The sequence below is a fragment of the Salvelinus alpinus genome, chromosome 14 (genome assembly GCF_045679555.1).
Source record: "Salvelinus alpinus chromosome 14, SLU_Salpinus.1, whole genome shotgun sequence".
NCBI lineage: Eukaryota > Metazoa > Chordata > Actinopteri > Salmoniformes > Salmonidae > Salvelinus > Salvelinus alpinus.
Genome location: NC_092099.1, coordinates 35,159,610 through 35,281,690, shown reverse-complemented (window position 1 = coordinate 35,281,690; position 122,081 = coordinate 35,159,610). Strand labels below are relative to the sequence as shown.

Below are 122,081 nucleotides of genomic sequence, written 5' to 3'. Positions count from 1 at the left end.
TGGTTATTTTGTTCTCACTGTTACGTTTTCACTATTATAATTTGCGTGAGTTGTGTTACGGGTCCCATTACCATCCCCCCTAGACCGTCGTGCCAAAGGGATTCGTAACACAAACCATGCAATAATCTGAGTACAGCGCTCAGACGACAAATCAACCCAAAGAGATATCCGCCATGTTGTGCAGTCAACAGAAGTCAGAAATAACATTATAAATATTCACTTACCTTTGATCTTCATCAGAATGCACTCCCAGGAATCCCAGTTCCACAATAAATGTTTGTTTTGTTCAAAAATGTCCATAATTTATGTCCAAATTCCTCCTTGTTGTTCGAGCATTCAGTACACAATCAAAACTCATGACGCGCGTACAAGTCCAGCGGAAAGTACGTCCGAAAAGTTCCGTTACAGTCCGTAGAAACATGTTAAACGATGTATAGAATCAATCTTTAGGATGTATTTAACATAAATCTTCAATAATGTTCCAACCGGAGAATTCCTTTGTCTTCAAATGCGATGGAACACAGCTAACTCTCACATGATCGCGCATGGTCAGCGCATGGTCAGCTCGTGGCACTCTGGGAGAGACCTTACTCAATCTCCTCTCATTCGTCCCCACTTCACAGTAGAAGCATCAAACAAGGTTCTAAAGACTGTTTACATCTATTGGAAGCGCAACATGACCATTTCCACTATCTTGGATAAGCAAAGAGTTAACCTACAAACCTCAGATTTCCCACTTCCGGGTTGGATTTTTTCTCAGGTTTTTGCCTGCCATATGAGTTCTGTTATACTCACAGACATCATTCAACCAGTTTTAGAAACTTCAGAGTGTTTTCTATCCAAATCTACTAATAATATGCATATCCTAAGATCTGGGCCGGAGTAGCAGGCAGTTGACTCTGGGCACGCTTTTCATCCGCATGTGAAAATACTGCCCCCTACCCCAAAGAAGTTAATATAAGCAATTTGACATGATTTATACTTTTACTTTTGACACTTAAGTACATTTTTGCAATTACATTTACTTTTGATACTAAAGTGTGTGTGTATATATATACACTGCTCAAAAAAATTAAGGGAACACTAAAATAACACATCCTAGATCTGAATGAATGAAATATTCTTATTAAATACTTTTTTCTTTACATAGTTGAATGTGCTGACAACAAAATTACACAAAAAATATCAATGGAAATCAAATTTATCAACCCATGGACGTCTGGATTTGGAGTCACACTGAAAATTGAAGTAGGCTGATCCAACTTTGATGTAATGTCCTTAAAACAAGTCAAACGTGGCATTGGTGGATGGAGCGAGACATGATGTCCCAGATGTGCTCAATTGGATTCAGGTCTGGGGAACAGGCGGGCCAGTCCATAGCATCAATGCCTTCCTCTTGCAGGAACTGCTGACACACTCCAGCCACATGAGGTTTAGCATTGTCTTGCATTAGGAGGAACCCAGGGCCAACCGCACCAGCATATGGTCTCACAAGGGGTCTGAGGATCTCATCTCGGTACCTAATGGCAGTCAGGCTACCTCTGGCGAGCACATGGAGGGCTGTGCGGCCCCCCAAAGAAATGCCACCCCACACCATGACTGACCCACCGCCAAACCGGTCATGCTGGAGGATGTTGCAGGCAGCAGAACGTTCTCCACAGCATCTCCAGACTCTGTCACATCTGTCACATGTGCTCAGTGTGAACCTGCTTTCATCTGTGAAGAGCACAGGGCGCCAGTGGCGAATTTGCCAATCTTGGTGTTCTCTGGCAAATGCCAAACGTCCTGCATGGTGTTGGGCTGTAAGCACAACCCCCACCTGTGGACGTCGGGCCCTCATACCACCCTCATGGAGTCTGTTTCTGACCGTTTGAGCAGACACATGCACATTTGTGGCCTGCTGGAGGTCATTTTGCAGGGCTCTGGCAGTGCTCCTTCTTGCACAAAGGCGGAGGTAGCGGTCCTGCTGCTGGGTTGTTGCCCTCCTACGGCCTCCTCCACGTCTCCTGATGTACTGGCCTGTCTCCTGGTAGCGCCTCCATGCTCTGGACACTACGCTGACAGACACAGCAAACCTTCTTGCCACAGCTCGCATTGATGTGCCATCCTGGATGAGCTGCACTACCTGAGCCACTTGTGTGGGTTGTAGACTTCGTCTCATGCTACCACTAGAGTGAAAGCACCGCCAGCATTCAAAAGTGACCAAAACATCAGCCAGGAAGCATAGGAACTGAGAAGTGGTCTGTGGTCACCACCTGCAGAACGACTCCTTTATTGGGGGTGTCTTGCAAATTGCCTATAATTTCCACCTGTTGTGTCAGGTTTTGGCCAAGACTGTTCGGGTTTTGGTCACTAGATGTCCCCATTGCACCTTTTTTGTACCTTTTGTTTTTCTTGCTCTAATTATTGTTTGCACCTGTAGGTCATTCCCTTGTTAGTATTTAAACCCTGTGTGTTCCTCAGTTCCTTGCTCAGTGTTTGTAAGTTAGCACCCAGCCTCAGCCCAAGCCTTGTTCTTTACAGATATTTATTTTATTGGATTTTCCAGAGGTTCTCTGGTTTAGTTCTTGTGTATATTTTGAGTAGTCTTTTGAGGTTTGTTTTTTCCCTGCTGTTTTTTCCCACTTTGTGGAGTTTCTTTTGTATTTTGGAGGATTTCCATTTTGTGCCTCTTGGCTTTATTTTTGGACATTGTGGATTTAGTTTCTTTGCCTGAAGATTTTGTTCTTTAATTAAACCACCATCTCTAGTACTGCTGTGTCTGCCTCATCTTCTGGGTTCTGACGATTATTAGTGACTGTTTCTCGCACCGGGTCCTGACAGTTGTCTATTCCATTTGCACAACAGCATGTGAAATGTATTGTCAATCAGTGTTGCTTCCTAAGTGGACAGTTTGATTTCACAGAAGTGTGATTGACTTGGAGTTACATTGTGTTGTTTAAGTGTTCCCTTTATTTTTTTGAGCAGTGTATATATAAATAGTTGAAGTTTACATAAACTAGTTTTAATGACTCGAACCTAAGTGTTTCAACCACTCCACAAATTTCTTGTTAACAAACTATAGTTTTGGCAAGTCAGTTAGGACATCTACTTTGTGCATGACACAAGTAATTTTTCCAACAATTGTTTACAGACAGATTATTTCACTTATAATTCACTGTATCATAATTCCAGGGGGCCAGAAGTTTACATACACTAAGTTGACTGTGCCTTTAAACAGCTTGGAAAATTCCAGAAAATGTCATGGCTTTAGAAGCTTCTGATGGGCTAATTGACATCATTTGAGTGAATTGGAGGTGTACTTGTGCGAAACTGTCATAAAAAGCCGGACTACGGTTTGCAACTGCACATGGGGATAAAGATCGTACTTTTGGAGAAATGTCCTCTGGTCTGATGAAACAAAAATAGAACTGTTTGGCCATGATGACCATCGTTATGTTTGTAGGAAAAAGGGGGAGGCTTGCAAGCCGAAGAACACCATCCCAACCGTGAAGCACGGGGGTGGCAGCATCATGCACGGGGGCGCTTTGCTGCAGGAGGGACTGGTGCACTACAAAATAGATGGCATCATGAGGGAGGACAATGTGGATATATTGAAGCAACATCTCAAGACATCAGTCAGGAATTTAAAGCTTGGTCGCAAATGGATCTTCCAAATGAACAATGACCCCAAGCATACTTCCAAAGTTGTGGCAAAATGGCTTAAGGACAACAAAGTCAAGGTATTGGAGTGGCCATCACAAAGCCCTAACCTCAAACCTATAGAAAATTTGTGGGCAGAACTGAAAAAGTGTGTGCGAGCAAGAAGGCCTACAAACCTGACTCAGTTACACCAGCTCTGTCAGGAGGAATGGGCCAAAATTCACCCAACTTATTGTGGGAAGCTTGTGGAAAGCGACCTGAAACGTTTGACACAAGTTAAACAATTTAAAGGCAATGCTACCAAACACTAATTGAGTGTATGTAAACTTCTGACCCACTGGGAATGTGATGAAAGAAAAAGCTGAAATAAATCATTCTCTCTACTATTATTCTGACATTTCACATTCTTAAAATAAAGTGGTGATGTTAATTGACCTAAGACAGGGAATTTTTACTGATTAAATGTCAGGAATTGTGAAAATCTGAGTTTAAATGTATTTGTTTAAGGTGTATGTAAATTTCTGACTTCAACTGTATATATATATTATATATATAAATCAAATACTTTTAGACTTTTACTCAAATGCTGTAGTATGTTACTGGGTGACTTTCACTTGAGTCATTTTCTATTAAGGCATCTTTACTTTTACTCAAGTACGAGAATTGGGCACTTTTTTTCACCACTGAGTACAGTACAATTTGGTGGTAGATTCGGCCATAACAGGGCATGCTAGTACCACTACAAGCCAAGCTAGCCAAGTTTAGCTTGCCTGGCTAGACTCATTGCTTCTCATTAGCAGCAAAACTGGAGAAATGTTTTGATGATGGCGGAAGGTAAAGGAATGGCTTTGGCTTGATGACTCAAATAAGTCTTGAAGTAACTATACCTGTGTGTTTTAACTAGCTAGCTAATGTGTGTCTGTGAGACGTCTCATATTCTACACCATGCTGCTACAGTAGGAATAAAGACAGTACACAACGATTGCCCATGAATGTGTAATTGCGTTTTTGTCTTTCTCTCACAGACAATACCGCTTGGATACAAAGAAGTTGATGACTCTCAAGAGGAGATGTAAAAGGTCCCATAACAACAATCTCCCCTTATATCAAAGTGGAACTAGAAGCACAAGCATTTCGCTACATTCGCATTAACATCTGCTAACCATGTGTATGTGACAAATAAAATTTGATTTGACTCCGAACACCTCACTGCACCATCCAAACACACCATATGCAAGTATTCCCTTCTAGAACTGTAGCATTTATTATAAGCTTTAGAGGTATATTTTCTTCTACTGTATATACACTCACCAGCCAGTTTATTAGGCACACACATCTGTTCTGGAGGTAAAGCTCAGACTCGCCTTTGCCTCCAGAACAGCCTGAATTATTCAGGGCATTCTGAAGGTGTTGGAAACGTTCCACAGGGATGTTGGTCCATGCTGACACAATGGCATCACAGTTGCTGCAGGTCGGACGGCGGTACAGTCATGCTGCGAACAGCCGGTTCCATCTCATTCCAAAGATGCTCTATTGGGTTGATGTCTGGGGACTACGCAGGCCACTCAAGTAAACTGAACTCACTTATGTTCAAGGTGATCTTTTCCACTCCTCAATTTTTCAGTGCTGGTGATTGCATGCTCACTGGAGCTGCTTCTTCTTGTTTTAAGCTGATCGGAGTGGAACTAGGTGTGATCGCAAAAAGGATGGGCAAGTTGTGCGTTCCGAGATGCCGTTTTGCACACCACTGTTGTACTGCACCGCTATTTGTCGGTTTGTGGCCCGCCTTTTAGCTTGCACAATTTTTGCAATTCACCTTCAACCTCTCATCAACAAACTGTTTTCGCACACAGGACTGCCTCTGACTGGATGTTTTTTGTTTGTTGCACCATTCTCTATAAACCCTATACACTGACATGCGTGAAAAACCCAGGAGGGCAGCCGTCTCTGAGATACTGGATCCGGGGCGCCTGGTACCGACAATCATACCAAGCTCAAAGTCGCCGAGGTCACTCGTTATGCCCATTCTAACGTTCAATTGAACAGTAACTGGATGCCTGCTGTAGGAGAGATCCACTTTCGTGAACGGAGTAGTGTACCTAATAAACTGTGTATATCATAAGTGTGCATCATACATTGCCATAACTGTTCCTGCATACTGCTGTGTAAACTCACCTCGGTCTCCAAAGCAAATAAACTTCGTCTTTAATCAAAGCCATGTCTACTTATTTGCTATATTAAGAGATTCATCTACTGTTTTATTAAAACATGTTTACGTGGCAACAAATTAAAGTTTAAATAATAAACCAACTCCCTGCATAATTTGTTTTAGCAGTAAGACTGAAGCTAGTTTATCAAAATAATTTAATGAATATCACAATGATTTGATCAAGAAGTTGAAGTCAACACTTTTTGGGATTTCTTGTAAAAAATATTATATAAAAACACCATTATACTGTATACACTGAACAAAAATATAAACACAACATGCAACAATTTCAAATATTTTACTCAATTAAAGTTTAAGGAAATCAGTCAATTTAAATAAATAAATGAGGCCCTAATCTATGGATTTCACATGACTGGGAATACAGATATGCATCTTGGTCACAGATAGGGGCATGGATCAGTTGATCAGGCTGTTGATCGTGGCCTGTGGAATGTTGTCCCACTCCTCTTCAATGGCTGTGCGAAGTTGGATTTTGGCGGGAACTGGATCATGCTGTCGTACAGATCCAATTCCGGGGCATCCCAAACATGCTCAATGGGTGACATGTCTGGTGAGTATGCAGGCCATGGAAGAACTGGGACATTTTCAGCTTCCATGAATTGTGTACAGATCCTTGTGACATGGGGCCATGCATTATCATGCTGAAACATGAGGTGATGGCGGAGGATGAATTGCACAACAATGAGCCTCATGATCTCGTCACGGCATCTCTGTGCATTCAAAATGCCATTGATAAAATGCAATTGTGTTCGTTGTCCATAGCTTATGCCTGCCCATACCATAACCCCACTGCCACCATGGGGCACTCTGTTCACAAAGTTGACACCAGCAAACAGGTCACCTGTCTGCCCGGTCCAGATGAAACCAGGATTCCTCTGTGAAGAGCACACTTCTCCAGTATGCCAGTGGCCATCGAAGGTGAGCATTTGATCATGCATGCTAACCTTCACACACACACACACACACACACACACACAATACCCAGCCCCAACAGACACCAGTGAGTCAACCACACCATCCCCTCCCTACTAATACCTAATTTATCATGAACAATCAACTATGCCTCCATAATAGAGAAAAACGACAGTAGAAGTTGTAGCGTAGCCTACACTCACCAACTATGACAAAAAGACCATGTTATTGCCTAGTTACAGTATATTTATGAAGTCATGGAAAGGTTTAGTAGATTTTAGGTGACTTACACTAGTTCCTGGGGCTGAGCTTGATGTTGATGCCTCTACAGATTGTTGGGATCAGACTCTAAATAGAACAGTCACGTCGTTTGCCTCTGGCTCTGCAGTAGTTAGTTAGCTACCATAACCTAATGAAGTGTAACAGAGACGCTAAAAGATGAGAAGCAGGTGAGACATTTAATAAAACAGAAACCGTGGAACGAGACAACATAACAGTATTGTCTATGCATAAACACAGGAAAAATACTGACTGGTGAAGGAATCTAAGGGAGTTAGTATACCGGTGACGTTGAACGCCGGAGGAGAAGAGCGGGAGTAGACACGACACAAAGCTAATGTTAGATTGCAAAGTAACAAGTCACACGTTGCCAGATAGCAGCTGGCTATTTACAATGTTCGACGATATGGCAACCTCATCAGTTGAGACTTCAGTTCCGTTTCAAAATCCTCTGGCTACAAACAGACATTTCAATTTTTCTGTTCAATTGGATACACCTCCACGGGGCAGTTCTTCACATCTTGAAATCACTATGAATTTTGGATATTGGGGTCTGCTTACAACCAGAAAATGTAGCTGGCCCGTTTCTACAGGTGAGATGCAGAAACGCTCATATTTGCGTGTCGTGAGGAAATTATCTATTTTTATGATGCTTATAATATGTTAATAATATAAATGGCCATATAGAGTGAAATAGAGCAGCAGTGAAATTTCCCTTTAAGAATTTGCTTTTATCTGTCAATGTATTTAATGTCAGTGCAGGAGGATGAAAGGAGACAGGGAGAAGCAGCCCATTACTGACATGGCCCCTACTTCTACACATCAGACATGCCTACTCTAGGTCTGTCCCTTCTCATCTTCCACATCACCATCAAAGCATACACCATTCAGCAGAAGATAGTAATGACAACTATCATACATGAAGGCATCATATACAAGCATGTGCCCAGCTGCATACTCATAAAGAAGCATATTTGACAGAGGAGAAGTGCTCTTATAATCCAAATAGCTTGACACTCGCAGATTGCAAGCGTCATGCCACACTCACCAACAAAAGTGCTGGAGAATGAGTATCATTCAGCATCCGCAGCAGTGAGATGGCTGATGTCTTCTTCAAACTAGTCTGCAGCCGAGCAAGGTTTATTTTGAGCTGATTGGCATTTCCATTTTGATGAGTGTGGCAACACTGTAAAACATTTTCTGTAAAATTTACAGTAATTTACTAGCAGCATTTGGCCAGTAGATTACTGCAACTTATTTTACTGTACAGCTACTGTAATCCATTTTGCGGTAATCCTTTTTACGGTACCAAAAATATTACTGTAATCTAATTTACAGTATAATACTGGAATTGCCCATGCAGCACTATATTATCCAGTGTTCTTTGCAAGTTTTCATTTTTACATTTTGGTCATTTAGCGGGCATTAGCAAATTACAGTTAGTGCATTCAACCAAGGTTGATTAAAAAAAACATCACTGTCATAGCAAGTAAAACGTTTCTGTAACCGTGTAACAGTCTGTAACCGGATTAGTGTCCCGCTCCTTGAAAGCGGCAGCTCTAAACTTTAGCTCATTTCGGATGTTGCCTGTAATCCATGGCTTCTGGTTGGGATATGTACGTAGGGTCACTGTGGGGACGATGATGTCGATGCACTTATTGATGAAGCCGGTGACTGAGGTGGTATACTCCTCAATGCCATTGGATGAATCCCGGAACATATTCCAGTCTGTGCTAGCAAAACAGTCCTGTAGTGTAGTATCTGCGTCATCTGACCACTTGTTAAGATAATTAACGTGTCAGGTTAGGTGAAGTAGTGTGGCAGGTTTGGAGATTGTGGTTCAGGTTAGGAAACGAGTTAGGGTTAGCTACAGTTGTCAACAACTCATGTTTTAATTTGGTATTTTTTTATTTAACTAGGCAAGTCAGTTAAGAACATATTATATATTTTTTAACCTTTACTCCATCTCTTCATTCAAAGACTCAATCATGGACACTCTTACTTACAGTTGTGGCTGCTTTGCGTGATGTATTGTTGTCTCTACCTTTTTGCCCTTTGTGCTGTTGTCTGTGCCCGACAATGTTTGTACCCTGTTTTGTGCTGCTACCATGTTGTGCTGCTGCCTTGTTGTGTTACTACCATGTTCTTGTCATGTTGTGTTGCTACCATGCTGTGTTGTTGTCTTAAGTCTCTCTTTATGTAGTGTTGTGTTTTCTCTCGTCGTGATGTGTTTTGTCCTATATTTTTATTTATTTTATTTTTATTTTTCATCCCAGCCCCCATCCCCATAGGAGGCCTTTTGCCTTTTGGTAGGCCGCCATTGTAAATAAGAATTTGTTCTTAACTGACTTGCCTAATTAAATAAAAATGAAATAAATACATTTAACTAGGCATGCCAGACAATGACAACTAGGCAACTAGACAAAGACCGCCTACCCCGGCCAAACCCTGACGATGCTGGGCCAATTGTGCGCCGCCCTATGGGACTCCCAATCACAGCCGGTTGTGATACAGCCTGGAATTGAACCAGGGTCTGTAGTGACGACTCTCGCACTGAGATACAGTACCTTAGACTGCTGCGCCACTCGGGAGCTGATGTAAAAGAAACAGGCACGGACCAATTGCGAGCATTAATGGGTGTAACATGATATCAAGAAACGCTGATATCAGAATAAGCCCCATTCCAAATTGCAGTATGGTGCTGTATTCTGAATTACAGTAAATTACTGGCAGCAATTGGCCAGAAAGCTACTGTTGAGTTTTAGGACAAAGTTTGTAGAATTCCTACAATACAGTACATTACCGTATTCTGTTGGGGTACAGCGATCTCATTCACAGTTACAACAAATATAGCCTCTTACAAGGCACGCCTTAAAATATGTTAATGAGCCAGAGACACGTTCCCCGCCCACAACATTTTCCCACAAGGCACCATAATTAGTACGGTAAAACACAATATTTTTGTGTTAAAATTACAGAAAGGACTTAGTGTGCTTTAAAACAAATGTACATTATTTTACTGTATACGTGGGCGGCAGGTAGCCTAATGTAAACTCACCCCATTCCGTACAAATGTGCGCAACCGTGACATTCAAACTAGGCTGCAAAGAAAACTAATGGGACTGTAGCGACTGTGTTGACTTCAAAATCTGGGGTGTGAACTACGTTTCTATTCAAGCGTTGATCGACATGGTAATGGCTCTATAGTATTGGAGAAAAGTTGAAAAAACTGACCCTCCGTTACATCGTGATGTGTCATGCCGTAACGTACAGCACGCATAAAGCAACTATTTCTGTCTTACAATCACTCTCCACCAGGTATAGCACTTCTCTCATCGTTTAAAAACAAGAAATGGACAGTGACGGGGTAAGGGGGGATACCTAGTCATTTTTTGCATCATCACTCCAAGCGATCATGAATCTCAAAGCCGCTGTTTACTTCTGAAGATCACTTTAGCACCTCCCTAAAAACCCGATTCAAATTTGACACAAACCTTAAAATTGTAATGTAATGACATTATATAAACTCTTTATAGTGTTTTATTTACATTTTAGAGGCGATAAGGTGATAAGTTGGAGAGATCGAGTGAAAAAAAGCAGTTTTTCCACACGACATCTCTCCTTCTCACTATCACGCATTAGTTTCGCTTCCCCACCCGCCATTTTTAAAAAGACCCGACGGAGCTCATTGCCGCCTTGAATTATGCAGAAACGGGCAGCATAGAGGTCATGTCATTGATTCTGTTGCAAAGGGGAGAAATTGTGCCTTACAATGTTATTGACATTAGAGTTGATCTGGAAGTATTACGTTTTTGGGGCGCTAAAATAAGGTCAGTGAGTTTACGTTAGTGGTTAGAGCGTTGGACTAGTAATCAAAGGTTGCAAGATTGAATCCCCGAGCTAACAAGGTAAAAATCTGTCATTCTGGCCCTGAACAAGGCAGTTAACCCATTGTTCCAAGTCCGTCATTATAAATAAGAATTTGTTCTTAACTGACTTGCCTAGTTAAATAAAGGTAAAATTAAAAAATTAAAAGAGCAGACGCAACTTACAGTTATTGCATTCATCTTGAGATAGCTAGGTGGGGCAACCACATCACAGGCATAGTATGTACACCTTTCCTCAATAAAATAGTTATCAGCAAAGTCAGAGCTGGGGGGGGGGGGGGGGGTCGATGCTGTTTTAGTCATACTGAATATTTTTTTTAACAGTTAGCCTGTGAGCCAAAGCTATGGTTTTGTTTAAAAACAATCATCACAGGGTCTATTAACTTTTCTTTGACAACAACGCAACCTTTCGGTTGCATATCGACATACACTTGAAGATTCAAGGGGCGGTATCTCCATGACGTTTCACGTCGAACCTCACGTTGGACTACTAAAACCAAGCAGCGGAGACGTAGCAGGAACCAAAGTGAAGCTATTCTCAATAATCGTGATTTAACAAGGTATGTCAAGTGTAAATTAACACTTATTTGCGGTGTTTCTATGATCATGAAGTAGAAGTTACTTAGCGTTTTACGTGCAGCTTGCTTGCAGAGTGGCTCTGGTTCGCTGGAATAAGTCAGACAGCTACACAGAAACCGATACAATGTGGCAAGTTCTGCATTCTTTTGCTATGAAGGCTTTATACCTTTCATCGATTGATCATCTAGCGATTTACAGAGGCTGCACCATGCATGCTTTCAAGTGGTTGCTTTTTGAAAATGTTACTGTTCATACGGTAGTTAGCACAGCTGTGTTTTGGGCCTATCTTCTTGGCCGGGTATCCTGCCCTGTGGAATGACTTTGACCAACTTGCCATTCTATTTTTGAACGCATCTGTGGACTTAAACCCCTTTCTGTGTTTGCAAACAGCCGCACGAGGGCGATGCGCGCAAGTTGGTGGGGGAGTCCTTGTAGAACGACAGTAACAAAAGCATATATTTACATGTTGCTCATGAGTGCATTTCTCATTACTATTGGGTTATAATTGAATATTAAGGCTCGTATGAAATGGCCTGTGTAAAATAGTTTTTGTCTTCATTGCAAATCAACTGCATTATACTTAAACTTCAACCAGTAAATTGGCTCTGCCTAGCTTATATCAATGAGCGTTAACATTCTAGTTAACTGCTGCATCCAAAATAAAGATCACAACCAAAGAACTGTTCAAACAATAATTAAAACATCATTGTAAGCGTATAGGAACCCCCCAAAAGTTATTTAGATTAGAAAATTATAACGCAAGGGGTATGTTGAATGGGCGCAGATGGCGATGGCTTTCTTACCGTGCTTCAGTGCTTGACGTCAGTGTCGTTTACTGGAAAAGGGTCTATGCAACAGTTTTAGCATGCTAGTAGTTGCTAGCTAAGAAAGATAGTTTTCCAAATGCAATGTTGTCTGGTCTACGCAAAACTGTAGCAGCAAGATTTGTGAAAGAATGTCCCTTACAATATAACTCTTTCCCTTGTGGACTTGCCAAAGGTAACCGAACTATGGCCCTCGCCCAAGTGTCATCCAACAAGTGCAGTGGCGGCTACCAGAAGGTGTTCGAGCATGACAGGTGAGCTAGCCTCGTGAAACTAGAATAATCTCTAGAGAGCTCATATTCTGTTTTAGCTAGCAGATTGTAACAGGCTAATGTGATGCCCCATTAGCCATTACAGTATAGGTACTGTTTGGCATAGCAGAGAATTTGACCAACCTTAACTTGGCGATACTATCTTCGTTCTCAATTCGGCCAAACATCTATCTTCAAAAAATGTCAGTGTTGAGTTGCAGGTGGTTCGTTTGAATTGAGAAAATGCTATTTTTAAATATATACAGTTTTTGCTCAATGAAATAATCCAACAATGTGTACACCACCATCTTGTGTACCATCTTGTCAACTCAACACTGACATTTTTTGAAGATATATATTTGGCCGAATCGAGAACAAAGATGGTATTGAAAAATTATCTGTGCCACCCCAAACAGTACCTATTCTGTAACGGCTAAGTCAGTCTGTTAGCTAATTTCTGTTTCACTGTTATACATCAATGCAACACACTGCTGTTTTTTCCATTGGAATACACAAATGATAGTTTTACAAGTGCCCATATGGCTTGGGTGGAAACATGCAGTATGGCAGAAACTTGATGTAATGCATTTTCTTTTCTCAGCACTGAGCTGAAGTGTAAAATGAAGGTCGCTGTCTACCTGCCTCCTAAAGCCGAGAATGAGAAGTGCCCCGTGTTCTACTGGCTCTCTGGTGAGTTCTCACGGTCCATGGTCTCTCATATGTTACATAAAGACAGTGGTCACCATCCCTGCCCAGAATGGGTAGGTTTTTGTTCTATCCCAACACCAACACACCTGATTCAACTACTCGTCAAGATCTTGCCTGTATACTTGCACTGATCTAGAATAAAAATCTGGTCAACTACTTAGATTTTACCTGTGTGTTGCAAATGTTGCCCTTCATGTCAGACTGTGTGCTTCTAGGGTTGACATGCACAGAGCAGAACTTCATCACCAAGGCTGGCAGTCAGCAGGCAGCTTCTGAGCATGGAATCATCATCGTCGCCCCAGACACCAGCCCACGTACGCATGCACACACTTTACGGATTGCATAATTCACCCCTTACTAAATAAATGCTCACGCCCACCTTTTAATAGTAATTATAGCTCCCACCTGACCTTCCTACTCTTTATGTGGTGTTCAGGTGGTTGTAACATCGAGGGTGAAGATGAGAGTTGGGACTTTGGCACAGGGGCTGGTTTCTATGTCAACGCCACCCAGGAGCCCTGGAAGACCAACTACTGCATGTACACCTATGTCACTGAGGAGGTGTGTTGGTCACATGATAATAGTAGTCGTGCTGATGGTAGCATTTACTATTACTATTGTGAATCCATTGATACTGCTATGCGCTGCTAATCACCACCTCCCAACTCTTTTTTTTCTTCTTTTTCTCAGCTCCCTCGTTTGATCAACGCTAACTTCCCCGCTGACCCAGAGAAGATGTCCATCTCCGGCCACTCCATGGGGGGACACGGAGCCCTCATCTGCGCCCTGAAGAACCCTGGAAAATACAAGGCATTGCAATATGGAAGTCTTTTCATTATGATCTCAACATCTTTTGAACATATGAATGAATCCCTTTCTCTCTGCAGGCTGTTTCTGCATTTGCCCCCATCTGTAACCCCATCCAGTGTGCCTGGGGGCAGAAGGCCTTCTCTGGGTACCTAGGAGAAGACAAGAAGACCTGGGAGGTACAATATTGGGTTATAGGGGGACTGGCCAAATCAATGGGATCACAAACTACAGGTCTGACCTTGAGGAGTGGAATTCCAGAACAATAACATGAGTTTTTAATCATTCTTCCTCCTCTCCTTTTCCTCCTTTCCAGGCGTATGATGCCACGGTGCTGGCAGCGTCATACTCAGGCCCACAGCTGGACATCCTGATCGACCAGGGCCGTGATGACCAGTTCCTGTCGGCCAGCCAGCTGCTTCCTGACAACCTGATCGCCGCCTGCTCAGAAAAGAAGATTCCTGTTGTGTTCAGGCTGCAGCCGGTGAGTGCTGCCACCCAACGGCCAACTATAACAACTGTTTGATCTTGAAATGCCTACAGTGGTTGATCAACTAAAAGTTTTGCGAGTACTGTACTAGTACAGTACCCTGCGTCACTACTTCATTTTTCCAGACCAGCGCAAGGGGGAGTTAGATTATGCTTTTGGGTCCCAAGGTGCTACTGTGTCTCTAAAAATACACTTTTTTGTTACTATTCATCAGTATTACTTACTAAAACTGTTGTTACGCTAAGGTTTTATTCTAAGAGAAACTTGGACTACAATTAGGGTGTGGAAATGTTATTTTGCTCTTACTGTAGCCTACTCCCGACCGGTCATATTGTACACGCCCGAGTGACGCAGCGGTCTAAGACACTGCATTGCAATGCAATGGGTTGCTACAGATGCTGGTTCAATACCCGTGCTGGCCGCGACCGGGAGACCCATGAGGTGATGGTAGGCTTTTGATTTCTCTCCCTCTAAAAACAGAAGTTAATAATTCTAAAAAACATACTGGCTTTATTTACAAATTAGTAACAATGTCTCACCCCATGTTCAAGAATGGCCTTTTTCCGTTATTTGAAAAATAAATAATCTCCAAAATATTGTTAATTTTGAATCAAAGCTATTATTATTAATTTAAAATTATATAAAAAGCCCCTCGGATATTCTCACAGATATATTATTAACCCTGTGTGAATTCTGCAAACAACGTTTCTAGCAGGACAATATATATTGGCTCCCGAGTGGCGCACAATGGTATTGCCTTGCAATTCTCCAGCTGAATGCACTGAGATTGCGGTAGGCGCACAAGGTTCAAGGCACGAGGGCAGGAGGCACGGGACGGGCCGCAGAGCAGCGCACAAGACGGACCTAGCCCATTGGGAGGGGGGGTGGACCCCTGCCCCACTGGGTAGCACAGAGCAACACTTTAAGGGGCATTGCACTAATAATGGCGCTGACTAGGGTAACGTTCCTGCTGTTATTAGTGCCTGTCTGCACGTTCAAACTAAAACAATGTAACTAATAATGGTGCGAAAAATGCCCTTGGATATGAATTCGGAGGGCAGAAATGATTAAATATTAGAGCATTAGACCTCTCACTGAAGGCGTCAGTCAAAAGTTATACTTAAATCCGAACTGGATTTAATGAAAAATGACATGAAAAGCACACACTTGTAAATCACAAACTCTAAAAGTAATTGGAAAGGTAGATACAAATTATTTGTGACATTGTGGTTACAATAAAGAATGTAACAGGATGCTGTGTTTTTGTTTACAGTAGTGATGGACACCTGGAGGCATTTTGAAAACAGGTTTTCAAACACTTGTTTATCACAAGTGTACTGTAGTACTGTCCATGACTGATGCAACCCGAAAAAGCATTAGACAGAGTACTTGAGGTCACAGAGAAAGTCTGGACATGTCCTGCTCTCCCTTATGTAAGGAATTAGGCACTTTACCATGTTTACTACAGTATGTACTGTAGGCTGTTTACTTGTCAGACTGCACAGAAGCCTAATAAACAAATGCAGGCGGTTTCTATCTTCTAAATTATTTATTATCCAAATGTTTTAAAGTGCGTGTGGGTGACCTCATGCAACCTCAATGTCGGATGAAGCATATACTGTACTGCATTTCTTCATCAGCATCTTTATGCTTTCGTTAATAAAATAATGATAAAAATACTTTCAAAATGCAGATGTTTAGTTATGGATCATAACGAATTACTATGGGAATAAATATCAGTGAATTACAGAAATATTGGAACAAAGTTGTCTAATGAAGGTAAACAAATTGTTGCTTACTGGAAAATACTCTTTCAAACACGGTCACGTTGTACAGCGCTATTAGCGGGCTATTAGGACAAGACTTGCCTAGAAGGAGAATTCTCCCCCATCGTCAAATGTATTTCTTAGTTAGGTTGGCTGTATCACAACCGGCCGTGATTGGTTGCAATTTCCGTTAAATCCACCAGAAAAGACAGAACAAATATTGTGGTTAAACTCAAATATACTAATTGATTAAAAAAACATTATCAATTGGAACCTTTAACATGTGGAAGGGGGGGAAATTATTATTATTAACCCTGTTTTTCACAAGCGTAGCAGGCTGTGAATTCTGCAAACGTTTCCAGGATGGGTTATTAGTAGGACAGTATATATTGGTCATGGCTCCCGAATGGCACAGTGGTCTAAGGCACTGCATCTTACTGCAAGAGGCATCACTACAGTCCCTGGTTCGAATCCGGTCTACTTCTGGCGCCGACAGAGATGGCCGCTTCGCGTTCCTAGGAAACTAGTATTTTGTTTTTTTACGTGTTATTTCTTACATTGGTACCCCAGGTAATCTTAGGTTTCATTACATACAGTGGGGAGGAACTACTGAATATAAGAGCAACGTCAACTCACTATCATTACGACCAGGAATATGACTCTCCCGAAGCGGATCCTGTGTTTTGCCTTCCACCCAGTACAATGGATCTGATCCCAGCCGGCGACCCTAAACAACGACGCCGTAAAAGGGGCAAACGAAGCGGTCTTCTGGTCAGGCTTCGGAGACAGGCACATCGCGCTCCACTCCCTAGCATACTACTCGCCAATGTCCAGTCTCTTGACAACAAGGTTGATGAAATCCGAGCAAGGGTAGCATTCCAGAGAGACATCAGAGACTAACGTTCTTTGCTTCACGGAAACATGGCTCACTCGAGACGCTAACGGAGTCGGTGCAGCCAGCTGGTTTCTTCACGCATCGCGCCGACAAACAAACATCTTTCTGGTAAGAAGAGGGGCGGGGGGGTATGCCTTATGATTAACGAGACGTGGTGTGATCATAACAACATACAGGAACTCAAGTCATTCTGTTCACCTGACTTAGAATTCCTCACAATCAAATGTCGACCGCATTATCTACCAAGGGAATTCTCTTCGATTATAATCACAGCCGTATATATTCCCCCCCAAGCAGACACATCGATGGCCCTGAACGAACTTTATCTGACTATGTAAACTAGAAACCACACACCCTGAGGCTGCATTCATCGTAGCTGGGGATTTTAACAAGGCTAATCTGAAAACAAAACTCCCTAAATTCTATCAGCATATCGATTGTGCTACCAGGGCTGGTAAAACCCTAGATCATTGTTATTCAAACTTCCGCGACGCATATAAGGCCCTCCCCCACCCTCCTTTCGGAAAAGCTGACCACGACTCCATTTTGTTGCTTCCATCCTACAAACAGAAACTAAAACAAGAAGTTCCCGCGCTCAGGTCTGTTCAACGCTGGTCCGACCAATCTGATTCCACGCTTCAAGACTGCTTCGATCACGTGGATTGGGATATGTTCCGCAGTCTAAGACACTGCGTTGCTACAGATGCTAGTTCGATACCCGTGCCGGTCGCGATCGGGAGACCCATGAGGTGGCTTTTGGTTTTTCTCCCTCTAAAAACAAAAATAAATAACAAACTGGCTTTATATATAAATTAGTGAGAATGTCTCACCCCATTGTCAAGAATGGCCTTTTTCCTCGTTCACTCCAGGTTAAATGAAAACGAAATAATCTCCAAAATATTGTGTATTTTTTTTATTTAGAATTATAAAATCCCCTTTTTAGATATTCTCACAGATAAGATTTTCCCTAATGAAAAATGCCCCTTAGATATTATTTTAGAATCCTCTTAGTACTGTAGCCTACTCCCGGCCGTCACGTTGTACGGAGCCATATTTTCCGTTCCATCCTAACGGAAACCCTGATGGTTTCGTTTTTCTTGGAATAGAAACACCATAATATTAATGAAGATAAATTTCACAATCAATCACATATACTATGTTCTTACAAAAAAGGTTTTAAATTCTCTAATGCCAATATTGAAGACTATCAAATGCTTCTCAAACTAGTATTAATGGTAAAAATGGCTGACAATTAATGTGCCATATAATTCTGGCAACATTTAAAGGAGGAACCACTGTACTATGTGTACTGGACTAGGGTTGGTGACTTTGCTGTGTGATTTCACTGCTGCCAGTTCTATGCCGTGTCAGACTAACAGTGCCATTTGTTTCCGTCAGGGCTACGACCACAGCTACTTCTTCATCTATTCCTTCATCACCGACCACATCAAGCACCACGCCAAGTTCCTCAACGCTTAAGACTGACTGCTGGACTAGAACCCTCTTCTGTGCCTTCTACCCCAACTGTGCACCGGGTATTGTCCACCTGTCCCATCCAGAGAGGCCGAGCTAAAATTAACCTGATATGAATACACTTGCTATGTTGAGTCAAACTCAGAACAGACAATAGTGGGGCCAGGATGTTTGGTGTTAAGAGGAGCTTGCTTGCAAATCATGTGGTCACTCAACTGTATTTCTGAAATAAAGGTTTAGTTTTTTACTTTTGATTCCATTTTATGACCTTAGGCTTATACACGTTGACATCTGAGATCAATACAAAATACATGTAGGTGGACTATAGAACATAAGACAATGTGCTTTTTACAGAAGGTTTTTACTGATAGTGATGAAATATACATTATTCACAGCAGTTAAGGCAACATTAAAGGGGTGTTTCATGCAATAAAATCAAAATTGCTGTACACCAATATGACAAGAGGTACAAAATGGTATCTCAATTTTAAGAAACCTAAACATAAAAAAAACATTTCCTCCCAATCAAAGTACAAAACTGAGTACAAGCTTTCAGGACTATAAACAGAGAAAGGTAGAAAAGGGCAAAACTGCTCAACTCAGCAGTCACACTGTGGTAAAAACATTTAGCAGATTTGTATAGTTCAAAAGATGTCATACACACATTTCTAATTTAAAATGGAGCTCTGAGATTTGTCAGTTGCCAAAACAGTCTCTTTAAAGTGCAGATAATTTCAGGCCCGTAGTCAGCCACACCTAAAGGCCCAAGGGATTGACGTGACTAATCAATGAACTAAAAGTAATGACAATTTAAATGTTAAGTCCCCTCTTTAGGTTTCTAAACTGTCAGGTTTGCAGCACACGGCCCAAACCTCCATAAGGAAACGATAAGCTACAGTCACTTTCTCCTACTAAGCAAATGTCATATTTCCCTCTTTAGTTTACACATCTCTTTTCTATCATCGAAATGTTAGGACTGGGAGAAGGGATACTGGTAGTCAAATGTTATCACCTGAGTAGTTCTATTTAGCTTGGTGGAAAGGAAATTACTTTGAGTATTAAAGTAGGATTACTGTGCAGAATTTAAAAAAATATATATATTAAATATTAGCTACATTATATACATAAATAGTAGTGTTGTAATTGTTCTTTGAATTCTACATTAGAATCAGGAACTGGAGTGATCTCATTGCTAAGAGATTGTTCACTTTGCCTGAGGAGTGTGGTGGTGACTTAAAATATTCAAATTGCTCTTAGATTCACTATGCAGAAATTGCTCCGCCATTTCCTGGTTGCAAAAATTTGAATAGTTCGTCAGATTTCAGTTTGTGAAAAAACAAGCAAGTATAGAGTAGACAATCATTGTACCTTCTAAACCGCTGTGAAATATTTTCCATACCGATTGTATTTTCAGCTGTTTGAAGCTGGTGTACAAAACCGAAAGGTAAAGATATAAAAACGGGATGCATAGAAATAGCGTAGATGGAACAGATCTACCTTTCAATGAGAATAACAGAGCTATACCTCACATTTCTATGTGAATTTGGTCGCCCCATAAAGTAAGAAATATACTACTACAATACTTTCTAAATACAAAACCCACTCGCACGAACCATCACATTGACACTTCACGTCACCACTTCTCATAAAATTTACCATACGTCTAAAGACATTTAGATCACTGGAATAGTACAAACCATATATTCAAAAACATTAAAGCTGGAATCATTAGTTGCTACATCCATTTTTGAACTTATAAATTAATGATATACCCATTTGATTCTTGAATATAACTTATAAATGCCTCACAAGCTTAGTTAAACTGTCGTACCCCATTGGAACCCAGAATAAAAACTTGTTTTACTCCCAATGTTTGTAAACAATGTCAATGTAAACAAACACAGTATAGGTTCAAAACATGGTTAAAACAAATTTTTATATCATGGCTGGTCAAACCTTGCATTCATAGCTGTCTATGAATTTGAGAGTGGTTACATTTATTCAGGCCCATCCCTCAGCTTTTTACCAAAACAAAGTCGGGATGGCCTCTGTCATTGTTTCAATTAAGGATTCTAGCTTTAATGAATTGCTGTCTCATAAGTGCTCTGAAAAAACAGTTTAGTTTTGGCAACTGTCAAATCTATCCAGTGAAACATTTGTTTGTTTTTACTGCTAAAGCTTATGCTTTGGATACCAAGCTCTATAAAATGCATATCTGTACAATAAAAAACCCAACACCATTGCTCACTCACACACACTTAGTATTCTTATTTTGGAGTGTTCTGCTGTTTTGTGTAGTAGTGGGATATTGGGCGCTCAAGCATCAACTCTTCAGATACTGCTAACAGTCTCTAAATCAGTGAATGTATCAGTTACTTTTAAACGCTAACATTGTAGGTCCTACATGACCACCTAGCATGGTCAGCATCACCCCACGCTTCTAGAGGTTATTTAGAGGTATACAATGTACTAGGGAATGCAAACCCTCTTTTTCATTCTGGCTAACTATGACTCGTGTCACTCTCTTTGACACACACGCATGCAGTCAGACACACACACAATGTTAGAGTAATACCATAGACCGAGAAGCAGGCTACGGAATGAAGCATGACAGTGTAGTAAGCCCACACCTACCCTGAGTTACATACCCACAACCACTCCTGATTCAACAACCAAAACACAATGTTCCCATAATGTTAAGACAATACTTCAACCCCTACAGAGGTGGTGAGAGATCCATTTAAAGTAAAACATAATACAATATACAGAACTAAACCTAAAATATATTACCTATTAGTGAAATATTTGGGGGATTCTTTTCAATGTATACTCTCAGTCACGTTCATTGTAAATATCTTGAAATAGGGAAGCTGTAGCAGAGAGACCGCTATGCTGGAGTGTCTATTCTCAATACAATTCTCAATACTGAGGGTGATATACCTGGCCTTAGGAATAGAGGGGTGAAATGCATAGTCAAACATACACGGTGCAGCATTCTAGAAGCTGTTGTAGGCAGGGTTCAAGCTACAGGAGTGTCCAAGGCTGCTGGAGGCTCTCGTAAGAATTAAAAAACATCAATGCGGACATCCCTGTCAGCTTTGAATTTCAGGGCACCCCACGCATCAATGTGTAACTTCAAACTCTGGTTGTAAGAATCACGAAAGGAAGACTGAGATATAGGCTACAGTCCTTTGGAAAAGGCATAATGGCAACTTGTGTTGGTTCACTTTGACAAAGTGGTGTGTCTATGTTGGTGTGTTGGTCTTCTTCCCTCTCACGTGAAGAGAGCCTGCTTGGTTGAAGTCTCATCCACCAGCGCCTGAACTGTCATGCTCACCTTTATCATACCCTTCTCCTCTAGTATGTGATGAGGCAGACACAGCTTATCCTGTGGAGGTTCCACAGAGAAGAAAGAGAAAGGAGACAAACAGAGAGTGGGGAGTGGGGGGGGGGGGGGTTCGGGAATGAGTGGAACAGAAATAGGGAGACAGACCAAACATAAGTAAATCAAGACCTCTCAATGCAACGATGGTGATGAGGGGACATAGACAGTACAGGTGTGTGTAGGAGTATGTTGAATAACCATTATGAAGAATCTGAACAGCATCATCATTCTTCAGAGAACAGCAACACAAAATAGGTGAGGTGGTAACTGTACATTTATTACCAGTTCCATTCACACCATCAGATATACAAGTCATTATAAAGCCTCACAGCAATGGCTGAGTTAAAACACACATAACTAATAGTATAATGGCATACCAATTGCAGTCGCTGGGTAAAATAAACTTCCATCCAATGTATCTTCATGAGGTTTTAAAGTAAGTAATACAATAGTCGGCCCAAAACTTCTACATACTGTAGTCATGTAACTCCCCCAGGGTAAATCAACTATAGCAATATGAAAGTTATGTACAGGTAACTTCCAAAATAAAGGAAACGCCAACATAAAGGCTCTTAATAGGGTGTTGGGCCAACACGAGCAAGAACAACTTCAATGCACCTTGGCATAGATTCTACAACTGTCTGGAACTCTATTGGAGGGATGCGTCACCATTCTTCCACAAAAAACTTCATAATTTGGTGTTTTGATGGTGGTGGAAAACGCTGTCTCAGGCGCCGCTCCAGAATCTCCCATACGTGTTAAATTGGATTGAGATCTGGGGAGTGAGATGGCCATGGCATATGGTTTACATCGTTTTCATGCTCATCAAACCACTCAGTGATCACTCGTGCCCTGTCATCCTATGGGGACATCGCCATAGTAGCCAAAATAATGGCCTGCCTTTTTATACATGACCCTATGGGATGTTAATTGCTTAATTAACTCAGGAACCACACCTGTGTGGAAGCATCTGCGTTCAATATATTTTGTATCCATCATTTACTCAAGCGTTTCCATTATTTTGGCAGTTACCTGTAGATGGTCGGGTGGTAAAGATGTGCAGTAGTGACGTGATTATTGAACTTTATTTAGTGACAGTGTTCTGTAGTGACATTTTACAGTCTAGTCATAAGTGGTGTGTTTATTAGGTCCAAACCTATAAACTGTTTGTTGTGTCTTTGTGTCATAGTTGGCATCACTATTGAGCTTTACTATTTCCTTTGAGCAGACAGTATTTTACCTGTATTTGATGTGTCTCGAAGAGAGAGACCAATGCGACAAAAAAGCGCCAAGATCCAGCTTGATAGAGGAACCCTATTAATGCTCTGTGCTTACCTGGACCCAAACTAGACAGGCTGTATGGAACCAAGAGACAGGTCTGTGACCCCAGAGGGCATTAATAAAGCCAAGAGTCCAACATGATAGGCTTGATTTGACACATTGGTCAAAGAGTTGTAGAGAGTCTTCCGGTAAACCCCTTGTGTACAAGCTCCAGGATTCTTTCAACAGTTGGAATGTGCAGTATTGATGGGGACAGTATGTGTGTGAGGTTGTGAGTTGGTATTTATTGGAGTTTATTGGTGCGCATCTGCAATGTGTGCATGAATAAAAGTGTGTATGAGAGACACACTATGTGTGTGAGTCAGCAGTTTTTTCTGGACAGAAACGAGGTTGAAGAAAAAGAGGAGGAGGATTGCGGACGGAGATGTGTTGGCACATGCGGGAGGGGGGGCTTTGACAGGAGATTGACAGGTGGCATTACGTCAGCTCGCTCCAGCTATAGGCCACAAACAGCAGGAGGAGACAGAAGACATGTACTAGGCTCGAGCCAATCAGGTCCCAGGGCTGCCAGGCGGGAGACGGAGCCAAGGCGACCTGTGTAGACACCTCTGGGGCAGGGCTTGGGTTTGGACTCGGGTCCTCCCCCTGTCTGTCTGAGTTCCTCCCCTCTGTGGGGGTCTCCATGGCGACCAGGGCGCACACGGTGACACGGATCGGCCGCAGGTGACACTGGATGATGTCATATGCTGAGCAGAGGGACGACTGAGGCCCCAAAGAGGAGCGGAGGAGGTAACATACATGTAAATGAAGGTGAAGGGAGAAGGATTGGAAAAAAGGAAAAGAAGTTGAAGGGATGAATGGAGAATGGGGGGAAGAGAATGATACAGATAGAAAGGAAGGGGCTCACATAGGAACATCAAAGAATTTTGTGGATGAAGAAGAGAAATACAGCCAGATAGAAGTGGATGAGAATAATGAGGGGAAGAACAACACATATGAGAAAAAATACCAGAACAAAGAAGAGGAAGAAAATGGGAAGGGAGTGCCAGGAAAAGAGAAATAAGGGGAGGGGATTCAGGGGAGAAGAAGAGAAGAAAGATAGAGGGTGGTCCGACAGGAAAACAGAACAGAGAAACAAAGCAGGATGTTAACCAGTGGGAACCGAGGTCAGGGGTCAAGGTGTGTGTTTTTTGTGCAGGGCTGCGCAGGCGTGGGTTACCAGGGCAATGTGCAGGGCTGCTTTTTGAGAGAGAGTATGTGACTTACTAATTTTACCAAACTGAGACTGAACTCTGTCTCTCTTTCAGAAAGCAGGCCATGCTGTGGTGTGGAGCGTTAAGAGCAATGAGGGTGCGGTCGGTGTTTGCCAGCTACACCTTCACTTGCGTTTGCTAGCATTAGCTTTCAATCCAGCATAAAGCACCTGTTTCAGTGAGGCAGCGACATTTCAGCCAGCAAGCAGTAGGATTACAAGTTGGCTAGGGCCAGGTTACACAAGCAAAACCAGACTAGCAACAGCAAGCAAGCAGGAGGTCTAAGGAAGCAGCCAATCTCAGACAGTCTCACTGTTGGTAATGGTGATACTTTGCATTCTAATGTACAGTCCCATCAGGCTACTCAAACACAGTGACTGAAAGGCAACTTTTGTAGTGTGAGGTTTCGACCAGGCTCATTGAGTGAAGAGAGAATCCTTTAAACACAATCACAGCTGTGCTTACTATACTAGGGTATGACCAAATAATGAGTCCCAATGCTACTGTATGTGTAGTCACTGGGTGACAGAAATAATGGTCATAATTACTGAATATATTTACTAAAAGGAGCAATCACATAGCAACGAGGAGCCAGGGTCACTGGGCCAATTTGATACTCACACACAAGCACACTTATTAAAGAGTGATTGCCCCTAAAAAGAAACTTAGCGTTTTGAAAATGGCCTATGTGGCATCGATAGGAGTCAAAAAAAAATATTATAGTGTCAAATTTGACTACAAAGTGTAAAAAGGATAATGTTGGTCATAAAAATTATAGGAAACAATCGTATGTCACGGAATGAAGGGTACTGTAACAGTTGTCCGTGGGTTGGGTTTATTTTAATCCTACCCACATTCCCACAGCACCCAAGTAATCATCAATTCGGAGCGCAGCTGCACAAGACCGATCTTAATGCCCTGATGGTCAATTTGGTTTGACATTCAATATCCCTATGGCGCTACTTAGGGACCATCAGTAAATTACACAATGTACTTGGGACAATATTTTAAAAGGTAGCTCCATTTCAATGACTTAAACCTCAAACCAACTATAAATTGTAAAAAGTGGTATATAAATATTGAAAGCATTCGATGAGACAACTAAAAGATGTCCAACATGAAAATATTGCCCCATTTGCATTGTGTAATTATTGATGGTCCCTAACTATCCCTAGAGATAGGCTATCCAAAGTCAAACCAACTTTGCCACGGTTGCACACCAGCTGGCTGAAGCTAATTGGCAGAATAATTTGGCTAACTCTTCACACCTGTGAACACTCATTAAGAAATGCTAGCGACCATGACTGAATTCAAACGTGAATTGGTTTTGGGGTGTGGTTTGATTCAGAATCATTCAGAATCAAACCACACCCCGAAACCAATTCACGTTTGAATTCAGTCATGGCCGCTAGCATTTCTTAATGATCCAAATCAGGAAGTGCAGTCGCCAAGTCCTATGTTACCAACCCATACACACACAAAATGTTTTAGTCAAGTAAATGACATGAGAGCACACCAGCTCCTGTTAAACTCATTTTTGTCTTTGGCACACGCTGGGGTCAGAAACAGGCAAGAGCCGGGTCAAAGTTTAAAAGTGTACCACTGGTCATTTGGTACAGCATAGAGGAAGCCCAAAGCCGTGATGATGACAGTATAGTCCAGTGTAATGATGATGATGATGATGCAGCTCTAATGCTTGTGTCATAACTTTCTCTCTCTCTTTCAGAGGAGGTAGTGGGAGGTGGGAAGGTGATAGGCTAGATGTGCCAGTTCTGGGATCAAACTCTGTGCTCTGACTGGGAAGATTGTTTTAAGGTGATGATTATAAAAGGGGTTTGGTCCCAATGTCAAATACATATTCCTAGAACTAACTGTATTACTGTATAAACTAAAGAAGTTGTAGACTTGTCAAATGGTCTAGTTTCATCCCAGCACAAGCCCTTTCTGACGCTCCATTCTAGTGTGCATAGTATCTGTGTCCTCTACAGGCTGTTTGCTTCACTGATCCCTAATCAGCCCACCCACAACTAGATTCCAACCCCAATGATGCACTGTAGCATTTATTCAAACTTAACAGATCAAGGATCAGTTTCCTTCAGTCAAATCCCAACTCTAACAGGTGAATCTGAAATAGAGTGGCTGATTCAGGATCAATGAGGTGCCACTATCTAACAGACAGGAGTGCCTTACCTCGGGAACGCCCATCTTCCTACAGGCATCCAGGAAGTTCTCCACGTTCCTCCGACACTTGGCCATGCTGAGTTTGGGCTATGGGGTCACACATAGAACACATAGCTCAACACAGACTATAACTGACTATAACTATAACACAAAGAATCACCCATTCCTACTTATCCCTCGTCAACCCCTCATTGACCCCCAGACGTACCACAGCGGACGAGGGCACATGGATGCTGGCCACGGAGCGTGGGCAAATGTGATTGGCCAGATGGCAGAGCACCACCCCGTCCATGAGGGAGGAGCCGAGGTCTTCAGGAAGAGCCACCTTCAGTCTGCTCTCTATACTCTGAGGGGAGACAGGAGGGGTAAGAGGGGTCAAAACATACACCTTAACACATGCACAAACCGAGGACATAATGCTGCTGGATGGGGAGTTGACTTCCAGACGAGAGTGAGGGAGAGAAAGAAATTGACAGAGAAGCTCTCACCTCTCTGAGTTGTTCCATCAGCTCCAGCTCTTCTCTCAGCTGTTCCATCTTCCTCCTCATGGTGAACTGAGGATCCACAGACTCCAGACTCTTATGGGTCCTCAGGAACACTACCCCCAACAGGCCGGAGGAGAGAACAACAGGTCAGCCGTTAGACAGGGTGCTCAGCAACTAACACTTACACATACTGTACTGTACACATACATTCAGACCCATTCACACACACATGCCAGCATGCATTTCACACCCATAAAAGCACACATACTGTAGCCTAAATACACTATACTGTATATACAAAAGTATGTGGACACCCCTTCAAATGAGTGGATTCGGCTATTTCAGCCAAACCCGTTGTTGACAGGTGTATAAAATCAAGCACACAGCCATGCAATCTCCATAGACAAACATTGGCAGTAGAATGGCCTTACTGAAGCAACAACGGCTCAGCTGCGAAGTGGTTGGCCACACAAGCTCACAGAAGGGGACCGCCGAGTGCTGAAGCACGTACAAATTGTCTGTCCTCGGCTGCAACACTCACTACCGAGTACCAAACTGCATCTGGAAGCAACGTCAGCACCAGAACTGTTCGTCGGGAGCTTCATGAAATGGGTTTCCATGGCCGAGCAGCAGCACACAAGCCTAAGATCACCATGCGCAATGCCTAGCTTCAGCTTGAGTGGTGTAAAGCTCGCCGCCGTTGGACTCTGGAGCAGTGGAAGCACGTTTTCTGGGGTGATGAATTACGCTTCACCATCTGGCAGTCCGACGGATGAATCTGGGTTTGGCGGATGCCAGGAGAACGCTACCTGCCCGAATACATAGTGCCAACTGTAAAGTTTGGTGGAGGAGGAATAATGGTCTGGGGCTGTTTTTCATGGTTCGGGCTAGGTCCCTTAGTTCCAGTGAAGGGAAATCTTAAAGCTACAGCATAAAATGACATCCTAGACGATTATGTGCTTCCAACTTGTGGCAACAGTTTGGGGAAGGCCCTTTCCTGTTTCAGCAGGACAATGTTCCTGTGCACAAAGCGAGGTCCATAAAGAAATGGTTTGTTGAGATCGGTGTGGAAAAACTTGACTGGCCTGCACCTCAACCCCATTGAACACCTTTCGGATGAATTGGAAAGCTGACTGCGAGCCATGCTTAATCACCCAACATCAGTGCCTGACCTCACTAATGCTCTTGGGGCTGAATTGGAAGCAAGTCCCCGCAGCAATGCTCCAGAATCTAGTGGAAAGCCTTCCCAGAAGAGTGGAGGCTGTTATAGCGGCAAAGTGGGAACCAACTCCATATTAATGCACATGATTTTGGAATGAGACGAGCAGGTGTCCACATACTTTTGGTCATGTAGTGTAAATGCATACTGCAATATTCACTGACACCGAAATCACACTTTGTATGTATATGTAGCTACTGTTACTGCATGCTTGCATAACCACTTATTCATATCCAGATGCAATCTACAGTGCTGGGCTCTGGGCTGCCTTCATTGTCATGAAAGCAGTCATCTGCAGGAAGATTGAATGTGGAAAATTGGTTTTCCTAAAGACGTCCCACTTAGTCAATCCTGCATACCAACAGATAGCATGACCCCTCCAGGACCCACAGCAACTGACAGGAGATTTGAAGAGGCTTGACAATTAAGCATATTTATTTGTTTTGTGTTATTGTACTCAGAAGTCTTCTCTGATTGTAATATATTCATCAAACCACTTTTTTAACTGGTAAGCATACATATAACAAAGAAAACGCATTAGAGGAAATTAAGCATTTTTTTTAAAGTGTGGGAGGAGGAAATGTATTCAGAGGAGTGTGTGTGTGTGTGTAAGAGAGAAACAGGCTTGGCCTCTGATCACATGTTACAGCCATCGTTCTACAACATAGGAGTGAATCATTTACTAAGTCTGTGGCCTATATTCTAGTCATAAATCTCCCTTGTAGCTCTGCCTTGTGGTACAAAGTCACACCACATGGGGGAGCCCAAGAGTCACTGGACACTTCAACCCACGCTTGGGGAAAAGGAAAGGAGAATGCATTTCTACAGTATTCACACTAGACTTTAATAACGTTGGCCCTATCTGACCGTCTCTTACAGGGGCAATGGCTCCTTGAGGGGCTATCCCAGTAGGAAGTTAGAGATAAACACACACACAGGCCTCATCCAGAAGCATGACTGGCTGATATAGAGTAGAGAGGGGCGATCACTCCTCCATCGCCATAGAGAGAACAGGATGTTGACTATTATAGAGGGTGTGAATGTGGTTAGGGAGGGGAACATTCAATAACAAAATGAGACGTGACCATGTAGAGAGGAAGCACAGATATGTCAATTATTGTAAACACACAGAGGTCTCATACTAGGCCAGCACAACATTGGCCAGACGAGGGGGTTCGTAGATACAGCCAGTCACAATATAGCATGCGGGAATGATTTAACTCAACCCTCCTTCACTGTTCAATCACTGTAGATGAAGGGGATGAGACAGGTTAAAGAAGGACTTTTAAGCCTTCAGACAACTGAGACGCTGGTTTGTCAAGAACCGAAACACTGCTGGGTTTTTCATGCTCAACAGTTTCCCATGTGTATGAAGAATGGTCCACAACCCAAAGGACATCCAGCCAACTTGACATAACTGTGGGGATCATTGAAGTCAACATAGGCCAGCATCCCTGAGGAACGGTTTTGACACCTTGTAGAGTCCATGCCCCGACAAATTGAGGCTGTTCTGAGGGCAAAAGGGGGTGCTCAGTGTATATTTCTTTAACTAGGCAAGTCATTTAAGAACAAATTGATATTTACAATGACGGCCTACTCCGACCAAACCTTAACGATGCTGGGCCAATTGTGCGGCGCCCTATGGGACTCCCAATCACGGCCGGTTGTGATACAGCCTGGAATCGAACCAGGATCTGTAGTGACGCATCTAGCACTGAGATGCAGTGCCTTAGACAGCTGCGCCACTCGGGTGTACATAGACTACACCTAATATAGAATAGAAGAGGTAGTAGAATTTCCCTGAATACAATAACATTTCCTTTAATTCAAATTTGCAATTCTGTATCCTGTTTACTACCTCAGTTCAAATTCAAGAATTGAATTTACCTAGGTGTCTGGCTAGACTGCAAACTCTCCTTCCAGACTAATATTAAACATCTCCAATCCAAAATTAAATCTAGAATCGGCTTCCTATTTCGCAACAAAGCCTCCTTCACTCACGCCTCCAAACATACCCTCGTAAAACTGACTATTCTACCGATACTCGACTTCGGCGATGTCATTTACAAAATAGCTTCCAATACTCTACTCAGCAAACTGAATTCAGTCTATCACAGTGCCATCCGTTTTGTCACCAAAGCCCCTTATACCACCCACCCCTGCGACCTGTATGCTCTAGTCAGCTGGCCCTCGCTACATATTCGTCGCCAGACCCACTGGCTCCAGGTCATCTATAAGTCTATGCTAGGTAAAGCTCCGCGTTATCTCAGCTCACTGGTCACGATAACAACACCCACCCGTAGCACGCGCTCCAGCAGGTACATCTCACTGGTCATCCCCAAAGCCAACACCTGCTTTGGCCGCCTTTCCTTCCAGTTCTCTGGTGCCAATGACTGGAACGAATTGCAAAAATAGCTGAAGCTGGAGACATATTTCCCTCACTAACTTTAAACATCAGCTATCTGAGCAGCTAACCGATCGCTGCAGCTGTACATAGCCCATCTGTAAATAGCCCACCCAATCTACCTACCTCATCCCCATATTGTTTTTATTTACGTTTCTGCTCTTTTGCACACCAGTATTTCTACTTGCACATCACCAACTGCTCATCTGTCACTCCAGTGTTAATTTGCTAAATTGTAATTACTTCGCTACTATGGCCTATTTATTGCCATTTGCACACACTGTTTGTATACTTTTCCCCCCCTATTGTGTTATTGACTGTACGCTTGTTTATTCCATGTGTAACTCTGTGTTGTTGTTAGTGTCGTACTGCTTTGCTTTATTTTGGCCAGGTCGCAGTTGTAAATGAGAACTTGTTCTAAACTAGCTTACCTGGTTAAATTAAGGTTAAATAAATAAATAAAATAATAATAAAAATGTATGAGGCATACTCAATTAAATTCTGAATTGAGAACAACCCTGACACACATGCGAGCGCCCATGATGCGGACCCCTCGGGGGTGCATGCTCAGTCCCCATCTGTACTCCCTGTTCACCCACGACTCCAACACCATCATTAAGTTTGCTGACAACACAACAGTGATAGGCCTGATCACCATCCATGATGAGACAGCCTATAGGGAGGAGGTCAGAGATCTGGCAGTGTGGTGCCAAGACAACAACCTCTCCCTCAACGTGATCAAGACAAAAAGAGCTGCTCTTGGACTACAGGAAAAAGAGGACCAAGCACGCCACCATTCTCATCGACGGGGCTGCAGTGGAGCAGGTTGAGAGCTTCAAGTTCCTTGGTGTCCACATCACCAACAAACTAACATGGTCCAAGCACACCAAGACAGTCGTGAAGAGGGCATGACAAAACCTATTCCCCCTCAGGAGACTGAAAAGATTTGGCATGGGTCCTCAGATCCTCAAAAGGTTCTACAGCTGCACCATCGAGAGCATCCTTACTGGTTGCATTACTGCCTGGTATGGCAAATGCTCGGCCTCCGACTGCAAGGCAGAGGGTAGTGCGAATGGCCCAGTACATCACTGGGGCCAAGCTTCCAGCCATCTAGGAAATCTATACCAGGCAATGTCAGAGGAAGGTCCTAAAAATTGTCAAAGACTCCAGCCACCCTAGTCATAGACTGTTCTCTCTGCTACCGCACGGCAAGCGGTACCGGAGCGCCAAGTCTAGATCCAAGAGGCTTCTAAACAGCTTCTACCTTCAAGTCATAAGACTCCTGAACAACTAGTCAAATGGCTACCCAGACTATCTGCAGTGCCCCCCCCCCCCACCCCCTCTTTATACCACTGCTACTCTCTATTGTCATCTATGCATAGTCACTTTAATAACTCTACCTACATGTACATACTACCTCAAATAACCGGTGCCCCCGCACATTGACTCTGTATCGGTACCCCCCTGTATATAGTCTCGCTATTGTTATTTCACTGCTGCTCTTTAATTACTTGTTACTTTTATCTCTTATTCTTATCTGTATTTTTTGAAACTGCACTGTTGGTTGGGGCTCGTAAGTAAGCATTTCACGGTAAGGTCTACTACACCTGTTGTATTCGGCGCATGTGACTAATAACATTTTATTTGATGCATGCTGACATGGTCGCCAGTTGTACGGTGTTTCCTCTGACACAATGGTGCGGCTGGCTTCCGGGTTAAGCGAGCAATCTGTCAAGAAGCAGTGCGGCTTGGCAGGGTCGTGTTTCAGAGGATGCATGGCTCTCGACCTTTGCCTCTCCCGAGTCCGTACGGGAGTTGCAGCGATGGGACAAGAATGTAACTACTAATTGGATATCACGAAAATTGGGGAGAAAAAGGGTATAAAAATGAATAAATAAAAAATGGTCCAAACACACAAAGACAGGCATGAAGAGGGCACGGCAACACCTTTTCCCCATCAGGAGACTGAAAAGATTTGGTATGGGTCCCCAGATTCTCAAAAAGTTATACAGCTGCACCATCGAGAGCATCCTGACCGGTTGCATCACCGGCTGGTATGGCAACTGCTCGGCATCCGACCGTAAGGCGCTACAGAGGGTAGTGCGTACGGCCCAGTACATCACAGGGGCCAAGCTACCTGCCATCTAGGAACTATAACTAGGCGGTGTCAGAGGAAGGCCCAAAAAATGGTCAAAGAATCCAGTCACCCAAGTCATAGACTGTTCTCTCTGCTACCGCACGGCAAGCGGTATCGGAGCGCCAAGTCTAGGTCGAAAAGGCTTCTACCCTCAAGTCATAAGACTGCTGAACAATTAATCAAATGGCCACCCGGACTATTTACATTGACCCCCTTTGTGTTTACACTGCTGCTACTCGCTGTTTATTATCTATGCCTAGTCACTTTACCCCTACCTACATGTACAAATTACCTCGACTAACCTGTACCCCAGCACAATGACTCGGTACCCCCTGTATATAGCCTTGTTATTGTTATTTTATTGTGCTACTTTTATTTTATTTTTAATGTTATTTTCAAAAATATTTTCTTAACTCTATTTCTTGAACTGCTTATTGGTTAAGGGCTCGTAAGTAAGCATTTCACAGTCTGTTGTATTCGGCGCATGTGACAAATAGTTTGATTTTATAGTTGTGCATTTTGTTGTAATCGGAGGCTAATCCTGAGTGGTGTGGGGTCTCCTGGGCATCCTAAAGGGAGTGAATGAACAGCAGAGAGAGAAAGAGGGAGAGATTGGGAAAGCGTAGAAAAGGAGCCACTGCCTCCTCTTAGCTCATTTCAGAACTTAACACTCTGGGCTCACACACAGGCACAGCACAGACTCTCAGAACATTCTGGAAGGACACAGCACAGACTCTCAGAATATTCTGGATGGACACAGCACAGACTCTCAGAACATTCTGGAAGTACACAGCACAGACTCTCAGAACATTCTGGAAGGACACAGCACAGACTCTCAGAACATTCTGGAAGGGCACAGCATGAATGTATCCTACAGGGCGACATCTCCCTCTTTCTCTCTCCTTCCCTCTCATGCTCAGGCAAGCAGACCATCTGGACAGTTTTAGCACCAAACAACGCTTCCGGATATTTCTTCACCAAACAAATTGGTCCCAAAGCGATGACACAGCAAGACCCTGTCATTGGTCCAGACAGTGTAGTCATGGAGAGGACAGTCATAAAGTTAAAAACGTATACAGTCTCTGTAGCTGGTCCTTCATAAAAAATAATGATAATGGACTGCAGTTATAAAGCGCTTTTTGACATCGTCTCAAAGAAGTTAATGTCAGTGAGCCAGCCAGCCTCAGCATGTATTTTTCTCAGTAAACTGGCACAGTTCAGCCCTGCTCAGTCCAGTCTAAATAACTTGTGGTGCCATGGATACTAAATCAAAACAGGCAGAAGCTGTGACCCGGTCACCATTTACTGCATACTGTGTACACCATTCATACCCAGGCAGACTGGGCAGTCTAGGAGTCTGAATTCACCTCACACCCCTATTGTTATCACATTCCAGTTCCCTCTCCTTTCCCTGCGTCTGCTGTCCGCTCTGTCTACATTTTGTTTTCATCCTCTCTGTTTCTCTCCCTCTGTGTCTACATTTCTCTCTATGTCCCTCCTCTTTTATTTATTTCTCTCTCTCTCTCTAGGAGATTTAGGATGTAGCCTTTCAGTTGAACAGGGTCAACATTCAGCCATAAAGTGTTCTGACAAATGAAATACATTCTGGAGACTGAGAACATTCCTCATCCTGCTGACAGGACTGCATTGGCTCAGAGAGGGAGAGGGAGAGAGAGAATAGAGAGGAAAATGTAATCCAAGGTGAACTTCCTTGTGTAAACAAATGTGTTTCAGTAAACAAAGGCAATAGTCAGAAAACAGGAAGTTAGAACATTGGTCCTACCCCTCTCTGGCTCCAGTATAAAAACAACTCACTCCATTACTGTTAGAGAAAGGAATATGAAAAAGAGAGATGTGTGTAATAGATGTCCTGTCAGGTCTTGACTGTGTCTTGGCAGTGCAACAAAGCTCTGGGGCATGCTTGTTGACATTTCCCCTGTTTTCTCTTCCAGAAGGATAGACTGGCATGTTGGACCCTGGCCTGCCCTGTACCAAGCCAGGCTGGGCACTGCCAAGGAAGACCCCTGGCCACAAAGCCCAGCTGGAGAAGGAGGAGGCAAGGGTCAGGGGGAGAGGGTAAAGGGGTGAGGGTAAAAGAGAGGGTAAAAGGGGTCAGGTGGAGGGTTGAGTGCAGGGCAGCATTCCTCCACCAAGCTCTCAGGGGCAAAGCTAACTCTCCCAAGGTCCATTTAGCTTCAGTGGAGTAGAGATGCTTTCTCTCCATCCCCCTCTCTCCAGTGAAACTATTCTCCCTCCCAGCCTTCCAGAGCAATAGATAGCATCTCCTCTAAAATAGGTTACTGTGTATGTAATGGCAGGGCGTTTATTTGTTCCAGTGTTATACACATTGATAGAGCCTCTGAGGGCACACACTGGTTGGTGATGGGGTCAGAGAAAGAGCAAGAGAGACAAGAGAGAGAAAGATAGAGGATTACATCTCTATGTGTGTCTTGCTTTCAACAACAAACCCAGTTTAACACTGTCTAATGGCCACCCAGTGGTGTTCTACCCCAAAAGGAAATCCTGTATCACAGAGGAAGATTCCAATCCTGGTTCCTTTCTAGTCAGTCAATGCTGTTACTGTGTGACATCACCCACTCAGAGGATAGTAAAATCTCTTGGAAGCTGGTGTTGTTTATGAAGTCAAAGGTCAATAACAGCTACTACACCACACGGTCATCAGTATCAGTACAGTCATTCTGCGTCGTAGTTCTGCCCTCAGACATCCACACACAAACAGGCTAACCGTGTTACCAACAACTACTGCTGGTGGTGTGACCCTAGACACACTTTGATTTGGAATGGTGCCCTTAGCTCGGGTTCTGGGACCTGATTGGCTGTTAATGAGGTCAGACACTCGTGATCTAAACTCCTATTGGTTACTGGTGATGTCACCTCCCTGAGGCCTGACCTGTTTATTGGTGCGTGGCTATGATTGGCTCTTTATTGAAAACAAATATGCAGCTATCAACACTGTTCTCACTACTAGGATATTCCATATGACAGATTGTCCAACATTCCTTTTCCACATTACTGCTCCTTTGAACATTTTTATTTTCTTTCTTCGGGTCATTCTTTCTTCATGTCTATGTTATTATAATACCGATTGGTCTTTTACCCTGCTATTGGCGGTTTACTCTTACACATGCATTGTAAAACCCTTTGAAAATGGTAGTAAATGAAAAGTGATATATAAATAAAATTGTTATCATTAGCAACGGGAGAGTAATAAAATGCTCATGTTGACTTTGACTCCATGCTGATGTCATAAAAACGCACCCTTAGAACATGTTAAACAATCCTGTAACATGAGTCGCCCTGGGGGGGAAATGGCTGCTGGCAGCTTCCGTTTTCCTCCTGATGGAAGAGGGATATCCCCAGTGAGACCATTATCTAACAGTTCAAATATAAAAACATAAATACCCTGTGCTATAGAAGGGAAGCCGGAGTAGAGCAACAGATGATAGACCAGTATGAAGCTGTATGTCAAATCAAATCGTATTTGTCACATGCTTCGTAAACAACAGGTGTAGACTAACAGTAAAATGCTTCCCAACAATGAGTAGTGATAACTTGGCTATATACTGTACATGGGGTACCAGTACCGAGTCGATCTGCAGGGGTACGAGGGAATTGAGGTAGATATGTACATATACAGTGGGGAGAACAAGTATTTGATACACTGCCGATTTTGCAGGTTTTCCTACTTACAAAGCATGTAGAGGTCTGTAATTTTTATCATAGGTACACTTCAACTGTGAGAGACGGAATCTAAAACAAAAATCCAGAAAATCACATTGTATGATTTTTAAGTAATTAATTTGCATTTTATTGCATGACATAAGTATTTGATCACCTACCAACCAGTAAGAATTCCGGCTCTCACAGACCTGTTAGTTTTTCTTTACGGTACAAACGGTATTTTGCCGAAGCCTAACATGCTGACCACACCAGTCGTATCGCGTGTGTGAGCATTGCAAAATAAATTTACAAATACATGTTATTCTATCATTGTACCCACACTGCTCGCTCATGCCAAAGAGGGTCTGCATTGCCAGGCGCTAAAATAGATGTTGATTCTATTTGTGTCGCAGAACACGTTGCAAGTCCTGCCTCTCCCATCTCCTCATTGGTTTTTAGAAGCATATACCCACCTGCCATCTTCTCATTGGTTTTTAGGAACATATACCCACGTGGGTGATTGAAAGATGAACTGAGGTCGGCTGTGGTAATGCACCTTATTATGAAAGTTAGTTGCCAATCGCCATATAAAGTCCAAAGAAGAAAAAGAAGCCTGGAAGGAGGTGAGATGACTAGAAATGATTTGGTTGACCGTTTTATGCGTGGATTAATTTTCAGAGTAGAGGACTTTGTGATTTCAGGTAAAATAACAACTCAATGTTTATATCCCAGGACAAATTAGCTAGCAACTGCTTTTCGACCTGTCCCCAAATTAATATAACTGCTTCAGTTTGTTTTGATATTTCAACCTGCATGTCATAATCGCGTTTGGTGTTCGGGGGACAAAATCAATTTGCGCACGATCGCACGCATCCGGTTTGGGCATGGTGTAAAACACAGTCAGGGAGCGGAGTCATCGAAACAACCCAAACATGTGGTCCAAGGCACAGATGTGACCGCAAAAGTACACTGCACACTTTCATCACACACACCCCCATGGCTTGGAACGAGGTATAGACAGATTAGAGAAGAAAGATCACAGCGAGTGCGTGATAGATAGAAAGAGAGAGAGGAAAAACAGGTGGAAAAATAAAAAAAGGAAACAGTGAGAGAAAGAGGGAGAGAAATTTGAGTCACACAAATGCACATTGTTTGCAAACATCTGAGACTCTGTCGAGTTGTTTTGTTTTCGAGGCCTCCGATTGGCCGAATAGTCGAAAGGAATGACCTACCACTGCTGTGCATGACTCCATCGCCTGGTCTAGGGGGAGTGTCTTTATCGACGGACAGGGCCTGTGTGAGGAGGGGGCGGAGACAGGGCTGGGGAAAGCAGGGCAGTGAGGCAGGGGCTAGAGGTAGAAGGGGAGGGGTGTGGTGCAGGGGGGAGGGGCCAAGTAGAACAAGACAGGTCCATTCCAAGACCACACCCCAAAAACACGAGACACCAGAAAAAGTTCCCAAAAAATTGGTTTGAATTTTAAGAGAGAAGGGAACGAAACAGGCAGCGGCAGTTGATAATCGCATGCAAAGGCAGATTGGGTTAGATAAAGGGATGTGATTGGAGTGAGAATTGGTGTGAGAGGTCATGCAGCAGTTGGTAGAAAGATAGAAAGGGAGTGAAGGTGAGGGGGAGGAAAGGAAGAAACAAATGAAATGAGAGAAGAAAAAAAAAACACAAAACAAAGATAAAAAATAAATCAATATTAGTGCCGTTTCACAATACAGATTTCATGACATGCTGTTAATGTTAGCAGGTAAAGCTACATTTCACACACTACAGTAGTAACGTAATGTACGTAGTAACTAGCTGGATGGATGCTAACTCTATTTCTACAAGCAGTGAACATCAGACGCTAGAGTCATTTCAGTGAACCTGCACCCAAAGCCATCTGACCATGAGGAGTACCAGACAGGATTCGGAAAGGATTGTAGAGACATTGTTTTTCTCAACCCAGAGTCTGTGGACCGGCCCTATTCCATAGGATGTAGCTAACCAGTCCGTCAGTTATTTAACTAAAAGAAGGAAGAGACTGTATGTGTGTTTGTATCCTCTTCCTCCATAGCCACTCTTTGGGATTGGGTGCAGAGTACTCACACCCACGTATTCTCAGCAAACACACATCATTTTCTCTCTGGGCCATGTTCACACAGCATTACAGAAACATTGTGGGAGCATTGCATGTTAGTCAGGACTGGGTCGGTAGCCTCTACAGCATGACCCAACTGCTGCTGCTGCTGCTTTTTGGGACAGAGGGTGTTAATGAGATAGTATGTGCCTCATTAGAAGTTGTGACTTTTGGGGGGGGATTGTGACTTTTGGGGGGGGGATTGACTCTTGACTATTGTAGGAACTGAACCCAGGTCTTTTTTACTTTGGGATAATGGTATAACCCAATAAAAGTTGTATCGGGGTGTGGAAGGATTTGGGGTTTGGGGGAGAAGCAGAGCGGGGGGGATTGAGGGTGTCCATGTCTTCATTTTGGAGAGAAAGGATGGACGCATGAAAGGACTCTATCAGGGACTGTAGTCTGTGTAGACAGTCGGAGGTATTGTGCACCTATCTGACTGAGATGTGTGTAATGTATTGATTATGGAGACTATAGAGGGGTACCCGCCATCACCCACCCCTGTAGTGTGCCATGCCCAGCCTGCACTCACCCGAGCGGGGCTTCAACCCGAAGGGAGGGGTGGGAGGAGTGGTAAACGTGGGACCGCTGCCTGGAATTCTGTCTTCTCCCTGGTAGAGAGTCAAAGGGAGTACACACATAAAGGTTAGGGACCCTTTTCTCCTGAGAGTACACTTAAACAACACACACATTATCCAGGTCTACTGGGGGAATTGGGGACAAGACAGCTGGAGGTATGTGTGTGAGCTCTGTGTGTGCACTGTGTATGTGTGTATGACGAACATGTGTGTGCAGGATTTAGATTGGTGCTTGGCGTCCTATACTATGACTATATAACACTACAGATGACCTCTGAGATGGCTTAACTAGATCATAACTCACCCTGTCCCATTTTCACCCAGATTGACTGGTATGGCCAGTTGTCCTCTAGCTTGATTGTGCTGAGGTCACTGTTTCTATGGCCATGTAGCTGGTATTGGATATGGTGTTGCTATGTGGTAACAGTGCTCTCTTCAAGTGGTCAGTGTTGGATGTGTGTCCTGTCCCCAATAGTGAGCCTTGTCTCTCTGTGTGTGTGTGTGTGACAACGCTAGAGCATTGTTGAAGATTTTGAAAGAATTGCCAGACAATAGCTGTGTTCGAATACCCATACTAACATATTATTATTATTTGTACCTTTATTTAACTAGGCAAGTCAGTTAAGAACACATTTTTATTTTCAATGACGGCCTAGGAACAGTGGGTTAAGTGCGTTGTTCAGGGGCAGAACGACAGATTTTTACCTTGTCAGCTCGGGGATTCAATCTTGCAACCTTTCAGTTACTAGTCCAACGCTCTAACCACTAGGCTACCTGCCACCCTAACATACTGTATACTACAAACTTAATGAGCATATACAATATACTATAAGTTAATTTTAGTATACTGTAAACAAACGGTATCCTTTCAGTTGAGCGTACTAGCGCTTCGCCTGTCTACCAGAAGTTGATGCTGTTGCTATGCAACTTCTTGCTAGCTTGTTAGCATAACAAATGACTAGCTAGACATCTTACGACTTCATTAACAATGTCCATTGAGAACGCACAACAACTCTTCCACTTAGCTAAGCTAAGAATTACATGAATAATCAAGTCAATAAACGTTGGGCAGTTAGTTAGATAGCATATAGTCCATATACTGGCAAGTTTGATGTATTAGTAGCCAACTAACATTAGGTAGTTAACTAACATACCGGTACATACAAGCAACTGCTGTAATGATATGCTATGTGGTTCGTAAGGCTAACGTAGCTAACAAATTGTCAGCCAAAATAACGTGTAACGTAACTTATTTTAAAAGTCATTACTTTATTTCATTGCTTAACATTTTCTTAACATTTGTCATTATTAGTTAAAGCAATGAATTTGTATCAGCTCGTTAGACTTCGGCTGCATATTTTCCGCCATTTTCTTCAAATCTGAAAAGTTATGAAGCCACGCCCATTTTCTGAATAATTGCATTATGGGCCCTAAAAGCACAGAAATAGTGTCCACTGCTTGTACAAGTCGTATTTTGGGAACTTTTGGCATACTAACTATATCCATAATATGACCAATAAGCATACTACATACTCAATTTACGTCACAAGTAGTATGGTTAGTATGAGTATTCAAACACAGTCTTCTCCTTGTTATGTGCTATGCTGTTGTTCCTTCTTCCTTGGTCCTGGTGTGTTTCCACTATAGGGTTTTCAACCCTCCGGCTAGAGCTTTTTAGAGGAATTAAACCAACTTTTAAAGTTCAAAAGCATTTGGTTAGGCCTATAAAGTGTGAGCCAATCCCTGTCTTGCTCTGAAGCTCAGGACCAATCATTAGCCGGAGACTGTATCTGTGCCACAGCTTCAATGGTATTGACCCAGACTGGGTCGGGGTGTTTGTTGTAAACTATTGGTCAACTTCACATACTGCAAACTATAGAAACATGTTACACACATCACAAAACAGAATCTCACACAGACACAACAAAAACATCAACACAACACATACAAGCACCTACTTCAAATAATTCCCTTCATCTACTGTACCTCTAGAAGCGTAAACAAAGGTACGATCAAAGTTACAGATATGCAAAACAGCAGACCGACACACAGGTCTAATAGGTAATGGGTTGGCTAGCTAGGTAACAGGATAGAGGTCACACCAGCAAACACACCTACTGGTCACATAGTAATGAATCCTAACTTGAGATCCAAGTAAACGTTCACGCAATCTTGCATTGAAGTCAATGGCAGATTTTTGCCAAAACTCAATTACGCACGGATCTTGAGTTCGGATTCAACCTCTAATGCACTTAACCACATATCTAGGATGAGCTTGCCCCTACTGTAGCCCTCTATGGAACTGTAACACTTCACACAAAAACTGACTTGGGACCAGTGGTCAAGGGCATGAAGTGACCACACACAAACACACACACACACACACACACACACACACCGACACTAGATGAGGGGAGTCAGAGGAAGGGATTGGCTGGTAAGCCTGAGGGGGCGTGGCCACCCATGGCTTGTTACTAGGGTTACCTGGTTGGACATATGTGTCTCATATTGTTGGTATGCAAGCTGGGCCTCCAGCCTGGCCCTCTCTAGAATCAACTCTCGTTTCTTCTGGAACTCAAAGCCTCCATCGGGAGTGTCCCACTAGATAGAACACACCAACCGGTGGAACTTATTTGTACATCTACCACACCAATTCAATCTTTACTTCCAGAAAGAATTATACTCTACAAAGGAGACAAGCTTACACTCTAATACAGCTCCAAAACAACATTCACCACAACTCAAATAAGTTATACTACAAACAAGTCATCTTAAGAATATCCAACTACCAATGAGCAGCAGAGCTATATTACATCAGACAGGAATAGGAAGTGCATTGCTGCTTGCTCAGGGAGGGAGACTAAACACACACCATCTCAGGAGAGGGGTCTTAGTCTGTAACACAGATGCTGATATATTTTAGTTTGACACCGTCAGACACACCCATTTGGGGCACATACTCACACAATGGTCATAGTCAGAGGTCATGCAGTATAGGTGCTCAAAGGGTGCTCGTACATTGCATTCGGAAAGTATTCAGGCCCCTTGACTTTTTCCACATTTTGTTAACCTCTTGAGAATACAGGGAGTGCTATTTTCGCATTAGCATAATTTGCTCTACAGATTAAACTGCCTCTTATTCAATTATTGCTCTTACTATATGCATATAAATAATACCATTGGAAAGAAAACAATCCCTAGTTTCTAAAACCGTTTCAATTTTGTCTCTGAGTGATACAGAAGTCATTCCACAGCACTTTCCATGACCAAGAACATAAAATCAAGATGTGTTATGCTGGCTTCAAAGCTCTGCCTATATATGGTCGTGCCCCCTATGACCAGAAACACACTTCATTCGCCTTCCTCTGGTTGTCAAGAGGACGTCAGAGGAGAAATTCTTTGTTTATCTGGGACTGACGTGAAATAGGACCCATTTCTTTGGCGTGACCGACAACTTCCGGTTTACTGAATCGCTCGAATTTGAGCTGCGTTTGTGTACTGTTTTGCTGGCGTTATGTATGCAAACTATCTCCGTGTCGAATTTTGTTTGATACATGTGACCATATCATCGTAATGTATGTTTTTTCAATATAGTTTAATCAGATTATTTGAATTTTTCCGGGAGTTTTGCGGTGTTCCGTTGTCGGATTGTATTTACGTTTGAGAAATCCGTGCCACTCGACCGGTACCTGTGCTAAATGGAGTGGGCAAGGAACAATTCTGAACGGAACCAACGACTCATCTTGACAAAGGACACTTTGATCAACATTCTGATGAAAGATCAGCCATAGTAAGACCCAATTTACGATGTTATATCATATCTGTTGTGCATGTGAACTGGCCGTGGGCGCCTAGCCGAATCTGCCTGGTAAAAATATCGTGTCCTTCGCTAACGTGGTTAGCTAATAGATTTACATATTGTGTCTTCCCTGTAAAACATTTTAAAAATCTGAAATGGTGGCTTTATTCACAAGACCTGTATCTTTCATCTGGTGTCTTAGACTTGTGATTTAATGATATTTAGATGCTACAAGTTACTTGTGACGCTATGCTAGCTATGCTACTCAGTGGGGTGGGTTGGGGGGTGCTACCGGATCAGGGTTGGTGACTCGTGAGAAGTTTTAAGTTTCATCCTTATTCTAAAATTGATTTTTTTTAAAGAATCCTCATCAAGCTACACACAATACCCCATACTGACAAAGTGAATACAGAAGAAATTATTGCAAATAAAATAAAATAAACAGAAATACCTTATTTACATAAGTATTCAGACACTTTGCTATGAGACTCAAAATTGAGCTCAGGTGCATCTGTTTCCATTGATCATCCTTGAGATGTTTCTACAACTTCATTAGAGTCCACCTGTGGTAAATGGACTGGATTTGGAAAGGCACACACCTTTCTATATAAAAGGTCCCACAGTTGACAGTGCATGTCAGAGCAAAAACCAAGCCATGAGGTCGAAGGAATTGTCCGTAAAGTTCCGAGACAGGATTGTGTCGAGGCACAGATCTGGGGAAGGGTACCAAAAAATGTCTGCACCAAAAACACAGGGGCCTCCATCATTCTTAAATAGAAGAAGTTTGGAACCACCAAGACTCTTCCTAGAGCTGGCCACCCGGCCAAACTGAGCAATTGGGGGAGAAGGGCCTTGGTCAGGGAGTTGACCAAAAACCCGATGGTCTCTCTGACAGAGCTCCAGAGTTCCTCTGTGGAGATGGGAGAACCTTCCAGAAGGACAACCATCTCTGCAGCACTCCACCAATCAGGCCTTTATGGTAGTGTGGCCATACGGAAGCCACTCCTCAGTAAAAGGACTCTCAGACCATGAGTGGCAAAATTCTCTGGTCTGATGAAACCAAGATAGTCAGGATCGAGAGAAAGATTAACAGAGCAAAGTACAGAGAGATCCTTGAGAGCGCTCAGGACCTCAGACTGGGCCAAAGGTTCACCTATCAACAGGACAATGACCCTAAGCACACAGCCAAGACAACGTAGGAGTGGCTTCGAGACAAGTCTCTGAATGTCCTTGAGTGGCCCAGCCAGAGTCCGGACATGAATCCAATCTAACATCTCTGGGGAGACCTGAAAATAGCTGTGCAGCGACGCTCCCCATCCAAACTGACAGAGCTTGACAGGATCTGCAGAGAGCAATGGGAGAAACTCCCCAAATACAGGTGTATTTGTCTGAATACCTATGTAAATGTGATATTTATGTTTTTTATTTTTTACTACATTTGCAAAAATTTCTAAAAACTTGTTTTTATTTTGTCATTATGGGGTATTGTGTGTAGATTGATGAGGGGGAAAAAACGATTTAATCCATTTCAAAATAAGGATGTAACATAACAAAATGTGGAAAAAGTCAATGGTTCTGAATACTTTCCAAATGCACTGAAGGTGTGTACATTATGCAGTAAAACCAAATATGTGAGTCTCACCTTGGGTGTGGTTTGTTCTTCACTGCCGTCACTGTCTTGGCCACTGTAGTGAGAGAGAGAGAGAGGGACAGAGAGAGAGTAAGAAATAATGCATGTGTGCACGCAACGCGCACATACACACAGACACACAGACACACAGTCTTACTTGAGAGAGTCTTCCACCATGACCATCTCAACAGGGTAAAGCTGAACTCCAGATAGGTCCTCTGTTTCCATACTCACTCTGAGAGCAGAGAGTATAAAGAGTGAGAGAGAAAGAGGCAGACAGAGAGTAGGGAGGTCAGACAACTACACAGATCCTCACAGCTCAATGCCCAATGAGTGTCTTTTACCTCCAGTGAGCCAGCCCTGGAGTCATTCCAGTCCCTGTACTGAACTATATGTTCACAGAACCAGGTAAGACAGCCAAATGCCTTATTATTGCTAACATATACATGTTGCAGAGCAGGACGGAGCAGCATGCGGTACAGTGTGTGTGACAAAGAGTGGGCTCTGACTCAAAAAACAAATACATCGTGGTAGCTACAATGACAACATTCTGATATGGCCAAGTGGGACATTTCACCCACAATTCCTCACAACATTGACCTGAAATATGGTTAGATGATGCATGGTGGATAATATATTCTGCAGAGTTAGTGTTGGGCTGTGTGGGAGATTTTGACTGCCTCTCTCTGCATAATATGACAATGAGCCATCTGTTGGGTTTGGGGATGTACTTGTTTAGGTCAGAAATGTAACCTCTGACTCATTAAGGATAACAGTACTCCAAAGTTTACAATGCAACTTTCCAATGTTACTTCATATAGAGATCTGCTTATGACGATATCAATCCTTAAGATGATCATGGCAATGACCAATTTCACCTTGAAAATTATCCTGAACATGCTGGTAACAATGATTATTAAATAAGGCCAGCATGATAGGCCAGCATGATAGTAAAAGTGAGAAAGGTGTAATAGTATTATAACCAGAAATAACCAGCATTATAACAGAATCGTAATAGAGCCCACCTGTTAGGGTCTTGTAGTAGGTCCACAGCCTCCTTCAGCTGGTTGATCATGGCAATGTGCGTTCCTTCTGTGACCTTTGACCTACGGGAAAGGAACAGGAAGTGAGTCTTGTTTACAATTCAGAACTGTGTTTCATCAATAAAAAATGCTTTTGAATACGTCATGCATTAAAAGAAAAATGTAATGCTAACCTAATGTCGCCCTGGTATAGATAAAGGCACAAACAATATGCGTGGTGTGATATGTAGCAGAACACACATAGCTTTGCTGTGGCAAGAAAATAGTATGGCGATAGTTTGTTTAAATAAAGAGCATATTTCTAAATCCCAAGCATCTTTTTGGGCCACATTCTCATGTTCGACAGTGTGTGGGTCTCTATCTTTCACCTAAGAAAACAACAACCACAGTATAGAAGAGCCAAGAACAACTTAGGAGGAGCACAGCTTCTCAAAAGTCACCAAAGACGTTTCTAATCTAGCCAACAGTAAAGAGCTGACAGTGTACATCAATCAACTTTAATACAGATGGGCAAAGAGTACTGCCCATAGAAGCATACAGTATAAAGAGGAAAAACATCGTATAGCACAGAGAGCGATAGAGACTGATAGAGGGGACAGAAACAGACTGACACACAGAGACACACCCACTACTGTGGACAGAGAGAGGGAGGGGAAAACGACAGATGAAAGACAGATGGATGGAGGGATACTCACGTCTGTTCAGAGGCCCAGTGTGTGTCTTCCTCTATCCTGAGGGGCTCGTCGTAGTCTGGCGTCCGTCCCTGCACGAGCAGGAACACACACATACACACACCGAGTTACACACACGCGTGCGTGCGCGACATCAGCACCAGCTGCAGTCAAGTCACATGATCCAGAGAACAAGCCAGCGATTGGCTGCGGTTCACTTACATTTTTCCTAGTGAGTGAGAGTGTATAAGCAGGCCAGTGTGCCTCCCTTCCTTCCTCCCTCCCTCCCTTAAAGATCTGCTGACACACTCCACATGGGGTTGGATATTATACCACACTGCCTTTCACTGTCACACACACATGGGACAGCAGGGGAGGGAGAGGGGGAGAGAGAAAGAGAGACAGGGATAGCTAGAGAGGGATAGGCCTAAACATAAACACCACAGGTAACTTCCACAAGCTGTGACCGATCTGAGACAAGGCAAGAAGGGCCTTCTACGCCATCAAAAGGGACATACACTTTTACATCCCAATTAGGATCTGGCTAAAAATACTTGAATCAGTTATAGAACCCATTGCCCTTTATGGTTGTGAGGTCTGGGGTCCACTCACCAACTAAAAATTCCCAAAATGCGACAAATACCAAACTGAGACTGTGAATGCAGAACTCTGTAACAAAAACCCTCTGTGCAAAACACCAAATAATGCATGTAGAGCAGAATACCCAGTAATTATCAACCCTTCCATAACAAAGCCATCACCTACAAAGAGATGAACCTGGAGAAGAGTCCCCTAAGCAAGCTGGTCCTGGGGCTCTGTTAACAAACAAAAACAGACTCCACATAGCCCTGAACAGCAACACAATTAGACCCAACCAAATCATGAGAAAACAAAAAGTTAATTACTTGACACATTGGAAAGAATTCACCCTAAAAACTGAGCAAACTAGAATGCTATTTGGCCCTAAACAGAGAGTACACAGTGGCAGAATACCTGACCACTGTGACTGACCCAAAACTAAGGAACGCCTTGACTATGTACAGACTTAGTGAAATTAGTCTTGCTATTGAGAGAGGCCGCCGTAGGCAGACCTGGTTCTCAAGAGAAGACAGGCTATGTGCACACTCCCCACAAATTGAGGTAGAAACTGAGCTGCACTTCCTTAACCTCCTGCCAAATGTATGACCATAGAGAAACATATTTCCCTCAGATTACAAAGAATTTGAGAACAAATCCAATTTTGATAAACTCCCATATCTACTGTATTAGGTGAAATACCCGCGTGCCATCACAGCAGCAATATTTGTGACCTGTTGCCACAAGAAAAGGGAAACCAGTGAAGAAAACCATTGTAAATACAACCCATATTTATGTTTATTATTTTCCCTTTTGTACTTTAACTATCTACACATCAGTACAACACTGTATATAGACATAATATGACATTTGAAATGTCTTTATTCTTTTGGATCTTTTGGGAGTGTAATGTTTACTGTTAATTTCTGATTGTTTATTTAACATTTGTTTATTATCTATTTCACTTCATTTGGCAAATGTAAACATATGTTTCCCATACCAATAAATCCCTTTGAATTAAATTGAATTGATAGACAGACAGAGAATAAAAGAGGGAGAATGGGTTACCCTGGCGTGGAATTGCCCTTTTCCTTTTGTTAAAAACACAAACTCTTTCATTATTTACAGCACAGCCATTACCCTATGAATCTTTCACAATACAGACAGCCTTAATGGACGTCATACTGTAGTGTATAACAGGGTGCATTATTCGCTTAGTAACAGCTCCAGAGTCAGCCGAGAGACAGCTACACTCTTGGGGAAAAAGGTGCTATCTAGAACCTAAAAGGGTTCTTCGGATGTCCCCATAGGAGAACATTTGAAGAACCCTTTTTGGTTCCAGGTAGAACTCTTTTGCGTTCCATCTCGAACCCTTACCACAGAGGGTTCCACATGGAAGCAAATAGAGTTGTACCTGGAACCATCCTTTGAGGACAGCCAAATAACCTTTTTGGAACCCTTTTTTCTAAGAGTGCAGCTCATAATGGCTTCAGCTCATAAATATCAGTTATTAAAGGCAGAGTTAAACCTAAATGTCAAAATGGGTGAATTCAGCACGTTGCTCGCCTAAGTCACTTTAAACCAAGTATTTCAGTGAGTGAGTGAGACAGAGAGACAGAGCGACAGAGAGAGAGAGAGGCCCTTGCCTTGATGTAGCTGCGGAAGCGGTTGCTGAGAGCCGAAGAGGAGTCTCTGTAGCCTAACTGTTCCTTCAGGTCTTTCAGGGCCTCTGTTGGGCTCTCCTCTATCAGTTGCACCCCGTCCCCGTGGGGGTCCGCTACAGGGGGGCAGACATTAAGGTCAGAAGTTAGAGGTCAGGTCAGAGAATGTCACATTTCAAAGGCATTTACTGTATGGAGACACAGTCGCATATATACGATGACCAATTCCAATATTGTGTTTGATCGCTTGTTTATGGGATTTGGTTAGAACAACATTACAACTGTACTCTATATAAAATTATAAACTGGGTGGTTCAAGACCTGAATGCTGATTGGCTGAAAGCCGTGGAATACCATGGGTATGACAAAAAACAGTTTTTTTTTTTACTGCTCTAATTACGTTGCTAACCAGTTTATAATAGAAATAACGCACCTTGGGGGTTTGTGGTGCACGGCTACTCCATGTTGCGCCATGCATAAGAACAGCCCGTAGCCATGGTACACTACATGCCCAAAAGTATGTGGACACCTGCTCGTTGAACATCTAATTTCAAAATGATGGTCATTTATATGGAGTTGGTCCGCTCTTTGCTGCTATAACAGTCTCCACTCTTCTGGGAAGGCTTTCCACTACATGTTGGAACATTGCTGCGGGGACTTGCTTCCATTCAGCCACAAGAGCATTAGTGAGGTCGGGCCCTGATGTTGGGCGATTAGGCATGGCTCACAGTTGACATTCCAATTCATCCCACGAGGGCATTGTCATGCTGAAACGGAAAGAGCCTTCCCCAAACTGTTGCCACAAAGTTAGAAGCACAGAATCGTCTAGAATGTCATTGATATACATATCCCTATAGATATCCCTTCACTGGAACTAAGGGGCCTTGCCCGAACCATGAAAAACAGCCCCAGACCATTATTCCTCCTCCACCAAACTTTACTATTGGCACTATGCATTCGGGCAGGTTCGTCCGTCGGACTGCCAGATGGTGAAGCACGATTCATCACTCCAGAGAATGCATTTCCACTGCTCCAGAGTCCAATGGCGGTGAGCTTTACACCACTCCAGCCGACGCTTGGCATTCCACATGGTGATCTATCTTAGGATTGTGTGCGACTGCTCGACCACGGAAACCCATTTCATGAAGCTTCAGTTCTTGTGCTGACGTTGCTTCCAGAGGCAGACTGGAACTCAATAGTGAGGGTTGCAACCGAGGACAGACAATGTTTACGCGATACGCGCTTCAGCACTCACCAGTCCCGTTCTGTGAGCTTGTGTGGCCTACCACTTCATGGCTGAGCCGTTGTTGCTCCTAGACGTTTCCACTTCACAATAACAGCACTTACAGTTGAACGGGGCAGCTCTAGCAGGGCAGAAACTTGACAAACTGACTTGTTGGAAAGGTGCATCCTATGACGGTGTCATGTTGAAAGTCACTGAGCTCTTCAGTAAGGCCATTCTACTGCCAATGTTTGTCTATTGAGAATGCATGGCTGTGTGCTCAATTTTATACACCTGTCAGCAACGGGTGTGGCTGAAATAGCCGAATCCACTAATTTGAAGAGGTGTCCACATACTTCTGTATATATTGGTCATATACCACAAAACCCTCAAGGTTCTTTATTTGAGCTGTTCTTTCCATAATATGGATTTGGTATTTTACCAAATAGGGCTAACTTCTGTATACCACCTTTATCTTGTCACAACACAACTGATTGGCTCAAAAGCATCAAGAAGGAAAGAAATTCCACAAATTAACTTTTATCAAGGCACACCTGTTAATTGAAATGCATTCCAGGTGACTACCTCATGAAGCTGGTTGAGAGAATGCCAAGATTGTGCAAAGTTGTCATCAAGGCAAAGGGTGGCTACTTTGAAGAATCTCAAATATAAAATATATTTTGATTTGTTTATTTTATTTATTTAACCTTTATTTAACTGGGCAAGTCAGTTAAGAACAAATTCTTATTTACAATGACGGCCTAGGAACAGTTTAACACTTGTTTGGTTACTACATGATTCCATATTATTGTTATTTCATAGTTTTGATGTCTTCACTATTATTCTACAATGTAGAACATTTTTTTAAATAAAGAAAAACCCTGGAATGAGTAGGTGTGTCCAAACTTTTGACTGGTACTGTATATCGTTTTTTTGGTCTTTTTTATCATTTGGGTTTATCAGAGTTCTGCTGTAGGATTTAACTCATGGTCTAGAAACCTTTCCCTCTATTTTCTGCCTGCCTCTCTGCCTCTCTCTCTCTCTGCCTCTCACTCACTGCCACTCTGCCTCTCACTCTCTGCCACTCTGCCTCTCACTCTCTGCCTGCCACTCTGCCTCTCACTCTCTGCCTGCCACTCTGCCTCTCACTCTCTGCCTGCCACTCTCCCTCTCACTCTCTGCCTGCCACTCTCCCTCTCACTCTCTGCCTGCCACCATCCCTCTCACTCTCTGCCTGCCACTCTCCCTCTCACTCTCTGCCTGCCACTCTCCCTCTCACTCTCTGCCTGCCACTCTGCCTCTCACTCTCTGCCTGCCACTCTGCCTCTCACTCTCTGCCTGCCACTCTCTGCCTGCCACTCTGCCTCTCACTCTCTGCCTGCCACTCTGCCTCTCACTCTCTGCCTGCCACTCTCCCTCTCACTCTCTGCCTGCCACTCTGCCTCTCACTCACTGCCACTCTGCCTCTCACTCTCTGCCACTCTGCCTCTCACTCTCTGCCTGCCACTCTGCCTCTCACTCTCTGCCTGCCACTCTGCCTCTCACTCTCTGCCTGCCACTCTGCCTCTCACTCTCTGCCTGCCACTCTCCCTCTCACTCTCTGCCTGCCACTCTGCCTCTCACTCTCTGCCTGCCACTCTCCCTCTCACTCTCTGCCTGCCACTCTCCCTCTCACTCTCTGCCTGCCACTCTCCCTCTCCCTCTCTGCCTGCCACTCTGCCTCTCACTCTCTGCCTGCCACTCTCCCTCTCACTCTCTGCCTGCCACTCTGCCTCTCACTCTCTGCCTGCCACTCTCCCTCTCCCTCTCTGCCTGCCACTCTGCCTCTCACTCTCTGCCTGCCACTCTGCCTCTCACTCTCTGCCTGCCACTCTCCCTCTCACTCTCTGCCTGCCACTCTGCCTGCCACTCTGCCTGCCACTCTGCCTGCCTCACTCTCTCTGCCTGCCTGCCTCTCTCTGCCTGCCTGCCTCTCTCTGCCTGCCTGCCTCTCTCTGCCTGCCTGCCTCTCTCTGCCTGCCTGCCTCTCTCTGCCTGCCTGCCTCTCTCTGCCTGCCTGCCTCTCTCTGCCTGCCTCTCTCTGCCTGCCTCTCTCTGACATGATTGAGAGAGTTCAAGGTGGTCTATTAATAACCAGTCTTCTGGTCCGGGAGTGAAGGTCTACAGAGAATCCATCAGAGCTCTGCTAATATAACAGCCCAGATACTCTGACAACTCTGGATAGAGGTAGCTGTATTCTGCTGTCCGCTACTTTATTTTACAGTATGGATGAATACAACCTTTTTGTATCAGGCCCTTGTCTTCCAATCCATTAGAGGATTTAGGGACTAAAAGGGGACGAACCCCAACTCTTCTTATCTAAGTCAGTCTGATTTAGCCTGCCGTTTAACACACACATTGTGAAATTCTTACGACACACTCCACCTTCACTTTCAACGCCATTCCCACCCAGTCTGAGGCCCGCCAGCCTATCAGTGACCCACTCCCAGACTACTCCCTGGTTGTGCTGACATAGCCTTACTGGGGTATATCTTTATTCCCTGTCCCCACCACACACACTCATCAGAGTTTAGCCAGAGTCAACACTCCCCCAGAGCTCCCTCCATCCCTCTCAAAAACAACAATTAGGAAAAACGACCCACTGAGCCACATAGAGAGACACCATGAAGGATCCGGAAACATCTCTTATATCCCATTTCCTCCCTTTAGCACAACAGTGACAATGGTTCTATCCTCTGTTTCCTCTGGTGGCAAATAGGGACATAAACCAGAGGCCTCTCTACAGTATCTGTCTGGGCTGTGTTACTGTGTTATCCCAACCTGACAATGTCTGGCATCCGGAGAGACAGAAATTGTGCCTCACACAGGCAGCCCTGCTGGCTGTCCCCTTCTCCCATTCAGGTGGGGCTGTTATCAGGGCTGGACGGTTACTCATTGACAAACTGAGGTTGAGATATCCACACTGAGTGTCTAGTCATATGTTGGACTAGGAATCATTCAGTGGTTACTTGGTTACTTTCATTTTGTGCACATCTATCAGTTACAAATACATGTCAGTACATACAACAAGTAGGTCACATGGGAGAGAGGCTTTGTGCTGTGAGGTGTTGCTTTATTTGTTTTTTAAACCAGGTTTGCTGTTCACTTGTGCTTTATAAGATGGAAGGGAATTCCATGCACTCATGGCTCTGTATATTACTGTACATTTTCATGAATTTGTTCTGGACCCCAGGTAGCATGTCTGGTGGGGCAAGTATGTGTGTCAGTACTTTGTGTAAGTTGAGTATGCAAACAATTTGGAATATCCAACACATTAATGTTTATTATAAAAACAAAAAGTGACGCAGTCAAGTCTTTCCTCAACTCTCAGCCATATTAGCCCTCTGGGCCAGCTGCAGCTTAACTAGCTCTTTCTTTGCAGCACTTGACCATATGACTGGACAATAATCAAGATAAGATAAAACTAGAGCTTGCAGGACTTGCTTTGTGGAGTGTGGTGTCAAAAAAGTGTGTGTTTGTATGTGCGTGTGTGTGCGTGTGCGTGCGTGTGTGTGCGTGCGTGCGTGCGTGCGTGCGTGTGTGTGTGTTTGGGGGGGTTTACCTGTTAGAGCGCTGATGTGTTCGCTGGAGTCGTCTTTGCTTAGCCCCTCCTCCTCTGTGATGTGGGACATGGGGACATTGAGACTCAAGCTGTCCTCATCTGAAGGCTGAAACATCCACACAGCTCAGTTACCAGAAACACTAGCAAACATTTCTGTTCCAGAAACCAAATCAAAGCATCTCTACAACTGCTACAACGTAACCGTATGTATTTCAGTCAGAATAAGCCAAATGTTTCAGCTACAAAAAAAAGATTTCAACATACTGGTGAACAGATACTCATAATTGGGTTCTCTTCAACAACACGTCCCAAACGCGTCGTTCTAGAGAACTGTCGTGTCATACCTGACAATATCCATCTTATTCATTACTTTGATCACCACAAAACACAGTGATGTCATGGTGAACAAGTGTATATGAAAGTAAGAAAGAAAAAAAGAACAAACAAATGATAGAAAGATATCAGGCTGTGGCTGTGTGCTCAACTGAGTCCAGAGCGGCTTTGAAGAGCTGGTGACTATTCAACATCACCAGGCAGATGTGTTCTTTCTTGCATAACCTTACATTCATGTACATTTCTAAACGTTCAACTTATGACGCAAAACAAAAACAATGTTTTTTTTTTGTTTGTTAATGCATACTATAGAATACACAATGCATATGTTACACAAATACAGTATGTGCATGCATGAGTGTAAGCGTGTGCATGCATGCAAGTGAACACACACACACAAACACCCCCTTCATCCTACCTCGGTGGCAGACAGTCTCTTGTCCCCGTTGTCGCTGCCAACTCCTGAGTCAGTGTCCTGTTTCTTATTCTGGTCAATGTCCTCCGTGCTGAGAAGAGAGGGGTGAGGGTGAGAGAGAAGGATTATGGGATGGTCAGGGTCAGGAGGTAAAAAGGCACGCGGAGAAGAGAGGAAAGAGGAGAAAATGACAGATAGCAGCGTCTAATCGCTCCGATCACACAGACACAGCAGGACTGTCACTCTCTCTTTTTCTCTCGCTCTCTCTCACACACACTCAGATGCTCTCATAAACTCTCACACACACACACACACACATACACACACACACACACACACACACAGAAGCTACCTTCAAGGGAAGTGATCTACTAACGGAGTCTCCAGACAAATGAACGGTGATGTGGTCTGAGATACACTTCTCACACACACAGATGCACGCACGCACGCACGCACACACACACACACACACACACACACACACACACACACACACACACGTCTCGTTGTTTCTAGGCCACCTACATTTGCATCCCTAGGGAGCATGCTCACTGATCACTGTGAAGCATATGGCATATCTGTCCTTATCTTCATTCATATCTATCCCATTCTGGCCTCACACCTTCTCAATCATTATCATCATTCAATATACCAGTCATAAGAGAGTCCATGTGAATGTAGTTCTACTGGAACACTGGACAAGTCTGTTGGGTTCCAGTACTGTGGGTCTCTCTATGGCTGTATTATAAATAGTTCCACTGCTCTTTTCCTCTATTGCCAGTGTGTGTATGTGAGAGGGATGTGAATGTGAGTCTCTAAGCTCTCCCGGACAAAAGGAACCATTTTCCTGCCCACGCGTTGCAGTGGGGTGGGTTATAGGGGTGGGGGCTGGCATTAAAAGGGCACATTCAAGGGCCCAGGTTTCCAGTCTAGAGGCACGGTTTCGACTGCTCCTACAGTCTTGCTTTCGGTACTGCAATTTAACTGATGCCCAGCCCAGAAAGACAACTTCCATTGATGGCCACAAAGAGAAGGGAGATATGAAAATTCCTAATAAGACCTTTGTAATAATCACCTTTGTACACAAACCATCCATTGAATTATTCAAATAATTGTCATGAGGCAAAAAACATTTCCATCACCCACAGCCGAAGATATTAACATTTTATATTCATCCCATGTCTGCCATGCATTTGGATGATGTGATGTCGTCGTCGCTGCTCAAGCTGCTCCCTTTGCACGCTGAATGCTAGTGCGCATGTGATGTTGGTCCGTGTAAACCGGATGCAACCCAGATATAGACGTCCATAAATCAGCGTATGTGAACATGAGAAGATTACCTTGAAAACAACGGTCAGGCATCTTGAAGGCAGTACTGTATACCTCAGTAGACACATTACAGAACATAAGATCCTCCCTCCCTGCAAAACACTCTCATACACACAGAGAGGAAGGCTCAGCCACAGCACTAAAATGGAAAACAGACCTGGGTTCAAATACATTTGTATTTGGGTATCTGGTATTTAAAGAACTTTTTCTGTGTATTGGAGTATTTTCAAATACAAAGCCCAAAACAAGTACTTTTATTTGAGTATTTGAATGGTAATTATTATTATGTATTGTTTTGTTTATTTTTTTTTATTATTTTGTATTTTTTAGGGGGCAGATCAGCTTCCATCAATGTAATTGTCTGCATCATTTCCAATCCCCCATATATTTGTTTGTAAATATATACCATATATATAAAATATACAATGCATTCGGAAAGTGTTCAGACCATCTCCCTTTTTTCCACATTTTGTTACATTACAGCCTTATTCTAAAATTGATGAAATAACTTTTTCTTCATCAATCTACACACAATACCCCATAATAACAAAGCAAAAACAGGTTTTTAAAAATGTAAACTTATTTACATAAGTATTCAGACCCTTTCCTATGAGACTCAGAATTGAGCTCAGTTGCATTGTGTTTTCATTGATCATCCTTGAAATGTTTATACAAATTGATTGGAGTCCACCTGTGGTAAATTCAACTCATTGGACATAATTTGGAAAGGCACACACCTGTCTATATACGGTCCCACAGTTCACAGTGCATGTCAGAGCAAAAACCAAGCCATGAGGTCAAAGGAATTGTCCATAGTGTTCCGAGACAGGATTGTGTCGAGGCACAGACCTGGGGAAGGGTACCAAAAAATATCTGCACCATTGAAGGTCCCCAAGAACACATTGGCCTCCATAATTCTTAAATGGAAGAAGTTTGGAACCACCGGCCAAACTGACCAATCGGGGGAGAAGGGCCTTGGTCAGGGAGGTGACCAAGATCCCGATGGTCACTCTGAATGAGCTCCAGAGTTCCTCTGTGGAGATGGGAGAACCTTCCAGAAGGACAGCCATCTCCGCAGCACTCCACCAATCAGGCCTTTATGATAGTGTGTAAAAAGGCACTCCTCAGGCACTCCTCAGTAAAAAGGCACATGACAGCCCGCTTGAAGTTTGCCAAAGGGTACCTAATGACTCTCAGACCATGAAAAACAAGATTCTCTGGTCTGATGAAACCAAGATTGAAACTAAGAACTCTTTGGCCTGAATGCCAAGTGTCACGTCTGGAGGAAACCTGGCACCATCCCCACGGTGAAGCATAGTGGTGGCAGCATCATGCTGTGGGGATGTTTTTCAGTGGCAGGGACTGGGAGACTGGTCAGGATCGAGGGAAAGAATAACGGAGCAAAGTACAGAGAGATCCTTGATGAAAACCTGCTCCAGTGTGCTCAGGACCTCAGACTGGGGTGAAGGTTGAACTTCCAACAGGACAATGACCCTAAGCACACAGCCAAGACAATGCAGGAGTGGCTTTAGGACAAGTCTCTGAATGTCCTTGAGTGGCCCAGCCAGAGCCCGGACCTGAACCCGATCAAACATCTCTAGAGAGTCCTGAAATTAGCTGTGCAGCGATGCTCCCCATCCAACCTGACAGAGCTTGAGAGGATCTGCAGAGAAGAATGGGTGAAACTCCCCAAATACAGGTGTGCCAAGCTTGTAGCGTCATACCCAGGCACTTGTCATCTCCCGTCTGGATTACTGCAACTCGCTGTTGGCTGGGCTCCCTGCCTGTGCCATTAAACCCCTACAACTCATCCAGAACGCCGCAGCCCGTCTGGTGTTCAACTTTCCCAAGTTCTCTCACGTCACCCCGCTCCTCCGCTCTCTCCACTGGCTTCCAGTTGAAGCTCGCATCCGCTACAAGACCATGGTGCTTGCCTACGGAGCTGTGAGGGGAACGGCACCTCCGTACCTTCAGGCTCTGATCAGGCCCTACACCCAAACAAGGGCACTGCGTTCATCCACCTCTGGCCTGCTCGCCTCCCTACCTCTGAGGAAGTACAGTTCCCGCTCAGCCCAGTCAAAACTGTTCGCTGCTCTGGCACCCCAATGGTGGAACAAACTCCCTCACGACGCCAGGTCAGCGGAGTCAATCACCACCTTCCGGAGACACCTGAAACCCCACCTCTAAGGAATACCTAGGATAGGATAAAGTAATCCTTCTAACCCCCCCCCTTAAAAGAGTTAGATGCACTATTGTAAAGTGGTTGTTCCACTGGATATCATAAGGTGAATGCACCAATTTGTAAGTCGCTCTGGATAAGAGCGTCTGCTAAATGACTTAAATGTAAATGTAAATGTAAATACCCAAGAGGACTCGAGGCTGTAATCGCTGCCAAAGGTGCTTCAACAAAGTTCTGAGTAAAGGGTCTGAATACTTATGTAAATGTGAAATTTCAGTTAAAAATATATATATAAACCTTCGGGGCCTCCCGAGTAGCGCAGCGGTCTGAGACGTCACTACACAACCGGGTTCGATCCCGGGCTGTATCAAAACCTGGCCGTGATTCGGAGACCCATAGGGCGGCGCACAATTGGCCCAGCATCGACCAGGTTAGGGGAGGGTTTTGCTGGGGGGAGCTTAACTTGGCTCATCGCGCTCTAGCGACTCCTTGTGGTAGGCCGGGCCCCTGCCAGGTGAACTCAGTGTTTCCTCCGACACATTGGTGCGGCTGGCTTCCGGGTTAAGTGGACGGGTGTTAAGAAGCGCGGTTTGGCGGATCATGTTTCGAAAGAGGCATGACTCGACCTTCGCCTCCCGAGCCCGTTGGGGAGATGAGACAAGATCGCAAAAACCATCAATCGCTACGATGAAACTAGCTCTCATGAGGGCCACGACAGGAAAGGAAGACCCAGAGTTACCTCTGCTGCAGAGAATAAGTTCATTAGAGTTAACCGTACCTCAGATTGCAGCCAAAATAAATGCTTCACAGAGTTCAAGTAACAGACACATCTCAAAATTAGCTGTTCAGAGGAGACTGTGTGAATCAGGCCTTCATTTATTTAGAATTGAAGGCACACTTAACCAGTATCGCTACCACAGCATTCTGCAGCGATACGCCATCCCATCTTGTTTTCTCTTAGTGGGACTATCATTTGTTTTTCAACAGGACAATGACCCAATACACCTACAGGCTGTGTAAGGGCTATTTGACCAAGAAGGAGAGTGATGGAGTGCTGCATCAGATGACCTGGCCTCCCCAATCACCCGAACTCAATCCAATTGAGATAGTTTAGGATGAGTTGGACTGCAGAGTGAAGGAAAAGCAGCCAAGAAGTGCTCAGCATATGTGGGAACTCCTTCAAGACTGTTGGAAAAGCGTTCCAGGTGAAGCTGGTTGAGAGAATGCCAAGAGTGTGCAAAGCTGTCATCAAGGCAAAGGATGGCTACTATGAAGAATCTCAAATATACAATATATTTTGATTTGTTTTACACTTTTTTGGTTACTACATGATTCCATATGTGTTGATGTCTTCACTATTATTCTACAATGTAGAAAATAGTAAAAAAATAAAGAGAAACCCTGTAATGAGATGCTGTGTCCAAACTTTTGACTGGTGCTGTACATTTTTTATATATATTTTCCATTATTATTTACCCCTAACCCTACCATCCATCCCCTAATTGGAGTAAACTAATGCACAACAACTCTTAGTCATCTAATCTTCTACTTCCAGCTTTTACATACTATATACATTTTACTGACACAGTATAGTTTACAATTGTTATCTTTTGTTTGTTTGTAGTCCCATCCTTCAGCTCCACTCAACCCCTCCCATCTATCTCTGAAGACCATCGAGTTTTGATTTCTATTTGCCATATCTTTTTCAACTGTGCTGTGATGTTTCACAAAAGTTCTGAACCTTTCTATCTCATAGATTCTACATATTGTAAATTAAAGATACATTTTTTTGCTAAGAGTATTATTATATTATTAATCGAATGACTATGACTTTTTAAATCACCCAGCAGTGCTATTTGCAGAGTTAGCTCCGGGTAAATGTTGCAATTCTTCTGCCATTCTTGAACCTGCGACCAAAAACAAGCTACATATGGACAGTACCAAAACAAATGATCTAATGATTCTGTTTCTTCGCAACAAAATCTGCAGAGCTGGGATGGTTGTATCCCCCATATATATAACATTATATTAGTTGCAAGACTTTTGTATAATCATTTAAATTGAAAAACTAAGTTTTATCTGGTGTATTAGTTCATGGTTAGTTGAATGGTTATTTGTAAAAACCAAATAGTCTGACAAATTGTATTTGACAATCTTCAAATACTTATTTCAAATACTATTTTCAAACACCTGGGTTAAATGCATGGGAGTGTATATGCGTCAGTGTATTTGAGTATTTCAATATACTTTCAAAGTGCATTTCCAAATACATTTTAATGTTCAACTACCTGTCTTTTCAAATAAAATATATCTGAATACCTACTTCAAATGTATATGAAAGTAATTGAGACACTTGAAATAGTATTTGAACCCAGGTCTGATGGAGAATCTGGCACAATACACAGTGGTAAATCAGTGGTCCTGGAGAGCCAAAGTGTGTGCAGGCTTTTGAACCAGCCCAGCACTAACAGTTGCCTCCGTTAGGGTTGGCATAGCAACTCACCTGCCGGTGGCGGGTCGTGATAGGCTGAGGCGCTCCATGACAGGCAGGTAGAGAGAATCAGGCATCTTGTCACTTCGACATGCCTCGATGCTCAGGTACTTAAATATGTGAACTTTGCCTTTCATGCAGATCTAGAAAACAGATCATCAGTGGGTGAATTAGAGCAAGTAGATGACAGATACAAAAGTAGAAGGTACACAAATAGCAGAACACAGAGACGTATGATGAATGCTATATTCCATTGCTCCGTATGTCATGCAAAGCTGTGGAGACAGCCGTAGCCCCAGACCGACCTGTGCAGGGGGGCTCTGTAGGGGGTTGTTCTCCAGCTGTAGGTTCTGGAGCTGGGCCATCTTCCTGTAGCTCACTGGGATGGTAGACACCTTGTTACAGGAAAAGTCAAACTTCACCAGGGGAAGCTCCGCCAAGTCTGAGGGACGAACACACAGTCCCTAGAGTTAGAGGAGTAATTGTTGTTGTGTGTGTGTGTGTGTGTGTGTGTGTGTGTGTGTGTGTGTGTGTGTGTGTGTGTGTGTGTGTGTGTGTGTGTGTGTGTGTGTGTGTGTGTGTGTGTGTGTGTGTGTTTGTTTGTGCACTGGGATCATCAGACAGAACTTTTCCCCACTAAAAACCCACAGAGCCCAGCAGAGGCAGCCCTGATACTTCAAGACTCCCTCAATGCCAAAGTTCGGCTAACGTGGACCTTGCCAAAAGTTAAAAATAAACTGGAGGAACGTATCCTAGGCGCTAAGCTCAGCACAAACCACTATGACCCAGTCAATATGAGAGAAGAGACAATGTTAGGAAACAGAAGAAAACCACAGACTTACATTGGAAAATACTGATAAAATAAATAGCAGCTATTAGGCTGGGTGTAACTGGTGTAGCTTTGTCGTATCACATGCATTTTATGGGAAAAATGGGACAAAGTATTCCTGAAATCAGATAGATAGAGAAAATAGACAGTGAGAGGTCAATGACAGAGAGTGAGAAAGAGTGAGAGAGAGTAACAGAGAAATAGTAACAAAGACAGAGCGAGAGAGTCTCAGCAATTGTGTGCCAGCAACACATTCCCCAAGAGGTCGTAATTCAAGCAAAACAATTATGACTTTATCTCTCTGACAACCTTTTCAAATTAAAATCCCTCTGAGACGACAGAGATAATCTTAGCTGGGAGGCCATGAAGGAGAGCCCCAAATATTATTTTTAAAACCAACCAGCAGAGTACACTACTTCTCTTAATTAGCTGAAATGAGAAAGTCTCGTACGTCCTCTTCCCTCAAGGTCACCCCTTAGAATAACTTCTATGAGGGATTTTTTTTACCATCATTCAGTATAACAAGGGGGAAATCTCAACAATATTTTCATCATCCATATCACCTACTGTATAGGTAACAACAAAAAAACAACAAAGAAACACTTTTTGGCAGGTCAACTACAATCATTTTGTGCTTTGATGGCCCAGCTAGGGGGTCTCTCCAAAATACATTTAAGGAGTGATGCCCCAAAAGTTCAACAAACAATCTAAAACTATATTTCCCAACATCCCCCATCCTCCCCAGGGCTCTCGTCCAATGCCCTGTCTCCACTCCTGTCCTCCACCCATGGGATCATCCATATCACCTACTGTATAGGTAACAACAAAAAAACAACAAAGAAACACTTTTTGGCAGGTCAACTACAATCATTTTGTGCTTTGATGGCCCAGCTAGGGGGTCTCTCCAAAATACATTTAAGGAGTGATGCCCCAAAAGTTCAACAAACAATCTAAAACTATATTTCCCAACATCCCCCATCCTCCCCAGGGCTCTCGTCCAATGCCCTGTCTCCACTCCTGTCCTCCACCCATGGGAGTCGAGCCGCCTGGCCAGATCCAAGCTCATCAATCAAACCCAGAGAGGATAGATGGAGCATCTGCAGCATGATCAGAAATCACAGACTGTAAATCTACAACAGAGACGCAGCCGGGGAAAATATGTAGGAAGAATGTTCAGAATAATACTCGTCCACCATTCAGACAACGAGAGGTTGCCAGGTTCTGACAGACGATGGGCGGCATCTCTGGGACTTAGAGAGCTCTCCTGTCACATATGTATTTTATTCTATAGCAGTGTTTCCCAACTCCAGTCCTTCAGTACCCCCAACAGCACACCTTTTTGTTGTAGCCCCGGACAGGCACACCTGATTCAACTTGTCAACCTATCATCAAGCCCTCAATGAGCACACATTTTCTGAGGGCTACAACAAAAATGTGTGCTGTTGGAGGTACTTAAGGACTGGAGTTGGGAAACACTGCTCTGCTAGACATCTCAACTCACAAAGATTAGTACTGCTCAATACCCCTGGGCCATGAGACATACCTGGAGACTGGATCATAGACACCATAAATCTGTCTTAGACACAGACACAGTTATTGTAGATCTGTCTGGCTCTTATTTGGCTGGGCTTGCAATACAGCATGGAGTAGATTGATATTTTCTAGACGCACCTGTGGAAGTTTTCCTGTTCACAAGAGTTTAACCTCTTGTGAACAGAGGTTAAACTCACCTTCAGGAAGGACACAGAGCAGGTTCCTGCGGACGTTGAGTTCTCGGAGGGCCTTGAGTCGGCCGATGTGACGGGGCAGAGCAGTGATCTCATTACAGCTCACATCCTGTAGGGGGCACAACGCACAGCGTTAACTCAAACACATATATCACTTTCTGGTGCGTGTGCAGGATTTTGGTAACTAATCAAGGTAATGATGAGCAGCAGATTAGTAGAATCAGGTGTGTTAGAGAAGGTCTGGTCTGTAAACCCAGTAGCTCTCCAGGAGGATGGTTGGTCACCCCTGGTGTACAGAAGCTATGGTAAGGGGTTTATGTGGCTCATGACACATCCCTATTACAGCCACACTGCTTCCTATTCCACTGGTCTAGCCTGTCTCCTCACATGGAGTCAAACAAAGTCTCCACTCCTCCCCTGTTTCCTGTTTGCAGGCAGCGCTTGCTCCATTAGGGCTGGTTCCATTCATTTCACCCCTCAGTGAAGAACAGTACAGTTACGTAAGGCTAAGCTTGGCCAGGAACTCACACAGGAAACTAAGAGCTGAGTCTGACACTGGCATTTAGAGGGAGAGAGAGAGAAAGTCTTACCAGCTCCATGAGGCTCCTGAGCTGACCGATGGCCTCAGGTATACACACCAGCTTGTTGTTGCTGGCATTGAGGACTCGTAGGGGCAACCCACACAGGCAGGCTGGCAGAGCACACAGCTGGTTCCGACTGTGAATACACACAGCTATATATTATTACACACAGCCTGGGACAGCATGACGACTGACACTGAGAGATGCAGATCAGAGAGAGATGAATGGGATGTCCAGAGTGTCACCCATCTAGAGCTGACAAAGATCCATGTGGATGGAAACTTCAATAAAGGTGTCAGATGAGATGTGTGTTGGACCTTATTCATGGATATATCCAATGGGAGGAAGACTTGTTAAGCAGCTTTTGTTTACATAGGAAAATAGACATTTTAATATTTTATAAACCAATTCAACTTAAGAGGGAGAAGGCAAAGAGCACTATCTGCATTGTAACAATGTGTTGTGGACCGATCCACTGAGCGGGTCGCCACCACCAGCCAAAAGGAGGAGTGGTCCAAGTGGTCCAAGAACGAGGGGTGTTTTAGCTCTTCGGTCATGCCCGCTTGAGTGTGATTTCTCTGTTGGGATGTGGGAAGGTGAGCAGAGGTGAGGGTTTAGGGGTATGTCAGGTATGGACACTCAATGCTATGGGTTGTCTCTACTATGTATGCTGCTGGGGGGGAGCAGGATAACTTAAATAGCCATTCCTTATGTTCAGGTCGCATTGGCTTTCAGTCGGTCAGTTAGCCAGTCAGTCAATAGGCCTACGTTGTCTGTAGCGTAGACTCAACAAGGAACACTATTTGGCTATGACGCGAGGCGCTGTAGTAGTAACGGGACCCCCTGTGGTCCCGTGTGGCTCAGTTGGTAGAGCATGGCGCTTGCAACGCCAGGGTTGTGGGTTCATTCCCCACGGGGGGACCAGGATGAATATGTATGAACTTTCCAATTTGTAAGTCGCTCTGGATAAGAGCGTCTGCTAAATGACTTAAATGTAAATGTAAATGTGTTGCATAATGGTATTCATATTTACATTACACGAGTCAGTGAGTCAGTGTTTATGACTGTTTGTGTCTAGTGTAGTGTAAGAAACAGAATGCCCTATGGGGACAAACTACTCATTAGCTTTCCCATAAACACGTCCTCTCCCAGCACTGTACTGTACTTATGCAAAACATAAACACACACAACCTGAATCTCAATCTAGTTCAGTCCAGCATGACAAAACAGCCACCAAACCCTCCAAAAACCCTTAATAAAAACAGGATTGTGGTGTTCCCTCCCTGGCTTACACTAGCAGTTAGCCAAAATGCTTTAAAACAATCCAAATCCTTTCATAAACAGAGCAGAACACCTCCAAACAGTTTAAACCTCTCATAAAACAGGCTTCTGGTGTTCTGTCTCCGGCTTACAGCTACAGTTAGCCAGCACACGGCAGGGGGTCAGTGGCTGGGAGAGAGGCCTTTTAACATTGACAGAGCAGAGTATGAGCAGAGTGGTTTACAGATGACCCCAGAGAAAATAAGTTCTCCACTCCACAACAAAGGCTACAAATGATCCTGGAAATGACCCATCGGTACACACACAAACATGCGCTTTGTTTTTCTATCCTCGTGGAGACCAAAAATTGATTTACATTCAGAATCCTACTTTCCCTAAACCCTAACCCTAAACTTTAGGTCCCCACAAGGATAGAAGAACCAACCCATTGACACATACACACAGAGACACACACATGCAAAACCATGAGGCTGCGAAACTCCTCTGACTCAGCACTGGCAGGAATATTACGGAAATGAAATCAAATTGAGTTTATCCAGCTGTTCCCACACACACAGTGGGTTCCTGTGTGTGTGTGTGTGTGTGTGTGTGTGTGTGTGTGTGTGTGTGTGTGTGTGTGTGTGTGTGTGTGTGTGTGTGTGTGTGTGTGTGTGTGTGTTTGCTGTGGGTTCCTGTGTGTGTATGTTTGCGTGTGTGCCTGCATGATTTCAAGTTCGCATGCATGTGTTGTAGTGTTGCATCAGATCTAGCTGTATCACTGTGCAGTCCAGGGGCTTGCCAAAGGCTCCACAAAGCCAGAGATGTCAAACACTGTCTCCGTCTCTGATCCAAGAGATTACAGCCGGAATGAGAATGTATAGACAACACTGGCTGAATCCAATAATGTTAGCTAGGTGTGATGGGTCTGCACTCAAAAAGATAAAGCTTACTTCATAGTGTACATAGTGACGTTTCAACTTTGCAGCCTTCTTCAGTGTGTAGGTAAAAATCGTTTTCATTCAAAACAGCATTAGCTAGCGTTAGCTAACTGTGTTAGCGGAATGGAACCCCCTGTGGAGTAGTAACATAACAACACACAGGCCAAGAGAGAGGAGCTAGGAGCTGTCAGCTAGGACCACACAAGAACCACATCACATCACTAGGCAAAAACACAATCATAAGGAGCACACACTACACTCCCACTACACTGCACTGCAGCTAGCACAACAGCACAAGCTAACACAATAGAGCAACAAGCTAGCATTACAATAGTTCACAGTAAAAGCTGACTGCCTAAATAAAAGCTAACAGGATGAAAGAACGTCACTCTAAAACGCAGCAATAGAAATCAGCAAACTCCATGACACAACATGATAACAACAGCTGGCAGCTCCAAACAGCCTTCATCTCATTTCCTAGACAACTTCAAAATAAGGTTGCTGTTTTTTCACATGTGCCAAAGCTCTATCTACACTAGTGGTCTAGATACTGTAGTTACTGTACCACCAACTGAACTTTGCTCTTCCCGGGGGATATCCCTGAAGTAGACCTATGGTCTCTTGAGTCTTCTCAAGTATCCTGTGTGGATAGGGCAAGTACCCCTGGTGGTCCAAGTACCCCTGGTGGTCCAAGTACCCCTAGTGGTCCTAGTACCCCTGGTGGTCCAAGTACCCCTAGTGGTCCTAGTACCCCTGGTGGTCCTAGTACCCATAGTGGTCCAAGTACCCCTAGTGGTCCTAGTACCCCTGGTTGCCCTAGTACCCCTGGTTGCCCTAGTACCCCTGGTGGTCCTAGTACCCATAGTGGTCCTAGTACCCCTGGTGGTCCTAGTACCCATAGTGGTCCAAGTACCCCTAGTGGTCCTAGTACCCCTGGTTGTCCTAGTACCCCTGGTTGCCCTAGTACCCCTGGTGGTCCTAGTACCCATAGTGGTCCTAGTACCCATAATGGTCCTAGTGCCCATAGTGGTCCTAGTACCCCTGGTTGTCCTAGTACCCCTGGTTGTCCAAGTACCCCTAGTGGTCCTAGTACCCCTGGTTGTCCAAGTACCCCTAGTGGTCCTAGTACCCCTGGTTGTCTTAGTACCCCTAGTGGTCCTAGTACCCCTAGTGGTCCTAGTACCCCTAGTGGTCCTAGTACCCCTGGTTGTCCTAGTAATCCTAGTGGTCCTAGTACCCCTGGTTGTCCTAGTACCCCTGGTTGTCCTAGTACCCCTGGTGGTCCTAGTACCCCTAGTGGTCCTAGTACCCCTAGTGGTCCTAGTACCCCTGGTTGTCCTAGTACCCCTGGTGGTCATAGTACCCCTGGTTGTCCTAGTACCCCTAGTGGTCCTAGTATCCCTGGTTGTCCTAGTACCCCTGGTTGGGAAACACTGATCTAGACAACAAAGAGCTTTCATTCTCTTTCCACCATGATACAGGCCAGTAACAGGACGATCCTAAAAATAAAGCAGTCATTTTTACGTGTTCCTGGTGCAGACATGGAGAGCGTTTTCTATTTCCTGTTTTGACTGCGATATGAAAAGCTACACATTTAAATGAGATTATCTGTCGGTGTCTCCATGGCATCCAATAACATTCCTGTCTAGTGGTGTAAAACACATCCCCTGGTGCTGTCACCGGGGCACTCACATCACATTATACTCAGACACACACGCGCATGCACGTTACACTACATCAGCTAACGCCAACTGAGGCTCAGTGATGAGAAGATAAACTAGACATCCTCTCCCTTCAGATGTAGCATTTAGATAACTAATTACTTATTAAATTACTAATTAACTTAACCTGAGTGTTATGACCGCAACACAACATGCCTGCCTGCCTGCCTGCCTGCCTGCCTGCCTGCCTGCCTGCCTGCCTGCCTGCCTGCCTGCCTGCCTGCCTGCCTGCCTGCCTGCCTGCCTGCCTGCCTGCCTGCCTGCCTGCCTGCCTGCCTGCCTGCCTGCCTGCCTGCCTGCCTGCCTGCCTGCCTGCCTGCCTGCCTGCCTGCCTGCCTGCCTGCCTGCCTGCCTGCCTGCCTGCCTGCCTGCCTGCCTGCCTGCCTGCCTGCCTGCCTGCCTGCCTGCCTGCCTGCCTGCCTGCCTGCCTGCCTGCCTGCCTGCCTGCCTGCCTGCCTGCCTGCCTGCCTGCCTGCCTGCCTGCCTGCCTGCCTGCCTGCCTGCCTGCCTGCCTGCCTGCCTGCCTGCCTGCCTGCCTGCCTGCCTGCCTGCCTGCCTGCCTGCCTGCCTGCCTGCCTGCCTGCCTGCCTGCCTGCCTGCCTGCCTGCCTGCCTGCCTGCCTGCCTGCCTGCCTGCCTGCCTGCCTGCCTGCCTGCCTGCCTGCCTGCCTGCCTGCCTGCCTGCCTGCCTGCCTGCCTGCCTGCCTGCCTGCCTGCCTGCCTGCCTGCCTGCCTGCCTGCCTGCCTGCCTGCCTGCCTGCCTGCCTGCCTGCCTGCCTGCCTGCCTGCCTGCCTGCCTGCCTGCCTGCCTGCCTGCCTGTATTAGAGATATGACTAACGTACTTGCCTCAGTTACACGGTGGTGTGAGCATGAATGAAGAGATTAGAGACATGAAGTACAGAGACTACTGAGCTTGTCTCAGGTTGATGATGCATACAGCCGGCAGTAAAAAAACAGGTTAGCACTGATATGATGACTCTTTCTCTCTCCCTCTCTCTCCCTTTATGTCTCTCTCTCCTTCTCCCTACATATCTGTCTCTGTCTCTCTCTCTCCCTCTGCCCTTCTTTCTCTCTCGCTCACTCTCTCTCTCTGTTGGTCTCTGTCGATAGCTAGATAAAGAAGGAGTGGACACTGGAGAAAGATAGACTAAAACAGTTAGAGTGACCTGGGTATGACATCATAGCGTATTACACAAACACAGACAGACAGGATGTGTTGTTGCCTTGTGGTCCTGCCATGAGAATGGAAGTGGTGACATCAGCCCGTTGAGAGGTGTCGTGATGCGTGAAGGCTAACAAGCATGTCGGCCCTGGGGAACAGTTGGCACCAAACACCTGGGTCTTAACAAGCTGTTAAGAGTAGGTTCAAGTCTTACCTGAGGTTTAAGGAGGTGAGTGACTGTAGGTTGATGATGGTGTCAGGAATAGTTTTGATACAGTTGTGATAGAGGTTCAGCGATTCCAAGGCGACCAGGTGACACACCTCCAAGGGGACCTCCGCCAAACGATTCCTTGACAGGTCTGACGAGAGGGAGAGAGAGAAAGAAATAGGAAGAAGAGACAGATGTCACCTGCAGTTGTATACTAGTGCCACTAGGTGTCTCTCTCCCAAGCTCAGTACCTCCATACAACCCAGTTTACCAACAGGGAGAGAATAGCCTTAGAGGGGGACTGAGCTACGCTGTCCAAGGCTACAGGTTAGCACAAGACTTCCTGTATTCTTGGCTACGGTCTCACAACAGCGAATAACAATGATATCAGTTAGCTACTATGTTCACTGTTCAGATTAGCTCCACTCCACTGCTGCCCATTGTTCCATGGTGATTTAGCTCACGTCTATATGGAAGCCTGTATGACGTCATGGACACCACAATGGAAGGAAGTTCAGTTAAAAACAGCAACACTCAGAATCAAAATGCTACCCATAGTTGATCTTCCGTTCAAGCAAAACAGCTTCAGTGTGACTCAAAGTCCTGCTAGCACAAGTAGCACAAGTAGCGACTGAGGCCTGAAAATAACATTTTACATTTACATTTAAGTCATTTAGCAGACGCTCTTATCCAGAGCGACTTACAAATTGGTGCATTCACCTTATGATATCCAGTGGAACAACCACTTTACAATAGTGCATCTAACTCTTTTAAGGGGGGGGGGTTAGAAGGATTACTTTATCCTATCCTAGGTATTCCTTAAAGAGGTGGGGTTTCAGGTGTCTCCGGAAGGTGGTGATTGACTCCGCTGACCTGGCGTCGTGAGGGAGTTTGTTCCACCATTGGGGTGCCAGAGCAGCGAACAGTTTTGACTGGGCTGAGCGGGAACTGTACTTCCTCAGAGGTAGGGAGGCGAGCAGGCCAGAGGTGGATGAACGCAGTGCCCTTGTTTGGGTGTAGGGCCTGATCAGAGCCTGAAGGTACGGAGGTGCCGTTCCCCTCACAGCTCCGTAGGCAAGCACCATGGTCTTGTAGCGGATGCGAGCTTCAACTGGAAGCCAGTGGAGAGAGCGGAGGAGCGGGGTGACGTGAGAGAACTTGGGAAAGTTGAACACCAGACGGGCTGCGGCGTTCTGGATGAGTTGTAGGGGTTTAATGGCACAGGCAGGGAGCCCAGCCAACAGCGAGTTGCAGTAATCCAGACGGGAGATGACAAGTGCCTGGATTAGGACCTGCGCCGCTTCCTGCGTGAGGCAGGGTCGTACTCTGCGAATGTTGTAGAGCATGAACCTACAGGAACGGGTCACCGCCTTGATGTTAGTTGAGAACGACAGGGTGTTGTCCAGGATCACGCCAAGGTTCTTAGCACTCTGGGAGGAGGACACAATGGAGTTGTCAACCGTGATGGCGAGATCATGGAACGGGCAGTCCTTCCCCGGGAGGAAGAGCAGCTCCGTCTTGCCGAGGTTCAGCTTGAGGTGGTGATCCGTCATCCACACTGATATGTCTGCCAGACATGCAGAGATGCGATTCACCACCTGGTTATCAGAGGGGGGAAAGGAGAAGATTAATTGTGTGTCGTCTGCATAGCAATGATAGGAGAGACCATGTGAGGATATGACAGAGCCAAGTGACTTGGTGTATAGCGAGAATAGGAGAGGGCCTAGAACAGAGCCCTGGGGGACACCAGTGGTGAGAGCACGTGGTGCGGAGACAGATTCTCGCCACGCCACCTGGTAGGAGCGACCTGTCAGGTAGGACGCAATCCAAGCGTGGGCCGCGCCGGAGATGCCCAGCTCGGAGAGGGTGGAGAGGAGGATCTGATGGTTCACAGTATCAAAGGCAGCCGATAGGTCTAGAAGGATGAGAGCAGAGGAGAGAGAGTTAGCTTTAGCAGTGCGGAGCGCCTCCGTGACACAGAGAAGAGCAGTCTCAGTTGAATGACTAGTCTTGAAACCTGACTGATTTGGATCAAGAAGGTCATTCTGAGAGAGATAGCAGGAGAGCTGGCCAAGGACGGCACGTTCAAGAGTTTTGGAGAGAAAAGAAAGAAGGGATACTGGTCTGTAGTTGTTGACATCGGAGGGATCGAGTGTAGGTTTTTTCAGAAGGGGTGCAACTCTCGCTCTCTTGAAGACGGAAGGGACGTAGCCAGCGGTCAAGGATGAGTTGATGAGCGAGGTGAGGTAAGGGAGAAGGTCTCCGGAAATGGTCTGGAGAAGAGAGGAGGGGATAGGGTCAAGCGGGCAGGTTGTTGGGCGGCCGGCCGTCACAAGACGCGAGATTTCATCTGGAGAGAGGGGAGAAAGAGGTCAAAGCACAGGGTAGGGCAGTGTGAGCAGAACCAGCGGTGTCGTTTGACTTAGCAAACGAGGATCGGATGTCGTCGACCTTCTTTTCAAAATGGTTGACGAAGTCATCAGCAGAGAGGGAGGAGGGGGGAGGAGGGGGAGGAGGATTCAGGAGGGAGGAGAAGGTGGCAAAGAGCTTCCTAGGGTTAGAGGCAGATGCTTGGAATTTAGAGTGGTAGAAATTGGCTTTAGCAGCAGAGACAGAAGAGGAGAATGTAGAGAGGAGGGAGTGAAAGGATGCCAGGTCCGCAGGGAGGCGAGTTTTCCTCCATTTCCGCTCGGCTGCCCGGAGCCCTGTTCTGTGAGCTCGCAATGAGTCGTCGAGCCACGGAGCAGGAGGGGAGGACCGAGCCAGCCTGGAGGATAGGGGACATAGAGAGTCAAAGGATGCAGAAAGGGAGGAGAGGAGGGTTGAGGAGGCAGAATCAGGAGATAGGTTGGAGAAGGTTTGAGCAGAGGGAAGAGATGATAGGATGGAAGAGGAGAGAGTAGCGGGGGAGAGAGAGCGAAGGTTGGGACGGCGCGATACCATCCGAGTAGGGGCAGTGTGGGAAGTGTTGGATGAGAGCGAGAGGGAAAAGGATACAAGGTAGTGGTCGGAGACTTGGAGGGGAGTTGCAATGAGATTAGTGGAAGAACAGCATCTAGTAAAGATGAGGTCAAGCGTATTGCCTGCCTTGTGAGTAGGGGGGGAAGGTGAGAGGGTGAGGTCAAAAGAGGAGAGGAGTGGAAAGAAGGAGGCAGAGAGGAATGAGTCAAAGGTAGACGTGGGGAGGTTAAAGTCACCCAGCATCACAATGTGTGTGAGTGTGCATGTGTTCTTATATGTGTATTATCTGTGTATCACAGGAGGATGCTGAGGGGAGGACGGCTCATAATAATGGTTGGAACGGAGCAAATGGAATGGCATCAAACACCTGGAAACAGAGTTTGATGTATTTGATACCATTCCACTGATTCTGTTCCAGTCATTAACACAAGCCCGTTTTCCCCAATTAAGGTGCCACCAACCTCCTGTGGTGTGTATTTATAAAGACAAATCACCTACAGTGAATCTAGCATCACATTACGAGCACCTCATACTATACTACACATCTAATGAGACAGCTCCTGTTACGCTACAACAACATTCACACCATGGATGTTACCTGAGGGTGGCTTGGTATGGCATGACAGACAAATTAAGGCTCAAACTATTATTAGACACATATTAGGGTGTGGGGACGTCTGTGTGTGTGTTTGCAGGGCAGGCATTATGGGCTTTACAACGGTCATGTGATGCAACACTGATGATAACATGGCCTAGGGCAAATTCCCCCCCCAGGGTCAATCCCCAGACTGAAGTGTAAAAGCAGACTTTTATATACTCTCTCTCTCTCTCTCTCTCTCTCTCTCTCTCTCTCTCTCTCTCTCTCTCTCTCTCTCTCTCTCTCTCTCTCTCTCTCTCTCTCTCTCTCTCTCTCTCTCTCTCTCTCTCTCTCTCTCTCTCTCTCTCTCTCTCTCTCTCTCTCTCTCTCTCTCTCTCTCTCTCTCTCTCTCTCTCTCTCTCTCTCTCTCTCTCTCTCTCTCTCTCTCTCTCTCTCTCTCTCTCTCTCTCTCTCTCTCTCTCTCTCTCTCTCTCTCTCTCTCTCTCTCTCATATATTTCCGCTGAACCGCATCTCCCTGTGAAACAGAGATCTAACAACCCCTCCACCATCCCTCCTCATTTCCTACCTCCCACTCTCTCCTCCCTCTTTCTTGCTATCCATTGCTTTCACAAGCTCTCACTCATTCTCCCTCTCTCCATCTCTCCCTGCAGAGTTAGCCATCAACCCTCACACACTCAGTCAGCACATAGTTTAAATACATAGGCACACATAGGGGCCTCGTTAGTTTTAGACCTACAGTATATACTTACTTACGCAGACAGACACACTCAAACACAAATGTGTTTTGAAAGTGTGTGTGTAATGTCTGAAACACACAGAAGCCAATCAGTCAATACACAGCATGCTGAAAACTCCCCCAGAACCAGTACGGGAAATGAAGTGAACAATAATCCCCATGGGATGGATTCACCCTTAACACCATAGCTATACAATCAGATGGGCAGACACATATACATGTAGCCTACACAAACCCACGCAGGGAGTGGCCTATAACTATGTGACTCTATAAAAGGTATAATACAAGGTATGTGATGGAGAGGAAGCCGTGTGTGTGTAGGCAGTAAACAGTGTCATTATGAGTTATCAGAGACCAGACCTCTTTCACTAACATCTCCCTACAGAGAGCACTAAGAAACATGTTGCTTTACATCATTTCCACTCCTCCTTTATGTGAGACATTTGTAATGTCTTTATTCTTTTGGAACTTCTGTGAGTGTAATGTTTACTGATCATTTTTGTTTATTTCACTTTGGTATAATATCACAAGAAATTTGTGGGTGGTTTCAAAACTAGTTTTAATGACTCCAATCTGTATATATTTTTTTTACGATCGATAACGATAATTATCACGATATTAAGCAGAAAATGTTTAAAAGGTGCATATCTGCTTCAGATTCAAGCCTGTCAGAAGTAGAAGAACTCACAAATAACATTTTAACTCCACTTTTGTTTAAACTGTAAACCCTTACAAGTCATGAGCAAGAAATAAAATCACAGTTGAAGTTGGGGTAGTTGTTGTCTTACAAGTTACAAGCAAGAAAGACAAGTCTGTCTACGGTCTCTGGCTTTAAAGCTGCCCTATGGCAGGTCACTATGTTGCCACCTGTGTTAAAAACACTCTGAGGGGGAGCTGGTCGCAGGAATGCACAGGTAGTGCTTTGCCATGTGACTGACTTTGGGAAAGTTTTTGGGGTGGATCTTCCACCAGTCCAGTGGATTGGTTTCACTGTCAGCATCAGGAGACTGAAGGTAGCAGCTGAGTTCCTTTTCTACCAGCTGGATTTCAGTAAGACCTGTGGTGGTGGAGCATGGCTTTTTGAAAAAACTGCCCATTGACTTTCTCTTTTTAGCTGTCAGTTGTGGTGAAGCAGCAGCAACGTCTCCCTGTGCTGGGCTTGGGTTTTCATGTTTCTCATTGACCATCTCTGAGACAGCTCTCGCTTTTATGTGGCCCACCTTCTCCTCTTTGATGTAATGTTTTTTAAACCGAGGGTCGACCAACGAGGCTATGTCCAGGAGGTCATCTGTGGCTAGGTCATCATATTTCTCATTCAGATAGTCCATGACTATCGTTTTGATGGTTTGGGTGAGCTCTGTTTCACCATCATCAGGTTTCATGACCTCTGTATTGAACAGGTGTAGTACTAGCTTTAGGTAAGACACACTGACATAAGACTCACCAGACAGAGCATCTGTGAATTCTAGGAGTGGGGTCAATGCCTGGTTGATGGACTCAAGAACATCTATATCTGTATAAGTGGGAGCTAAGTGCCGGGTCTTCTTGTCACTGGACAAGACCTGTGAAATGGCTTTCTCCTGCTCCAGTACTCTTTGCACCGTCTTTTAACGTGATCCCCACCTGGTAGGCGACTCTGTCACCAACTTGTGCTGGGGTAGGTTGTGTTCTTTTTGAGCAACCGCCCTGTCTCTCTTCTTTTTACATGAATAGGAAAAGGCACCTACCCCTTTCTTACATACTCCAAATGCTCGATCCACCCATTTGTCTCTACCCACTCTCTCTAAGAGAAATCAAGAGATTTTAATCAAATAAAAAAATCACAATAATCCCTTTAGTTATGTACAAATGTAATATCTAACTTAATCAGTTGATGAAAAAATAAATCACATTTAGTTTAATCTAACCAATCACTTCAATATACACAATTGACAAGGTTACTTACCAATGGCCAAATGCAGACAATGTCCAAAACATTGTAGTCGGGTACATTTGTTGATTTGAGCGGCCTTCACCACGTTCACACCACTATCATTTGTTATGCAGACCTGTCTGTCTTGACTGAGTCCCCAGGAGGCGAGAGTGTCAATGATCCCCTCTGCTATAGCTTCAGTTGAACCCTTTTTAACAATCATTTCTTCGTTGGAAGCTGATCCTTCTCCATGGCTATCACTGCCACTGTTTTCGCCTAAAATCCCACATTTTTCGTGGTTAATAGTGGCTACGCCATCACTCGAGGTGGTAAGTGGTTTTACTGGGCGTATACCTCTCCACATGCATATTGTCATTTCTCTGCATGTTGACTCTATGTAAACCACACACCCTGAGGCTGCATTCATCGTAGCTGGGGATTTTAACAAGGCTAATCTGAAAACAAAACTCCCTAAATTCTATCAGCATATCGATTGTGCTACCAGGGCTGGTAAAACCCTAGATCATTGTTATTCTAACTTCCGCGACGCATATAAGGCCCTCCCCCGCCCTCCTTTCGGAAAAGCTGACCACGACTCCATTTTGTTGCTTCCAGCCTACAAACAGAAACTAAAACAAGACGTTCCCGCGCTCAGGTCTGTTCAACGCTGGTCCGACCAATCTGATTCCATGCTTCAAGACTGCTTCGATCACGTGGATTGGGATATGTTCCGCATTGCGTCCAACAACAACATTGACGAATACGCTGATTCGGTGAGCGAGTTCATTAGAAAGTGCATCAGCGACGTAATACCCACAGCAACGATTAAAACATTCCCAAAACCAGAAACTGTGGATTGATGGCAGCATTCGCGCGAAACTGAAAGCGCGAACCACTGCTTTTAACCAGGGCAAGGTGACCGGAAACATGACCGAATACAAACAGTGTAGCTATTCCCTCCCCAAGGCAATCAAACAAGCTAAGTGCCAGTATATAGAGACAAAGTAGAGTAGCAATTCAACAGCTCAGACACAAGAGGTAAGTGGCAGGGTCTACAGTCAATCCCGGAATACAAAAAGAAAACCAGCCCCGTCGCGGACCAGGATGTCTTGCTCCCAGACAGACTAAATAACTTTTTTGCTCGCTTTGAGGACAATACAGTGCCACTGACACGGCCCGCTACCAAAACCTGCGGGCTCTCCTTCACTGCAGCCGAGGTGAGTAAAACATTTAAACGTGTTAACCCTCGCAAGGCCGCAGGCCCAGACGGCATTCCCAGCCGCGTCCTCAGAGCATGCACAGACCAGCTGGCTGGTGTGTTTACGGACATATTCAATCAATCCTTATCCCAGTCTGCTGTTCCCACATGCTTCAAGAGGGCCACCATTGTTCCTGTTCCCAAGAAAGCTAAGGTAACTGAGCTAAACGACTACCGCCCCGTAGCACTCACTTCCGTCATCATGAAGTGCTTTGAGAGACTAGTCAAGGACCATATCACCTCCACCCTACCTGACACCCTAGACCCACTCCAATTTGCTTACCAACCCAATAGGTCCACAGACGACGCAATCGCAACCACACTGCACACTGCCCTAACCCATCTGGACAAGAGGAATACCTATGTGAGAATGCTGTTCATCGACTACAGCTCAGCATTTAACACCATAGTACCCTCCAAACTCGTCATCAAGCTCGAGATCCTTGGTCTCGACCCCGCCCTGTGCAACTGGGTACTGGACTTCCTGACGGGCCGCCCCCAGGTGGTGAGGGTAGGTAACAACATCTCCACCCCGCTGATCCTCAACACTGGGGCCCCACAAGGGTGCGTTCTGAGCCCTCTCCTGTACTCCCTGTTCACCCACGACTGCGTGGCCATGCACGCCTGCAACTCAATCATCAAGTTTGCGGACGGCACTACAGTGGTAGGCTTGATTACCAACAACGACGAGACGGCCTACAGGGAGGAGGTGAGGGCCCTCGGAGTGTGGTGTCAGGAAAATAACCTCACACTCAACATCAACAAAACAAAGGAGATGAATGTGGACTTCAGGAAACAGCAGAGGGAGCACCCCCCTATCCACATTGACGGGACAGCAGTGGAGAGGGAAGTAAGTTTTAAGTTCCTCGGCGTACACATCACGGACAAACTGAATTGGTCCACCCACACAGACAGCGTTGTGAAGAAGGCGCAGCAGCGCCTCTTCAACCTCAGGAGGCTGAAGAAATTCGGCTTGTCACCAAAAGCACTCACAAACTTCTACAGATGCACAATCGAGAGCATCCTGTCGGGCTGTATCACCGCCTGGTACAGCAACTGCTCCGCCCACAACCGTAAGGCTCTCCAGAGGGTAGTGAGGTCTGCACAACGCATCACCGGGGGCAAACTACCTGCCCTCCAGGACACCTACACCACCCGATGTCACAGGAAGGCCATAAAGATCATCAAGGACAACAACCACCCGAGCCACTGCCTGTTCACCCCGCTATCATCCAGAAGGCGAGGTCAGTACAGGTGCATCAAAGCAGGGACCGAGAGACTGAAAAACAGCTTCTATCTCAAGACCATCAGACTGTTAAACAGCCACCACTAACATTTAGTGGCTGCTGCCAACATACTGACTCAACTCCAGCCACTTTAATAATGGGAATTGATGGAAATGTATGTAAAAATGTATCACTAGCCACTTTAAACAATGCCACTTAATATAATGTTTACATACCCTACATTACTCATCTCATATGTATATACTGTACTCTATATCTTCTACTGCATCTTGCCATCTTTATGTAATACATGTATCACTAGCCACTTTAAACTATGCCACTTTGTTTATATACCCTACATTACTCATCTCATATGTATATACTATACTCTATACCATCTACTGCATCTTGCCTATGCCGTTCTGTACCGTCACTCATTCATATATCTTTATGTACATATTCATTTTCCCTTTACACTTGTGTGTATAAGGTAGTAGTTGTGGAATTGTTAGGTTAGATTACTCGTTGGTTATTACTGCATTGTCGGAACTAGAAGCACAAGCATTTCGCTACACTCGCATTAACATCTGCTAACCATGTGTATGTGACAAATACAATTTGATTTGATTTGATTTGCTGCTGCGTCACAGAGGTGAAATGGACTGCTGTACCTAATTATTCTATATCGACATTATTGAAAATTAATCTAAACGTTTTTATATTGTTATTGATTTAATCGCCCAGCCCTACCCAACCCCAACTATTACACCCGCCCAAAACACATCCTGCGACCTAAGAGGTATGTATCAGATGCTCAACATGCTCTGCTCACACCTACTGTGATGGTCCGGCCCTAAACCACACAAAAACAACACTAGACATTATGGAACAGAAAGCTTTTACTGTCTCATCCTGGAATATACAAGGTCTGAGGTCATCTGCCTTTGGCCTAAAGAGCCGGAACTCTGACTTCATCATAGAAATTGGAAATATAGACATTGTCATCCTACAAGAAACATGGTATAATGGAGACAGACCCACTGGTTGCCCTCTAGGTTACAGAGAGCTGGTAGTCCCATCCACCAAACTACCAGGTGTGAAACAGGGAAGAGACTGGTATGCTAATTTGGTATAGAGCAGACCTAACACACACTATTAAATTAGTCAAAAGAGGAACATTTTACAGAAATGAATAAGGAAATGATCTCAACAGAGAAATATGTCCTCATGTGTGCTAAATATATCCCCCAATAGAATCTAAATGATGACAGCTTCTCCATCCTAGAGGGGGAGATCAACAATTTTCAGGCTCAGGGACATGTACTAGTCTGTGGTGACCTAAATGCCAGAACTGGACAAGAACCCAACACCCTCAGTGGGACAAACACCTACCTGGAGGTGACAGCATTCCTTCCCCCATGTGCCCCCCTAGACACAACTACGACAACATAACCAACAAAAAGGTGTCACAACCTCTGCAGCTCTGTCAGACGCTGGGTATGTACATAGTCAATGGTAGGCTTCGAGGGGGCTCCTATGGTAGGTACACCTATAGCTCATCTCTTGGCAGTAGCACTGTAGACTACTTTATCACTGACCTCAACCCAGAGTCTCTTAGAGCGTTCAGTCAGTCAGTCCACTGACACCCCTATCAGACCACAGCAAAATCACACTCTAATTGAACAGAGCTATGCTCAAATCACGAGACATAAAAGCCAAAGGAACTGAATAATATTAAGAAATGCTATAGATGGAAGGAAAATAGTGTGGAAAACTACCAAAAAACCATTAGGCAACAACAAATTCAATCCCACCTAGACAATTCCCTGGACAAAGGTTTCACTGTAATAGTGAAGGTGTAAACTTGGCAGTGGAAAGCTTTCAAGCAGACAACCTAAGAAAATGAACAACAATGATAAATGGTTTGATGTATAATGCAAAAACCTAAGAAAGAAATTGAGAAACCTATCCAACCAAAAACATAGAGACCTAGAAAACCTGAGCCTACGCCTTCATTATGGTGAATCACTAAAAACAATACAGAAATACATTACGGAAAAAGAAGGAGCAGCACGTCAGAAATCAGCTCAATGTAACTGAAAAATCCATAGAATTTAACCACTTCTGGGAAATTGGAAAACTCTAAACAAACAACAACACAAAGCGCTATCTATCCAAAACGGAGGTGTATGGATAAACCACTTCTCCAATCATTTTGGCTCTATAACAAAGAACAAACAGCCAAAACATATACATGATCAAATGCAAATCTTAGAATCAACTATTAAAGACTACCAGAACCCACTGGATTCTCTAATTACATTGAATGAACTACAAAATAAAATACAAACCCTCCAACCCAAAAATGCCTGATGGTATCCTGAATGAAACAAATTCCAATTGGCTATACTTAAACTCTTTAACATCATCCTCAGCTCTAGCATCTTCCACAATATTTGGAACCAAGGACTGATCACCTCAATCCACAAAAGTGGAGACAAATTTGACCCCAATAACTACCAGGGGATATGCGTCAACAGCAACCTTGGGACAATCATTCGCATTATCATTAACAGCAGACTTGTACATTTCTTCAGCAAAAACAATGTACTGAGCAAGTGTCAAATTGGCTTCTTACCAAACTACCATACAACAGACCACGTATTCACAAAGGTAGTCTTCTCATGCTTTGTTGATTTCAAAAAAGCTTTCAACTCAATTTGGCACGAGGGTCTGCTATCCTCCACCAAATTTCACAGTGTGTGCGAGACCTGGAGAGGCCTACAAGCCACAGTGTCTCGCACCCACTATGAAATTTGGTGGAGGATCGGTTATCATCGGGGGGTGCTTCCGCAAGGCTGGAATCGGGCAGATTTGTCTTTGTGAATGACGCATGAATCAAGTCACGTGTACAAGGTTGTCCTGGAAGAAAACTTGCTTCCTTCTGCTCTGACAATGTTCTCCAAATCTGAGGATAGTTTTTTCCAGCAGGACAATGCTCCATGCCACACAGCCAGGTCAATCAAGGTGTGGATAGAGGACCACCAGATCAAGACCCTGTCATGGCCAGCCCAACCTCTAGACCTGAACCCCATTGAAAACCTATGGAATGTGATCAAGAGAATGACGGACTGTCACAAGCCATCAAACAAAGCCCGAGCTGCTTGAATATTTGCGACAGGAGTGGTATAAAGTCACCCAACATCAATGTGAAAGACTGGTGGAGAGCATGCCAAGACGCATGAAAGCTGTGATTAAAAATCAGGGTTATTCCACCCAATATTGATTTGTGAACTCTTCCTAAGTTAAAACATTAGTATTGTGTTGTTTAAAAATGAATATGAACTTATTTTCTTTGCATTATTTGAGGTCTGATAACACAGTATCTTTTTGATATTTTGACCAGTTGTCATTTTCTGCAAATAAATGCTCTGAATGACAATATTATTGGGGGGAATTTGGGAGAAATGTTGTCAGTAGTTTATAGAATAAAACACAAATGTTAATTTTACCCAAACACATACCTATAAATAGTCAAACCAGAGAAACTGATCATTTTTCAGCGGTCTCTCAATTTTTTCCAGAGCTGTAGATCAACAAATTGGCGAGGGCACTAGAACAGTTTGCAGCACCCGGCCTCACCCTATTAGAATCTGAAGTCAAATGTCTACTGTTTGCCAATGATCTGGTGCTTCTGTCCCCAACCAAGGAGGGCCTACAGCAGCACCTAGATCTTCTGCACAGATTGTCAGACCTGGGTCCTGACAGTAAATCTCAGTAAGACTAAAATAATGGTGTTCCAAAAAAGGTCCAGTTGCCAGGACACCATTGCCCTAGGGCACACACAAAAACTATACATACCTCGGCCTAAACATCAGTGCCACAGGTACCTTCACAAAGCTGTGAACGATTTGAGAGACAAGGCAAGAAGGGCCTTCTATGCCATCAAAAGGAACATAAAATTGGACATCCCAATTAGGATCTGGCAAAAAAATATGTGAATCAGTTATAGAACCCTTTGCCCTTCATGGTTGTGAGGTCTGGGGTCTGCTCACCATCCAAGAAATCACAAAATGGGACAAAAACCAAATTGAGACTCTGCATGCAGAATGCTGCAAAAATATAATCCGTGTACAACGTAAAACACAAAATAATGCATGCAGAGAAGAATTAGGCCGATACCCGCTAATTATCAAATCCAGAAAAGAGAAGTTAAATTCTATAACCACCTAAAAGGAAGTGATTCCCAAACCTTCCATAACAAAGTAATTACCGACAGAGAAATTTACCTGGAGAAGAGCCCCCTAAGCAAGCTGGTTCTGGGGCTCTGTTCACAAACATAAAAAAAACAACACAGAGCCCCAGGACAGCAACACAATTAGACCCTACCAGATCATGAGAAATGAGAAGAATGCTATTTAGCCCTAAACAGAGAGTACACAGTGCCAGAATACCTGACCACCGTGACTGACCCAAAATTAAGGAAATCTTTGACTATGTACAAACTCAGTGAGCATATCCTTGCTATTGAGAAAGTCTGCCGAAGGCAGACCTGGCTCTCAAGAGAAGACAGGCTATGTGCACACTGCCCACAAAATGAGGTGGAAACTGAGCTGCACTTCCTAACCTCCTGCCAAATGTATGACCATAGAGAAACATATTTCCCTCAGATTACACAGATTTACAAAGAATTCGAAAACAAATCCATTTTCGATTAACTCCCATATCTATTGGGTGAAATACCACAATGTGCAATCACAGCAGCAAGATTTGTGACCTGTTGCCACGAGAAAAGGGCAACTAGTGAAGACCAACACCATTGTAAATACAACCTATATTTATGTTTATTTATTTTCCCTTTTGTACTTTAACTATTTGCACATCATTACAACACTGTATATATTAATATTTTGGAACTTTTGTGAGTGTAATGTTAACTGTTCATTATTTCACTTTTGTTTATTATCTATTTCACTTGCTTTGGCAATGTAAACATATGTTTCCCATGCCAATAAAGCCTCTTAAATATAATGTGAATTGAATGAAAGAGAAGAGAGAGAGTCTGTACTTGTGTGTGTGATTCTGTGTTATCCAGCACACTCATAGGCATGGAACAAAATCAAATCAAATCAAATGTTATTTGTCACATACACATGGTTAGCAGATGTTAATGCGAGTGTAGAGAAATGCTTGTGCTTCTAGTTCCGACCATGCAGTAATATCTAACAAGTAATCTGACCTAACAATTCCACAACAACTACCTTATAGTTCTGTACTACCGTACAAGTGTAAAGGAATGAATAAATGAATGAAAATGAAAAAATGAAAATATATGAATGAGTGATGTCCGAACTGCATAGGCAAGATGCAGTAGATGGTATAGAGTACAGTATATACATATGAGATGAGTAATGTAGGGTATGTAAACATTATATAAAGTGGCATTGTTTAAAGTGGCTAGTGATTCACATCTTTGTGTGGGAGAGGAGAGGAGAGAAGACGGTAAGAGGGGAAGAGAGAAAAGAAAGACGACAGCGGGCTGACTGCTGTATGCTACAGTATCTGTGTCTAAAGAACCACAGGCTCCATCTAGAGAGAGAGAGAGAGAGAGAGAGAGAGAGAGAGAGAGAGAGAGAGAGCGGTGAATCACTGTGCCTCAAGGTGGTCTCCTAGTCTGACACCCGTGACCTAAATATACCCTCCTCCCCCACACACACACAACAGGATTTCCGTTAGCCGGTGTTAGCCAGCATTTGGCCGATCAAAAAATTGAAAAGCTGATGAATAAAATTGCCACTTGCCAATTGTCTGGGAGAAGAAGAAAAACTCCCATTGTGAAATAATGCTGATGGAATTGATGGAAATACCAGTCGATGTAAAAACGTTTGACTGGTCATGCTTATTGGTCTATAGGTTAATTTGCATAACTTAGTGGAATTAAATTGGCACGTTTGTACAGTATATTCATTATGTAGGCCTATCTTATTTATCATTACACGCTGCTGCTACAGCATCTCAAACAGGAAGGCAGGCTTCATCAGCGCATCACATTTCACCATATCCATAGTCAAATTTACATTATAAATACAAAAGTATGTGGACACCCTTCAAATTAGTGGATTCAGCTATTTCAGCCAAACCCATTGCTGACAGTTGTATTAAATCGAGCACACAACCAAGCAATCTCCATGGACAAACATTGGCAGTAGAATGGCAGTACATTGGCAGTATTTTATTTTTAAACTCTGCATTGTTGGGAAGGGCTCATAAGGAGCATTTCACAGTAAAGTCGACACCAGTTTTTTTCGGCGAAGGTGACAAAGAACATTTGATTTGATTCTCTCTTTCTATGAGCTCTTGACGTCAATATTTATTTGTTATCCCTCTTTCCCGCTTCCTTTTATCCAAACACCACCAGCTGAATTGTTCAACTGACAGCCAACAGACACAGACCCCAGCATTGCTGAATAGAGTATGGCTCTTTATTGTTGGATAGATACAGTTTCGCGAGTGCACGCATGCATGCACGCACGCACGCACGCACGCACGCATTCACAGAAAATGGATATGAAGGTAGCCCAGATGGCATGGCTTATCATTGTAATCCCTGGCACACATTATATTGACGGAGCCGCAACTGCTGTTGCTGCGGCACGGTGCTGTATGTGTGTGCGTGCGTCTGTATCTTTGTATGTGTGACTGCGTGCATGCATGTGTGTGTCTATTTCTGATAAAGGGTTAGACACAGGGGAACTCTCTTGATGTATGGTGTGAGACCCTTTAATATGGACCTTGTTTACACCCCCGGCCCCAGACATACAATGACGGGCCAACCTGTCATTCAGGCACAACCATGTATTTACATTTTAGTCATTTAGCAGATGCTATTATTCAGAGCGACTTACAGTAGTGAGCACATATATTTACATACATATTTGGTGTGACTTCACATAATACATGAAATAGTTTGTCTCATATAAACTCAGCAAAAAAAGAAACGTCTTCTCACTGTCAACTGCGTTTATTTTCAGCAAACTTAACATGTGTAAATATTTGTACGAACATAAGATTAAACAACTGAGACATAAATGGAATAATGTGTCCCTGAACAAAGAGAGGGGGGGGGGGGGGGGGGGGCAAAACCAAAAGTAACCATCAGTATCTGGTGTGACCACCAGCTGCATTAAGTACTGCAGTGCATCTCCTCCTCATGGACTGCACCAGATTTGCCAGTTCTTGCTGTGAGATGTTACCCCACTCTTCCACCAAAGCACCTGCAAGTTCCCGGACATTTCTGGGGGGAATGGCCCTAGCCTTCACCCTCCAATCCAACAGGTCCCAGACGTGCTTAATGGGATTGAGATCCGGGCTCTTCGCTGGCCATGGCAGAACACTGACATTCCTGTCTTGCAGGAAATCACACACAGAACAAGCAGTATGGCTGGTGGCATTGTCATGCTGGAGGGTCATGTCAGGATGAGCCTTCAGGAAGGGTACCACATGAGGGAGGAGGATGTCTTCCCTGTAACGCACCGCGTTGAGATTGCCTGCAATGACAACAAGCTCAGTCCGATGACGCTGTGACACACCGCCCCAGACCATGACGGACCCTCCACCTCCAAATCGATCCTACTCCAGAGTACAGGCCTCGGTGTAACGCTCATTCCTCATGCCTCCTTGCAGCATGCCTAAGGCACGTTCACACAGATGAGCAGGGACCCTGAGCATCTTTCGTTTTGTGTTTTTCAGAGTCAGTAGAAAGGCCTCTTTAGTGTCCTAAGTTTTCATAACTGTGACCTTAATTGCCTACCGTCTGTAAGCTGTTAGTGTCTTAACGACTGTTCCACAGGTGCATGTTCATTAATTGTTTATGGTTCATTGAACAAGCATGGGAAACAGTGTTTAAACCCTTTACAATGAAGATCTGTGAAGTTATTTGCATTTTTACGAATTATCTTTGAAAGACAGGGTCCTGAAAAAGGGACATTTCGTTTTTTGCTGAGTTTACATGACCTGTGGAATGAACAGCATGACATACAGACAGTATGAAAGGGCAGAATTCATGATGTCACTGACTACTCTGCTTGTGTCAACCAACCTCAATCATAAACATAGCATTCCACCTACAGTACCTAAAATATTCTCCAAACTCCTCAACACTACTACAACCTACTAACATTACGACGGCACCCTGAGGGCCTACCACCCCAACACAGTGTGACAAGCCTCAACCACTTACACACATCTCTCACCTCCAACCTTTATATTTCCCCAGGTCTCAAAATCTGTTTACACTCTCTTAGATGGCTTAGGACCGAGTAACGGTCCCCCTACTCTACTGAAAATGTAAACCGTTTATAGCATACGCTTCCCCTCACATCAGTTCCACCACTTTCTGTTACGGAGACAAAATGACCGCCATAGACATCAAACAACGTCTAGAGCCTAGATGCCTTAAATAGGCCTGTCAGCTGGCTCCCAGTGTCTTAACAGGCAGAGAAAGTGAGTTTACGTTACATGTGGTGCCAGTCCACTTGTCTGGACTAGTGGCGGCACAGGGGCACAGGTTAGCTAACAGCTCGCTGGTAAACAAAGGTACATTAGCATTGAGCTGGTTGTCATGGCAGCAGAAAGGGCTGAGGCCTACGACGTTTATGATTCCTGGTTCCTGATAAGGGTTATTCCTGAGAATGTTTATCAAGGACTGATGTTGGTTACGGAAAGTTACAGAGGAGTTCTGAGAAGTTATGGATAAGACAGGATCTTCCTCCTCCTCCTCTCTGACTTGGCTCTGTCTTCATAGAGAGGTATGAGTTCATTATCAGTTCCGGTACGCACTCAGGACATCTCTCAAAGGCAGGTTAGCCACCCAGACAGGTACAGATAGGAACACACAAAGACATAAACGAGACATGATGTGACCTTGGCTAGATCTTCCTCTCCCTCGCACAGTCTATCTCTGTTTCCTCCTACTTCCTCTCCCACACACTCTCTCTCTCCCTCAACCTTCCTCCCTCTCTGTTCTGTGTTGGCCTTGGACTGTCATATGAGTGAGTCAATCCTACATCCTCTTGTGGAACGTGTACCACTTGAAGAAATCAGGACGTGCCTCTGCCTATCCCCTCTGTCTCTCTGCCTGTATCCAGACCCATGGGTCTCCTCCTACAGTGTGTCCTGTTGGACAGACCTCCCAGGGTTTTCCCATCCTGAGGCCAGCTTCCAAGGAAACTCTACAGCGTTCCTGCTGTCACCTCTGGGAACTGATCCCGCCAAATGAACACTTCCTGAAACATGATACTTTCATCAAACCACAGGGAAATTTAAGAGGACTGGGGAATGAGAGAAAAACTGTTAATCTGTTCACTAGTAGACCCCACGCACTCACAAAACACACACAAAAATACCCGTTACCCTGCAACTTCCTGTGTCATATAAAGTATCCACATCAACTCTCTACCACATGACATGAGTGTGACCTCAGACCAATCACCTGACAGTGTTTGACTGAAACAGGAAGACACATGGGACGTGTCCATCCATCAGTGTCAACACTGACCTCTGCTCCAATGAAACAGCCCCCAAAAAATGCCTGTCTTCTGCCAGGACTGTAATCTAATGATTTCTAGTGGTTATTCTGCTGATTGTTGTTGATGTGCATAATTATCATTGTCAATCAAATGCTTAATCAAATGCTTCATCTTAAGAGTGTTAGCATCTATATCCACAGATTTCACAGCACTCTAAATCCCTGCTGATAAACGTTGCCCCCGCACATGGACTCTGTACCGGTACCCCCTGTATATAGCCTCGTTATTTACAGCTGCTCTTTAATTCTGTCATTTCTTATTCTTATATTTTTTTATTCTTTAAACTGCATTATTGGTTAAGGGCTTATAAGTAAGCATTTCACTGTAAGGTCTACTACACCTGTTGTATTCATCCCATGCGACAAATACAATTTGATATCACATTCCTCTGCTTGAGGGCCTACCCACTTACACACACTGTTTTCTGTTTCTCCTGTCTCTCTCTTTCACACACACACACACACACACACACACACACACACACACACACACACACACACACACACACACACACACACACACACACACACACACACACACACTTACACACACACACGTCAGGGCATGTTCATGTGAGTCCCACTCTAGTATGGTAGAGGCAAAGGCTGGTCATTGAGGTCGCCACAAAGGTTAACATTATCTCCACCGTGGGCACACTGTGGCCCTCATACTGGACTGAGGAATCTGGAGAATCAGCAGCTCAGACACACACTCAGATAGACACAGTATACACAAACACTGCATTCATGAACATAGCTATTCCCACTAACCTGATAACATTCGTAAACACACAGTCACATAATGTGTCTACTAAAACACACCGTTTCTGTAATATAGAATAATACAGCTATCGTTAACAGTATCCACTGGGCACACACTTGTTAAATCAACGTTGTTTCCACGTAATTTCAATGAAATTACATTGAACCAACATGGAATATACATTGAATTGACATCTGTGCCAATGGGGTATGTACCAATGTGTAGGACTACTCCCATCAGGGCCATCCAGTAAGACCCAGCTCTAACACTCCCTGTACTGTTGTTCTGTTTAACTGTTCTGTTCCAGCTGCATCCTCAGGCCCTGCAGGAAGAGGCCTCTCCCTATAGCTCTAATGACAGGGTCTGTGCCACACACACACACACGCACAGACACACACGCATGGAGGCACTAACACACATACTTTAGGTTCACAAACAATGTTCACAAATACACACACCACAGTGATATAAAAAGCCTATCCTGAGAACCAGTGTAGCCACACAGTACACTGCATACAGCAGTACAGTCTGAGGGAACCATCTCATTATGAAATTACCGGAGAAGTAGAGTTCTAACTCACTGAACTGTAAGACAGCTTAGTTCAAGAAGCCTTAGCCAATCTCCACAGCCCTTAGCGGTCCCGTCAAAACCAGTGGCCACACCAACATCTCCTCGTCAAACAACAACACAACACTTTTCTCTAGGGAACCCAGGGTCTAGGGGTGACTTACTGGTTTGGTTTATCATCAGTGTGACCGACCTATGGAAACTACACTACCAGGCCAAGATGGGAAGAAAGAGAGGAAGAGAATATACTGTATGTTAATGAGTGAAGTAGGATTAAAAGGCTTGCTCCTGTATGTGACTGTGACCCTAAATGAACGCCCCACAGGCACCGTGGCTGAAAGCACCCAGACGACCGACAGAGCGACCGCGCTACGTTTCATTTCACACCAAGTGGTTTTTACTGAAAGCAGCTGAAAGACTGCCTGCCTGGGACAAAAACAGGCCAGTATGAGTCTGGAATGAGCCAGCAGGATATGGGATAGGGTTCAGTGAACTGTACTGCACAGGGGGAAGGCTAGACCATTACCTCATCACTAGCTCACTTTGTAGTACAAACATCAAAGAGGTGTGACGATAGAGCTGCTAGAAACTGGTAAGATGATATGATTAGTGTGACGTCAGTTACAACATAGGATGCCTATTGTGCAGTGGTGGTCTCTTGTTTGTTAAGTATGAATAGATGTGATTAAATCAGAATATACACTCACCAATCAATTTATTAGGTACACCATCCCATTCACGAAAATGGATCGCTCCTACAGACAGTGAGTCAGATGGCCATGGCTTGTATATAAAGAGGGCAGAAAGGCATCGAGGCATTCAGTTACTGTTTGATTGAATGTTAGAATGATTGTCGGGCTTTCACGCACGACAGTGTCTAGGGTTTACTGAGAACGGTGCAACAAACAAAAAACATCCAGTCAGCGGCAGTCCTGTGGGTGAAAACAGCTTGTTGATGAGAGGTCGAAGGAAAATGGCAAGAATCGTGCAAGCTAACAGGTGGGCCACAAACAGACAAATAACTGCGCAGTACAAGAGTGGTGTGCAGAACAGAATTTCGGAACACACAACTCGTCGGTCCTTGTCACGGATGGCTATTGCAGCAGATGACCACACCGGATTCTACTCCTATCAGCTAAAAACAAGAAGAAGCGTCTCCAGTGGGCACGTGATCACCAACACTGGACAACTGGCCTGACAAATGCTATTGTGTCATGTTGGCAGAGTCAGGATTTGTCGTAAGCAGCATGAGTCCATAGACCCATCCTGACTGGTGTCAACAGTACAGGCTGTTGGTGGTGGTGGTTTACTGGTGTGGGGAAGGTTTTCCTGGCAAATGTTAGGTCCCTTGATACCAATTGAGCAACAAACGTTTCCGACACCTTGTAGAATCCATGCCCTGAATAATTTTAGCCTTTCTGGAGGCAAAGGGTGGTCCGACCCGGTACTAGAAGGGTGTGCCGGATAAACTGTCTGGTGAGTGTACATTACATGACTCCTTGTGTGCAATCCTGTGTATAGGCGTTCATGGTACATTTAGCGTACCTTAAGATATTTTAAGTAGAAATTGTGCACCAATATTTTAAAAACCTGTTATATAAGCTTCAGTCGATATAGACCACATGGAAAATTCAATAACTTTCTAAAATGCTTCCTAATGTACGTCGTAATTTTTTAAAGGCTTCTAGGAAGATTTTAACCTACTTAACCCCAAAATGTATTTATGCTTTCACCATCATTGTAAAGCCCTAGTTAAGTCATTTCTGAAGATTGTGATTTATTTCCTGTGATTAACTTACTTTGGTCCCTCATTTTAAGGTCAACCCTGTTACCTGAACTGAACTCTCATTTTAATATGGTAAAACTGTTCTTTTTTAAATAATTTTCTCAAAAGAAACTTTGACCATAATAGTAAAACCACAGTGTATTTGTATTTATTATGGATCCCCCATTACTCTCCCTGGGGTCCAGCAAAATTAAGGCAGTTAATACAATTTTAAAAACATTACAATACATTCACAGACCGTGTGCCGTCAGGTCCCTACTCCACCACTACCACATATATACAGTACAAAATCCATGTGTACGTGTGTGTATAGTGCGTTTGCTATCGTGTGTGTATAGTGCGTATGCTATCGTGTGTGTGTGTGTGTGTGTGTGTGTGTGTGTGTGTGTGTGTGTGTGTGTGTGTGTGTGTGTGTGTGTGTGTGTGTGTGTGTGTATGCATGTGTCTGTGCCTATGTTCGTGTTGCTTCACAGTCTCCGTGTAAGAACCAACGCTGGAGATGAGAAGCAGGTACAGGGAATTAGGAACAGGTACATTTAATTAGGAACGGACATAGAACAGGACAGGAACAGCGTCAGCACCGGGTAACATAAGGTCATACAACAATTAATGCAGCAGCGCTGATGCGCGTGATGAGGGAAGCAGGTATGCGTAATGATGGTGGCAGCCTGGGGGGAGAGAGCAGGAGCAGGCGTGACACCCGCTGTTCCATAAGGTGTTTTTTTTTATCTGTTTTTTAAACCAAATTACTTGATGTGAATAGAGTTCCATGTAGTCATGGCTCTATTTAGTACTGTGCACCTTCCATAGTGTAAAGCCAGGTGAGCTGGTTCTACTGTTACTCATAGATAAATAGTCTAGAATTTTTTTAATTAAACAAGTTTGGTGAAGCTTGCATTCAATAGCCCCTCCCTGTTGCACACAAGCTTCCATTCCCCCTGTGACAAGAGGATGATTTAAGATGAAAACCTCAACCCTGTTATGTCAACCCTGTTACTTTAAATGGTACTTAGTACAATCTTTTTTACCCCTTGAGATGAGAAAACATGCTTTTTATGAAGTTGACCACGTGCTCTTTATGACAGAATATTAAAATTAGGTGAAATTAATAGTTTTTTTGACCAAGTTACACCACCCAACATGTACTATTTTCATGGAACGACCCTTGATGTGTAGGTGTACTGTATTTGTGCATGAGGCCCAATATTGGTAAAATATATAGATGGTGTGACACAGCTTATGGGAAAGGAGAGAAAGAAAGAGCTACAGAGTGATAAAAGGATTGATTGAAACACTGTGTACAGTAGTAGAACTGTGTGGGTGGACGTGCTCCTGTTATCATCAACAAATATGCATCCATGCATTCGACCGTACGTGTATGCGTGCGTGTGCGTACTCCCTGTAGCTGTAACCCATAGCGGATGCCCAGAAGAATGAGTCGTACTCCCACAAGAATTCTAAATGACCTGATTGCCAGCCATGGTCCATCTGCTGCGTCTCTTCTAAAAACACCCCATACTGTAACTCAAAACACACCCTCTTTCTCGCTCTCATTCTCTCTCTCACACAATCACTCTCTCATACCACTATGATAGCAGTATGCTAGGAGGTGACCATGTTATGTAACAGAGCAATGTTAGAACACCCACACATGCAGGCTCTCACACACTCTCTCGTAAACTATACATATACAGTGGGGTCCGAAATTATTGACACCGTTGAAAAAGATGAGCAAAAATGACTATCAAATAAATAATAAAAAAACTGAGCTATATGTACACTCCCAAAAAATTGGGAAATTTAGGAGCAACAACGGCTCAGCCGCGAAGTGGTAAGCCACACAAGCTCACAGGACGGGGCCGCCGAGTGCTGAAGCACGCAGTGCGTCAAAATTTTGCAATATTTACTACTGACTTCCAAACTGCCCCTGGACATCAGCAACATCAGCACAATAACTATTTGTCGGGAGCTTCATGAAATGGGTTTCCATGGCAATGCAGCCACGCATAAGCCTAAGATCACCATGCGTAATAACAAGCATCGGCTGGAGTGGTGTAAAGCTCACCGCCATTGGACTCTGGCGCAGTGGAAACATATACTCTGGAGTGATGAATCACGTTTCACCATCTGGCAGTCCAAAGGACAAAAGGTTTGGCGGATGCCAGGAGAACACTACCTGCCCCAATGCATAGTGCTAACTGTAAAGTTTGGTGGAGGAGGAATAATGGTCTGGGGGTGTTTTTCATGGTTCGGGCTAGGCCCCTTAGTTCCAGTGAAGGGAAACTTTAACGCTACAGCATATAATGACATTCTAGACGATTCTGTGCTTCCAACTTTGTGGCAACAGTTTGGGAAGGCCCTTTCCTGTTTCAGCATGACAATGCCCCTGTGCACAAAGCGAGGTCCATACAGAAATGGTTTGTTGAGATCGGTGTGGAAGAACTTGACTGGCCTGTAGAGCCCTGACCTCAACCCCATCGAACACCTTTGGGATGAATTGGAACGCCGACTGCGAGCCAGGCCTAATCGCCCAACATCAGTGCCCAACCTCACTAATGCTTTTGTGTGAAGACTTCCCAGAGGAGTGGAGGCTATTATAGCAGCAAAGGGAGCACCAACTCCATATTAAAGCCCATGATTTTGGAATGAGATGTTCGATGAGCAGGTGTCCACATACTTCTGATCATGTAGTGTATTTTGTTTAACAAGTAATACTTTTTTTTCTTAAAACAATTTAGGGGTCAAAGTATTGACACCCCTGTTTTCAATACATTTCATTACCTAACCTTGAGAGGATAAATGGCACTGAGCCTTTTTCTAAAATGTTTTTTTTAGTTGGAGAACACACTGGGAGGGCTCTTAGAGCATTCCTCCATACAGAATCCTTCCAGATCCTTAATATCCTTCGTCTGCACTTATGGACTGCCCTCTTCAATTCAAACCACATGCTTTCAATAAAATCTCTTTCTCTGAGCAATTGCATCAGTACAAAATAACATAATTTCCCAATTCTTTGGAGCGTACAATATAGCTCAGTATTTTTATTATTTATTTTATACAGTACTTTTTGCTCATCTTTATCAAGGGTGTCAATAATTTCGCACCCCACTGTATTGTTGGCCACTTTATTCTACATCACAACACAGATCACATTAACTTTTCAAGACATTCTCTTCTCATTTCTACCTGTATTACAGTATGTGAAATAACCTCATCAGTCTTCTGTTCACCTCAAAACTCATATAGACAGGGCTGAATCCAATTTGCGTGTGGAACTCTAACTTTCACGTCCTACATTGATGTCAGTGAGAGATTTGTGCGAAGATTTTGATTCAATAGTAAACAACACAGCTCAGTTTGGACTATGGTGGCACTGGCCTTTCTAAACACACAGAACATGTGGGTGCTCTAATAAGTCATCCACTGAAGGTGTCCTGGTTTCCTATCCCAGTGTAGTAAACTAGGGCAGAACCCAGAAATAATATCTGACTCTAGCCTCTTCAAAGAGAATCACGTAGGCCAGGTCCCTAAAGGTACACCCAGCCTCACAGCTGATTTACTACAGACCAGGAGGGTGTTTATCTGGGCTACCGTATCTGGGTCAGTCTCTGATACACAGGACAGCCAGCAGTAAGAATCTAGGCTGGTGGAGGAGTCACACATTGCAGAACGTGAGGCATTGTCGTCTCTCTTCACGACTGTATTGATGTGTTTAGACAATTTTTGATTTGATTTGATCCCCAGTGATGTGGACACCAAGGAACTTGAAGCGCTTGACCCGCTCCACTACAGCCCCGCCAAGTTGTCCACGATCAGTTCCTTTGTCTTGCTGACGTTGAGGGAGAGTTTGTTGTCCTGACACCATACTGCCAGGTTTCTGACCCTCTCCCTATAGATTGTCTCATTGTCGTCAGTGATCAGGCCTTCCACCGTCGTGTCACCGCCAAACTTAATGGTGGTGTTGGAGGCGTGTGCGGCCATGCAGTCGTGGGTGAACAGGGATAACAGTACTCACCCTTGATGGGCCCACGTGTTGAGTGTCAGAGTGGTGGATGTGTTGTTGCCTACCCTCACCACCTGGGGGGTGTCCATTCAGGAAGTCCAGGATCCAGTTGCAGAGGACGGTGTTCAGTTCCAGGGTCCTTGGTTTACTGATGAGTTTGGAGGGCACTATGGTGTTGAACACTGAGCTCTAGTCAATGAACGTTTGCACATAGTTGTTTCTTTTGATCAAGTGGGAAAGGGCAGTGTGGAGTGCAATAGTGATTGCATCATCAGTGGATCTGTTGGGGGCGGTATGTGAATTAGAGTGGGTCCAGGGTGTCTGGGATGATGGTGTTGATGTGAGCCATGACCAGCCTTTCAAAGCACTTCATGGCTATAGATGGGAGTGCTTCGGGACATAGTCATTTTGACAGGATATCTAGGCGTTCTTGGGCAAAGGGACTACGGTGGTCTACTTGAAACATGTAGGTATTACTGACTAGGTCTGGGAGAGGTTAAAAATGTCAGTGAAGACATTTGCCAGCTGCTCTGAAAAATACATTACAAACAAAATACTTCACAATTTACAAACATTTAAAAAACATTAATATGTAGTTTGTGTTTCTATCTATCAGTTACAAATACATGTCAGTACATACAACAAGTAGGTCACATGGGAGAGAGGCTTTGTTCTGTGAGGTGTTGCTTTATTTGCTTTTTAAACCAGGTTTGCTGTTCACTTGTGCTTTATAAGATGGAAGGGAATTCCATGCACTCATGGCTCTGTATATTACTGTACATTTTCATGAATTTGTTCTGGACCCAAGGTAGCATGTCTGGTGGGGTAAGTATGTGTGTCAGTACTTTGTGTAAGTTGAGTATGCAAACAATTTGGAATATCCAACACATTAATGTTTATTATAAAAACAAAAAGTGATGCAGTCTTTCCTCAACTCTCAGCCAAGACAGACTGACATGCATATTATTGATATTAGCCCTCTGATTATAATGAAGAGCAAAACATGTCACTCTGTTCTGGGCCAGCTGCAGCTTAACTAGGTCTTTATTTGCAGCACTTGACCATATGACTGGACAATCATCAAGATAAGATTAAACTAGAGCCTGCAGGACTCAACAGCCACACCATTCATTACCAGATTCAGCTGAGGTCTAGAACTTAGAGAATGATTTGTACCAAATACAATGCTCTTAGTTTTAGATATTTTCAGGACCAGTTTATTACTGGCCACCCATTCTAAAACTGACTGCAACTCTTTGTTTAGGGTTGCAGTGATTTCTCTAGCTGTGGTTGCTGTCGTGTATAGGGTTGAGTCATCAGCATACATGGACACACAGGCTTTGTTTAATGCCAGTGGCAGGTCATTGGTAAAATAATGGAATAAAGTAGAGGGCCAAGAGAGCTGCCCTGTGATACACCACACATGATTAACATTAAAGAAGCGTCCATTAAAGAAAACCCTCTGTGTTCTATTAGATACAGTGAGCTCTAAAAGTATTGGGACAGTGACACATTTTTGTTGTTTTGGCTCTGTACTCCAGCACTTTGGATTTGAAATTATACTAGATTAAAGGGTATGTTCATTTAATTTGAGGCTATGTTCATCCATAGCGGGTCAACCGTTTAGAAATTACAGCACGTTACAGCACGAAATTACCCCGTTTTAGGGTATTAAAGTAGTAAAAAGTTAAGTATTTGGTCCCATATTCATAGCACACAATAACTACATCAAGCTTGTGACTTTACAAATGTGTTAGATGCATTTGCTGTTTGTTTTGGTTGTTTCAGATTATTTTGTGCCCAATAGAAATTAATGGTAAATAATGTAATATCATTTTGGAGTCACTTTTATTGTAAATAAGAATAGAATATGTTTCTAAACACTTCTACATTAATGTGGATGCTACCATGAATACGTATAATCCTGAATGAATTGTGAATAATGATGAGTGAGAAAGTTACAGACACACAAATATCATACCCCCAAGACATGCTAACCTCTCACCATTACAATAACAGGGGAGGCTAGCATTTTGGGGGGGGGGGGGGGGGGGTATGATATTTGTGCATCTGTTTACATCACAAACACTATCAAGCATTTCACACAGATTATCTAGATACTGACTGTTAGCATTTTGTGGCCTATAGCAACACCCTAAAATAATATACTTTAGATGAGGCAGGTGAACCTGCAACCACAACACTTCAATAACACTTGACATGAGATCTTCTGTAAGCATTACAGGGATATGGCTCTGAATATATATGGCAACAACATCCCCATCGGCATTCCTGTCTCTTCTGTAGATGCTATTTCCTTGTATTGCTACTGCTGTATCATCAAAGGAATTATCTAAGTGAGTCTCAGAAATGGCTTATATATGAATGTTAGGTTATTGATTTCATGAACCTTCTTTTTAAGGCTACATATATTAATATGGGCTATTTTTAGCCTTTTCCTGGGTAGCTTATCAGAGATAGACATAATATGGAAAAGAACAATCAAAGCAAGAAAAAAACATTACTCAGCATCAATCAGTTAGTGTGTGTAAGTATGTGTGTGCTGAGGGGTTGAAGCTACGAACCCACAGGCTCGGCTCTCTCATCCCTTCCAGGCTTTGGGAGGGAGGGTGGACAATGAGCCTGGCATAGCGGATGTAAACAATGTCATCATGTGCTCTGGCAGCTTTCATGGCTGGGATAAGTTCTTTCCTCTTCTGGCGCACAGCTTCAGGATAGTCCTCATTGAGGAAGATGTAAGATCCGTTCAAGTTCTTGGCTCTTTACAGAACAGCTACCTTGTTCTTGAACCTCAGAAACTTGACCACTATCGGCCTGGACCTGTCACCTGGGCCTGTCACCTGGGCCTGTCACCTGGGCCTGTCACCTGGACCTGTCACCTGGGCCGGTGGTGGGTTTTACAGTCCTGTGTGCGTGCCCCATCTCAATCTTCCTGTGGTCCATCTTCAGTTTCTCAGTGATCATTTCCCTCACTATGTCCTCAGACTCCGTCCAGATCTCATGTGGAGATTCTGAAATTCCTTCCACAACAATGTTGTTTCGACTTGATTGTCCCTCAAGATAATCTGATTTCATTGTTATCATGGATTCACATACAGAACTGAAGTCCTCTCTCAATGCCTTACAGATTGCTGTCATCCTGCTATTCTCCTGTTTAAACTCATCGAGCTGACTCTAGGAGAACAGTGTTGCTGCCTCGAAGCGAGAATAGACGGCATTTAGCTTATCTGGTAGGCTCGCGTAACTGGACAACTCACAGCTGGGTTTCCCTTTGTAATTCGTGATAGTTTGCAAGTCCTGCCATATCCAACGAGCGTCGGAGCCGGTGTAGTATAATTTGATCTTAGTTCTGTATTGACGCTTTGCCTATTGGTTGGCTCGTTGGAGGGCGTTGCAGGATTTTTTATAGCCATCCGGGTTAGTGTCCCACTCAAGTTATTTTTACTTCATTTTTTATTAGTAAAAGTTTAAACAAAACAAATGTTTCTATAACACCACCAGTGATGTTACTGGTTACTGATGTTACTTACCAACAGTGACAAATCTTCAGACTATTCTATTAAAACCAACAGGAACACTAACACTAGTGACAAATCTGCAAAAAATATAGACTATCTAAGATGGCGACCACAGTAGCTCAAACCACAATTAAATACATATATATACACACATACACATATATTTGACACATGCTTCACAAACAACAGGTGTAGACTAACAGTGAAATGCTTACTTACGGGCCCTTCCTATCCAAATAATTAAACTGACATAAATAGATGTTGAGGCGTAATGCCCTCCTCTCTGCCTACCTATTCCATACTGATGCTGTCGAGTGATGATGAGGTCACCACATGTGAGGCCCAGAAGAGTCTGCTACTACCTGTAGAGCCGTGACAGCCTCAGAGCAGCGAGGGGAAAACACCGGTCACACCTCTTAGCCTGGCTCTCACACGCACACATCTCCTCTCCTACTGCTCTGCACTGGTCAGTGCTGGTCTGGAACATGGTGTTACTGTCTGTGTGACGTATTGTGTCTGAGGGATGTGGCACACAGGCAGGTCTGTACCTTACAGAGGCCAGAAGCCATCCCAGCCCCTCCCCGCCTGGCTCATTGTGTGGAAGGTCAGCAGCTAAAGCCATTTCCTGACTGGGAAACACAGTGACACTTCCCCCTGCATCCCCCCTACAACCCCCATACACCCAACCCTACATCACAGCACCCTAATCCTCCCTTCCCTTACTGCAATTTGTCATCCCGCCCTTCCTGCATCGACTTAAGAGGACATGTGACTCGAAGAACAATAGGAGATACAGTAACTGACCCTTCAAAGTGGGTTTCAGGTGACACCTTACACCAGTTGCTGAAGGAGAGGACTGTGTTATGTTCTGTCTGTGTCTGTGTGCGTAACTCCCCCAGTTCATGGATCTTTATCGGAGGGCACTACTCCAGAGCCACTACAGTACTGACCAAGAGGTGATACTGTTTGTGTGTACCAGGCTAAAATAGCTATTTTATGAAGGTGCTATCTGCTGTACTCATCTTCCCTCATGCCTCCATAGAACAGAGGTTTGAACCCAGCCTGTGGAGCGTGAAACACAAAAACACACTCATATCCGCCAGACGAGAACCTCCAACTCTCACTCTCACCATCCATCTTTCTACTGATCTCCATTTGTCACTCTCCTTCCATTTCCCTCTGACATCTCCTTCAAGTTTTGTTTTTTGCCCTAGCTCTACACAGCTGATTCAAATAATCAACTCATCATTATTTTGATTATTTGAATCTGCTGTGCAATACTAGGGGGGGAAAACATGCACCCCTTAGAGTCCCCAGGACCAAGTTTGGGAAACGCTGCATTGGAAAAATCAACGTTACCTGAGTGTTGTTACGACGGGGTTGCAGCATGGTTTTGGGTCATGCTCTGGCTTGAGCCATTACCCAGGATAACTAAAATAACTTGTGATTTTCTTTCAGTCCTTTGATTTCATAGAATCCATGATGTGCATATTGTACATTTACTGAAGCCATTCACATGCCACACGCACATTTAGGAACCCTCCCCACAGAGTTCTAGCAACAAACATGTTATTGAGCCTCCAAACAGCCCCAAAGACTATTTCAACATTCATAGTGTTAAAAGTACCTTAGATAATATTTGGCACTTGCTCAAGGCTGTGGGTGGGTGTATAATGTAAAGCTCCTGAAAAGAACCCAACTTTTCAGCCCTTCTCATCCACCCCCACATACTAGAACCTCCGCAGTAACCCCCCGTGTATAAGCGAGGGGTGCGGTGATGAGAACGCGGGGGTGAAGTTAGTGTGTCAGCATCCCCCTACAGCACATCCCAGCCAGTGGCAGAGAGAGAGCAGAGCAGGGCACTAATACAGAGGCAGGGAAGAGGGATAAGACACGGATCAGTGGTTGTAGGAGGGTGTGTGTGAGTATTTTGTATGTGTGAGAGGGTATTGTGTGTGTGTGTGTGCTTGTGCCACAGTTGAACCATGACGGGGGGTGCCCGCAAAACGGTGGGACATCACAGCCAGAGGTAATTAACACTCTAATTGAGTTAATACCACCTATTCCTCTCTACCTTCCTAGCTCACTTTCTCTCGCTCTCTCCCTCTTTATTACTATAATTTGCAAATTTCCCTGGATTGCTCACATACAAAGATAAACATGGAAAACACAGATGTACCTACTACAAAAATTATATCATCCTCATTTGAGCAGTCTGGAATATAACATTATCACCCCAGCCCCCACAAACACACCAAGCATCACACACATACAATTAAACCCAGTCAGTCAGACAATGTCACAGTGTGTCTGTGTAGATCTATAGGTGTCTGTCTGATGGTACCAGTACAGCAGTAGCTACCAGGGACTGACAGGCCAGAGGCGGAGGGAGGGATTACCACCACCCCCACATAATCTCTAGTCCTAATCCCTGATTTTCTGCCGCTCACTGGGTCACAGCAAAACATCTCTAGAGCAGTGTGTGTGTGTGTGTGTGTGTGTGTGTGTGTGTGTGTGTGTGTGTGTGTGTGTGTGTGTGTTACTTGTTCCATAGTCTATGTTACTTGTTCCATATGCTCCAGACTCCTACACCAGCCCCCAAATTTTAAATCAGCCGTGTTTACAAAAACAACCACCCACCCACACTCATACACTGAGGCTTATACTACACAACACGATAACACTAGATTGAGGATCTATAAATCAATGCCAACAAAAGGAAGACAAAGGGTAGAGGCACCAAATGTAATCCCCAGGCTATTTTAAAGTTCAGACGCACCGGTAGGATTGTCAAACGTTTGCCTGCTGACAGTATTTTGCACTTCTGAACAGTGTCAGCAGTCAATCTCTTTTGTGTTCACACAGCAAAGACCTTGGAAATCATCAGTCATTCAACCTTGTTAAAATACTCCAAACCAGAAAGTGGAAGTAGCGTTGTTTGGCAATGCATATCTGTGCGTAATGCCTATGGTGGAGATTCCAAGCTATCTGCGCTAATGTTCCTATTTTGTAGAAAGCCCTTGTTGATACTAGCGAGATGGCCACAGCTAGATAACTACCTAGAAAGATGACGAAGAAACAATTTAATTCACTCTCCATAATCCCATACTGCCAGTGCCAGTCCATAACCAAATGTACAGCCAAATGGTCCCGTGTGGCTCAGTTGGTAGAGCATGGCGCATGCAACGCCACGGTTGTTTGATTCCCATGGGAGACCAATACGAAAAGGTTTCCACTCACTACTGTAAGTTGCTCTGGATAAGAGCGTCTTCTAAATGACAAATGGAAATCTTTAGCTAGCTAGCTATCCTTAGCATATTTGCTATTTAGCACAATATAGCTAGCTAAGGACACTGGGTTGTGCCGTGGCGAAGGTCTTCGTGGGCTATACTCGGCCATGTCTCAGGATGATAAGTTGGTGGTTGAAGATATCACTCTAGTGGTGTGGGGGCTGTGCTTTGGCAAAGTAGGTGGGGTTATATCCTGCCTGCTTGGCCCTGTCCGGGGGTATCGTCGGACGGGGCAGCAGTGTCTCCCGACCCCTCCTGTCTCAGCCTCCAGTATTTATGCTGCAATGGTTTATGTGTCGGGGGGCTAGGGTCAGTCTGTTATATCTGGAGTATTTCTCCTGTCTTATCCGGTGTCCTGTGTGAATTTAAGTATGCTCTCTCTAATTCTCTTTATTTTTCTCTCTTTCTTTCTCTCCTTCCTCTCTCTCGGAGGACCTGAGCCCTAGGACCATGCCTCAGGACTACCTGGCCTGATGACTCCTTGCTGTCCCCAGTCTACCTGGTCGTGCTGCTGCTCCAGTTTCAACTGTTCTGCCTGCGGCTATGGAACCCTGACCTGTTCACCGGACGTGCTACCTGTCCCAGACCTGCTGTTTTGAACTCTCTAGAGACAGCAGGAGCGAGATTACTGTTAGTGCCCTACTAGCGTGAAGCTCCAGGCTCTGAGCTGTGGCTACATCTGAAATGACACTATTCACTATTGGCTATGAAAAGTTGGCTATGAAAAGCCAACTGACATTTACTCCTGAGGTGCTGACCTGTTGCACCCTCTACAACCACTGTGATTATCATTATTTGACCCTGCTGGTCATCTATGAACATTTGAACATCTTGGCCATGTTCTGTTATAATCTCCACCCGGCACAGCCAGAGGAGGACTGGCCACCCCTCATAGCCTTGTTCCTCTCTAGGTTTCTTCCTAGGTTCTGGCCTTTCTAGGGAGTTTTTCCTAGCCTTCTACACCTGCATTGCTTGCTGTTTGGGGTTTTAGGCTGGGTTTCTGTACAGCACTTTGTGACATCAGTTGATGTAAGAACAGCTTTATAAATACATGTGATTTGATTTGACTGCACTAACTCGGCAGCTAACACAGGCAGCTGTTTCATGGAAACTAGCTAATCCATTGTGATTTAATTATAATGTCAATACTAGCTACAGTGGTTAGCTAGCTTGGTGGAAGTATTTTGTGTCGTGTGCATTGCATCTATGCACTTAGCTAGCTAGCTACCATCCCATAGCCTTCATTGTATATGAAGTGTGACTGGCTCATCAAGGGATGTACAAAGAAAATGCTCTTGTTTCTTTTTTTCATTGGCTCCTCCACATGGGGGCTTGTGCTCTCTGATTGGCTAAAAGTCAAGTTGTTGGCCACTGACGAGTAATGTGATTCTTCCAGTAGAATCGGTATGTTTGTCGCTACCGGGTTGGCATGCAGCAGGTACCGCTTTTGTTCTAGGAAGAGGTACGGCCTCCCGCTGTGATAAGGGACGACACCTTCTCTGAACAGGGCCATGAAAAGCTCCATTAACAATGCATTATCTCCAATCCCTCCAGGACACCTACAACACCCAATGTCACAGGAGGGTCAAAAAGATCATCAAGGACAGCAACCACCCGAGCCACGGCCTGCTGACCCCGCTACCATCCAGAAGGTGAGGTCAGTACAGGTACATCAGAGCTGGGACCGAGAGACTGAAAAACAGCTTCTATCTCAAGGCCATCAGACTGTTAAATAGCCATCACTAGCCAGCTACCATCCGGTTACTCAATCCTGTACCTTAGAGGCTTCTGCCCTATATACATAGACATGGAATCACTGGTCACTTTAATATTGCTTACATACTGATTTACTCATTTCATATGTATATACCATATTCTATTCTACTGTATTTTAGTCAAAGCCATTCCGACATTGCTCATCCTAATATTTATATATTTCTTAATTCCATTCTTTTACGTTTAGATTTGTGTATTGTTGTGAATTGTTAGACACTACTGCACTGTTGGAGCTAGGAACACAAGCATTTCGCTACACCCGCAATAACATCTGCTAAATATATGTGACCAAGTACCTATCGGCAGTGAGATTTTTGTGGGTTTCATGCTTTAGTGGTTAGGTTGAAGATGATTACATTTAATTCAATTGCATTCCTTTCAATTCAAATAACTTTACTGACCTAATAGGTCGTTAGAAGTAATAAGTCAGTAATAAATTGCCAAGCAAAGTAGTCTTTCATTGCCATCAAGCACATCACTGCTGAATCTGTCCACAATCTGTAGGCCCTATAGAGTTTATACCCTGCATCTCTCACAGTAAATCCTAATTTAACGAGTCATGATGTAGTGTAACCCAATCTCTTGCTGATCTGGCCTGTCTCTGGGCTGGTCTATCAGGGTGACACCTCCTCTGAAGAGGGCCATGAAAAGCTCCATTAACAATCCATTAGCTCAGTTTACAATTGGCTCTTTCATCCCCCTCCTCTCCCCTGTAACTATTCCCCAGGTCGTTGCTGCAAATGAGAACGTGTTCTCAGTCAACTTACCTGGTAAAATAACGGTAAAATAAATAAATAAAAATTATCTCCAATCCCCACTGCCTATACTATCCTCCACCATAGCACCCGCCGTCAGGTGTTTATCCCATCACCGTGGTTACCGTCGCGGGAGCAGCCCACGGTGTCTTGTCTGAGATCTAGACTGGAGCTAGAGACATAGGGAGCTGTTATGATTAGATTCTAGAATGAGGGAGGGGGGGGGGGGGGGGTGTTTGAGAGAGAGAACGAGAGAGAGAGAAAGACATGCTAAGGCTACACACAAGATACACAGTGAACCTTTGAAGCTAGTTTACCTATGTGGAGGCGATGATGTCTGCCTAAGATTCATATTATCCTCACCAGGATAGGATTTAACATGGATTATCTGTGTGTGAGAGAGACAGAGTCAGAATTGGAGCAAGAAATGGAAAGATGGAGACTAGTGATAGAGGCAGTGAGTGTGTGTGTTTTTGGTTTTCCTATCTTTGTCCGTACTCACAAGGATAGTAAAATGAAAATTAGCGGGACATTTCACCTGTCTCCACAGGAAAAGGATATTTTAGGCTTAGGGGTTAGAATGATGGTTAGGTTTAGGGGTTAAGGTAAGGGTTAAGCTAACTGGACTGTTTAGCTACTGGACTCTTAAGCTAGGACAGATTTAAATATGTTCTGGGATTCATCTGATAATATTGAGGAGTTTCCCACATCAGTCACTGGGTTCATTAATAAGTGCATCAACAACATCGTCCCCAGTGACCATACGTACAGTGCATATCCCAACCAGAAGCCATGGATTACAGGCAACATCCGCACTGAGCTAAAGACTAGAGCTGATGCTTTCAAGGAGCGGGAACCTAATCCGGATGCTTATAAGAAATCCCGCTAAGACCTTCAATGAGCCATCAAACAGGCAATACAGGACTAAGATCAAATCCTACTTTGCCGGCTCTGATGTACGTCAGATGTGGCAGGGCTTGCAAACTATCACGGATTACAAAAAGGTAAACACAGCCGCGAGCTGCCCAGTGACACGAGCCTACCAGACGAGCTAAATGCCTTTTATGCTCGGTTTGAGGCAAGAAACACTGAACCATGCATGAGAGCACCAGCTATTCCGGACAACTGTGTAATCTCGCTCTCCTTGGCCGATGTGAGCAAGATCTTTAAACAGGTTAACATTCACAAGGCCCCGGGGCCAGATGGATTACCAAGATGTGTACTCATGAGCTGATCAGCTGGCAAGTGTCTTCACTGACATTTGTAACCTCTCTCCGACCCTGTCTGTATTACCTACAGGTTTCAAGCAGACCCTGTGCCCAAGAACGCCAAGGTAACCCGTCTAAATGACTACGTAGCACTCGCCACGTAGAACTCACATCTGTAAACATGAAATACTTTGAAAGCCTGGTCATGGCTCACATCAACACCATCATCCCAGACACCCTGGACCCACTCGAATTCGCATACCGCCCCAACAAATCCCCAGAAAATGCAATCTCCATTGCACTCCACACTGCCCTCTCCCACCTGGATAAGAGGAACACCTATGTGAGAACGTTGTGCATTGACTACAGCTTAGTGTTCAACACCATATTGCCCTCCAAGCTCATCACTAAGCTCAGGACACGGGGACTGAACACCTCCCACCTCTACAACTGGATCCTGGACTTCCTGACGGGCCGCCTCATGGTAAGTTGTACCGATGCACCAAGTCTGGAAACAAAAGGACCCTGAATAGCTTCTACCCCCAAGCCATAAGACTGCTAAATAGTTAACCAAACACCTACCTGGACTATCTGCGTTGACCCCTCTTTGCACTAACACTTTTGACTCATCACATACGCTGCTGCTACTGCTTATTATCTATCCTGTTGCCTAGTCACTTTATCCCTACCTGTATGTACATATCTACCTCAATTACATCGTACCCCTGCACATCAACTCAGTACTGGTACTCCGTGTATATAGCCATGGTATGGTTTCTCATTGTGTATTTATTCCTTGTGTTATTATCTTTCTCTCTGCATTGTTGGGTAGGGCCTGTAAGTAAGCATTTCACTGTTAGTCTACACCTGTTGTTTACGAAGCATGTGACAAATAACATTTGATTTGATTTGGGGTAAAGGTTAGGGTTAGGTTTAGGGTAAATAGGAAGGGGAATCTGAAGGAGAATCAATTGTTTGGTCGCCACAAATAGTATAGTAAAACAAACGTGTGTGTGTGAGTGAGAGTGAGAGAAATAGATGCAGAGAAAGAGGAACAGAGAGAGGGGGAGAGAAGATTTGTGAGTGTGTCACCTGTGGTTTATGACAGTTCTCTGCTGTGATTTATGACAGTTCTCTGCTGTGGATTATGACAGTTCTCTGCTGTGATTTATGACAGTTCTCTGCTGTGATTTATGACAGTTCTCTGCTGTGGTTTATGACAGTTCTCTGCTGTGGTTTATGACAGTTCTCTGCTGTGGTTTATGACAGTTCTCTGCTGTGGATTATGACAGTTCTCTGCTGTGGTTTTTGACAGTTCTCTGCTGTGATTTATGACAGTTCTCTGCTGTGATTTATGACAGTTCTCTGCTGTGGTTTTTGACAGTTCTCTGCTGTGGTTTTTGACAGTTCTCTGCTGTGGTTTTTGACAGTTCTCTGCTGTGGTTTTTGACAGTTCTCTGCTGTGGTTTATGACAGTTCTCTGCTGTGGTCTTTGACAGTTCTCTGCTGTGGTCTTTGACAGTTCTCTGCTGTGGTTTATGACAGTTCTCTGCTGTGGTTTATGACAGTTCTCTGCTGTGGTTTATGACAGTTCTCTGCTGTGGTTTATGACAGTTCTCTGCTGTGGTTTATGACAGTTCTCTGCTGTGGTTTTTGACAGTTCTCTGCTGTGGTTTATGACAGTTCTCTGCTGTGGTTTTTGACAGTTCTCTGCTGTGGTTTTTGACAGTTCTCTGCTGTGGTTTTTGACAGTTCTCTGCTGTGGTTTTTGACAGTTCTCAGGTGTGGTCCGTACACATACAGGACAGACTCTCCCTCCAACACCCCATCCCTGGCTGCATTCCTGGGAGTGTGTGTGTGTGTGTGTGTGTGTGTGTGTGTGTGTGTGTGTGTGTGTGTGTGTGTGTGTGTGTGTGTGTGTGTGTGTGTGTGTGTGTGTGTGTGTGTGTGTGTGCGTACGTACGTGTGTACGCGTGCGTGTGTCTGACAGGACATCCCAGGGAGGGGACAGAGAGAGAAATTGAAGTAGGTACAAGACTGGATCCTGGCAGTCAGATCCTGGCAGGGAAAGAACAGTGGTGGGGCTGGTCTGGTCTGGGACTGAGGGTCGTAAACATAGGATCACAAACACTGGGAGGGAGGTGGCTCTTTAGGAACAAGGGAACCGGATTTCTGACATCACAGCACATCACCAGTGGCGGTCGGTATCGTTTAAGATGAGGGAGTACGCAAATGTATTTTATGAGTATGGCCTTATTTCTGTTACAGTATATTGGATGACTGTCATTCATATTCTATTCACCCAGCAAAATGTAACATACTTGAATTTCCCTATACCCATCACCTAGCCTATGAATGACAGTTTACAACGTAGGTGCATAGGTTGAGAGAATTTTTGTAATCAAGGTGACAGTAACACATTCAATACCGTCTTGCACACTCTTGCCTGCATCTATAGCTGGTCTAGGGTGTACTCATTAGTCCAACAGTGCAAACAAGAGTTTCTATTGGACAAATGCAGGTATGTTTATACCTGTTTCGTTCCGTTTGCTACGGTTTTCAACAGAATTGGCTGAATTTATACACACCTGATCACACGCAAACACAGTTCACTTTCATAGCAGCCACATGATCACTTTGCCCCTTGTAATTCCTTCTCGCATCTAAGCGCTCTCCTCCTCTCTCACCCTTTCCCTTCGCTTGTGGACTTCAGTTAACAACACATCCGCTGTCTGTGACAATGTAACAGTATAACTTTATGGCGTCCCCTCGCCCTGCGAACCAGGGACCCTCTGCACACATCAACAACGGTCGCCCACGAAGCATCGTTACCCATCGCTCCACAAAGGCCGCGGCCCTTGCAGAGCAAGGGGAACCACTACTTCAACTCAAGGTCTCAAAGCGAGTGACGTAACCGATTGAAACGTTATTAGCGCGCACCACCGCTAACTAGCTAGCCATTTCACATCCGTTACACTCACCCCCCTTTCGACCTCCTCCTTTTCCGCAGCAACCAGTGATCCGGGTCAACAGCATCAATGTAACAGTATAACTTTATGGCATCCCCTCGCCCCGACCCGGGCGCGAACCAGGGACCCTCTGCACACATCAACAACGGTCGCCCACGAAGCATCGTTACCCATCGCTCCACAAAGGCCGCGGTCCTTGCAGAGCAAGGGGAACCACTACTTCAACTCAAGGTCTCAAAGCGAGTGACGTAACCGATTGAAACGCTATTAGCGCGCACCACCGCTAACTAGCTAGCCATTTCACATCCGTTACAACAAGGTAAAAAACCTTTCCAAGCCAAACCTTCATATTATAACCGCTAACCGCTACACACAGCCTACATCATTGTCACCATATTATCTAAAGTCATAGTAAACATAGCTAATAGAACTAACGCATTAGTAAACCCGCTACAATCATGCAGTAGAGTAGTCAGCAGAGCAAGCACTTTAGCAGTTACACCGGCGACCCCGGTGGTAATAAATTAATAAAACCAAAAGCTTACCTTGACTTGGAAGAGCTCCAAATTTGGATAGCCATAGCCAGCTAGCTAACATAGCTTCCCTCTGTTTGAGCTGGGTGTTTGAGTAGGCCAAACATCGCTAACTCTCCCTCTCTCTCATGCTTCTCCTTCATATTTGAAGAAATGTATTTGTTAAAAACTGTTCAAATATTGTCTTTCTCTCTCTTTGATTCAACTACACACCACATTTTAGTCACTGCAGTGCTAGCTAGCTGTAGCTTATGCTTTCAGTACTATTGCTACCCTACAGAGTGCTGCTGAGGCCACTGTAGACCTTCATTGCAAAACGTGGTGTTTTAATCAATAATTTGGTGACGTGAATATATTTTGTATAGATTTAAAATCAACATTTTTATTTATATGTTTCACTATAAAAATAAAAAATTCACTATGGTCCTGCCCTTCCTCCTCTGAGGAGCCTCCACTTATCACACACACACACTGAGGGAGAGTCTGGCTATATGATGTAATTACAGAATGTGTATGTATGGATGCCTTGAAACGATGCCAGAAATGCCCTTCTCTGCTGTTTAGAATAGAATGGGAGGCTGCAGTGCAGTTTCATTTCTTGCCCATTCTACAGAACAGGCCAATAAAACCACTAGAACTGACTATTACAATCTGAAACATAAATAACCAAGGAGAAAAATGCTACCATCAGATACATAACATCACCAAAACATTCAGGCAACATTCGTCACTAGCTGAAGCGGATGACTTTCTTACATTTCTGTATGGTTCCCATTTCCTCAAAAACCTCCCCTGGGAATCATTATGAAATCAATCAGGCTATTTCTAGAGACAGCCTAAAAAGGTCTCCTCTGGTCTGGGTGAGTTGAGCTCTGAGGTCCTGAAGACAGAATGGTAATGTTGTTGAAATGTCCTCTTCTACTTTCGGCTATCTGATTCGACCCATAGGACCTATTAAATGCTAAACACCTTTAGGACCCTCATAACATCAAAGAGTAAGGAAGATCTCCATCTGTGTACACACACTCATACAGTTAAACACATTTTGAAGGCAACTACCGTAAGCTAATTTTAGAGAAACTATATTTTTTATCCAAATATAGTCTTCTCCTTCATCCCAGTGCAACTTCACAATGTTGATATACCCAACAATGTTGACGTTACCCGTTGATATTATATCTATAAACAACAGAGTGAGTGACCAAACCTAACAGACCAGTTTGGGTGAAGATACTAGCCTACTGTTACAATGTTCGCTCAATTCAACTGTAAGCACTTTGTGTGTCCCAGTGCTTGTCTGTGTGTTAACTGTGAGTGAAGTTTGCAGTGAGTGGACAGAGCAGTAGGGTCAATAGCTGTGTGTGTAAGGGAAAAATCTTCACAGTTACATATCGGGATATTATTTATGACAATATATAGTATCGTTTTGACAATATAGCAGTATTATTTTTGCACTAGTTGGCTATACCTGCAACAAAACTCCAGTATTTTTCCTTCATACATGTAGCTTGTTCTCCATCTTCTTTTTAAATAGTGAGCCAATTTGTTTTCAGCACTTTTATTTACATGACTGATCAAAGCCATGAGTAAACATGGTGAGCAATATGTTTGGAACATTGAATCGCAATACACATAGAATCGTAAGAATCGCAGTGCATATTGTGTCGGCACCTAAGTATCATGATAATATCGTATTGTGAGGTCCCTGGCAATTCACAGCCCTGGTGTGTGTGTGTTAACTGTGAGTAATGTTATCAGTGTGTGAACCCAGTCAGACAGTAGTAGAGCAATTGTCACCTCTAATTATAGCTAGCAGTCCTCTGGCCCCCCTGCTGTGGCAGTCGACCAGGGCCACGGATCAATCTCAGTCAGAGTGGAACTCAATGCCAGGGAAATGGGTGCAGGGGGTTAAAAGGGCACCTACATCAGATTCAGGCCACATAATGTGGTATTGCATACCAGCATCCGTCTGTACACAGTTCCTAACGTGTAGGAACCGTGTAGATGTAATCTTTTGGTTTTAGGCAGATATGAAACTGCGCTTGGGACTTTTCCTAAGTTTAGTAAGAACAACTGTGTGAGTGTGTATACTTTTGATACCTGACAGTGCTATCCTGTAGTGACTCGTTCTCTAGGTACAATATTACAGCCGATTCATGATGTCATCACAGTTAAAGGTGCAACCGCAATCAAGGGAATTCCCATGCAAAATAACAAAGCACACTTTGGATTTGATACTTCCTCGACCAGTCATCAGTGTAGCCTTATCCCTTCCTCAGACGTGGTTATAGTGGTGCTGTGCATATAAAGAAACACTCCTTCTGACTGATTGACTGACGACAGAAGAGTAGCTAACGGCCTGTTTGTTGCCTCTGGTGTGTGTTTGTGGGGACAAGGATGATGGAATGTTGCCAACTGTAATTTAGTATCATAAATTCAGAATGTGTACGATGAACTGGAAGTCCCCGCCTACTGCTTCCAAACCCAGGCACTCTTTAAGCCTAATGCAATGATTTATTTTACAATCAAATTTCTCTATTCTATAGTGATGTGCATCACATAAAGTAGTTACTGTCTAATTATGTGTGCAGTCCTAAAAACATGCAGACAGGGTAGTCACACAAAGACAGGGAATTACTGTCAAACTCATACTAGGCTATAGGTTACTGAAATGGCTCACAGGTCAATGGTGAATTGCTGTTGTGCTCAGTCATGCATGGCCCAACCAATCTAGAGTACAAAATAATGAAGTTCATAGTGTGACTGTTGGTTGACACAATGCAAACTTTATTGTCCAGGACATTGGCGAAATTGCCACGGGGGATGGGGGGACACGTCCGCCCAATAATTTCTGGGGGGAGTTGGGGGCCCACTGGAGGTCCCCCAGATAGCATATGAACACGTCATAAGCAATGGCAGAATGTGTAGAATTGCAGGAAATTAGCTTTAAAGGAGAAATGTTACAACCAAATCTCTATTTTGATGTAAATGGCATGTTGTAGAAGGGTCCAAACAACTTTTTTGTGATTTCACATGTTTTAGAGAAACTGAAAAAACATGAACAGAATCTCCAAAAACAGTTTTCATTCTTTATCCGTAATGTTATATTCCCTTTTACGCGACTCGAGCATTCTCGAGCGGTTCCATTTACCATGCAGCCTGCTGCTACAGGTAACTGCCAAAATAAAGGAAACACCAACACACTGTATAATGTCTTAATAGGGAGTTGAACCACCACGAGGCGTCAGAACAGCTTCAATGCGTGTTGGCTTAGATTCTAGAAGTGTGGAAGCACCCCATGCGTTCAATATACTTTGTATTAAAGGTTGACACAGGAGTGACTATTCATTTCTGTCGTGTCTTGTCCTGTCAATTATTTTACCTGTACTGTCCTGATCCCGCAACCGTTCTGTAACACCGGAACTTTCCTGTCCAATCACAATAAAAATAACTGTCCCGTACATTGCTCATTTATATGCCCAAATCTCTGAAATAACTCCCTCCTAGCTGCATGTCTGTCTGTCCCCGCTCTGCAACAGCATCACATTCGTGGAAACGAAGACTGTTCTCAGGGCAAGCCTTGTTGTAGCTAGATATGTTCAAGCCGCATTAGGGACAATTTTAGCTAACTCTATTCCTAACCTTAACCTAATTATCCTAACCTTCCATGTCAATTATCCTAACCTGCTACAAAAAGTAACTTCTGCTAGTCAAAGATTGACGTTGAGATCAGTCTTGGTTTCCACTAACGCGATACAGCCACTCGCGTGTGAGTAACCATAGCAACTGCTCTGTGGCTGCTGCTTAGGAGACAGTTACCTGTACACAGCTGATAACCACATTACGAGATTTGGGGAATGAAGGCAGTGGGAGCACTGTTCCCGTGTCAACCTCTACTTTGTATCCCTCATTTACTCAAGTGTTTTCTTTATTTTGGTAGTTATCTGTAAAATAGACAGAGAGGTATCGCTCGAGTCGCAACAAAATTGAATATAACGCTGCAGAAGTTCGGAATTACACAATTTCATGTGTACAATATCTAAAAGACCTACATCACTATACTGAGAGCTTTGCTGTTTCTAAAAGGATGCATTTGGGTGTTTTTGGAGCCTTTGTTCATGTTTTTTTTCGGGGCCCCCATACTACTGTACACAACGAGGATGACGAAGTGATTTGCTGTTTGGTGTAAGTTTCTCTGAAACGTGAAATCATAATAAAGTTGTCTCGACCCTTCAATAACTTGTTTTTTATGTATTTCTTTTTACCTTTATTTAACTAGGCATATAACATGCCATTTACATTTTTTTTTTATTGATTTGGTTTTATTTATTTATTATTAAATACATTAAATGACCTGGTATGATGGTGCATTGATCGGTTATTTTTGTGTTTTTACCCGAAGTCAACCTTTAAAGTGACTAACCAGTTTTTCCAGATTTCTATGAAATATGAACTATAATTCATTATAATATGAGTGAAATAGTTTTATTTCCAAAAAAGGGCAATTAAGTATATTTAAAGGCAGCTTTTCTTTGTTGGAATGTTGTGGGCATACCCCAACATCAGAATGGTGTGGGTGTATACAGGTCATTAAAAATATTATTGCGAGTAGACCACTGATTGGCCAGCTCCCTCTTTGAGGAAATAGCAAGCATTTTTTAAACAGTCTGTTTATGATACAAGTTTGAGGTGGGGTTTTTAAAGTGTTTTCTCCAATTTATGCTTTGGCCACAAATACAAGTATAGGATGATTCAACAACATTATTTGGGTATGAGTTAACAGAACTTTTAAACGTGAGATTTTCCCTGGAAAGTTACTTTAATACAACAAAATATTCTCTCAACCTCATGGCAAAATGTGTAAAGTAGCAGGAAATTTGCCTTAAAACAGCTAAACGTTCTCGCATCCTCATTGAAAAATATGAAATATAGTATGAGATGAGCTATAAAAACAGCACATTTTTATCTGCCCCATGACAAACTGTGTAGAGTTGCAGGAAATTAGCTTTAAAACTGCTAAATGTTCTTTCAGACTCATGACAAAATGTTAAGAATAGCATTATAAAACTGCAAATGTTCTATGTGTTAAAAAGTGTGTGTGTTAAAAAACGTGTTAAAAAGCAGGAAGTTAGTTATTTGCCAAAAAATAAGAAATACAATTCCTAACATATATATTTTTTGTGACATTGCACTTATACCTTATACTGTGTTTTCTAAATACCCCTCCATATAAAAAAGTTTACAAACAAATAAAGCTCCCCGGACCTCCATCTACTGTTCATCCTCCCCAATATCTACACCATCATTTCGCCCTAGGTCCTGCATAGGCTGCAGTCAGTGTGAAACCGAAAACAAGATTGTATGGTTCTGGGAAATAATTTGGGGATTTCCACGACATATTTTGGACACAATTACACAGCGTGATGTTCAGTTATTGTTTGTAGTTAACATACAGCCAGAGGTAGCCTATAGTTGGAACGGTATGCCCAAGCTATCTATAATGCCCCATTATGTCGTTGCCTCTACGCACAATACTGAACATCTGGCCCAAAGCTTATTCTACGCATCTAGAGGGGGAAACTCAGTCGTGGGCCAGGCACAGCATGTCCATTGTCTGTCTATAAAATTCTCAATCATGTTAATTTTTGTGTAATGGAATGGAAACATATTGTTAATTCAAACAAACTCCACACAGCAAGTTATCTTCGCTTATACAGAATACAACACCATTCCTCTCAATACCTAATTCCCCAAATCCATGCACTTTGTCGGGAACCCTGGGCGCAGGAGCGGAAGAGATTCAGAAAAATTATACAGTGTTTTCTATTCTTACCTGCTTCCACTGTATCTGATAAGTCAAAATTAGATGCTGTCCTAGGGAATTCTTTGAGTTTCCTGGCGCTGAGGTTAAAAAACCCGGAGTTCGCTCCTTCTTCCAACGCTCTTTCCAAGCCGCGGTTAGTTGGCACGGTATTGCCGCTAATGTTACTTTGTATAGAGGCAGATGCGAGCTGGGAATGTGGACGAGGGTCTGGTCCCAACGTCGCCATATTCGCCTCACCTTTATTGCAAATGAAATGCTCTACGACGATTGTATCCAGGCACAAACTACGGGAGAGACTTCAGCGGTGCGCGAATTTCCGGAATTGCCTCCGCTCCCATGCGGCTGCGCAATTCACTGTACTACAATGAACTGTAGCCAGGCCAACTGCATACTGGTAGATTAGGATTTTGCGACCCCTGCTGACTATAGGCCTACAGAAAACTGACATAGTTTCCCTTCAAAACCTAGAGCTACTTGTATGACACGAATGTCTGTACCGTAGGCTACATCTGTGATATATGTAGTTCATATAAACTGAGTGACACAAAACAGATATTGGGAATGCAGTAAACATTGTGACTACGGATTTTGAATGATTAGTAAGCCTGCATAACAACTTCTAACTCAATTACAGAAAAACATTCATATCATACATTTCATATCATATCTTGAATGATAATTCCTAGAGTTCAATGAGTCTACAAATGAGTAGTCTAGCCTGTTGATAGAGAGAGAGAGAGAGAGAGAGCGAGAGAGAGAGAGAGAGAGAGAGAGAGAGAGAGTACTGTTCATTATGAATGGTTTGTTAACTTTTGTTTATTACCTATTTCACTTGGCTTTGGCAATGTAAACATATGTTTCCCATGCCAATAAATCCCTTTGAATTGAGAGAGGGGGGGCTCACTGCCAATGAGAATGCTGAGTCGACCGCTTGAATAACCTTGCATCAGCAGAGATGCTGTTTGCTGATCACTGATCACACTATGGAGGCTGTACACACACATAGAGAGAGAGAGAGAGTGAAAGAGAGACAGAGAGACGAGAGGTAGAGAATGAGAGATGCCTTCAGATACATACAGTAACAGAAAGAAACGAGTGAGTGAGGTGGTGTCAGACTATGATACATGTATCGTCTTTGGTGCCATCTGGAGCAGGTAAAAGCCTGTTAGATTCTATTTCAGATGAACCCAGCTCAACAAATAACCTATAATTCTGCTATTCCCAATATTCATGACAGTATTACTATTTCTTTTCAGCGCCTGAAAAGTCAGTCCATATCTTCATGTCACTTTTTTGTCAGTTTCATCCCCTCACTTCATATTTTACTATTAGCAGAACATGAGTACAAGAAAAATTAAATGCTACTTTTTTAGTATCATACTTCCCCGATCTGTTCAAGCTGCATTGTGGTGTGACACACAATTGTTAGGTTGTTTCAATATGCTTAAGGCTGGTTTCTACAACATCTCCTTCATGCTGGACAAGACATTACTTCCCACCGAGGGGAACCTAACAGGAATAAAAAGCTGGAAAAAAATTATTGTTGATCTCAGCATTAATAAGCAAGACTACTACATAAGGATTAGGTTAAATCTATTTGTGAATGATAACTCAATCCTCACCAGAGATTTGTGAGATGTTGGGATGAGTATTATAACACTTTTCAGGTCAAACATAATATGTAGTAATTATAAGACACCACTTGGAGTTCTAAGACACTACTTGGAGTGTGAGCCTTTTGTCACGACTCCCAACGAAGGTGGCTCCCCTGCCTGTTCGGGCGGCGCTCGGCGGTCGTCGTCGCCGGTCTACTAGCCGCCACCAATCCCTTTTTCCTTTTCGTTTTGTCTTATTGGTTGCACCTGTTCCCTGTTTCGTTTCTTGATTTATGTCTATTTAAGCCTGTTAGGTCCGCCTAGGGTTGTGCGGGATTGTTACTCTGTTGGATGTGGATGTGGATGTGGATGTGGATGTGGTTGTGGATGTGGATGTGGATGTGGATGTGGTTGTGGATGTGGATGTGGTTGTGGATGTGGTTGTGGATGTGGTTGTGGATGTGGTTGTGGATGTGGATGTGGATGTGGATGTGGTTGTGGATGTGGTTGTGGATGTGGTTGTGGATGTGGATGTGGATGTGGTTGTGGATGTGGATGTGGTTGTGGATGTGGATGTGGTTGTGGATGTGGTTGTGGATGTGGATGTGGTTGTGGATGTGGATGTGGTTGTGGTTGTGGATGTGGATGTGTTTTCGTGTTTGTTTTCTCCAGACTGTTTGGTCCTGTGTTTGGGCTGGTCTGTTTTATGCGCCCTGTATTTTGGCGTGACCGTGCCGGAGAATAAATTACGATTTACCGAACCCCCTGCTCTCTGCGCCTGACTCCAACCCACCACTCCTAGTAAACTCTGACACCTTTGACCTTTGATAAAACTTTAATTACACAAAAACATAGGAGCTCACTCCCTAATTTAACTTGGACTGCTGAACTGGAGAAGTAGACCAGTGCAAATTTTTTAACAAGATATTAAAAGAGCTCAGCTACCTAAACTTGTCATTCACTGACGTGTGGTTATAAGAGCACTTATAACAACAGAATGAGACCCCCAACATTAAATGTTGGATGTAAAGATATCCGACCCACTTCTTGCTCAACAAGTTGACAATTTTACAGCTGTATGATTTTAGACGTCACATGACAAAAAGACTCACGTTCGACCATGTCCTCTGTTTTGGGATTATACAAAATGGTGATTACTTTACAGTTGGATAGAATATTAAATTGTTTCAGAGATTCTGGAAATAATCACATTTGTGATTGTTCCTATGGTTTCAATACTACTTGCTGCAGGTGTACATGTATCTTAACTTCAGTATACAGTGCCTTCGGAAAGTATTCAGACCCCTTGACTTTTTCCACATTTTGTTTCATTACAGCCTTATTCTAAATTATATATTTTTTTAAACCTCAGCAATCTACACACAATACCCCATAATAATAAAGTGAAAACCATTTTTATTTTTTATTTTTGCAAATGTATAAAAAAACAAAAACAGAAATACCTTATTTACATAAGTATTCAGACCCTTTGCTATGAGACTTGAAATTGAGCTCAGGTGCATCCTGTTTCCATTGTTTTTCCTTGAGATGTTTCTACAACTTCATTGGAGTCCACCTGTGGTAAATTCAATTGATTGGGCAGGATTTGGAAAGGTACACACCTGTCTATATAAGGTCCCACAGTTGACAGTGCATGTCAGAGCAAAACCCAAGCCAGGAGATTGAAAGAATTGTCCGTAGACCTCCGAGACAGGATTGCGTCGAGGCACAGATCTGGGGAAGGGTACCAAAAAATGTCTGCAGCATTGAAGGTCCCCAAGAACACAGTGGCCTCCATCATCCTTAAATTAAAGAAGTTTGGTACCACTAAGACTCTTCCTAGAGCTGGCCGCTCAGCCAAACTGAGCAATCGGGGGAGAAGGGCCTTGGTCAGGGAGGTGACCAAGAACCCGATGGTCACTCTGACAGAGCTCTGGAGTTTCTCTGTGGAGATGGGAGAACCTTCCAGAAGGACAACCATCTCTGTAGCACTCCACCAATCAGGCCTTCATAGTAGAGTGACCAGACGGAAGCCACTCCTCAGTAAAAGGCACATGACAACACGCTTGGAGTTTGCCAAAAGGCACCTAAACTCTCAGACTATGAGAAACAAGATTATCTGGTCTGATGAAACCAAGATTTAAATCTTTGGGCTGAATGCCAAGTGCACGTCTGGTGGAAACCTGGCATCATCCCTACGGTGAAGCATGGTGGTGGCAGCATCATGCTGTGGGGATGTTTTTCAGTAGCAGGGACTGGGAGACTAGTCAGAATCGAGGCAAAGATAAATGGAGCAAAATACAGAGAGATCCTTGATGAAAACCTGCTCCAGAGTGCTCAGGACCTCAGACTGGGGCAAAGGTTCACCTTCCAACAGGAAAACTACCCTAAGCACACAGCCAAGACAACGCATTAGTGGCTTCGGGACAAGTCTCTGAATGTCGTTGAGTGGCCCAGCCAGCGCCTTGAACCCATCTCTGGAGAGACCTGAAAATAGCTGTGCAACGACGCTCCCCGTCCAACCTGACAGAGCTTGAGAGGATCAGCAGAGAAGAATGGGAGAAACTCTCCAAATATAGGTGTGCCAAGCTTGTAGCGTCATACCCAAGAAGACTCAATGCTGTAATCGCTGCCAAAGGTGCTTCAACAAAGTACTGAGTAAAGGGTCTGAATACTTATGTAAATGTGATATTGTCGCGACTTCCACCGAAGGTGGCTCCTCTCCCTGTTCGGGCGGTGCTCGGCGGTCGTCGTCGCCGGCCTACTAGCTGCCACCGATCCATTTTTCCTTTTCGTTTGTGTCTGTCTGTATTGTTTACACCTGTGTCTTGATAGTTGAGTTCGGTGGGTATATTTACCTCCGCTGCCTGCGAGTCTTTGTGCGGGATTGTTTTCTGTGGTTATGTTATTTAGGGGTGTGTGTCTGCACCACAGGGTTTCTTTTCTCTCGGCAGTTGTGCCGTTTTGGTATTGAGTTTAGTAGTCGAGGTTTCTCCTCCGTGTGTGTTACGCTTTATTCCCTGTGTGTGTGGCAATCTCGTTTTGGCCGTGTTTTAGTCCCATGTTGTAGTTGTGTTGGGACTGCACATTAAACTCTCCTGCTCCTGAGTCCTGCACCTTCCTCCGTTAGGAGGCACCGTAACAGATATTTACGTTTCTTTTAATGATATATTAGCAATGATATCTAAAAACCTGTTTTAGCTTTCTCATTATGGGGTATTGTGTATAGATTGATGAGGAAAATAAACAATTCAATCCATTTTAGAATAAGGCTTTAATGTAACAAAATGTGGAAAAAGTCAAGGGGTCTGAGTACTTTCTGAACACACTGTAGATACTGTATAGGCTTGACCTGCCCATTGATATATTGTTCATTTGCAATATTCTAATATGATAATATTGTTTGTTTATGGATCCAGAAGATTATTATTAGACAAATTCTGTATTTGTTTGAGGAGCTCTACAAAGTCAATGTCCTCCTTCAAACAGCACTTGACTGTCCAACTCTAATATGGCCTCACATGATATAAAAAAGGTTGGTGTTCATGTGAAAATATCCCCTTCACAATAGAGATACCTATGGTTGTAATATGAATATATTCTATAACTTTCTATTGTATCTACCTTCATGGGAAGATGTCATAAGAAGTAGCTTACTACTGCAACTGGTGATGCCTGACTGAAACTGCTAGGGACGCTTGCTCATCTGTCGAATTACCTTGTAATGTTGGAGATGAGGATATATCTTCTGTACATACTAATGCAAACAATGCCATCATGCAAATTTCACAGTGTACTGTACATTTCATGCACACAAAAAGCTTATTCATCTCAAATTTTGTGCACAAATTAGTTTACACCCTGAGCATTTATCCTTTGCCAAGATCATCCCTCCACCTGACAGGTGTGGCATATCAAAAAGCTGATTAAACAGCATGATCATTTTACAGTTACACCTTGTGCTGGGGAAAATAAAGGGCCACTCTAAAATGTGAAGTTTCAACTTTTCCTGGAAGTTGAAAATGTCCCAGTTCTGCATACTCACCAGACACGTCACCTATTGAGCATTTGGGATGCTCTGGATCAACAAGTATGACACCGTGTTCCAGTTCCCGCCAATATCCAGTGATTTCGCACAGCCATTGAAGAGGAGGAGTGGGACAACAGTCCACATGCCACAATCAACAGCCTGATCAACTTTATGCGAAGGAGATGTATCGCGCTGCATGAGGTGTCACACCAGACACTGACTGATTTTCTGATCCACGCCCCTACTTTTTTTTAAAGGTATCCGTGACCACTCTAAAATGTGCCGTTTTGTCACACAACACAATACCACAGATGTCTCAAGATTTGAGGGACTGTGCAATTGGCATGCTGACTGCAGGAATGTCCACTAGAGCTGATGCCAGAGAATAAAAAAATTATTTCTCTACCATAAGCCGCCTCCAACGTCATTTTAGAGAATTTGGCAGTACGTCCAACGGGCCTCACAACAGCAGACCACGTGTAACCACGCAAGCCCAGGACCTCCCCATCCGACTTCTTCCCCTGCGGGAACATCTGAGACCAGCCACCCGGGCAGCTGATGAAACCTTGGGTTTGCACAACCGAAGAATTTCTGCACAAACTGTCAGAAATCGTCTCAGGAAAGCTCATCTGCGTGCTCATCGTCCTCACCAGGGTCTTGACCTGACTGCAGTTCGGCGTCATAATCGACTTAATTGGGCAAATGCTCAACTTCGATGGCCACTGGCACGCTGGAGAAATGTGAGCTTCATGGATGAATCCCGGTTTCAACTGTACCGGGCAGATGGCAGACAGCATGTACGGCATTGTGTGGGCGAGCGGTTTGCTGATGTGAACAGAGTGCCCCATGGTGGCGGTGGGGTTATGGTATGGGCAGGCAATGAGCACAATGGCATTTTATCAGTGGCAATTTCAAAGCACAGAGATCCTGAGGCCCATTGTCGTGCCATTCATCCAACCGCCATCACCTCATGTTTCAGCATGATAACCCATGGCCCCATGTCGCAAGGATCTGTACACAATTCCTGGAAGTTGAAAATGTCCCAGTTCTGCATACTCACCAGATACAGTATGTCACCTACTGAGCATGTTTGGGATGCTCTGAATCGACAAGTACGACACCGTGTTCCAGTTCCCGTCAATATCCAGCAACTTCGCACAGCCATTGAAGAGGAGCGGGACTACATTCCACATGCCACAATCAACAGCCCGATCAACTCTATGCGAAGGAGATGTGCTGCGCTGCATGAGGCAAATGGTGATCACACCAGACACCGACTGATTTTCTGATCCACACCCTTACTTTTTTTAAGGTATCAGTGACCCACAGATGCATATATGTATTCCCAGTAAAATCCATAGATTAGGGCCTAATTCATTTATTTCAATTGACTTATTTCTCTATATTAACTGTATATGAAATTGTTGCATGTTGCGTACATTTATTTGTTCAATATACATTTGTATATTTTCTGCTGATAGTTTTCAATTTTCATTCAGCAAGTACAAGAGAAGTTGTTTTGAAGGAAGTTGAGATATACTGTAACTGTGTTCATAGAAAATCTCTCTATGTGTGTGCATGTGGTCAGTCGTGGTGGCACTGCCTCTCCTCTACGAAGGGACACTGTCCCGACATCACCTTATCTAAGCCCACCACACAGACACTGCACTGAGACAGAAAGCAGCGGGAATAAAGGCAGATATGGCAGTCCTCTCATGATGATGATGATGAAGGACACTATAAGAGTAATGAAGTACCAGGGAGCGACTCAAACAGGCAGCAGGACCCCTCTCTGCTGTTCCCAGGTGATGACCAATATCCCCTTACTAGAAGTAGCCCCGTTATCTCCCACAAGAAGAAGTCCTTACCGTGGCATGGGGATACAGGGCTGTCTGTGTCGCCCCCTACTATTGAGACACCTCTGGGTCTTAGTAGTGACCCCCCATCAACATTTGACCGATATCACCTTCATCTTAATGAGCCCCCAACACTGGCAGCAGAGAAGTCAACTGGTGGTGTAGAGGCACAGTCAAATAAGCCACGCTGTGTCTCCCTCTTGGCCAACCTGAACGACCTGCTTACCAGCAGGCTCCATGTTCCTTCAGGGGTCCCCATGGGCCAGAGCTTGGGGGGCCCTGAAGGGAACAATTGTGGACGGGTATCCAACTCGGATGCCCATCCACAATTAGGTAACCTTTTCAGCTGTCCTGATATGGCAGACTTTATACATCTTTACATATACAGACTGGTGTACTGTATGTGAAATAGCTTATGAAAAGAAGGGAGAACACCCACACACATTGTGCTATGAAGTT

General features: G+C 44.0%; 2 protein-coding genes across 2 annotated transcripts; one reads left to right on the top strand and one right to left on the bottom strand.

Annotated features, from left to right (window-relative positions):
• Positions 1–11,357: 11,357 nt before the first annotated feature.
• LOC139538849 (S-formylglutathione hydrolase-like) lies at positions 11,358–18,988 on the top strand. Its single transcript, XM_071341337.1, has 9 exons — positions 11,358–11,510; positions 12,529–12,607; positions 13,206–13,294; positions 13,528–13,626; positions 13,749–13,873; positions 14,003–14,122; positions 14,200–14,298; positions 14,436–14,603; positions 18,669–18,988. The coding sequence occupies exons 2-9, from the start codon at positions 12,540–12,542 to the stop codon at positions 18,747–18,749; spliced, it is 849 nt and encodes a 282-aa protein (XP_071197438.1). The 5' UTR covers positions 11,358–11,510; positions 12,529–12,539; the 3' UTR covers positions 18,750–18,988.
• Positions 18,989–22,384: 3,396 nt separating this feature from the next.
• On the bottom strand, positions 22,385–114,486 carry LOC139538850 (leucine-rich repeat and calponin homology domain-containing protein 1-like). The gene is made up of 20 exons (XM_071341339.1): positions 114,151–114,486; positions 68,856–69,000; positions 63,570–63,696; positions 62,983–63,088; positions 60,729–60,865; positions 60,436–60,566; positions 54,428–54,515; positions 53,677–53,782; positions 48,839–48,969; positions 46,641–46,708; positions 45,928–46,008; positions 45,060–45,137; positions 44,915–44,957; positions 41,958–42,074; positions 39,428–39,506; positions 38,002–38,118; positions 27,332–27,441; positions 27,052–27,189; positions 26,853–26,930; positions 22,385–24,171 (listed from the first exon to the last, which is right to left on the bottom strand). The coding sequence occupies exons 1-20, from the start codon at positions 114,365–114,367 to the stop codon at positions 23,887–23,889; spliced, it is 2,382 nt and encodes a 793-aa protein (XP_071197440.1). The 5' UTR covers positions 114,368–114,486; the 3' UTR covers positions 22,385–23,886.
• Between the last annotated feature and the right edge of the window lie 7,595 nt (positions 114,487–122,081).

Bases quoted from the DNA above. Each gene is read 5' to 3' on its own strand.
- LOC139538849 (XM_071341337.1), top strand. From the start codon at position 12,540: ATGGCCCTCGCCCAAGTGTCATCCAACAAGTGCAGTGGCGGCTACCAG. The intron at 13,295-13,527 runs GTGAGTTCTCAC...GTGTGCTTCTAG, and splicing joins CGTGTTCTACTGGCTCTCTG to GGTTGACATGCACAGAGCAG. The intron at 13,627-13,748 runs GTACGCATGCAC...TGTGGTGTTCAG, and splicing joins CGCCCCAGACACCAGCCCAC to GTGGTTGTAACATCGAGGGT.
- LOC139538850 (XM_071341339.1), bottom strand. From the start codon at position 114,367: ATGGCGACGTTGGGACCAGACCCTCGTCCACATTCCCAGCTCGCATCT. The intron at 63,089-63,569 runs GTAAGACTTTCT...TGCCCCCTACAG, and splicing joins TCAGGAGCCTCATGGAGCTG to GATGTGAGCTGTAATGAGAT. The intron at 46,009-46,640 runs GTGAGTATCCCT...CCTTTCCCGTAG, and splicing joins CACTGGGCCTCTGAACAGAC to GTCAAAGGTCACAGAAGGAA.